At 44.3% G+C, this 121,504-nt stretch overlaps 4 protein-coding genes across 8 annotated transcripts; 1 reads left to right on the forward strand and 3 right to left on the reverse strand.

Annotated features, from left to right (window-relative positions):
* Positions 1 to 4,647: 4,647 nt before the first annotated feature.
* On the reverse strand, positions 4,648 to 8,895 carry prdm14 (PR domain containing 14). Its single transcript, XM_076721576.1, has 8 exons — positions 8,289 to 8,895; positions 8,034 to 8,087; positions 7,783 to 7,943; positions 7,419 to 7,689; positions 7,134 to 7,336; positions 6,505 to 6,606; positions 5,230 to 5,449; positions 4,648 to 4,811 (listed from the first exon to the last, which is right to left on the reverse strand). Exons 1-8 carry the CDS (start codon positions 8,893 to 8,895, stop codon positions 4,648 to 4,650), a joined length of 1,782 nt encoding a protein of 593 aa, XP_076577691.1.
* A 2,192-nt stretch (positions 8,896 to 11,087) lies between these two features.
* ncoa2 (nuclear receptor coactivator 2) lies at positions 11,088 to 64,351 on the reverse strand. 5 transcript variants are annotated; one of them, XM_076761175.1, is made up of 23 exons: positions 64,166 to 64,312; positions 51,096 to 51,181; positions 42,349 to 42,456; positions 41,450 to 41,622; positions 38,170 to 38,273; positions 35,358 to 35,535; positions 33,573 to 33,761; positions 31,020 to 31,121; positions 29,482 to 29,622; positions 29,218 to 29,365; positions 27,327 to 28,686; positions 21,492 to 21,655; positions 21,424 to 21,461; positions 21,078 to 21,284; positions 19,992 to 20,195; positions 18,993 to 19,122; positions 18,671 to 18,845; positions 18,270 to 18,566; positions 17,715 to 17,792; positions 17,047 to 17,515; positions 15,989 to 16,166; positions 15,647 to 15,860; positions 11,088 to 14,468 (listed from the first exon to the last, which is right to left on the reverse strand). In XM_076761175.1, the coding sequence occupies exons 3-23, from the start codon at positions 42,435 to 42,437 to the stop codon at positions 14,457 to 14,459; spliced, it is 4,650 nt and encodes a 1,549-aa protein (XP_076617290.1). In that variant the 5' UTR covers positions 42,438 to 42,456; positions 51,096 to 51,181; positions 64,166 to 64,312; the 3' UTR covers positions 11,088 to 14,456. The 5 variants fall into 5 exon arrangements, with proteins under 5 accessions (XP_076617290.1, XP_076617291.1, XP_076617287.1 ...); XM_076761176.1 differs by having other exon boundaries at positions 17,290 to 17,515; positions 21,424 to 21,655; XM_076761172.1 differs by having other exon boundaries at positions 21,424 to 21,655.
* A 1,676-nt stretch (positions 64,352 to 66,027) lies between these two features.
* tram1 (translocation associated membrane protein 1) lies at positions 66,028 to 72,591 on the reverse strand. Its single transcript, XM_076721455.1, has 11 exons — positions 72,269 to 72,591; positions 70,662 to 70,725; positions 69,515 to 69,633; positions 69,321 to 69,437; positions 69,170 to 69,228; positions 68,932 to 69,016; positions 68,595 to 68,665; positions 68,343 to 68,447; positions 68,103 to 68,246; positions 67,736 to 67,887; positions 66,028 to 67,568 (listed from the first exon to the last, which is right to left on the reverse strand). The coding sequence occupies exons 1-11, from the start codon at positions 72,389 to 72,391 to the stop codon at positions 67,498 to 67,500; spliced, it is 1,110 nt and encodes a 369-aa protein (XP_076577570.1). The 5' UTR covers positions 72,392 to 72,591; the 3' UTR covers positions 66,028 to 67,497.
* Positions 72,592 to 74,904: 2,313 nt separating this feature from the next.
* xkr9 (XK, Kell blood group complex subunit-related family, member 9) lies at positions 74,905 to 77,624 on the forward strand. Its single transcript, XM_076761743.1, has 4 exons — positions 74,905 to 74,961; positions 75,673 to 76,115; positions 76,432 to 76,646; positions 76,723 to 77,624. Exons 2-4 carry the CDS (start codon positions 75,799 to 75,801, stop codon positions 77,349 to 77,351), a joined length of 1,161 nt encoding a protein of 386 aa, XP_076617858.1. The 5' UTR covers positions 74,905 to 74,961; positions 75,673 to 75,798; the 3' UTR covers positions 77,352 to 77,624.
* The last annotated feature ends 43,880 nt before the right edge of the window (positions 77,625 to 121,504 follow it).

The following is a 121,504-nucleotide window of genomic DNA, read 5'->3' on the forward strand; positions in this document are numbered from 1 at the left end:
GTAGCTGTCATGCGGGAATTACATGGTCACAGTCTATCAGAGCACAACATATGCAAAAATTTGCATGTGTTGTTGTTGGAAAGGCAGCGTCGGGCTGCAGTTTCTGGCAATTTATTCTGCTACTTGCACAGATATGAGGACACGTGCACACGCAAGCACTCTGTGGAGGGGTGCAAGAAAAGCTGAGTGATCCAGTGCGAGGGGGAGAGGGAGGGATGGAGGCAGGGAGTACTGTAACAGTAGCTCCTCTCCTCGCCACCAAACCGTGAGCTTCATCACCCATAGGAATAACAGTTGGGCACATACAATAGCCCTGTGCTTAAAGGCCAACAAATAGCACACCGAGAACTATTGTAAAGCGCAATGCATGGGGAGAAGAACCCCATAACACTTTCTAACATCCCGAATAACAATGCCAGATGTCAACCTACAAGCAGATTTACTCCTTTCAGCACTGTTGCATATGAATCGACCTAAAAGAAGAGCCCGTCAGTCCATCAGGGGTTTAATAGTTCAAAGAGGAGCAAGCAAAGAATGTTTTTTTAAGTTTCTCTTACAAACATCGATCGATAGATAGATAGATAGATAGATAGATAGATAGATAGATAGATAGATAGATAGATAGATGGAGTGCTCAGGTATATAGTAGTTTTTATGATAGGTTACTTTGGGGGTTACTTTGGGGTATGGGTTTGTGTGAGTGTGTATGTGTGTGTGTCGGGGGGAGGTAGGCCAAAATATGTTGCCCCGTGGGACCCCAGTGGAACCTCACACCAGCCCCCACAGAGCAGGATAAGGCCATCTGCCCTCCTCATGCATCAATCCCACCTAGAAGACACACGCACACACTGAGTGCTGGGTAGCAATATGGAGAGGCTTTGCAGACAGTGTTTGATCTGCCTTTCATCCAGTCAGCTGCATGCAGGCCGCTGAGCCTCTCAGTGTGTCTCCTGCTGTACTGTCCACTGTCCCAGTGGAAATCACCAGCCGATAACAACAGCTCCAACCTGAGGCATGAATGGCAGGACACAAGCCGATCAGCCTCATCTCCTCACAGAGGGAGCACAGGGAGGGCACAGCTCAGTGGATCCATTCAAACTTAAATGACTCAAGTCAAATGTTTCTTTAGAGGCAGAAGTCACACAGATAACCTGCTGCTGTGACGTGAGAGAGTTAAAAGTAAAATTCAAAGTAAAGACAGGCATTAAAAACGCAGGACAGACAAAAAACAGATGAAAAAACTTAATGGTAACAGAAACAAAACAGCATTTATTCTCTCATGCCAAATGAAATCAATGAAATCAAGGAAAAATTTATTTGTGTAGCACCTTTCAGACAGAGCCTTTAATTAGGGGAAGAAATCTTTAAAAACATGATGAAAAGGGGGAAAAAAATTCAAACAATATAAAATGAGACAAAAAAAAAAGTTGTAAAATAATACACCAGAAATCCAGTTAAACTGCTGTTACAGTGCAGGAATAAGTAGCTCCAAATCCAATAAAGGGAAAATAAGTACAGTTACTGCAAGAGAAACTACAAACAAATGTCCAACTACACCAGCCCACTCTGGTAAAGATGGTATTTTTTTGACATATTTTCTTACAAGAACTTGCTTTTACTGAGGTTTTTCAGTGGAAAGACACAAAAGTAGAGAGAGATAGGATGATGAACTGCAGGTAGAAAGCCTGGGCATGGATCCAACCTCTGAGCATGAACCTGAAAGCCCAAAACAGCATGATAAGAGCATGTTTTTGCAGAGAATAAAGTCTGAAACTGTACAAGTGTCCTTATCTATGCAAAGAGAGGAGGATTCTCCTTCATCTTCATTGTCACTGGGTTTTCAAGTGGTTTGACACAGACATGGGCACAGATGGACAAAGAGCCGGTGTGGTTATAGTTTATGAGTCCACTCAGCTGAGAGTCTGAGGCTTGTCTGGAAAGATGGGCTAGCCTCAACATCAGCCAGACTACACACACACACACACACACACACACACACACACACACACACACACACACAGTACACTGGCAGCTATTAGGCAATCAATAGAAGCTAATACATCAGAGCATTTGACCACTCAGCTCCACCGGCTTAGCAGACAGAGAGGAGGAGAAGAGAAGAGAAGAGGAGAGGAGAGGAGAAGAGAAGAAGAGCTCTATTAATCATGCTGTATGACGAAATGCATTTAACAAAGCATGAAAGCACACAGGTGGCCCCAAATGTAAGATTACTCCTGCGACGGCAATCTCCTCTTTATACCAGCGGACATTACTAATTGATCACGGCATCAATTTCAGTTGTGGCTGCAGTTATGGGATGAGTGTTATAAAACATCTCACATTCTTTTGCAGAGAGTTATGGCCATTTGCTTCAACCTCAGAGGGAATTACCCTGAGCAAACCTACAAGCCATCAAACTCCAATGTTCCTATCATTAATATCACATTAATATAGAGATTAATCTGATGGATAGCCCTCCAGAGGCACTGTTAACTTGCCAGGGGCTTAAGTGTGAAATCAATCCATATAAACGACCTGGATAAAAATTCTTCCATGCTGGAGCGTCGAGTCCTGAACCAGCCAATCAAAGAGGTGCTAGTAAAACCAGTCTTTTAGCACAGCTCGCTAACAATCTCAGTATTTCAGCTCTGGCAGCTCATTCTCCTTTTTTGTCCTTCTGCCTTTCTTTTTGTCTTTGTCTCTTGTTCCATCCCTCTCCTCCACCCCTCTGCTCCTGGAAGGCCACAAAGGGGAGTATGCTCTCTTTTCACAGCAGGCCTCTCGTGTAGGCTCGGGGGTTGTATACATGGGAGGTGCAGGTCCAATGAAGGGTGATCTAGACTTGTTCAAGTAGCCATATTTTGGCTATTTGAAGGGAGAGGGAGGCTGTCAAACATTCAGTGAGGAGGTGACCCCCGACCCTGAAGGCTGCTGTCCATCCGTTGAGGAAAACAAACAGAGAGGCTTGGCTGAGTGACTTCACTGCTCCTCTCTTTGCAGACAGCTTACAAAGATGTGCAAAAAAGAAGAGCTAGAAGGCTAATATTCAGCTCTTTATCACTCTGATCCCATGGCCAAACAGGAGGATTTCAGATCTGCATCATGGAGGCTGAAAAATCTGATTTATCTTTTATGCATTCAAGAAAGACACCAGTCATGTTTTTCAGTTATTGTGTTTACTTCTCTTCTCCGACTGTTTGAATCTGTGTTGCCACACTCACTTAGCGCTGTCGCAGCATTGTGATGTTTGACTGCATGCCCTCAGTGTGAGGTATGGTGACCCAGAGGTTAGAGGTGACATAACAGAGCACTGAGACAAAGGCTGGACACTGTGTCATCTGTCAGACCCCATGCTGCTACCACCACCAGTAACAACTGGGGCTTTCCTCAAATTAACCCCAACACACATACAGACACACTACCTGTTATCTATCTATCTATCTATCTATCTATCTATCTATCTATCTGTCTGTCTGTCTATCTCAGGACAACACATGTGGGACAGTTGGAGACAGCGTGAGGGCAGATGTCAGTCATGGTGAGCTCCTTTGTGCGCAGAGCAATAGACCACCTTACTGCTGCACTCTATTGTCATTCATTGGGTCCAGTGGGGTTTGTTCATTTTTACGGTGAGCGCGCAGTCTCCAATTCATCACTCAGCAACGTATAAACACTCTGTACAGCGGATGCATACAAAGGGACACATGCACTGACTGGACTGACACATAGGTGATAACAGGGCCTGCACACACGGCAGATATGCATGCAGATGTCTGCAAAATGTTAACCAAGACAATACTTTTTACAGCTTTACAGCCTGTATCTTTTTGCATTTAACTTTCTCTCTGTGCCATTTTTGTTTCTATTATTATCTTTCATTCAAAAATCGAATGTTTGTGCTGTATTAATCAACATTTAACCAATTTATTTGTTATAAAATGGCATTTTAATGGAAGACCTGCCCACTTTGGACACAAACCCAAACGTTGTTTTCATGCGCTGATTTTTTTATTTGTTAATCATGAAAAAGCAGACGCTCATAGAGAACAAACGAGGACACTTTCGATTGCTTATGCAGCCTTACATTACAATAAAAAATATTATCATACATTATAAATTAAGAGAGGGTATGACATCGATTTTGTACACAAATAAGCTCAAATCTGCAACAATAAAAATAGCTATGCTTTTCAAGCTTGGTCTATGCAAGAAAACCCAACATGGTAATAATAATAATAATAATAATAATAATAATAATAATAATAATAATAGCAATTGTTATTATTATTATGGAATCGAAATGGTTTCACAAAACCATTGCAGAGTGAAAGCTTTAAGCCACAAAACAACAGACAGCATATTTTAACATATTATAAATAGATTTAAACATTTTTTTTTTTGCCAACAATTTAAATTATGATTAGCCTATTTAATTAGGCCTAGTACAGAACAACATATTTTTTTTCTTAAGCAGCATTTACATAAGAAAAACCACGAGATCCTACCTTACAGGCCATATTTATTTATCTCTTATGGCATAATGCTCCTGTGTGAATTTAGTGTTGTATTTATCGGTTAAAATCCTATAAAATATTACACACATTCAAACGGATCTCAGGATGCAGAAGGATCTCAGGCCATATTTGGTTAGTTCCAGGGTCGATATTCTGGATTTAAAACTGTTAACCCGGTGTAAGGAAAGTTTTGTCCGGTGTTTTTATGTATTTTTGAATTGTCCTTCGCTGCAAACACGGAGTCCTTCAGTGATCCATTCCCCGGAGAGGACGGAAGAACTGTGCTGTCCAAGATCTCTGCAGGGCGAGAAAACAGCTCAATAAATAACCAGTTTTCAAGGCGGGAGCAATGCAACATTTTCCTTCTGCATCTTGCAATATTAATACTTACGAAATTATAATTTAAAAACAAAAATGGGTCTAAAAAGCATTTATTTATACGCGTGCTGTCATTCAGTGACACGATTCCCAAATATATTGCAATGGATTTGCTACGGATTTACCTCATTATGGGATAATAATGAATTATATTTAACGTCTGTTTTACTTAATGTTCGATTGTTGCGTATTTTGACTTCTATCGACAAAATAAAAAGGAAAAAGAGACTCGAGGTCAGTCTGCCTCTTTTGTGCTGAATTCAGTGAGAGCATGCATCACCTGTTATGCCTTTAACTCCATTTTTTTTGTTTAAAAAAAAAAAAAAAAAAATCTTACTTTTGTGACTTTTCATGTGGTAATTAAGCTCCTGTTCGTCTTGAAAAGTGGCCCCGCACAGGTCGCAGGCATGCGGCTTGTCCCTGGCGTGGGTCCGCCGGACGTGGCTGTCGTGAGCGGCGTGCGAGGCGAAGGCCTTCCCGCAGTGCTTGCACTTGAAGGGCCGCTCTCCGGAGTGCTGCCGGATGTGTGTTCGCAGAATACTGGAGGCGGTGAAGGCCTGGAGGAGAAAACACAAGTGATATTAGTTTTAGACAGTTTTGGCAACAGTAATGATGGCATGGTAAACACATTTTAACAAGTGAAGGGTTTTACGCAGTTAATAAAATAGAGAGCGCAGGCCCGGATCTTTTGTATTAGCTAGCTTGTCCTCTTAATTAAGCTAATTTGGCTAAAGCTCAGCCTAAAAGCCACATCTATAGCATTTTACCGTTGAAAGACTTAAACGGGCGATTACTGAGAATTTGTCCAACATTTTAATGGTCGTTTTATTTATTTTTTCGTTGTTTTTTTTTTTTAATGAAAGCAACGCCTCCTAATGTTAGCCCTTTGAAAACGACTGTAAGCCTCTGGTTTCGTGTGGTATTGCTAAAACAGTCCGGATGAAGAGAGCGGGGATTAGGTTAAACAAAACCTTCTCCGGGTGCATAAAAAGGGGAGGACATCGAGGAAAAAAGGGACAAAAACCACTTCTGCTCATTCCAGGGCCGTAAATTAAAAGTATAATCTCGGCAGACAAAAGGGTGGGTGTACATCTGGCGATAATTAGCATGTAAGTGTCTCCGCGGAGCGTGCCCGTCCAGAGGAACAATGACGAGGGGCTCGTGCCAAATGCACCATGAAACGAGGAAGTGGTAAATGAAGCCAAAATGGTGCGAGTTTAAAAGACGTAGAAGAAGAGAAGTGGGGCGGAGGTGGAGTACAACAAGGCCTGCAGGTCCTGTACTGAACCAGAGCGAACTAAAAATCGTTACTATCCAGGAGGATAAAAGCCTTTATGCTTATTCCACAAGGGGATACAACCGGATCCTTTTTTTTTTTTTTTTTTTTCCTTAAATGGTTATATTATAAGTAGTATGATCTTTTTTGTTTTCAGTGTAACCACCACACATTAAAGTTCTTGCTGAATATTTGAAGACATTTACTTTTAAGGTCTGACGATCACTTTTAAATACTATGCATTTGAATTTACGGTGTCTGCACCGAGTCTGCAGAGCTAAAGCCGAATAGAGCGACTCAGCTTTGGAGAAGGAGAGGCAAAGAAAGGCTTCTTACCTTATTGCAGTAGACACACTTGTATGGCCGCTCTCCAGAGTGCACACGCATGTGTTTGTTGAGACTGGACGACTGGGAGAAACTCTTTCCACACACTGAGCACTGCGGATGGGACACATGTAAGACGTCAGTATGAAGATAAAGGCATTTTAATTTGTCACAATTTTGCTGAGGGGTTAAGTTATTCTGAATTTTTGGAAAAGTTTATCAACATGTAAGACTGATTTAGAGCCTCATAATTACAGTAGGATATTAAGTATAATGATTGTGAGTTTCTATTGGGAAAAATAATGAATCCTCGTTTTTCTTTCTCTCTTTCTTTCTTTCTTTCTTTCTTTCTTTTCTTTTCTTTTCTTTTTTTTGCTACAGCATAATTATGTTAACTTGGAATGCTTCAGGCTATATGGCCACCACTAACCAGAGGTCTTACAGTAATTTGCCTTTTTACGAGCCCTAATAAAAACCTGAAGCATCCGTTTCTAAGTGACGCTGCAGGGAGCTGTTCTTTCAGCACCACACTAACTTCAGCGTGCACCTATCAGCTTCAGCGCGTGATGTAATGACGCAAAGACGTAACGGTCCGCAGTGTGGGGGGGTATTAAGCACGTGCACGCGCGCTGTCTCAGTACCTTGTGAGGCCTGTGCTTCTCGTGAACGTGCAAAATGTGGATCCTCAATCTGTCTCTCTTCTCGAAGGATCTGTTGCACAGGTGACACGGGAACTTCCTGTCGCCCTGGTCCACGCAGCGCGTGTACTTCAGATGCTTGTCTCTGTAGTACTTGTACGCAAACACCTTCCCGCATCTGTCACACTTGAAGCCCTCACCAGCATCTGGAGGATGTATAGACAAAGTTAAGTAACGGTGGTAGAACAAAGAAAAAGAGATTGAACGAGCAGAGGGTTGAATTCTGACCTTCAGTCAGAGGAACCATGTTGTTTTCCTCTGCGGGGTCTTTCAGGGTGAGAGGGATGCCGAGGAACTGCATGTAGCAGTCGCCGTACCACACCAGCAGCTCCTGTCCTGGTCGGATCTCTTTGCAGGCCTCGTAGAAGATCTGACCCTGGACCTGCACAGCAATTAGGTTCTGCTCGTCTGGGAAACGGGCACACTTCACTAAAGACATCCAGTTCCCTGAGCCTCCCCTGCCGTCCACGAAGTGACTCAGCCGGCCGTTTTCGAACACCTGAGAGAGGAAAAATGTGTTTTTGCATTAGAGTTAAAACGATCAGATTGATTTCGTGATGTAAGGACTTTGAGATCATCTGCAGCATATTACCTCCCACATCAGGGTGTTGTCGTCGTATGTTTTAATCTCGCTGGTGTTGACCAGTTTTCCCTGGAAGGGTCCGAAGCGCGTCCCTTTAGGGATGCTGCTCTTATCGGTGAACACCCCGCGGTGGGAGACGTTTCCCCAGACGGACTGGAGGACTGTCAAGCCTGCAGCACAGCGTCAAAAACAGCGTCAAATCTCAGTGCAAATGCACAAAACGAAAGCTGATTCATGAGCAGAAAGTTGGCAGATCTTACCCTCTGGAAGATCAAGTGTGTCTCTGTCCATTGGGAGGATGTGAGCGTCAGAAACTGAGAAAGAAAACAAGCACGAATGAGCGAATGGGGACACTGATAAGCAAAGAAATATTATTAATTGCTAAAAGTGATGAGCAATATGACACTATATGCAACTGACAGATGCATTTTCATAGATTTTTGGACATTTCTGCAGAAACCAAGCCCAGCACGGCGTTTTATCTCGTCACATAAAAACTTCAGCAGAAGTCTCACCTGACTTTTCGGGCAGGGCCAGTCCGGATATAGCGTGACCCACGTTTCGCTCCTGGCTGCCGGAGTAGCCGTAAAGCACCATGAACAAGTCATCCTCACTGAAATTATAAGAAGTGCGCGTTGAGTCCGGGGACAGGTCCGCGCTCCGGAGGCGAAATAAGCTCTCCTTAGGCGGCGAGGTGGAAGAAGCGGAGGAGGACGTCTCGCTGGACGGGCTGCTGAAGTCCGAGGACAGCGGACCGGCGGCGTGCTCGGTCACCACAGCGGCCAGCTCCTCCGGTTTGGAGTAGAGCGGCTGTCCGGGCAGCATCTGGTTCAGGTACGGGAGGCCGGAGGCGCTCAACATGTGTTCGTGCAGGACCGAAGCGTGGTGGCCGAGGTACGGAGGGGCTCCGCCGCGCAGGCCGAGCGGCAGCGACGCCTGAGTGTCCGACACAAGACGACCGAGGGACTTGAGCGGGTGGAGCAGGTTGTGAGTCCGCGGGAAGAAGTCCATGTACGGGTGGGGGCCGGGGTAGAAGCCCCGAGCGGGACTGCCCTTCAGCATGCCGACTGGGTAGCTCTTGTCCTTCAGCACTACAGGGATGCTGGACAGGGACACCGACATGACAGCAGGGGGGTGAAGCTGAGGTTCAGATGGAGAGGGTCGTGTATCCTTCAGCGGATGAGAGAGAGAGAAGAGAGAAGAGAGGAGAGGGAGAGGAAGTGGGGGTGAGTTATAAAAGTTTAATGCAAGAAAGCTAAATAAGGAAACATGACATCCTTTGCTTAACAAAATAAAGCTAAAACAAAGTAGTAAACTTGTGTGTACCATGTAGGCTAAATTATAGATCCTGAGAGGAAATGAATGAAGAGAAGGAAATACCACGAACAGACAACGTGCGCGTTATTTCCCCTCAATTTGCATGTTAATGAATCTAAACATTACAAAATATATCAAGAAATTTCCATTTGAAACTGAAAGCCTCACCTACTGAATATATACTGCACATGCAAATATTGAACAAAAAGCTGCTGCATAACAGGAAAAAGCAACCCTCAGTGAAATTGGACAGCCGATTTTGCAATATTTCCAGCTGAGAGGACACACGCCGGACACACATCAAATGTTCATCAGCGGCTTGAAATGAGCGGCTGGAAGACGGTGCGGTCTTTTTAGGAGCCGTTTACCATTCAGCCAGTAAATAGAGAGACAAATCAGGGTCATGACACTAATTAAAGAACAGTCGGCCAGAGCAGAGGTCAACATTAATGAAGCTTTTTATGGACTTTACAATTACCGCACAATTCATGGAAAAGAAGACGTCAGCAGTGTGTTAGAGCAAAGAGGGCAAAAGGAAATTATTGTGGTGAAGACAAATAAAACAGGATTTTGGAATTTAACATGGGAGAGAGTCATGTGCAATTTGATCCTATCCTATTACAGAAAAAGAATATTAAAAGTACACAGATCGGCCGATAATATAGAGACAATGAGTAACTCAGCGAGTGCCACAGACTGATTTCCCAAACATACAGAAATGATTTTTAATTGACTGGAAAAGAAGCTTACCTTGTTAAACGAATTAAAGATGTTTCACAGTCTCTGTCATGTCCACAGGTCTCACTTTTAACAACCTCTCGTGTTTAAAATCAACCGCAAATGTCCAGATTCTGCAGGTGATCTTCAGAGTGCGTGCGCGTGCTGCGGGACCCGCTCTGTCTGTCTTAATGTGGGTCGGTGGTCATCTGAGGGCACCTACACTGCACTCAGTCAGGTCTGCTGAAGATGCTGCCCGGCACCTTGCTCCTATTGGCCAGGACTCAGCTCAGCCTCATGCATCTCAAAGCCCCCCCGGTGGAATACATTTTCTCAGGGACGACCCACCCCTTTAACTTCTCCACACCAGTCCGCTTTCTCTGCCACACAATGAGGCTGATTGAGAGGGGTTCCCGAGCATTTCCATACGAGGACCCCCCGCCCCAACACACACACCTGATAGGATTTTATCTGAGGGACCCATCTGTGGGGTATAAACATGCGTTGTTGTGATTTGGATGTGGTGAATTAGGAAGAGAGAAAAGAATAGGCCGAAATAGGCATTTAATGGGTACGTCTCTCTCTCACTGCGCCAAACTTCATTGAGAAAATCAGCGAATTTGAAACGACTGTCTGGCATTAGTTTGACATAGTTTAGGCCGCGCATTACACAGACCTGGTGATTGTCATAGACTTTTACAGTAGCTTTATTGAATCATTGTTCGCGGTTTGTGCTATTTTGAACTTATTTGTTTGTCTTTTGTGGTGTTTTATAAGTATTTTCTTACCGAGTTTTGTGTGTTATTTGTATTGAGGTTCGGTTTGCATGCTGGGCTATAGGCAAAATCCTGGTATGTCACTGATCTACATGTCCCTATACATCAGATTTATACATTATTACGTTTATACGCTAATTAATGTATTTGTAACACTAAGTTTTAGGCTGTTCGCAGTAAGTTAGTTGAAGCAGCGAGTTCCCCGAACGGAATTTGTAGCGCTTATTTATTACATTTCCTTTCTGTTCTCTTAAAATTCATTACTTTACTGTTAAATTGTATTTACTATAAAATTGACATTATTATCATTATTGTGTTCCTTGCAAAAATTTGGAGTTTTTCCATATCAGAAATGCAGTAAAAACCTTCGTTTTGGTTTAATTATATTTATTTTTCGTTCACTTTTATATTTTGGAGAATAGAATAAAACGCTACATGGAGGCCCGAGCTCACACCTGCTTCTCCTCACTTTAAACCACATGAAATAAGAGCCACTCGATGAAATACTGCAATAACAGAATTCTTTATTTACAAGGCAAATAGCATCAGCGAAGCCATATTAGTTCACAACTTGCATAACTGTGGTTTTTAACTTCTCTTGTATATCTAATTTTGCATAAAACGCTCACACACACTAGGGATACAAAGATGGATGCGGGTATACGGTGTGATTCCTGTGAACAATGCAGAAAAAAAAAAATATCTCGGGAGAACACAACAGTAAGCTTTCTTCAGAAAGTCCATATAGTATATTACATATTGCTTCAATATCCCTATGTATCATCTTTTCCATACAAACAGTGAGAGGAGGGGAAATGAAGTAACAGAGTCTTCAACCCAACACAGAACAGAGAGCAATGATGAGGGGCAGTCCAGCTGGGACTGAGTGTCCAGCCGCTGCAGAGGTGAACCATGATGCACCCATTCAATATTGTACACAAGTCATTATACAAATTTATACAGACAGCGGTGTAATGTACAAGAACGAGAACGGACGAAATCTAAGGCATTATGCTAGGGTTTTTAGCATTTCAAGGTTGCATCTTAGCTCTAAGAAATTGGCAGACAATACAAAAGGGCATTTAAAGTTCTTCAAAACCATAAGTTAAAGAGAGAAAAGGAAAAATATTTTCGTTTAGTGGGTCCAAAGCCTGGATATTTGTAAGGGGCAAAATCACTTATTTGCACCTGTCCTCATTATAAATGCTAAAAAAAAAAAATGCATTGCTACCACATGGCTTTAAATCTTTTTCAAAATGTTGACAATCTTTGGAAATTTGCAAAGGGCTGTGAATCATTCGTTTCAATGGCTCAAAAAGGCTTGTTCTGCACGACTGTATGATACAATCAAAACAGCACTTATTTAAAACAAAGTGTGATCTCCTGGAGGCCTGCAGCCAAACAGCCGCGGGGCATCTGCAACGATGACAACCAAAACATTAACGCAGACTTCCTTTGTCCCTAAGTTGACTTGCTACAGCTTCAAATTTCATGTAGAACTCCATTTAAAAAGAAAAGAAAAAGAAAAAGCAACAATGGGCATCTCCCTACCTCAACGCTGAGAAGAGCACGGTGTGACTGTACAACACCGTGTTGTCAACCTTAGGCCTTCAATGACAATACATTCAGAATGATTCTCTTCCTGTCTTACGCTGCAACATCTACATTATAGACCCTGTTAAGTGACATCATCATAAATTTCTTCTTTTCGGTGGGCCCCAAAGCATGCGAACCAACAGGTCGCCTCTCACTATGGAAATAAAAGCTGGTAGAATTCGGAAATCCAATTGAAAGGTGAGGATTATTTGGCTTGCTCCAAGTCTGTCCTGGGTTAAAACAGCTGATATAAAAAGTTTTTTTTCTTTTTGAGGAAAATGTACTTTTGAGGTTAGAGAGGATGACGTGCTTTAGATCTTGTGAAGGTCAAACCCAAACCCGTACAGGGGCACAAGAACAGCATGTCATTACTGAACACTTTATAGTTGAACGAACTGCCTGAGGTCATAAAATATGGCTAAGTGTCTGTCAGAGCAGGTCTCATGAACCGTGCAGTCTTAACTCTGACCTCTGCTATAGAAGAGTGGCTGGAGGCAGAGAGGGCGTGTGTCAGCAAGGGGACCACGACCGGCCTCCCTCTCCAGGCCTCAGCCAATGCTGCATAATCTAACAGGAACGCTGCGTGTGGATGTAGACTTTCTTGGTACAAACTGCAATAAAAAACTGTGTTTAATACTGCATCCAAACGTGGAGCAAAAATGTGTCCGTTTTATTCAGGAAACTGTACAAAAATTACAAAAACAAAAACACAAAAAAACCCCAAGAGTTTATCAAGTATCGTTATTGCTTGTTTACATCACACCGGAACAGTTTGCACCTAGCAGCTTGTATGAAGCATTTTTCACTCCAGACAACATAGAAAGCACACTTCTGTTATTTTTTGAGTTATTGTATGGCTGTGTTGAAGTTGTTGTGTTCTTTTTTTTTTTTTTTTCCTTTTTTTTTTGTGGTGTTCTATGCTAAAGGCAGAGAAGCAAGCGATAATCTGTACACTGTATACACAGCACACCCCCTTACAACCCTTCCCGACCTCCCACCCCCACCCCCTGTCCGCGTCGTACCAGAGCATCAGAACGTGAAGGCTCCCGATCCACTTCCCAAAAACAAAAAAAAAAAGATAAAAAGAAAAAACAAACAAACAAACAAACAAACCCTGCTCTGCTTCAAGAGGCAGTTCTGACCAGACGGGGAACCAAACCCTAAGGAATAAAATAAATAGGAAAGAAAACGTTTTACTTATTGTTATGTACAATCTCTGTAATTCATTTTTAAACCATATATGATTTTGACATCTTCTGAAACTACTGGACCAAAGCATAATCCATTATTCAGGTTAATAGAAGAATCTTCTCAGAAAGAATACAACCATTACTGTTAAAATTATAAAAAAAAAGTGCCTCTTTCACACTTTTAGAAATATTTTTTCTTGTTGCTACTAGGATAAAGAATCATCTACAATAATTAAAATGAATCTATACAGAAAAATAAAACTTAATTTAATACACTATATAAACCTCTTGACTAAATTAGTCTAATCATACAAATCCATTCCACTCAAACCATTCTTCTGCAGTGTTTTTCAAGATCAGTTTTTTTCAACCATATCTTCATTCTACATCTTAATTCTCACAACAAGAAAAACAATAACAACAACAACAACAAAAAACAAAACAAAAAACAAAACAACTAAAATGAGAATAAAATAAAGAACAGCAAAAAGGCAAAACCGGCTAAGTGTTTGAGCTCCATCCGTAACTTTGAACATAATTTGGAGTCCTTGCTGCCATTTTTGGAACTATGTGGAAATGTCACAAATGTGGGAGAAAGGTAGGACAGAGAAGAGAAATCAGTGTACGTCATGTTTTGAGATGAGATTGTAAATGGCCGCTGTCCACTGAGAGGAATACATTCATCAGAACAAGGGATCCCACCCAATGCTGCCCCCTTAGGTCAGTGTCCCCCACCAGGTGGCCTACAGTAAGTCACACTACGGTGAATGCAGCTGGACAGGCAGACAGACTGGCTCATCACAAGGCTCTCCTCCAGGAGGGTTAGGCATGTTGTACAGAGATCCACAATCCTTCCCCAGCCCTGCTCACGCTCCGGCGTCTGTTCAGGGCCCGGGCTCCTCCGGGGCGGCCGAAGAGGCCCAGCGGGGACAGACCGGCAAACGTGGGCTGGGGAGACGGGGTCAGGGCACGGCCCGGCTGGTCCAAGGGGCAGTCGGTTGGTTACATGTTTGTACAATTTTTAAAGGGCCGACGTGCTCCTTGCACCAGCTGATCACTGAGGTTCAGGTTAAGAACTCCATGAGGGTCAACAGTATTTCTGCAGGGGAAACAACACATGTTGAGTCACCACTTGGAAAGCATTTAATAAATACACAGAGCAACAGCAGAAGGGCTTGGTTAACTTCAACAACTTGAACTTGTCTGGAGTAAATCAGCCACATGGTGCAAAAGACTATAAACAATTAGAAACCATGTTGGAACACACCATCAAGCCCAAAACAAGTCTGTAAATCACAAAAGCACTAATGGCCAAACGGTAAATAATTGAAATTATCTAAGTGCCAATATATTTCTATAATCCTGGAAGGAGGATAAATCAAGTGACAGATATACTGGTATGTTACAACAGTCTGAAGTGCAGACAATCAAACAGCAGCACCTTGATTAAATATTCATGGGCCTTTATTGGGCTTAAAAGCATCGCGAACAACAACAGTGCATTCCACATACCGAGCTAACAATACCAGGGAGACAAAGGAAGAAGGATTAACTCGGTTGACATTAAATAATCACCTGAACTGGAGCGCTGACAAAGTGAAAATATTTGTAAATTTACCAGGTCTACTGTCTACATGCAAGAGAAAGAGTGACTTCTGATGTGGCCAAATCTAATTTATTCTGCTTGCGTTCGTTCGTAGACTTTGACAGATCTCTGCCATAAGGAGTCAAGTTCCCCATGATAAGCGAAGCAGTTGATTAGTCCAAAGTCCAGACAGACTATACAGTCTAAATGGTCTGGCTCTAAAGTGCCCGCTGCTAATTACATCATTGTCCTCTAAGTTCACATGAAGCATCAGAACTCCAGCTGGAGGAGTTACGTAAACTGTGGAGTAAATTATTCACTAGCATGGCTGTTCAATAAGTGTACACAAACACTTAGGGTCTTATGATAAGACAGAGACACACATAAACAGCCTGGAGTGGTGAGGAAGAAAGACAAACCTCTTAGTTTTTCTTGGTCCCTCGCTTATTGTGGAAAACTCTAAGGGGTCCAGTTTGTTAACGCAGGAGGCTTGAACCCTGCAAGTGCCTGACTCATATTCATACAAGTAAAGGGACACTCCAAAACCTCGAATTTGGTCTGCCCGTGTTTCATGACACCCAAAAGTGAAATGCTTGAAAACACCCGAAGTCTTCTGCTCCTACCAGCTCTAAAAGTGTATTTTTTTTAGCCCATTTACAGAACAAATGCGTCAGGATCAGCCTGGTATTTACCTGTTCTTGCCCCATGGAGGGCAAGCCGGGTGAGGGCCCTGAGGCCATGGACGTGACGCTCATCTGTCCGGCCATCTGGCCCATGCTGCTCATGCTGCTGGTTGCCATGTTGGTGGCCATGGAGACATTGTTGAGGTTCATGCCATTGCCGTTGTACATGTTGCTGTTATTCTGCTGGGTGAACTGCGGTGACGCCTGCTGCTGTGAGAACATACTGAAGAGACGGGAGGAAAAGCAAAACACATTTACTGATATCACTGGAAAGCGTAAGCCACACTGAATCTAAGCATCTAAATCAGACACTACAGTGTTTATTCGGGAGTAAGTTTCATCCATGTTTACCTGTTGCCTCCCATGTTGCCCTGCGGCCAGCCGTTCATGTCAGGGGAGCCCTGGAAAGCAGCATTTCCTTGGCCCTGCTGCATCATTGGGGACTGCGTGTGGGCCATGCGGGGTGAGAGCAGCGGGCTCTGTGGTGTGCCGGGACCTCCAAAGCCTCCGTCTGCCTGCTGGCTCATACCTGAGGTGGACGCATCAACACAGGTCAACCAGGCTGGACCTGCAGAGCCTCAGCTACAAACCAATGCACTGAGTGGACTAAATGTTAGCGTTCCACGTAACTCACACATGCCACGTAAAAAACAACATTTTGGCAGAGAATGAGCAACTGAGCAAGCATGATGATAGACTGAAGACTGTCCATTCCAGTCTGCATGCCGGATTATTGACAGGCAGTTACTATTTCCTACATGCACGTAAAGCAGGCAAGGAACTAGGAAGAAAGGGAATAAGGAGATGACTTAGGAGAAAAGGGAAAGAGAGGAGTAATGTCTGGTGGAAGTTACTGCTCTGTACGAACCCACGGGCCAGAATCAGATTAAGGAGTGGAGGATAAATCAAACATGTCATTATACAAATCAGTATTACATGAGATTATCAGATTATGTCCAGATTACACACCACTCTGTTCAGACTGACAGGCACAGCCTTGATTATTGCTCTGCCTGCTCACAATCAACAAAGAGTCAGGTGTCAGTGTGTGAGCTGAGCTTTGATTATTGTGCTCATGGCGCCCTCTGGTGGAGCACGGGTGTATAACCAGGACACCATTTTGGACAGTGCACAGAACGACGAGTGTATACTGTCACACTTCCTGACAACAACTCATGTTATCACCCTGAAGAGTAAAATATGGCTTAGTATGATCTGGATCATTTGGTGGCAGCTGATCAGTGCATAACATTACAAATCCGATGGTTGCCGCTACTAAAAAGCATGTGATGTTGTGCAACTAGAGTCACATCAACACACAGACGCAATGGCACGCACACACGCGCACACACGCACACGCACGGGTTGCAGAGTGAAGTGTGTGGTAGGCTGGGGTGTGGGAGCAGTACCTGAGTTGGGAAACTGAAAGGCACTGTGCTGCATTTGGGGGCTGAGTACGGCCCCGTACTGTCCGCCCATCATGTTTGTGTTTCCCATCATCATCTGTGAGGAGGAGGAGGAGGTGGAGGAAGAGGAGGAGGTGCCATGCAGGTGGAGCTGGGGGTTGGGGGGGAGAGAGGGCAGGCTGGGGGAGAGAGGGGAGGAGAAGGGGCTGGTAGAGGGAGGTGGCGAGGCCAGGCCTGTACTGGTACCGTAGCTGGGCGGGTAGGGGAACTGCTGGGGGTTGGCCTGGGGGATCCGGGGGTTACTCATGCCTCCGGCGGCCATGTTGGGAGGCAGGTTGAGACCTTGGGCCCTCATGGCCATGCTCCGTTGCTGCTGGACCTGCTGGGCCTGCTGCTGCTGCTGCCTCTGTCTCAAGTGGTTACTCAGCAGCTCCCGCTGACGCTGTGCCAACATCTGAGCATTGATGGTCCCCTGGAAGAGGGAGGACAGCGAAGTGTAAGAATAGAGGAACACAGCGGAAAAAGTGTCATAGATTTATATTTAGTAAATCTACAGCAAAATAAACACCGGAATTAAAAGCCTTCAATTTACTGCAAGTCATCAACAAGCTAAACACAGTCATTAGAACATGTCTGTGCAGACAGATTACGTGATGGCAGCAGTGACCTACCTGGTTTGGAGCACTGGCCCGAAGAGGTAGGTTCACATTTGACACACTACTCATCTGAGTCATCATTGGTTGACGGTTCTGGTGGGAAAAGAAACAGAAGAAGTTACACAAACACCATCTTCCCATGAACTGACAGATCTTTAATTCGTAATTCCTGCGAATGTTTGAGACACACAAACAATAAACTACCAATGCAATAAGTATCCTAAATGAGAAATGTGGATTGAAATTATATTAGATTTAATGACAATAATGATTACGTTCATGGATATAATTGACCCTCTCTGTGGAAGAACTACAGTGCACCCTAATGAATATCATTCCAGTAGATATCATGAAAGTCCAGCAGGTGGCAGGTAGATCTAAATGTCCCAACTATTCCTTGTGTGCACAGAAGAGCTGCCAAAATGTCAGCCTCAAGGATAATTACACAACTCCTGTCTGCGAGTCCAGTCACACAGCCACTGATCAAACAGCGTGGTTGCATCAGACAGATTAAAGGATCAATGGACAGTACGCCTGCTACGAATGTCAGGACATCAGCCGCACATGTACCTGCTGCGACTGTAGCCGGTGCTGGAGCTGCAGTCGTAGCGTGTTGGGCTGGTTGGGGACGACCCCGCTGGGCCTGAGTCCGGGCCGGGCCTGCATCCTCATCATGGAGTACCCAGGCCTTGGACCCATCTGTCCAGACATGGGGTGGAAGCCTTGCTCTTGCATGGTGGCACCCGGGTAGCCCCTTTGGGCCAAGTGGGATGGTGGGGGACCAAACTGCTGGGTGTACATGGGGGGCTTTTGGTCTATCATCATGGAGGGGTCCTGGGGGAACTGCTCTGGCTCCAATGACTGGCTCTGAAACAGGCAGGCACAGAACACAGCATTACAAAAAGTCACTAACAAACAATAATACATGTGCATTAATGGAGATAATGTAGATTAGGAAGGGTGGAGCTCACCTGTTCTACCAGAGCAGGGATCCCCAGAGCACGGTCGATCTCCTCCAGGCCATCAAAGTCTTTTAGTGCGGTGTACAACTGGGACATGAGGGCCCCCTCGTCTACCGCACTGCCCTCACCAGAGCTGAGCCCCGTACTACACAGCAAATCATCCTGCTGTGCTGCGTGCACCGGCCTGAGCAGAGAGCAGGCAGAGAAGGAACTTCATATGTTTTCTCAATGAAAAAATGATGTCCAGTGTCAATCTTGATTAAAGAAGCCAGTCAGATTTTTTTTGCATTATTAATAACATGTACTGGTAATTTGCAAGTCAGTAGCTTACCTGGTCTGGTTTACAAAAGCTGTCTGGTCAATGGGCATCATGCTGTCTGGCCAAGGGGCAGTCTGGTTGGGTGGAGCCTGTTGCTGGGAGAAATGGTGTCCGGCCATACCAATATCCATATCAGGTTGGGCTAAACAGGGAGAAAAACAGACTAAGGCAGGGTTGTAGACTTATCCACAGTCAATTCTATAATTTTGGCTTTTATAAGGAGAACAATCTGGTAACCTAGACAAAGGTAAATTTTCTCCTAAAACCAGAACAACCAGCATACAGCTTCACCTTGATATTACTCGTTCTTGCATGCAGTACTACAGTTGGCCACTGGGTGGAACCCTTTAATGCTGAGCAGCAATATAACAACACTGATTAAAATAAAGTTGTACAAAACATGACTAAAATGGAAAGTGGTCATCTTTTTTGGACATATAAAATATATTTAATGTTTGACCTCACCAGCTTCACTGATTTTCATAAATATATGTTTATTCTGAATTTGATGCAGCAACATGTTTCAAACAAGTCGGGACAGGAGCAACAAAAGACTGGGAAACGTGGAATGCTCCAAAAATACCTGTGTGGAACATTCCACAGGTAAACAGGTTGATTGGTAACAGGTGATAGTGTCATGATTGGGTATGAAAGGGGCATCCTGGAAAGGCTCAGGCATCCACAAGCGAGGATGGAGAGAGGTTCACCACTTTGTGAACACATGATTGATTAAAGGATGTTACTACATGGGATTAGGAACACTTCATGAAACTTTTCATTTTACACAGCGTCTCAACTTTACGTATAATGCTTGATCAGTGTCCCTGCACCAAATGTTGTTAAGGACTGTGGGCTGATAATTCAGTAAAGGGGAATCAGTAAAATAAAAACACTTAAATCAGGTTTCTGACTTAAAATGCTTAAGCAGGGGCTTACAGGTCAGTCTGGAATCTGTCATCCTATCATGTAAACTCTATGTAACCTGTGTGTTTAGGTACAGTGAGCTCTCACCATTGGCCATCATTGGGGCCTGGAGCATCTGTCGGGGCCCTGGCTGGCTGTTGGGCCTCATGGGAGCACCGTTCGGCCCCATCCTGGCCTGCATGGCACCTTGCTGCCCAGGGCCCGACGCTCCTAGAGGAGGGGCGGAGGCTGATCCCACCCAGCCCTCCTGCTGCTGCATGCCCGGCCGTGGACCACCTGGTGCCATCAGCCCTACAGGAGCAAGCACACACACACACACACACACACAGGGAGATGAGAAACACTCAGAGACCTTAAGACAGACCTCGGTGGAAGTCCTCCGTCCCCCATGAGTAGTGTGATATGAAGAGAAAAGCCATCTATGTCTAACTGGGGGATGTTTGAGGGCTGCTAATATGCGGGAGTGACAGTGAGAGAAACATTGTGCCAGTGTGGGTGACTAAATACTTCCTGTCACAGGAAGTGAGTCACCGTGCCACGACATGACATGTCACAGGCTCAGAGCGACACAGATTAAGGCAAAAAGGTCTTTCCTCAAAAAGAAGCAACAAGTGTGAACAGAAATCATGCAAGAGGATGTCATTGCGCTTCATCAACTGGTTTTGTCATAGTGAGATAAACCAATGGGTTTAAAGAGATTTCACAAGAGGTTTTCATTTAATAGTCAGCTGGAATTGAAAGAACTGTGAAACAACTGTGATATTAGTCAAAATTAACTCAATCTTAACTGAATATTAGTGTTTTTAGTTTGATGCCTACTCTAAAGTGGAAAATAGCAAAAGAAACAGATTTTTCTACTGAAGTGTGCGATTGCTTCATGGATAACATGCTTTATACCAAGCTTTTCATGTGGTTATTCTATGTCTTCTACCAATGGTGCTTACACAATCCTATGTAGGAAGCGTATTAATCTTGATAATATGATGTCGAGACAGCACCTATAAAGAAGTCCGTGGGCTGGTCGTGGCTTGCATCATTGTTTGAACAGACGCTGGTGCAACGTTTCATTGTTTTCTTTTAATCAGGGCACACTGAGCAATGGCAGTAACGGGGCTCACATACAGGCGGCAACAATATAAACAGTGCGCACAAAAGCGTAGCCATCGCACCCACCTGTGCTGACCATACCGGCCTGGTTAGCTATCATGCCGTGACTTCCCACGATGCCTTGCTGCTGTTGTTGCTGTATGAGAGTGTATGGGCTTGTGGCCCTTATGGGGTACTGTAATGAGGGCTGCTGGGGGGACACATTCATGTCCAGAGACACGCTCCTCACAGGCAGACCCCTGCCTGGCTGGCTTGGTCGGACCCCTCCGAAGTCTGCAGACAGCAATAAATGGGTTTTAGCCAAATGTGCAGCAATGGAAAAGCTTAGGACCTCACGGTGAGAGTATCTTAACGTGGTCTACTTTGAAGCAGAAATCATGTTTTTCCCCCTCTGAGCAAATGTGGCACTCACTCGTTGGGCCCATGCCAGTCCCGATGCCCCGGTGCTGCTGCTGCTGCTGTTGCTGCTGCTGTTGCTGTTGCTGCTGCGCCGCCATGGCAGGATTGGTCTCCGACATCTGCAGGATGTCATTGATGATGTTCTGTTTGTCCATGGGGCTGGGCAACGAGACGGGCCGCGGCTCACAGAAGAGCTGCGGCTGAGCATTCTGCAGGTCGTTCAGGATGTCGTCCAGCTCTGACGACTGGAGAGAGAGCGGAGAGGGGGAAATGTGGGAAAAAAAAGAAACCAATGAACCACTTAGGCCTCCATTTACAAAGCAATTGTTGCTTCACCTGTGGACACTAAAACAAAAATATACATGTGACAGGCGTACACGTTTCACCGGAGCAAACCGCATCTGTAAACACCACAACACTTGGATGAGGAGTCTTTATCCGGGAGATGGGAACAGCAGGTTTGGCCTTGTTTATAATACAGCAGTAACCCCGGGATAAAGTGGACCACTTTCCATCAAATCTAGGCCACACTTCTCCTCGACTTAGCTTATCAGACACGTACTACTCTTCGCTTGCTGGCTGGTGTTTTCAAAACGCACAACTGCGTCGGCTCCCCTTTCCAAAATCCACAATTTCTCACGCACATGATTAAAACATCAATTTGAACATCATTGTCCGTCCTCAGAGTGAAAAACACAGCAAAGGCAGAAAAGATGAGGCTGCTGAATGTGCTTTCTGCTGAGTAACAGGGGAGAGCAGCAGGAGGCGGCAGGAGTTTGGTTGGTGCCAAATTTGGAATTGCTCTGTGCCCCCCTACTGCAAACAGCTGGACTGAGCCTGCCCAAAACAGCCCAAGGCTGCATTCTCATACACAGCTGGGCTTTGGGCTATCTCGACAGTTTTTGTTTAGTTTTTCACACAACTATCTTAAACAAAGACCAGGCCACGCCGGGCTCTGCTTTCACTTGCTGAGAGGAAGAACTGCTCCAACTATGAAAGATGAATTTCTTGGAAGTTTTTTTTTTTTTTTTTTAAGCCATGAGGGGTGGACAAAATAACAGGAACACCTAAATAACGCGGTCCGACACAACACCAGTGAGACACAATATCACAGAAAAGTGGAATGTTAGCAACTTTACAACAACGACAGCTGCAGCATTACTGTACTGGACTTCATTTCACTGTGGGCTACAGTCACAATTGAACAGGAATATCCACATGGGTGACTACAGGGCTTCTTAGAGAGGCCTGAGGGACTTAAGGTAAATAAGATGCACTGGCTGGAACTGGCCACGAGAGTGCAGCACACTTGGAATCACTGACGGCTCCTGATCGTGACATACTGTAGAGCAGGAAAACAGCACACCAGCCACTGTTTCCATGTTGTACTTCACTATTCTACACAATGACATGTGTCTATTAGGCGCGTAAAGGCTACTAAAGACCACAAGACTGTCAAAAACGCCTGATGGAATGCTTCTCTTAAGACTACGACTAAAGCCTGCATGTAAGACTTTTTGGATCCTTGACCTTTAAAGATATGTTTTAAAAACATCAACAGCAGACAGATAGCCACACAACGCTAATCACTGTAAGCAGCCGACAAGCATACAGGATATGTGGGAGAGCCAGAGAGAGTAGCAGAGTGAGGGGTGGGGTGGTGGTGGTGGGAGAGAGAAAAGCCCTAATGAGGTCAGGAATGATGTAATGCTCCTGTACGCTGCTCTCAGTTTGCTCTTTTCCTCCTCCTCCTCTCCAATTCTCTCTCCTCCCACTTTCTATTCTCTCGTCTTCTCCAGTTGCTTTTCCCCTTAATGGGTCCTATTTCTATCAATCCCAGTTACTGTCTTCTTTCAACGCATGTCAGCGCATGTAATGCAATCCGCGTCTGTCTTTTCTGCACCTCAGGCTGCCGTACTGTATTTGGTTCAAACTGCAAAGATTTGTGAGGCCAAAAGGACCATTATCAAATATTTAGTTTCGAGCTACATCCCATTTGCAAGATCATTATTTAAGTTCTTCACGTCAGAGCGGAGCTCGCGCTGGGAGAGCAGCTAAGGACACGCCCTGTGCAACACAAGATGCAGTTTGTTTAAGGATACACGTTCATATTTCAAAATGCTTAACCCTTGTTTTTCTCCTCAGGCCCTCTCTCTTACACCCAATAGACAAATAAGAATCTGAATCCAGCTGAAAAAAAACAAACAAACAATTATCTCCCACACTTTCATTTAATGTGTCGCAGACTTATACAGTTGCATGTTTAGGAACAGCAGAGGCCGACTGTCTCACAGCAGGTCGGCGGCATGGCTCTGCCAAATGCGTATTTTTACAAATTGACTTGAATCCACCCGGGACTCAACTTAAACCAATCAGTCTGTAAATGAGCATGTTTTACTTATTATGGAGTGCACACCCTGAATCTGTTTTCCCATACAGTACGTGCCCTAACGTCAGCGTGGGGTTAAAGGCAGGAGGACCCCTCGTGCCTCTCTGACCTAACCCATGCAATTTCCTTGGAAAGGGAAGTGAGAAACAGGGTGGGTAAAGCAGAACTGCCACTGTCAAGTAAGGCAAAAGGAAAAGTCATTCCACCCCAGAATCACACTGACCTTTTTGTCAGCTAAAAATAAAAAGAATTTAACAAAAACAACTACTCGATTCGCCGCCTAAAAGAGCTGAAATGACGATTTTTAGAGTCGCAAGAATGGCTGCAATAACTGCAATCCTCATGTAATGCAATGACGATTAACTTCAATGTTAGGAGTGTTACTACTGCTGGTGTTTATTAACATTGCATAATTTGAAGTCACTTGCAATAGACTTCTTTTCTCTGTGACATCTCGGGGCTTTGAACGCCACCAAAAAGGGAAGTTAAACACTGCTTTGTAACACACTCAAGGATTATTTTTAAGGCAGGGCTACTTAAGGCAAATTTTAAGAAATTTGATTGTCGAATGTTCACATTCACCAGTGTAATACGCTCTCATTGAGTGTTGCCTCTTCAAGTAATGAATAATATTTCTGGCAGCCACTGAAATACTCCCTCCCTTGTGCTTTAGACGATTACTGGTTCACCACTCTTGACATATACTGCACAAAAGTTCCTGTGTGATGTGTGATGCAGTAGGTATATGTGCCTGTGAATGAGCACCCAAATAACATGTTTTGGCCTGCAGCTTGACATTACACAGAGTTTTCCCTGCTGTTTTAATACTTAGGCACAGCGCCTCAATGTGTTTTCACTGCACCTTAGCTGGATAACAAAAAAGAGACTTCTTTACCACATCCACCTGCTTTGTCCACAGTTGTTGTTTTATACCATCCCTGCACGCTTGTTAAGCTAACTTTCCTGTTGCTGTCGTTAAATTTAAAGTGCACATCAACTCTAATCCTGTTCTGAATTTCTTATGCTGAGGTGAAGGTAAAATCCAAACCATACCCACCTCTACAGCTGACTTTGGGAGGATGAGTAAATTGCAGTTCAAATCATTTCACTGTCAGCCTTTTTTAACCAATGTTAATTTGTGAACCTTATTTTTTACAGTGCATGGGAGGGATTACTTCAGGGCATAGCGTTTACTTCATCAGTGAGCGTATTTGTTTAATTTTTTCCTTGCTAATGTCTGAGTGTAACGTGAAAAGCTGCAACCTGTGTGTCTTTTTTTTTTTAACAAATGCCATAATGACAATTATCTAAAGTCAAGTAAAAATGCATATTTTTTTGGTCAAATCACATCAAATTTTTCTTGGGGGAGTGAAAGCTAAGGAAAACGCTGTTACACCATCTTTTATATAAAGGTCAAGAGAAGAACTCCTGTATTAAGTTAATTCAGTACAGGTTAATTCAGCCTCAGTAGACGGTGTGTTTACGTGACAGTGTTTGCAATAACCACAGGAACACACACATGAAACAGACGACTCGATGACCATAACTATACTTTCTTCAGCCATCAGCCGCTACTACTGAGCTCTGCTCTGATTTCTCATTTAGCTCTGCTCCAGCCATCAATAATTCAACCCTCAAACAACCATGAGGAGGAGTGAGGCAGAGGGAGGGAGGGAGATACAGCAAAGAAAACAGTGGGTGAGGTTAGCAGAGAGAAGGATGAGTGGACGTTTTAACTAGTACAGTCAGCTTTCACACATGGCCAAGCAGCAATTTGCCAGCGAGGAACTGAAACCCACTCGCACACGCATGTAATGGCGCTAATGAAGTCATGGCTTGGTTCATCTGACAAATGCTCTTGTTTGGAGTTGGAAACCATAGTCGGTGAAATATGTTGAGCGGGAACGAGCCGCCGGCATCACTGTGTGAAGCTACGGGTGCTTTAATCTCCATCTAACTGTGAATCTCAGATTTCACCACTTGCATCTGTACAATAAACACAATGGCCAGTTACAGACTACCTTGAGTATGAAGACACACATATTAAACCTCCATTTCTCTCAATTTCTATTCCCCCCTCTATTGTTTCTCGTACGTTGCTTGTTCTATAAACACACCACTCCCTCTCCCCTCTATCTCCATGGTAGCAGAGAGGACATGCAGGAGCATATGGCTCATCATTTTCACTCTGCCTGCCGAGGCTGGGCTCTCCTGGGGGTATCTACACCTCTCTCATCTCTCCTTCTTTGTTCAGTTCAACAGCAGCTCTTATTATCTGTCCAATCACCTTTCCCTCTTTCTTTATATGTACCCAAGTGGCAGCGTGCATACTGTACATACATAGCTAGCGTGCGTAGCTAGCTGACGCGCTGTCTGAGGGGGACTGTCTGCATGGGAAAAACCACACCGTTTCTGCAGAAATGTGCCAGAAAGCAGGCAGGAAGCTATAAGAAAGCAATTCCCCTTTAGGACCGACACGCTGACGCTGGTTAAACCTCTCTCTCCAGACCAGGATCACATGCATCTTGGACACTCCTTTGCTGTTTTATGAAAGAATGAGCACCCATTCTACAAAAAATAAAAAAAAAAAGTGAGTTTTGTTTCATGTTATTAACAGTCAAATGGTGCAAGTGTCACCTACACTAATGACTGGTCTAAGAAGACAGAGGTAATGAGAGAAATGGAGACAGCAAAGTGTGCAGCTGTATTCATATAATTTTGTGTAATTCTATGGTTTAGCAGTGATGTGTGTGTTAGAACTACATCTGCTAGACTCGTGTCTTTACCGCGTGTTCAGGGAAATGCATCGTACAACGGTTTAGTGCGTAACAGGTCTTTCCTGCAGTACAGAATCTGCAAGCTGAGACCTCTGCTACACTGAAAGTTTGAGTTTCACCAGCGAACACTTTCCCCGCTCACGTCCTTTCACTCTTTTCTACTCTTCTCTCTTTCAGCGCCAGGCCTGACCAGAGCTCGGTGCCAAACCTGAGGATCCTGGCCAAGTGCGACCAGGATCAAATGGCTGGAGAACCACAGGGGCTCCTTCCAAATGTCACAGTTGTTTGAAGCTGGCGGACAGCTTCCCTCTGCTTGTGCTGCCAACGCATTGGCAGTGAAAGGACCAGATGTGTTTATATATGTGAAATAAAAAAAAATGCATGATGTCTTAAGTGTATATGACAAAATTGTAAATCTGAATGAGACTATGCCACAAATGCTGTCTGACCTCTACGCTGCCAGACCGTTTGTGAGTTTAGCTGTAGCATCCTGGTGTGGACATGGGACTTGGAGGAGGCAACATCTGCTACCTAACCCAGATTAACACTCAGACTGAGGCAAGTGGAGCAGTACAGGGCAAAAAAGTTTTGGTTTGTGCAATGGGCTACGGAGAAGGAGGTTACAAAATCAGTTTTAGGGCAGCTCTAGTTCTTTCATCACATAAACAAGCTGCTCCTCAGACATAAGGACAAAATGTTTCTTTAATGTGCACTTAAGGAGGAGGAGTACAGCTTTTTGTAAAGACTGACCTGTTCAGCCCGGTCGTATCCTGTGTCTTGTTTCTCCGCCTTGACAAGGGGGTGTTTGCCCCCTTCGACCTTCACCTCCCCTGGCTCCAACTTAGGGACCTTGTCCTTCAGTACAGTATCGTCTTTATCCAGTAGGTAGCGTAGGAGGGCATTGTCTTTCTTCTTGGGGCTCAGGGGCTCCTGCTTGGGAGCAATGTCTGCCCCAGAAGCTGTACTACCAGCACCCTGGCCCTGGTCTTGACCCAGCTCTTTGCCTGTAGCCTCTGCAGTGAGTTTGGCCAGATCTACAGGAGACGTACTGTTCTGAAGCAGCTGGTGGAGGATCTTGTGTTTTTCTTTAAGGGATGTGGCATGAGTGTTCCCTCCAGTGTGGCCACCCCGGACCCCTGCCCCCGCCTGGTCCTTGCCCTCACCTCCTGCACCAGGGGACAAAGGTGTCTCCAGAGGCTCTGGCTTGGTGGTGAGCAGTTGCAGTAGCTTTGTGTGGCCCTTGTTGTCATGAAGACGGTTGTGAGCGTCATGGCCCTCAGAGGGCCCCTCCCTCTCCTCTTTGGGCTCAGCTAGGTTGCTCTCTGTCTGGCCCGGGGGGTGCGTCTGACCCACCTCTGCGTGAGATCCAAATGAGTCTCCTGTGCCACCAGTGGTGCCACTGCCTCCTCCAAGTTTTGACATTAGATGAGTGTTAACTCCTGACCCTTGTGTGACCCCAGCTGGGGAGCCTATTTTCCGCTCAGGAGACCCCAGTGTGTGCGCATGAGGCGGCCCATGGCCATGTCCGACACCGTGGCACTCGCTTAGGGCCTGCAGAGCTGACAGAGAACTGCTAGTGTAGCTGTTAGCATGAGTGCTAGTCGTGCTACTACTACCTGCACCACCAGGCCCCCCACCACACATGCCCACTGGGGAGGGCGAGTGCAGGCCACCTGCTACACGGGGGCTGCCCGCACCCCCAGGACTACCTCGGTGCCTGGGCGACAGCATAGAGTTCTGTTGAGGTGGATGGGGCCCGCCGGCTGGGCTGGGGCTAGCACGAGAAGGGCTGTTCATCCTCCAATTAGAGCCCTGCTGTGGTGGCTGCATGCCCCCAGTGTGGTTGTGTGGTGGGGGACAGCCAAAACGGTAGCCCTGCATATGGCCCCCCATGGCTGCTGGCTCTCTGGGGCCAGCAGGCCCTGGAGGGGAAAAAGGCGTGCTGTTGCTGCTGATGGTAGTGTCTTGGCCCTGAGGCCCTGAACCTGGCAAACTGCCTGGGGTTGGAGGAGTCATGGAGGGAGTGGAGGAGTTCATTGGTTTGGGAGCCATCCCTGTAGCCTGACTGCCAGGACCCATGTCCTGGCCCATTCCACATACTGTCTGCTCCCTGGATGTTAAACACAAACACACAGATATACAATTGATTAGGTCACAGTTTTAATTACCGAGAATTCTCTGTAGAAGTTAGAAAACAGAGAAAATTTACTATTTCATGGTCTTGAGGTTTAACCTGAGTGTGTGTAATTGTATGTGTAAGCACTGTTTTTGGAAAAGGGCTAATTCCGCTGATCTTTCCAAATATTATTTTGCTGTTTTTTTGGCCGCATGGTTGTTTAAAATCTACATTGATTCGGTGGTATTAAATGTAGTGACTAGGCAAATACAGCAAGAACTATCTACCATGAGGGGAAAATATGTTTTACTTGTCATTTCAATTAACTTCATTTTATTTCACCGTGAACCTACCCTGAGACCCAGACCACTGGCAAGCAATACTTTACATATTAAGCTATCTGAACAGAACACATGAAGCCGACAGGCCACGCTGCAGGGCACCAACAAGCTAAGACACGTCATCAAGTTCAAACAGCAGATTTCTCCCCATCTTCCTGACACAGGTGTAGGTAGTGAGACATACCTCTGAAGAATGTGCAGGGACATGTAGAGCTGGGGTTCGTTGGTGGCGGGAGAGCGCACAAGTTTACTTTTAGTGTGGGCTGACACGATGGTTCCATCAGAGAGGGAGAAACGGTAGATGGGGCTGAACGCCTGGCCATGGCGGAGCACTGAACACACATATGAGCTCATATCAGTAGATGCAAACACATTTTTTTTAACTTTGATGTTTAATTTGTATACAAATGATGGATGACTGACTGTGAGAATGTGCGAGTGGTGTTACCTTCCTGCTGATGTCTCTTGGCAAAAGACATCTCTCCGTCATTCTGCAGGTGGAACCTCTGGATGCAGCGCCTGACCAGATCCTCCCAGCCCGGCTTCATGGATGCCCGCAGGAGACTGGTATCAAGGGATGTTATCTTACCTAAACACAGAGGACCGCATTAGGGTGGCCTGAGTCACACATGGAAGTAAAGATTTCTGTACATGTGCGCAAACCAACATCAGGTGAGCTGATCAGGTTTCAACACCTCTCGCGAACATAAATACATAGAGCAGCTTGATGAGCTTTCCTTGGCCACTCTGCTGCACAAGAGCTCTGCGGCTTGATAACAGTTGAAGAAATACTGAAGATTTACTAGAAGTCTCTCCTGTGCTAGTAAGGCACAGAAATCAAGTTTAAATCAAGATTGGAAATGCAAAATAAGTACAAACATGGTCAGGAGAATCTGTAAAATGGCCATTTAGACGCTCGATACAAGAGCAGGATTCATTTCATCACCGGAGTGGCTTAAGCTCAACTATCTTTAGAGCTCAAAAAAACACACCCATGCTGCCTACGTGTGTAAACACACACACACACACACACACACACACACACACACACACACACACAGGCGCACTCTCTCGTAGCAGTGTAACACTTGTCCCTGGCCGGGGTGGAATTTAAATGGAGGCAGTGATGCATTTCAGGGGCTGACAAGCAGACTGCTGCTTGAGTGACAGTCATAGGGAATGACTTAAGACTTGTCACTTGGCTCTAGATATGGCACAACACTATATCCAACAAGTTCTCACTGGTAAAAGACGACTGCAGAGGAAATATCTAATTTTTTTTTTCAAAGAATCGGGAGAAAAAATACTGTCAATCTCGAATAAGAAAGTCATGATACTTTTATCCATAATCATCGTGCAGCCCTGATAAACATGCAAAGAACAGCAGGCATGCATACATGCACACCTACATCTAGGTGGGGAACTACTCTAAATTACTACATGCCAGCGAGAAACTATGAGTATGCCTTTGTGGACTGTGTCTATGTCTACGCTACACACACACACACACACACACACACACACACACACACACACACACACACAGACACACACACACACAAATGGTATAAGTACATCAAATACCAGGTGAAACGCAGACGACTGTCTGCATCGATGTGCCGGCATTCAGACAGATACTTTACCTCCCAGAGTGCAGACAGAGGTGGGCAGCAGGTTCAACTAACGCGTTCAGTCCTGAGGGCCTTTTACCAAGGATATAATAATCTTTAAATACCTAAACTATTGTGTGAGGTGATTTATGGGCTGGCGACATGGGATGAGGTGGTGCTGAGCATGTGCTGGGGTATAGGCACTATATTATTTTTTGCAACGCAGGGAAAAGCTGTATTGGAACAGCTGTATGTGCAGGGAACCTAAAATGGTCATATAATCGGCATGACCTATTAGGATTTATGGACAGTCCTTTCCTGTGGGTTAAGGTGGTTTTGTGTGTTTGCTGTGAATGTGTGTGACTGGTTCGTGTACCTTGCAGGTCCTGGCGCGTGGTGAAACTCTCATGCGTGGGAAGCATAGGTCTTTCCTTCATTGGCACCCTGCGAGCCACACAGATCAGGCATGACTGGAAGTCTAAAAGACAGAGGAGGAGAGAGAGAGAACAGGGAGGACATGTGGAGGGAAGCAAAGATCAGGTGGAGGATGTAACAAAGAGGATAGAGCAGAAAGAGAAGGGATGAAGGGGGATGGGAGAGGAGAGGGGAGAGGGGAGGATGGGGGCGTGAATGATAGAGACAGAGGGAGGGAAAGAAAATGAAATGCATGTTATTCCCAGGCAGCATAATTAATACAGTTATTAATGAGCATGGGGATCAGGGCTCCGCTCCTTTCATGAGGAGGAGCAGCTATCGCTGGCAAGGGAAATGATGAAGTGTGACCTTTGAAGGTGTGTGTGTGCGTGTGCGCTCGAGTGTGTGCCTCTCCGGCTGGTCTCACCTAGAGTGGCATCTCACACAGATGACACCTCCCCTGGCCCAACATTAAAGATTGCCATCGCTCAATCATGGCACTTGCCTCTAACACACACACACATGAAATGACATCGCCAAGTCCAGGACTGGGGTGACCCCAAAAAGTCTGCCGTCTAACTTTCCCGTGTCAGTAATATCCTCAATCCCACACATGTTTCTGGCAAAGAACTGCATGCCAGGGCTGACACACACACATGCACGCACGCACACATTCCTCATTTTGACTTGTAAACAGAGCCTCTTGGGTGGTCTAGCCCTTAGATCTGTGAATCCCTCTAAATTGTCTCTCTCTCTGTGCCTGTCTGTCTCTCTCTCTCTCTCTCTCTGTCTCTCCTTCCTTCCTCTGTCTACGGCTGGACAAATTCCTGCAACTGTAACTACTGATCCTGCTTTGCCACACACACACACACACACACACACACACACACACACACACACACACACACACACACACACACACACACACACACACCTCTGGCCTGAGTCCTAGTCAGTCTATTTGCCAAAGTATGGTTGGCAAGCAGCTGGTGCACAAAGGAAGCCAGAGAGGGGAGAAGACAGGTTGAGACTAGACTTGGAGTGAAACATTTGCATTTCCACGTATTGTTTCAATTAACTACTGAGTTTCAGTTTGGTAGTGGGGAATTATGGCTGCTCATTAAAGCCACAGAGCCACAAATAGGATTGAGCTTGTTAACATGTAGAATATAATTGTTTAGAGAGCGTAACGGATCAATGCTTTACAAAGTGCTTACATTTTTTGGATAAAGGACAGTCAGTTCTTATGATGGAAATTTACTCAAACTACGGGATCTCAAGTTCCTGTCTAAAGCCATGAAAACCACAGGAAAAGCCCAGTGACCTCTCAGTGACTGAACACTGTAAGGAGAGCAGAGGCAACATACAATTTACTAAATCATTTCCCAGGAAGGGCAGATGTTTATACTGGTGACCAGTGCAAACACAGCTTCTCTCTTTCTCTGCTCGCATATGCTTCAAAACACAGCGCTGATATTTCGAGAATGATTTCAAGGTTATCAGAAGGCCGCTGTATTGATGCAACACGTGTGATTAAAAGAGGCACGTCCTTTCCTCTGAGCCATAAGCCCAGGTTTGTGAGGGATGTCCATGAATTATAGATGGGCTTTAATGACAGCTGCCCAGCCTCGCGTCTCCCTCGCGTCACTTAACTTTTCATGGATCTAAGTTGAGTGGCGACCAGCACTGCTCTTCATCAGTGACTTCTCCAGCTTTTCACATACAGTGCTACTTATAAGCCTAAATATGGCTAAACCTCAATGATCAACTCATAATAAATGTAAATGGAAGCAACTTGGGTATCTAAAACTGTTTTCCATTCTGCAGCAGTCGTGCTCGGGTCTTTCTTGGACCTGAGCAAGCCTATCGGCTCTCTTTTGTCCTAATCAAGGCTTCGGAGCTACAACGTGAGCAATCACCTCCGCTGGCAGACACATTCTTTACACTGTTCAAGGATTCTGATTCTGTTAACTTCCATTCATCCATTGAAGACGGCAGCAGTCAGTCTGGGTAGAGACGCTTATGAATTTGTTGTCTGATCTCGGTCTGCCAGACGACCTTGAGCTTTTCCCATTTTCTACATGTCTTTTTGGTGTATACACCAGCATTAAAAGATCATTTTAGAATAATTTTCTCTCTTAAGCAGTCTTTCATTCCTCAGTCATAATAGTTTGCCTTTTGTCTGTCGCGAGCTGGCTTTTGGCTCCCATGACGGCAGAGTGTTTTAGAAACTGTTCCACCAATTCTGAATGATTTCAGCACATATTTGTTTTGCACGCTCTGAGATCCTAATCTCTAAAGTTTGAACATTTAACTGTTCTAGTCTTTTAATTTTAGATTTAGTCAAGAAGATTGAAATCTGAGACGGTCAAAGTCATGACTGGTGCTACACACGTCACACGGCTGGGGGCAATTTCAGCAGATCCCAAAATGTAATCTTGCCCACGGCTGTTTTGTCACTACTTCCGTGTTAAATGATCCTCAGACTCTTTTCCCACACTATCTGCTTGCGTACCGTCTCCTTCCTCCTTGATAGACTTGGGCTCGGAAACAGCGAAACACTGCATGGTCTCGTATTTCTGCTGCTGAGGCTCGTGCTCGTGCGGCTCGTCCTGGTTCTCGCTGTGGGGGTTGACCAGCATCCGGCAGTTGAACGTGTGACTGTTCCTCCTTGGACCCTCGCTGGACCACGGGACGCCGTTCACTACAGGGGAGGCAAGAAGGAGAAGCCAGCGAGAGTTACAAGGTGGCCTCCTGGGGATTTTATTTGATGAATTTTACCGCAGCCAAAAACTGAACAACAAAACTGGGAGATCGGTGAGCTGCGGCGAGCGAGCCAAGAGAGGCTACCACAATGCGAGTGAAAGACATAATGAGAGCAAGACAGAGAGAATGAAGCCGGAAAAAGTGCAAAAAAGGAGAGAGCGGTTGCTGGGTAGAGATCAGTCATAATGAGCAGTTGGAACCCTGAGCCCTGTGCCATCCATCCACAGCCATGCATCACAGCCAGGCCTCCATATGCATGTCCTCTAAAACATCATTGCCAATCTTTCTTCTGCTCTCAAACACTTGCACAGGCGTGAGCAAACACGCATGTACACGCATGTGCAAGCGGACCCGCGCACACGTACACACACATTTAAAAAAAAAAAGAAGAAAAAGAAAAGAAAGAAAAAGGAGACATGTACAGTCACACACACAAACTCATTTAACTCAAACTCCCATCACACTCCATCTGGTTTGTGATCTCATTCAGTGCATTGATAATCTCCCAGTATCTGGGACACAGCCCCACTGATCGTTTCCAGGGTACTCCGCTCTCTGCTGCTCCCCCACCCAGATGGCTGGGCACTCAGACCTCAATCCGGAGCACCAGGAGAGGAGTGGAGAGTAGAGGAAAGGGGAGAAGGGACTTAGAAAGAGCTCCTGATGGGCTGCACTGACATACATTACAATGGCTTCTCGCGCAGAGGAGATGGAGAAGCAGAATGTGGAGAAGGAATGGAGGTAAGGTATGAACGAAGATAGAGGAGACGGGAGGGAAAAGAAGAGGGCAAAACTAGAAGAGAGGAAGAAACAAGCGCATGTCCGTCTTATGGAAATAAATGGCCTGTTTTCATGAGATGGGAGAAAGAAAAAAAATAAGCTTTTCGGGGAGGCTAGGAAATGGGAAAGCGAGAACATGAAAATGGGAACTTGGTGAGGGTGAGAATAACACACAAAGTGAAGAGAAGGGGAAGGAAGGGCATGAGATGAGAATATAGGAAGGGAGTGATGCTGCTGACAGGGGAGAGACGCCGAAAAAGGAAGTTAATTAGCTGAAAAGGGAGGGAGGGAGGAAGAAGAGAGGAGCAAGAGCAAATGTCTGGGCTGAGCATCAGCAAAAGAGAAAATGAAGAGCCTATAGGTTTTACACACTGTGCCAATCCTGTATATGAAGCTTACATAACACCGCATTATCCAGCATTCTCGCATCCTCTCCCGAGAAGGTTAACCATAAACATTTCAGCGTTGTAATTAAACTGACATCACTATCAAACAGCCACCTACAACATACCTGTCTGAGCAGGGAGAGGAAGACCATGAGGGTGTTAAGAGAAACTATGCGAAAAGCAGGATATGAGGCCAGGGTGCAAATGAGAGCCTGCTAAATTCTAAGCAGTAGTGGAGAGTGGTGCAGCATGGAGGACACGCATGTGGAAACGTGGGAGACAAGTGACACAGCGAGACAAAAAAACGACAGGTAGAAAAGCCAGAGAGCGAAGCGAATGCAGGCGGGGAAAATGAGCTCGAGGCTAACCGAGGGATTTGGGCAGCAGGTTCTTGATGAACTCAGCGTGATCCCCGACGTGCAGCACGCTGTAGACACTGGTGTTCATCAGCTCCTCCTGGTTGTAGCGTAGGTACTGGGTCACATTCTCAGACACAAACACAATGTTGCCCTCCATGTTCACCACGAAGAAGAAGCCATCCAGGGCCTGGAGGAGCGGAGGAGAGAAAAAAAAAAGAAGTTTCAGTTTGTTAATTGGATTTTTTTACACCGGTGCAGAACAAATATCTGAGAATGAAAGCGATGCAAAAGTAGGAGAGGAAAAATATGTTTGGCCACCTGGATTTCACACTAACACTGGCTGATATGTAGCTGCTAATAGAAATAACACTGCAGCTGAGTAGTTAATAGTCCTACCATGATGTGCTTCTCGCACACATATACTGTGACAGTTTTACTGTTCTAGTTTGAAACTCTTTGAAACAAGCTAAATTTGGTTCATGAACAGGCTTTCCAGGGCTTTGTACAAAGCCAAATGGCCAGTTATAGATGTAGAGGAGGGTTTTAAGTCTGCATACTGCCACTGTATGTGTATCTTTGGTCACGTGAGGTCAAAAGAAGCACATTTTAAAGATGCAGGAGAACACTGAATTAATTCCTTGATTTCCTCACTGTTAGCATATTATCTTTAGTGCCTGTTTTAGGGTTATTGTGCATCAGCAAACATGCACATACAGTACTGAAATTTTGGCATGAGTCTTATCTAACTGTGTAATATGCAGCAGATCTACACTTGATATAAAAATAGGTAATTAGTACACTGTGTTCTGGGTACTTCCATCACTCCTGCAGACACTCAGCATCAGTGTGTCTGATACAAAGCGGGATAAAAGCATGCGCCTGCAGAGATCGGAGGATGTGAAGGAGGTGGAGCACTTAATTGAAAGAACACAGCCCCAGGTCAGCCATTACACACAAGATGGTGTCAATTAGGCCATCAAATCACCCAGAGCCTTTAAAAAAGGGAATTCTGGTGCTTGTAAAGCTATAAAGTCGAGAGTCAAGATAAAGTCAAGAGACTCTGCCAAGGTGTCTCCTTCTCGGCTCCCTCTCGCTTAAATAAACACAACCTACACGCGTGCATTTACAGCAAATGCCTGCTATCAACCAGCAGGCTAAATTTTGGGGTGCGGCAGCCTCATACATCCCAGGTTACAGATGATCACATCGGGATAAAAGTTGTCCCTTGCCTGCATTAACGCAGCACGAGCTGAAAATAGATTTAAGGAGATCTCATCTATCACTGCATGAAGCGGAGTGCTTCCAAAATGCAACACGGTTGTGTAAGTCCACCCTGTGTGAAGAAAGGCCATGTACTGGACAAGTAGGGCAAACAGAAACAGAGCAAACACTCTTCGCTGCCAACTCTTGCCTTCTTCCAGACACTCTTGCATAATGCCGTTGGCCAATACCTTAATTTACAATGCTCTGATTAAACAGACACTGTCGAGGTAACCAAATCACACACAAATGAATATACTCTCAGTAAATATGCTCTGAGAGAGCGTACTCTCTGTGCTCATGTTCCATTTTGCGCCTATTGTCTTGATATATGACTCTATATTGCTTAACCTCCCACAGAAATGTACAGTAGGTAGTGAATTGTTATAGTGTAGGGAGGCGGGTCACGTTGACTCCCCTCTCCTCTCTTGGTGTTACTGTTATTTACGACAGGATACTCATGCTTTGCAAACGGGGTCTCTCTTCACATAAATTCTTGCTAAGCATGCTGCATGACAAAGCATTACAATCAAACAGGTTTCTCAGAGGGCTCGGTACTGAATCTAAATACTTTCTTAATAGTAATTGGGCCATATTTCTGAAAGTAAGATATCAAAATAAGTATGGCTGTTGTATCCACACTCACATGAAAGATTGCTAACATTCCCTAATCTCTAGTGCTGTCATACTGCACAACATGACCATATGGAGCAGTCTACCAGGAATGCAAAATATATGCCATGATGGTCACGTGACTGAAAAAGACTTGGTCCCAGGAGGTTAAAACAACAGCGCCTTAATGCCTTTTCACGGCCTTGCCTGTCCTGTCCTCATGCACTCGCGTGAGAGTGGATGGCAGAGAGCCTTGGAGGAGGGTCACAGGGCACGTGGGCGCATTTCCTGGCCATTCTTCTCAGAGCATCCCGTAATGAGCCTAGGCTGGCTGGCGGGATCCGTGGCGAGAGCGGAGCGGGTGTGAATGGCCGATTGCTGTGTTTTGGGGGCTGCTGACAGATGGGAAAGCATACAGGCTGCACCGGGGCTATATTTAGCCGCAAGTTAGTATGTCGATTCAGTGACGCTGGACCAGGAGAGCTATAAATATTCCATGACAGGACAGATCTAGAGGCGAACGAAGAGAAGACGGGGAGGGAGAGAGAAAAGAGAACCGAACAAGTAAGCGAGAGAAAGGGAGGGAGGAAGTGAGTGAGAGGATGGGCTCAATGGACTGATTCATTCGCCAGGCTGTTGCTTTCTTTCCCATTATACGTAAGCACTTCAGTGGCCCTCCACAGGACAACGAGGCCATTGCTCTGCTCGGTGATTTACAGCCAATCCAGGGCAGATACAAGATGCTGGCAGCTTTTACACCACACAGCCGCACTCACACACAACCACTACTGGCTCATTTGTGATTGTTCTCTGTGGATAGCACTCTTCATTACGCACTAATCATGATTTCAAGAGAATAGCGCGTCCTATGTGAGGGTACGTGTGAGTGTTCAGTGTGTGGTATTTCACTACAGCACTATGAATAAGTAAGAGAAGGCCCACTACCCACCTCCAGCATCATTGGTCCCAAGGCATCTTTGTCAATCACACTTTGGCCTGTTGATGAGACATCAGCCTTTTGTACCTCCTCCTCATTTGCTGCTGCAGCTTTTTCTGTTTAGAGAAGAATCAGTGACAAAACTTCAGAGGCAGAAGAGAGAGAGAACACACCAAAACATGCATGTCAAAAGAGAAAAAAAAACAAGGGAAAAACTGCTTTGCTTCCCCCTGAAACTAACCCACATATTTTAAAAGAGGTCACTCGCTGACAAGACTTTTAACGAGTATCTTTCCGGCTATAAAGAACACACATTTGTCCCTTTGTCAAAACATGCTGCCATGGCTCAAACCCAGGCACTGAGCAGCGCGCAGAGTGAAAGGTTGTTGTAAAGGACTGTGTCAGTGCATGCAGCTGCCACGCTGGTGGCAGCCACTGGATGGATTGCATTGTCATGAGCAAAAAAAAAAGACTCTTATGGAAACACTGACAGTGTGTAAACAACTCATGCTCCCAATAGAGCAGCAAGTTGTTACTATGTGGTCAAGCAGCGAAGGCAGACCTTTGAAATGTTTACCCAAAAAGCTGGCCAGAGAGCTTTCCCCACGTTTTAATCAGTGTACATTCACTGAGCTTTGAAGACAAAGCTATTTTTAAGTCTGTTATGTATTTATCAGAAAGGACAAACTTCCAGGAGGGATAAATTAAGGTAGAATAGTTGAAACACACAGAGACAATAAATATCTCCGCTAAGCTCGGGTTATATCTTTAAGCTGGTGTGATGTCTTTATTTTAAACTGTTCCTACAGAACCACACTCTTTAGCCAGGAGCAGCCTCCCTTTACATATGGGCAGCCTTTCTCAAATAACTGGAGCTGGCGGCGTCTCCTTGTGAGCTCATACGCCTGTTGGATTTCCAAGTATGGATATATGGTGGAGTGTGGCTGGTTGCACGTGCAGGTACGTATGGTCTGTAACGCTACCACACTGGACAAAACACAATCAGAAAACAACACACAGTGACATAACACTGAATCCACTGCCGGAGTAATTTCTGCCACAAACATTTTAATGTAATGATTATGTGTTTAGTGTGCTGAGGAGTTCAGATCAGAGCATCCTGTAAGCTCCTGTACCTGTGCTATGGTGCTGTGCATTTGTCCATGTGAGTGATTGGGTTAATAACCATGCAGAGAAGCCGTATGTTCAGAGCGTAGGCTGCCCTACTTTTGGAGATGATGATGAGAGGCGGAATATGAGTGGGCTGTTGGGGGGGACACTTTTAACTGTCGCACCATGCCAAGAAGAGGGCTGACCATATGGTGAGAGAATGTTGTGGTGAAAAGCAAACAAAACCATGTCCTTCCTTTTTTTTTTTTTTTTTTTTTTTTTTTTCCTTTTGGGTGTAGACGTGTGAAAGCTGACACAAATGCTCTGTGGGCTCGCACAACGCCGCACAGACCCACATTCATCTCTTTCAGCATTAATGATGTGTGCATCAGCAGGACCTCTCCAGGCCCAGCGGGGCCCAGTATACCAGCACAGCTGCCCTGGGTACAGACCCATCACTCAACGTCAGTGCGGCCCTCACTGGCTCTCTGTCCGTCTGCAGAGCGGTGCCACAGATAGAGGGAGGAGCTGATTATTCATAAGGGCTGTGTCTGGTAATAACTGCGACTTAATCTGTAACTGGTAAGACACTTGCCATATTCACACATGTATAATGAATAAAAATGTACTCAACTATACACTGGCTGCAGCTAAGCAGCTACTGCATATTTCAGCCTCCAGCCAATGCGAGCTGGGCTTTGCTGCGCTGGCAAGAGCGAGCAGTTAAGAGGGTAGCGAAAGCTGTAAAACTCCTGGTTATGCCATTACTTTATAGGCACTATAAAGATATCATTACACAACATATTGTCTATTAAGATGGAACAAGGTGGAAACAGAAAAAAAAGAGCCTAAACTTGTGTTAAGCAAACAACTCCACCCTTACTTTAATTAGCAAAACTCATGCAGAGAGCATGAGAAGAACAAACAGGGATGAATTAAAAGCTTTTGGTAGGAGGCCGTCATCGCTGCACTGCGCTTCTCTGCAGGGCTGTGACACCAATCACAGAGTTATTAAGTCACATTAGGAGAATTTAATACATTCAGCAATGTTACCATAAACTGAGAATATCATACTTTAGTTTTTATACCATAAACTGGGGGAGGGGTCAGTGTACAAGTGTAGCGAGAGAAATGAATGGCTGCTGTAAATTCTGCCCCCCAGAACTGTGCAAGACGAGGTGCTGCAGTTCTCTAGAAAAGGTGGCCGCTGAGGTCTGTAGAACAAAGCGGAGAAGGAAGGACTGCTCAGCCCTTCCCTCAGTGGTTGCTGTACAAACACAATTATGCCTTCAGAGGCAGGCAGGGGATGTCACTCTAGCCTCGTGTTAGGAAGGGAAACAAAAAAACAGAGGAAAGGAAGGGAGGACAGTAGAGAGGGAGGAGGATGGACACACGGTAGCCAGAGCTTGTGAGTGATTTTTGCATCACGCTGCTCACCATTACATAACGCTTAGCTCTGTGAGTCAACTAAAACAAGATGACATCATCAGCCAGCATGATTAACCTATACCTGGAGTGGGCCACTCTTTGACTACCAGTCAGCCGGCTGATTTTCATGAATGCATCATCAACATCATCATCATCATCATCCAAGCTTATTCACTGTTTACTATTTGCCTTTTTATCTACATGAGGCAAGCTACAACTCTTATTTTTTTTAACCTATGTTTGGACCTGCAAGAAGACCTCAACTAACTGCTAAAGACCACTAAAAAGGAGAAGCTGGCAAGTACAAAAGTACAACCGAGCAGGCTGATCCATTCGCCTGATGTTCTGGCTCAGGATGGGAGTGGGAAAGTTCGGCAGCCAACGCAAAAACTGCTCTGGTGCATCCATATGATATGATGAGATGATGGAGGGAACATTAAATCAACTGTGCTGCTCTTTAATAACAACATCAATTATTGCGCGTGGAGCAGATCCCAAACCATAATATTTATGCAATCAAAACGGACGCTTCCGCCAGCAGAGTGCCACCTGTGGCACTTGTGGTTAATATGGGAGCCCGAAAAAACCACAACAACATCCAAAGCATATTCATGATATTGTAGCATCTTATTCACAGAATAAACGGCTCCAAATCAAACCAGTGTTAGATCTATTTGAACATATTCAGTAAGGCTAGGCTTGGTGTCTAAGATGAATAGATAATGTCAATTAAATGCTTCAGTTCAGGTCGTACCTTGCTCCTTTATTTGTCTGATCTGTTTCACAGTTTCCTTCAGGATTGCACATTTGTCAGGCTTGACGTTGAAGTTGTCGATGTCGTTGAAGTTGGCGAAGATCAGCTCGGCGAGCTCTTCAATGTATTTGTTCTCGTGCTCACGGTTGCGCTTCTCGTTGCTCCGCTTTGGACTACAGGGACAAAGAGAACAAAGGGGTGAGAAAACGAAAGCAAACACAACAGTGACAGCGGGAGGGCTAAAAAGCATGGAGGGAAAAGAAGGACGTTCAAGTGTTGGTACATGTATGTATAGCAAAAGCAATTCTACCACAATAACAGAATGAATGGGCAGTAAAGAAAGACCCTGGAGCGGGAAGGAAAAGAGGATCCATCTACAAAACGACACCAGGGATTGGACAACTGAAGACCATTGATATTTTCATAGCGTGCATAAGTGCACAACATCTAGTGAAGACCTTGCCATGACGCAGGATGAAGTGAGGGTCAATTATTCTCCATGTGGCTTGAAACAAATCTACGGCCCTCATCATTGTGCCAACATGGAGGACAGCATCAATAAAGAAAAGCCTCATTCTTGAGTGCTTATCTACAGAGGAATTGTGCAGACTTATTGTTCAGAGTTCAACAGTGCTCCAGGGTTAGCTGCTAGAATGGCACACAACCATTGCTGCAACTACTGCGCTGCTGCTGTACACACAGTACTTCAGCATATAAGCATCTGTCACTGCCTTGCAGTGGGTAATATATGTGACAGGAGGGTTTGCTATGGGTTGCAACCACACACTTTATCATCGCTTTCAAGAGTATCCAGTTAAATCAAGGAGCAACGTCTACAAGTGTGAGGCCTTTTCTGGAGGGAAGAGGATCCGTTTTTTGGCCAGAGGTACAAGTCTTACCTGGGTCCTAGAAGTTCGGCAGAACATTCTTTGCGTTTTCGCGACTCTGCCCTGGCAGGGTCAGATGAGTTTTCCCCGACTCCACTCATCCTCAATGCATATCAGCGTCTAGAAAATGAACAGGCAGAGACAAGATATATAAATGTACGACAACATTTGATGAGCCGACAACGAACTCTGCATGCATGAATTATGTGAAAACCACTTATAACATACAGTAGGTGTGTGAGCATGCCGACATGGGCATCTGCATACAACGCGCACACACACACGCACACACACATGCAAACACATGCAAACACGTGCACGCCCGCACACACACACACACACACACACACACACTCACACACACACACGCGCGCGCGCGCACACACACACACACACACACACACACACACACACACACACACACACACACACAATCCAGCGCTGGAGGCACAGGTTGATCCACTCCAGGAGAAATGAGTGAAAATGGAGCGGAGAAAGAGATTCAATCATTTCTCTCTGATGGTGCAGCTCTCCCCAGAGAGGCTGAAATGAGAACACGGCGCTTTGCCCACAGCACCAGACTGCGCGCTCAACCATGTACCAAGAAAAACCCATTCGTTACACGATACCGAGCAAAGCCAACTCGCAGCGAGAGCCGAGCAGGTTCATAATCACAACATGTGTTTGTGCGTGTTTACCGAGAGCCTCCGAGGATGCTTTTACCTGCAGTGGTTTGTAAGTGTCACTCAAAAATTAAATGCAAGAATAATCTCTTGTCTGCTCTTTTTGAATTCAAGCTCCGGAGCATGAGGTCTCAGTAAGTAAGAATTCATGTTGTGACTGTTTTATGCTATCCAAAGTGACAAGCTGGCTGAGGGCTGTTTCTGTTACCAACACCCCACACACTGCTATCTTGGGTTTTCTCCGCAATGCAAGATGAAATACCATTAGGTTGTGGCACGAGTTTATGTTGCGTTCTTAATCTAAATCTTTCCCAACAACTTGAGAGCCTTCGAAGACTCGGGAAAGTTGTCACTCTGCAGATGTGCAGCATCCATACTGCATGTCTTTTACCCTGCTCCTCCTCTTACTGAACTTCATGCCACTAAATGAAAGACAATCAATTATTGATCAAAGTAATGTCTTATTAATTACCACCATCATCTGCACCAAAATTTGATGGCAGCTAATGGACTTGGATGTCAATATCAGACGATATCTGCTGCATAGGAGATGTGAACACTTGTCGGCTTCCAAAGCAAATGACGTTTAAAAAATGTATGCATGGAAACAATTTCTTCTTGGTGCACGGAAGACGGGTGATCTGCAGCGGTTTGCTTCGAGAGGGTTATGGAGGGGAAGAGAAAGACACATGGACAGAACAAGTGACCTAGAGAGAGAAAAAGAAAGTTTTTCTCCCCCCCAGCACAGTCTACAAGGTTGAGGTGTGCTGTGTTGTGATACACTCTCAGCCACTCTAACCATGGAAACGGCTGTGACACACACCGCTCGCTGCTCAGCCATTACATAAGGCATAACAGAGTACAGCACAGCACAATGTAGAGCAGAGTGGGATAGCATAGCTTAGCAGAAGCAGGCTAAACTAAAAAGGGAGCTGGTGACCATGCAAACTTGAGTCTGGCTCCCTCCTGGCCTGGAGTGACCTACTTTAAGCTAATGGTAGGTTCTGTGCTCAAATGGATGAAGTCAAAGCACTGGTGATTGGCCAGAGCGAGGCAGAGGAGACTCTGAAGGGTAAAACCCATTTCCACCGTTCAGCTGACAAGTGACTTGAGCACTACTGGCCTGTTGGACAGGTAATGAACACAAGCACCGCGGTGCATGTGTCCTTGCATATATGCTCTTTTGAATGCCGTCTTTACGCCATAGCACTGTGCCGTCCGCTGAAATTATAACAGTCTCTATAGCAGAGGTTATGCGCTTTTATTAATGACAACAGAAACAGGCCATTAAACTCTCATAGCTAAGTGGCACTCTCCGTTCCTATTGGCTGTGCCTGGGCTTTCCAAGTTACCATGGGGATTCTAGGCCTGATTGGTTGTGCTCGTCCCGCCGGGCCGGATATGATTGGTTGCCTATGTCTCCTTGACATGGCAGTAATGATGGGTCAGTGTACGTTGAGACAAGAGACACTGGAAGTATCAGGCACGTCTCAATGACACGAACGCAGACAGCCAGACAGCCCGGCCAGCAGGCAGTGTTTTGTTGCTGGGGGGGGGTCCGATATTCACATGCGCAGACAAACGAGGGATTTCTAGTCCTAGAGAATGCCCCGGATGTCTGGGCAGCTATAAACAGCTGGCCACTGGTGTTAGCACTGACTGTGCAGAGCTGTGTCACTGAGCTAATTGTCAGCATGGCCCACAAAGGGAGAGTTCCTCTTTCTTACCAAGGCTGGCAGACCACAGTCAGGATGGAGCTGAGTGAATGGCAGCATGTTGCATCTCAACTCTCATCTCATCCTTTTCCTCTCAAAAACATACCATACTTTGTTGTTCAGATTAAATCTAACAATGTAAAGAATTATGTCCAATAAAACTGCAGATCTGCGCAGCTGCCTGTTACACACTCGACCACACACAGCGCACTGAGTCATCGCAGACGCCGAGGCAGCGATGTTCAAGATGATGATAATAGAGTCGTCGATGATGATACAGACAATCCCGTTTATGGCTGTGAATGCGCATGCAGCTCGTAGCTTAGTCCACGACGACGCCTAACAATCTACCTTCAGTGTGACACCTGCATAAATTATTCACGTGCAACTTCTGTCGCTTCACGATTGAAAAAGACAAGCACTACAACCGATTTTCCTCATTAAACGGAGTAATTTAAAGGAAAGCCGAGGGCAACAAGAAGCCATGTCTGACACGACTAAGAGGCTGTGAAGACGACAGGACAACACAGCTCAATCATGAGCTCCACGCTGCCTGGACAGCAGCTCTTTAACCCTCCCAAAACTGAGTTAAAATAGTCTTTTTAAACAAGTGGGGAGAACCTCAACTGATTTTCATCATTTCAGACTAAACGGTGGTTGACAAACATTTATCATCTGCTGACTCCTATTTACTGGCTACGACACAATAAAACAAAGGAAGGAGTGTTGAGGAGAAAAAAACGAAAAGCATTTAAAAGAGACTAAACGAATATTACGTCCACAAGGTCTTATAAAAAGCTGTGGTAACATAGCCAATAAGGCTGACCATAGATCCATGCATGCATGCATTAGACGGCTCCATCCATCCAGCTGTGCTGTGCGCAGATGTTATTGACTCAGAGCAATGTAGTCTAAATCAGGGTTCTGTAAGAAACCTCATTATGCACTGACTGATTGACATATTCTGGAAGGCATCTATCAAATTTGCAGTTCATCAAGCTGTCAGCTCATTTACTTCATTAGTATTGTAAGTTGAGACATATGGCCCATCAGGCACTGCAAGCTACCTTATGTTAGTCATAGACAGTGTGAAATCAACTGATGGCCGTGTGTCCTCTAGAGCAAGAAAGGGCAAAGAGAAAAAGTGGCACGTACAGTTTCTCAGATCTGCAAACATGAGACAGTTTGGCCATTTCTTAAAGGTGAGTTGCATTTTACACTTGAGGTATGAGGCTCTACAGTTTGTCTGGCCGACTGATTGCTGTTGCTGGCAAAGCGCTGGCAGGCTGACGATCGCTGGGGAAGTACAGCCTGGAGATCTGACTGGAAGCGACGGCGGGGTCACGAGGTTTATTGGAGCAGATAGCCTTCCGTGTAGTTGTTTTGCTGCTTTGAAGTTGCGATGAGCTTAGGTTTCCTCGTACATAGATGTAGTAAACACCTCCCTCCTCTTTCCATCCCTGTCACACAAACACACTCTTATAAGACGGCGACCATAATTGTATATTTGTGTGCTGACAGGTCAGCCCTGCCACTGTGAACTCAACACTTCATTACAGGTTTTCATCTTCTATCTGTGTGGCTGACTCACAGGGCTAAACGAAGGGCTGGGTTATTAAACCCCACAAACAACCACAAACACTGCCTCAGCAACGTAACACTGAGGATTTTCCAATATTTGACCCTGATTTTAATACTTCCATAATATGCAGAGATATATCAAACATATGTACTTTTGGGCGTATATATATATATATATAACAACTGTGCTGAACAAACAGCTCATTTGAGCAAACAAGAAGAATACACACAGACAAAGACACAAGTTCAAGTTCGAAAAATCAATTGACTTTGAAAGCACTAGGTGCACTTGAGGGAGGTGATCATAGGTGTGTGTCATTGCTTATGTCTTAGGTGTCACAAGAGCAGACTTTCCAGGACTGAGCTGGAGCCAACCAGTCTGGCGAGGGGAGGAATGCAGAGACAACAAGGGGCTACTGCTGGAGCTGGAGCTGCTGCTGCTGAGGCCATGTTTCCTCCTGTCAAACTTAGCTTGTACAACCTGGACATGAAATTCTGTGTCAGACTGCAATAAACACCTGAAAAGCACAACAAACTAAACCTTGAAGCGCGCCTGCGAGGCAGTCCTAAAGACAGGATACAAAACATTTTATCTAGAGACACGGAGTGAAAAAAATACTTTCCAACTGTTGAGTTGGGCTAAAAACAGGGCTGCCATGCGATATGGTTAGTTTTTCATGATGTGGTCACATACTTAGAACAACAGCCTGAGTTCCTCGTCCGCAGCAAAAAATGAGCACTTTCAGTAGACGGACGCTGCTCATGGCTGCCTGCTGCAGCGCTCTCCTTTAATACCGGACCAGTTTCGAAGATTAGTGTCCCCGTTAGTCACTTACACACAAACACACGAGAAATAGGGTCCATGAACCCTATTTGACCGAATTTCTCTCATTTGTCCTGGACACTGAAATCTCCCAGGACACGAGGAACAGCACCAACCATAAGTGTTAGAATGTGATTAATGGTGGCTCTTACAATATATGCAGTATTTTTTTCAGACAATGTTTAACCTTATAGAATAGACTGTGCTAAATTCTGACGGTTTTCTGCCTGTTTTTTTTTTTACTTTTAGACTAGTCAAAGCATAAAAATCCATTGAAGCATCAGGTAAACTAGTTGTCAGGAACCTCCCTAACCTCCCAAACCAGTCAGGACGCTGATATTCAGTCCAGTGAGACTCCAGCGTCTGTTCTGGACTGCACATGTGGAGCTGCATCACTGTGATATCATCTCCTGAGTGTCACCTTTGCTGTACATTTCCAAAATTTGATAAATGCAACATGCTGTATTATTCGATATATGATTTTGCATACATTTTTCAGATTGAAATGTACACTCCCTGGCCACTTTATTAGGTACTCCGATAAAATCTAATGCAATCCTTCACTTGCTTTGGTGAAAAATTTCCAAGAGTCGTTCATTTAATTACAACTACAAAACTATGTGTATTACTGAGGTGGTACTTAGTAGTAGTATTACACTGGACTGCATTATACTTCCAATATTCCTCCCTTCTCATGTTTGTAAATGGGCTGGGAAGAACATTAGAAACACTCTCCAGATAATGTAGTCCAGTTCAACATCTCTGAAAGTGTACATCAAAATGAAACAGTATTAGTTTACGAAAAGGTAGAAATAATGGCTAAGTTGTGGCATTGGATTGCATTAGATTTTATAGGTGTACCTAATTAAGTGACAAAAAAATAAAAATCTAATGGCCATAATCACCAAACCCCAGAAAATCAAAACGTTTCTTCCACATTAAATGCATCTGTATGTATGTGTGTATGCTTGCATGTATTTATAAGAGTGTAAGTGATCCTAAAACCAAAACAAAAAAAAAAAAAACACTGAACAGCTGTGAGGCTGCCTTCAGTTACGTCTAATTACTACTACCAAACCATTTTTCCTCAACAAAATTCAGCTGCCATGACCACACAAAGTGGGCCAGGCTGAATGCACATCACCACTGGGGGGGCTTCAAAAACACTGAATCACCAATTCCAGTCATAGTATAATGGGGGGGATAGGGGGTGGGGGGTGGGATCGGTGTCTGATTGCCAAGGGGAGAGGGCATGTGCCAGTGTGCCATTCTTGTAATCATGTGGGTTAGCAGGGCTTTGATTATAAAGACACACCCAGTGCTTCTGGATCTCAGAGAGTGCAGGGCATGACTGTGCATTAAACTGCATGAAAAGCTATTGGGTAAGTGTTTGAAGTCTCCTGCACTATAAAAATGAGGGCCCTTCCAGAAAGTGCAAAACCACTGTGGGGCACCGAACAATGTCTTGCTGGTGTGTAATCTGTCCTCACATGGCTTCTTGGCACAACAGGCCCCCAGAGAGAACTGGAGAACACGAGTGCACCCATGAAGAGTGCTTCTGGAGGTCTGCAGCACGGGCCATTTATTTCCCCCAAACTGAGGAGGAAATCATGACAGGGGAGGGGCCCAGAGGACTCGTGTCTTCTCATTTTACATCTCAATATTTGCAAGGGTGAGAAGAAGTGCTGAGAGAGCCAAAACACACAGAAACATGTTGGAACCATGTCAGATGGTATTAAAGACAAACGCAGTTAAAAACAGTATCAATTTCAACTGAACGCAACTTGGGTGGGGGTCTCCACAGTGAACTCTGGCCTTGCTGACAGCTGCTGTTACCTTGAACCAGATGTTGTGATATTAAGTTTTGGGGGCGAGGGATAGGGAGGAACGAGATGATGGACTGAAAGAGATTAAGAGCAACGTGAATCCGTAACCTTGAATCTTGGGTGAATTTAACGAAACTTGAGCGACGTCGCTCCGAAAACATATAGAGGAATGAGATCGATGACAGAGAGCGAGGCGACGGAGAAAACGAGAAATCAGAGTGTGAAGAGAGCCAGAGGAAGAGGAGGAAACAAAGGGAACAAAAATAGGTCATTGGCCTTTTTCACAGAGAAGGTTCACTGAGTGTATGACGTTGTGTTCAGCAGACCATGGGCTTCTCTGTCAGAGACTCTATTACCATATACATCACTGCTAAAGCACTGAATTACATTATATAAGTGCATATAGTGAACTCTCAGTTCTCAGCTCGCTCTCTATCACTTGCCGTCTTTTGTGCACTTCAAAGTCAGCTTAACGACCCCACTTATCTGGTTACAAAGTACACAAATCTACTTAATTCAAATGACATAATCACACAAAGAGACCACTGTTGACGTAACACACACAGAGATATGCACCTTGCCTGCTGCACAGTCCCGCTCAAGAGCCTGTCCACTCTAGAATCACTGCAAGGTAATGGCTCTAAAGTGCCAGAGTGCAACCAAGAGCCAGGCCCTCTCCCCGCCCCCCCCATTTACTGAAAGCTGATCAGGCTCATGAATCTTTAACGGTGGCAGTCACTTCAGGATGTCGCAGGATAGGAAGGGGAGGGCTCTCCGTACAATAAGCACTGAATGCTCTGGCTGGTGGGGAGAAACGCCGAGGGGAGAGGAGAGCCGGCATCAAGGAGGGGAAGAGAGACAAAGAGTCAGGGGATGGCAAAAATTGATTAACTGGTATAAATAAGCACCTCTCCACAACAATCTAGTCAACAATTCATCTGTGGCTGAGAGCGCTGCCTGAGGGGAGATTCAGATGTCACTGTGGAAATCAGATTATTGTAAAAGGTTAAATATAGGGACATCCTGAGCTGATCTCTATATATGATCCACATCAGGGTCAGTCAAGGTATTTCTTATTAAGAATTATTCATCAATTTTGCCACACATCCATCTGTGATCCTTCGCTTGTTGTAACACGTTGTGCTCTGGGTAATTCTGGCTGTCAAAAACACCTCATTGTGCTCTGTTAAAACACTGGAGTGAGTGAACTGTGGAGCGGCAAAAACCAGGCGGCACTGTCAATGAACGATGCCGGCGCTCTGACAGCGCACAGCTGCTTCAAGAAAATAAAACTTATTCTAAAAATAGCGTTTTTCACTACGCCTCTTAAGTGTCGCTGCTGACATCAGAACACATTTAAATGTTTGTATTTTATTCATGACACTCGGCTCTCCAAAGATATACCAAACTCTGCAGGACGCTATTGGAAACTGAATGAGCTTCACTGTTTTTTTTTTTACTGCAGGTCTTTAAGCTACGTGTGTCAGTTATATTATGTAGGAAAGCATAAATATTGGATTGAAACTCTGAACACACACGCACTACATTAGATGGCTCAAGTAAAACACACATGACTACAAAAGAAGGGGGTGCGCATGTAGTGATAGAGCAGCACAAAAGCTGAGTGCATTAGGAAAAAGAAAGCCCTGCAACCAAAGTCATGTCAGCTAATACAAACTATTAGTTTGAGGATAAATCCACTCACAAAAAAAAATGGTGTTGTAAGAACTGCTGGCAACACAGTAATCTCAAAAGACACGTTCTGGCCAAACACCATCTGAACTGTAACCTGTAAAGTAACAGAACCTCACAGAAGGAACGGTGGTTTTTTCCATTTAAGATGGATGAATACTGCAGACCAACGGGACTATTGGATGCAGCCCTCACTTTTGCATTGATCGAGAAACAAACCAATCAAACTAATGCTGCAGGAGGGGACGCGCAAAGGGCTGGCTAATAAAATAAAACAGAAAAATAAAAGATAATGTTTTTTTTTTTGGTTTTTTTTTTAGTTTCGATGTTTGCATCATCTGCGCAGTTGCTCGTTCTGTGTTCGGACTGAAGTGCCTATTTGCCACATTGCACAGTACAGTTGCGTAAAAGCAGAGTTGGCTGTGGCTTTGCTTCTCACCTTGGTTTCAGTCCAGAGAGTCCCTCAGGCCATTGCTGCAAGACGGTAACACTAGGAAACCTTTACGCATCATCCACTTCTTCCTGCTGAAAGAAATAACAGCAAATTGGGATGTACGGTACACACGGTGAATTAGCACAGCCCTCATGAAGGCAGAACAGGGTAAAGGAAAGGAAGGCTTAAAGACTGTGGCAGCAATGTACTGTGCCATTTTTAGGCTACAATTGTTACATGATGACAAGTGATGATGTAATAATATTTAAGGTTTTTAGGGCTGAAACTATTTTTCATTATCAATTAATCTACTGACTACTGTCTTGATGAATTATTTGGTGTATAAAATGTCCAAAAAATTAAAAATTAGAGGAAATTTCTTATCATAATATTGTCTTCTAAGCCAGTTTGCTATCACACGAGTATAAGAAAAACAGAAAATCAAGCAGAATGTTTGCCAATATTGCATTACTTTTAGGATAAACAGATTATCAAAACACTTGATTAGCTGATTAATTAGTCGGTCACCTAATTGATTAATTGCTTAAACTGTATTTTAAAGACACTTTGGATCCTTTTCCTTGCATTGCTTTAATGCACTGTAACAGCATAACGATGCGTCAAAAGGCCACAGTGATCCTCTCTCTCTCTCTCTCTCTCTCTCTCTCTCTCTCTCACACACACATTCACTCACACACACACACACACACCCTTGACTGAGGACATGGACAGCTGAGCTCCCATGGAAATCTGAGGTTTCCTGAGGAAACGCTGTCCATTTTTTATCATTACACAAAAAGCTAAATTACTGTAAGCTCCTGCCGTGAAAACTGCACAAGATGTACACAGAAAAATGAGGAAAAACAAAGTAATGCCATACAGCAGCGTGCGCATTACAAATCATACTGCGAGTTCTCACAGCCAAGCCCCACTGAGTAAACCCATGACTCATGAGTTTCAATACACAGTTGAAAACTGCTACTTAGAAAGAAAACAGGTCCTTCAACACAAAATGCTGTACTTTTGCATTGTAGGTGTATTATAGGTGTGATAGTAATCAGTCCACAGAACACAAACCTTAAGTACGGTCAAGCCCTTTTTCAACTCGCTAACTTAAATGGTTTAAAAAGTCACACCTAGTCGGTTAACTGCTAACGTGCTTTTCACTCACAACAAGTCGTCTTATCTAGTGCTAACTGTTTGCATCAAGTTAACATGGAGCTGCAAGTTCAGTGCCCACAGGGTCTTTTCATCTCCTCGGGGACCTCAAAGCCTATTACATCGTGGAACAGTGTGCCTTTTTAATCACGGCACACAATTAATTAGAAAGGAGAAAAGTTTCAATTTTAAATCATATTCCCATTTGGATAATTAGAAAATGCAACTGGTAACTGAAAAAAACGGAGCGTGCTAGGCTATTTGGCAATGCTGAAAAAAAGCTCCCAGTGAAGGGTTTCTGTGGAAGAGCTGGTCTTGCACTGCATGGAGCCTGACGAAGGCAGAGCCAGCCAGCCTCCTCCAGGGCCTGGGTGATTTCTCCCAAATACCTGCCAAGTGAGCCAGCTGAGGAATGCACTCACGTGATGTCATGTGCTGACATAACTGGAGAGTAAACCGATTCCCCTTCTGAACCCTTCACAAGCCCAAAGCAAGAAGCCACGGGGAAAGGTGATATTCAGAGCTCTGAAACTGAAACCCCCAAACAGCCGAAATCTGTGATGAGCGAAGGACGGTGATCAAATGTACAGCTTAAACATGAAATCCTGACAAAAACTCCTCTTTCGCATCTGCACAGGACCAAACATCAAGTATAGTGAAAGTATAAATAGCTGATGTGTCTTGAAAGTTACAGTCCATCTCCTCTTTTGAATGAAATCGCCATATTTCTCAACCTTTCTCTTTTCCTTTTCCCTTTCCTGCACGGCTCTTAGTTCTCATCCTCTGGAGGAATTTCCTCTGAGCTTTAATGCTGTCACATGCTCAGTCTCAGTCCGGCCCTTGATCACTGGACTGAGTGACAGAATAAGGCAGAGTGTGAAAACACTCTACTGAACTAGTTTTCATTTTGAAGATGGCCAAACTGGACCAGAGAACTTCTAAGTGAGGAATTTTCACAATGAAATTAGGCTTTTCTTTGTTTAGAAATGCAAGTCAATTGCTTAGAAGATGCACTTACTGACGGTGATTTGCTCTCAGAAAATCAATCAGCAGTACAACAGGAACAAATGAATCACGGCCAGTTGTTGTCCTGCAGCACAGACATATGTTGTTTTACAAGAAATACTGAAGCATCTGTATATCCAGCGGCATCCATCACTTTAACAGACTGCTGTCATCCAGGACCCTGGTGTGGTAGTCTGCGCCATCAATTCAGACACTTTGATTTGTGAGTGTAATGCCCCATGCGAGTCAGTACAGGCAATATTCACTGTGTAAGACCAAACCAACCCACCCCTCTCGCATATTAGACCAACAGAGCCATGGCAGTGCTTCCTGTGATATTAGGGGTGGTGGGACCCACTGGTGTGATCCAAGACCAGTGGCAAGTCACACCAGAAGTATGCACACATGCAAGTATGCAAATGATCTAGGCACACTGGAGCAGAGACCTCCTCAGGAAAAGAGGCTGTGCTCCTTCAGAGTGGAGGAGCTTTCGATCCTTGAAGCGCTATTCTACTTGGCACAGGAGTGTTGAATGACACATGGTGTGACCTAAACAAAAACACACAACCCTGCCAAGAGTGCCACTGAGCCTTAGCAGCAACATTAATTGAGTTTCATGTTACCCTGAATACTGGCACGACACAATCAATAAAGCTACTTGTAAGTTAATGATGGAGCCTGTTTGAAAAAATAAAAAGGCTCGATACAAATATGAAAAGTGACAAAGACAGATGAAGCCAGAGACATATACACGCACTACAGACGTACACCAACACAGTAAAGGTCACACCTTCTCTAAAACCTGAGTATCTCATTTGCCCGATACGCTCCCAGTCCAACCATCTGTTGGTATTTAAGGGGAGGTCAGAGATCATCAGGTTAAAAGTTCAAGCTCCCCTTAAACAGACTACAGCCAATTAAACCATAACTGGTAATGGGCAGTTTCAGTGCACAGCACATATCCTGATATTATTTCTGATGTTTGCGCCAAACCAAAGTGATCCCAGGCTACTAAAAGTGAAATGAAACCAGTTATGTTTTGAAAGTGCACAGAAAAAAACTTAAGCAACTGAATGACTACTACAGGTTTCACCTTCAAGTTCACCCAGCCATGACAGTGGTATTCTCTCGTCAAGGCAACTGGCACGTCTTTTGACAGGACAAGACCGATCATGGGAGGTGAGCAGAAATGTTGCCTAAAGCCAAGGCTCGGGAGTAATCTGTAACCCTTCGTTCTCTCAGAGCTGGCAAAGGGCTGCTTGTGAGTGAAAAGCTTTGTCACCCAGGCTGGGCTAACAATGCTAATGAGGCGGCTAATCAGGTTCAGATAGGACAAAGGGTAGATAGTTCATGTGCTAGAAACTGACCATAATGGCCAGGTCACAGAAAGGCTAAACACCAATGGAGCCCCTACTGGGTGCCTTCTGAATGGCCCACTAATGGCTTTCAATTCAATAAGAATCGAGGCTGATGCCAACATTAATGAAAACACCTGGCCTTTTAGCTCTACTCAATGCCAAAATTTGGCCAAAATTGTCTTGGTGCTAACCAATAATCAATTGATTTTGGTCCACCTTGGTGGGGCTGCAGAGGAGGAACTGAGGTAAACCACACAATGAGATTATTCAGCCAAACAAAGATTTTGTTATATGTATAAGGCGGGGGGTGACAAAAGTGTGTATGTTTCGCCACAAATGGGGCTTGTGAAAGCTTAAAGGTTAAGAAGTATTGTTTCATAAGCTCACAGCGGCAGGTTTAAACCCGTGGGTTAGCTGTGGGACTTAGGAAAAACTACAACTTCACCGCCTCTGCCGTGTGTTGGGATGCCCCAGAACAAGGCACTTGATACCCTTTTGCGTCAGTGGAGACACTTTCCAGCAAACATTGCAGGAATGTGGTTGTACTGGGTTTCTCCAGGGAGATGTTTTAACTGTAGAGCGGACCCTATAAAGTGAACGCATCATCGTTAAGTGTACAAGACTTTTTACCAAGGCAACAAGCAAAGGTATCCATCTACATAAACAATATCACATTCATTGTTCAAGAAGGACATACTCAGGAAGACGAACTCGAACAACACGTTTATATTATTCATAGTTTAACAGTATATTAAAATGGTGGTGCCTGTACTCGGCATGATGATTTCCATCAGCAAACACTGTTTGCACAAAAAGCACACAACTGGTCTTTCAGCTTTTGAATGTATCTTTTTAACTTATTTCAACAAAACACAAATACATTAACCTCAAGTCCTCAAGACAACTCACAAAACCACAATAACAAAGTGAGAGTTTAACACTGAGCAAGGAAAAAGCCAACTGTAGTAACCAGTTTTCAACCCAAACACAATCACCACTCACAAAACATGAAAATAATTCTCAATTTGAATGTCTTTTTTCGCTATTAAAGAAAAGATGGGGGCTGCTAAAGCTACAAACCGTAGCTTTGACTGAAAATCCTGTAGTCTTTGAGATCCTCAAATAAAATTCTTATTTAATACACCGTGGCACCATGCCAGCAGACTTCAATGTGCAGATGCAACCCTGTGCCAGGTGCCCTTACATCTGTTGCTCAAACAGCAACAGCCAGCTCCTTCAACTGTGACCTCGGGGACAATAAACCCAAACGTGTTAGCACCATAATGAGACTGATAAGAAGAGATGTAAAAGGTGAGTCAGAATGACAAGGGAAAGCAAATGTGCGTGTAGCTTAAACAGCCATGGAAATGCAGAGTTGGGGGTGCGCAAAAGAGGGTGTGGGCAGAAAGAACAATTTGTATGAAGAGCTGATTGTATCATGCTTTTGAGATGATTTGGAGCTCATCTTGTGACTGCTCTGCCTGTCAACTGCATACAGTGTCTATTGTGCCCGTATATGTTGGTCCACCATCTTTTACTGCTTGTCACAGTTTGTAGAGAATTAGTTCCCGCGGAGGCCTGAGGCTGTACACTGGAAGCACACTCAGGATAAGGAGGTGCCTTGTTAGCACGGAGGGCAGGGGAAGAGGAGATCAGCTGACACAACTATGTCACTTTATCAGCCAAAGACTTGAGACAATGTGACAGGCCAACGTTCAGACTCATGGCAAATGCACATAGAGCGTCTGACGAAGCTGCAAAACACAACTTAGCAAAAGCAGCCCCGATGTGGATTTGAATTAGGTGGGGAGCCGACGGGACAGAGGACGAGGTTCAGAGTCTGCTCTGGTGAACCAGCGTGTGAGCAGGGTAATAATCTGTGGAGCGCGTTTAGGGGGATGCCTTTAAACCTCAGCATTACCTGATTAAGAGTGCTGCTGCTCTGACAGTGGAACATGTAATTGGACCAGACAGAGCAAAGAGCAAAGTGAAGCAGCCTTCTCTCCGCCCCCCTCCTCTCTCGCCCTCTCTCTCTCTCTCTCTCGGTCATTCTCTCCATTTACAGTCCCCTGCTGCAACACTCGGTGACAGCCAGGTCAGGTAGACCCTACAACTATGTCTATTTAACCTTTAGTTAGCTATTTAGCAAAGCAGGTCGCTGGCAGAGTCGCTAAAAGGAGCGAAAATTATGTTTTTTTGTTCATGTTGGGTTTGCTATCAAGTAACTGATTATAGCAATGCAAGTTAATCTGTTGAAATGTCTAAAATTTAGAAAAAATAGAGCTAGTGTTTGTCACCGCCTACCCTTGGTAATAACAGCTACACTGAGAATCACCAGCGAGGTATTATAGAAATGATGAATTTCCATCTAAAGTAGCCGCTGATCACAGCTGAAGCCCTCGGGTCCTCATTTCAGACACAGTGGTGGTGCATCTATTACATGCTGGTACAGCCACCAGCACACACAGTACATGGAAAGATAGTAATCACAAAAGTTCACAGCTGTGTTTATGTGACTGAAAGTGTCCTGATTAGTGTTGGGCAACTTGGCGAACGCCGGTGATAATTCCTTCATCGCCAGTTGTCATTTCTATCAAAAGGTCAAGGACCTCCACTCGTGCACTGAGCTGCTTTTAAATGAAGATATCGTCTGTCAGCTTCTGTAGCGGGAGCATCAGTGTAACATCATGGCTCTGCCTCTCTTGTGTAATCTCCTCTCCAATGAGCGCCTTTGTTATGCACTCCACTGCCAGATGAGATGGAAGGCAGTTTTGTTTTGACGGCTCACATCTTCAGGTGCCAAAACCACAAACCTCTGGAGTAAAAGGTATGAATGGTAGCACTTTAACATGCAAACAAACAGGTGCACACACTTATTCCATGTGGGACAAATAGGGGTGATTTGGATGCTCTGCTGAGAGGGGGATGTAATTAAATTATGTAGAATTTAAGCACTTGCGTGTATGGATTATTGTTTTCGCGTAATTAGGAAAAAATGCTTCAAAGAAAAGACAAAATCTTTCTAAAAACTCAGGAACTTAAGCGGCAGGAAGTGTAGGAATACTGCATGTCCGTTACCAACTGCACAGCGGGACTGTGGGAAACGCTGTCTTTCTCCTCCTGCCTTATTTTATGTACTTACTATCAACTTACTCGCAAAACAGTGTAAACGCAGAACCTTCATGCTTGCATGGTATAAGCATCTTAAATCTGAAAAAAAACAAACAACAACTGGGTTCTGTACAAATGAATCTTGAGTCCTGACTGTCTAATTTTATGTGACGTGTGAAGGAAAACACTTGATGGCTGCATTTTACAATGCTGACGTTTTTTACTGTCACTCAAATTCTCTCTGGTTTCGTGTCTACTAGGGCTGCGGCGGTATGATGTTTCCACAATACAAGATACACCCCAGAAAAAGAAAATCACGATTTCACAGAATTACACAATTACAATCATATTATTATTATTACTTATAATGACCCTTAAAGGCACGAAGACACAACTTTTTTTGGCCAAACAAATGTTTTGTTTTGTTTTTTTTATAATTTCATGAACCATTATGTCCAATGTATTTTTAATAATGCTTATACAGTACAATTATATACCATAGATAAAATGTACATGGTTTGATACCAGTCAATTTTCCTACCACGGCATCCCGGTGCAAACTTTGCGTCACCCTGAAATCAACACATCTCTCAGTTTCAGAAAACCTTTCAATCTTCAATTTAAAGTGAGCATAGATGCTAACACGCAGCGATTTATCATATAAAGACTGATAACCTTCACATTGCATCTTCTGAAACGAGGGGAAATAGATGGTACACTCTGTTCTATGCCACCGTATAATACCTAATGAAGAGCTGATTCACATGCACACCATGTTCACCTACTCATATTGGTCATTTCACTCACCATTTATGGTTCAATGTGGGAGTTAACGGGGCGTGATACGAGGCTCATGAACCTGTGCAACATTTTATGTTCCCAGCGATTAATAAAAGGAAAACAAGTACTTCGGCTGATGGCTTTGTGCTTAATTTAGCTGTTATTACCTACAGCATACCTGGACTGTACAGCATGGATGGAAAACACAGGTCAGCTAAGGAGATTCCCTACCCTGCTGAAAACAGTAAAGATAAAGCAAGCAAAACCATATTATAGGACACTAAAGGAACACTGCTGAGTCAGCAGAGAGCGAGAGACAGAGAGAGAGAGAATGAGAGAGGGAAAGAGAAATCATGCCGGTCACAGTTTGACCCTCACAATGTGTACAGAAATGAAAAGCCTGAAACTGAATCCCCACATTCCTCTGGCTTTATGACAAGCGAGTGAGAAATGCTGCTGCTCTGCACATGTCGTTCCGTGCTACCTTACCCCGGACTGGTGGTGGTGAACGAGCGCCGTTTACCTCCATTGCAGACTAAAACCGTATACTAGATTTTCTCAGGGCTGATTCACGCTGCATATTTTTGGACCACCCACCCAACTCCAGCAGGCAGCTTGCTCAATCCAAGTTTTCTCTCCCTCCCTCGGTGCCAAGGATTCCACCCTGGGCAGTGGGACAGGTGCCAACCACATGCTAGCACCCAGTGCCACAAGCACACTGCGGCGGAGGGAAATGCAATTCACTCACACAAATTGAGACTTCAAAGCACACTCCCTAACCTTTATCAGCTCCATCCTGTCATGCATCGATTCAGAAAATACCATTATGCTCTACCTTTGTCACTGTTTTCATACCTTTATATTTTTAAACAGCATATTTTATCGCCATTATCAGATCAGTGATGACTGTGGAAAGAGCATCAGAAGCCTCTAAAATGAAAATGACGTGTTTGCAGTACATATTCAAAACAGCATCGGATATTAGAGCTACTATATTGTACAGCTAAGCAATACCAGCCTCACAACACAAGGGAAAACAGCTGCAGAAGCATTGTCACACAGTCAGGTGACCTCTGTTGCCTCCTCTGTACAACCCTAACTGGCTGAGGGCACCTTCTCAGCAATGAGCAGTAGACACCACAATATCATTTAGCTTGGGAGATCAATATGCACTTTGCAGCAGCTGACCTACATAAGTGGAGGAGCGTGGACTGTCGAAACCATCGGATTGTCTGTGAGCCTCAAGATCCTCGGAGCTCCTGGTGGAGTCTCCATGGGAGTAGAGCGCGAGGCGGCCCGCGGTGTGATGTTACAAATCGCAGTTTTAAAAACATTACAGATTTAAATAAGTAGCCGCGTCACTGCAGCACTAACACCGAGCCGAGAAAACACTGTCGTTTAGCTTTACCTTGACTGAATCTGGATAACAAAGAATCAGTTATACCAAAAGAAAGAAAAAAAAAGATCCTGTCCAGGCTGTTGTTAACAAGACAGGACCTACTCTCAGCACAGATAGATGGGTTGGCTGATTTGAGGTCAGCTAAACAACACAAGAACAACATGCCTCGAAGCAGAGAGGGGAGTAAATACACCCGCTCCTCCTCTTCCATGTCAAAGCCCTCTCCGCTTTCCATCAACCATCTCTGCCTCACTTTAGATGCCTCTCCTCTGCCGCCGCCCCCCACCCCCACCCCACCCCCCCGCTGTAAAAACCTGGCCATTTCCCCACAGCTCATCCCTCACGCCCACCCAGGACCTGTCACACTGCTGTTTCCATGACAACACAAACGCAGAGACAGCAGGGTGAGATGCCCAGCGAGACAAGGCAAACAGATACCAGGGGGAGCGGTGCATCATGTCAAGAATACACTGTGGACCTTATGCAGCATGTGATGGACAGATAACACAATGTAGTCTGATCTGTTACATCGAAACTTGACTGGAAGCCACATGGATTCTCGTGTGTTCATTGGACTTGTCTTATCGCGCAGCCAAAGTCTATCTATCCCAGTTTCATCTAAATCATTTTGGGTTATTTTTTTTACATTTAAAAATATATATGAAGAAGAGAATATGCTCATAATTGCAGTGCTGTTTAACTGCTCTGTCCAGAGCAGTCCATGTAGTTTCTCCTGACAACGAGACTTGGATGAAATATGAAGATTTGAGAAGGAGCAGTGATACTTTGCAACATCCTCATGAACGCCCAGACTCCTGCCAGCCTCTCTCAGTGCTGGACGTTGTCATTTGACGGCGCTTTTCAACAGGAGCCCCGGAGTACGCATTAAAGAGCCTGTGTGAGACAGAAGGGTATGGTGCTGTTCAGAAGCTGGGCGCACTAAGCGGCAGAGACAGGGATGTCATTTTCCAGCACGGGTCAAATGAGTCAACTTAATGTCGTTAGCAAAGAGAAGTGTGTGGAAATGAGGAACGATGCAGTGGACTAGTAAAATGCGACATGTTCAAAAAGGGACTAATGTCAATTTAAACAGTGGTCCCTGGATTGCTTAGGTGTCATACATTTATCATCTTTAACACAATTTAGCCAAATTTCTCCAACATGGCACTTCTTACATTGAGATTTGAAATGTAAATTTGTATTTCATTAAGAATATTTAAATAAAAGAGACTCACTAATGACTTCAAGGGTGCAACTAATGATTACTTTAATTAAAAATAAATCTGTTGGCATATTCAAAGTTGATCAACCAACAGCCAAAATGACAGTCATTTAATTTCAATATTTTACTATCACAGAAAACAAAAAAATATTAAAAATTGGTTTGTCATTATTGTTCTTTTGTTATACTAGTTGATTAACTGACTAATCGTTCCAGCTCTAAATGAGTTTAAAAGCCTAGAGGTGAGCTGTGAAGGTGTTCCAAATTCTTCTAAAACTCAATCCCACTCCCACTAATTCCCACTACTACTATATTATACACCGCAGGAAGGCCCCAGTATAGGGTTCAAGGCAATTACATAATTCCATAGTGTTGTTCTTTTCAATTGTTATATTATTATTTGTCAGGATTGTCTCACAACACATAAAAGTCTGCATAAATCACAAAGCATACATCTGGCATCAATACAAAAATGTCATTAAATGTTAAATTATAGCGGGGCTGCAGTACAAAAAACTCATTCCCGACCTATCACTTCAGGCCAACAGTGAGAGACAACAACCCAAGAACTGGCAGCGTATACTGCAGAGCAAGGGTCAAATGATTACTGTATCACTCAGGTGACGCAACAAAGTGACCTATCACAGGGCAAAAGTTGGTGATTACAAGATGAGAGCTTTGTCTTCAAGTGCACTGGAAAATACTGCTCTGTTTCCTGGAATTATGAACACGCACCAAAAACACGGGATAGGCAAGCAACAACAGCCAAACAGCAATACAAAAAGATGGGTTTGTGTGAAGGAAATTACAGGGTCGAGTGCAGCCCAGACCGAGAGAAGACAAGTGGGAGAGGGGTGGACGTAGAGATCGTTTTCGAGTCACGTGACAAGCCGGGCATCACTGTCGCACACCTGTTGCTATAGCTGTAGTTTTCAATGTGTTCAGGCAGAGAACGAGTTCGAGGTAACACCCATTACGCAAACTCTGCCAAGGCAGTGTGAGAAAACCTCCAGTCAGTTATCCTTGTGTAAACATCCACATAGTTGCATACACGCTCGCATGGATTCCTGGACTGTCATCATCCCAACACACTCATTCTTCTGCACAGTTACGTCTAAATTACTAATGTTTCAGTGTACCAGCCAAAGGCAAAAGCCCTGTTTTGTGAGTGCTCATACAGACTGGTATAACATAAAACAAACAACAGAAGCAATACTGCTTATGGCAGGAATGCATCTGTGCAGGACTGCATTCTTTAGGAAGGAGGAGAGGGTTGTCACAGACCTTACTCGCATGTGTCATATCGTTAACGCACATGCTCTCAAAATCAGAATCTGATCAGTTTAGGAGGATATTTTACTTCTTGGCTTGTCATGTCTTTCAAGGACAAACGCTTGTCCACAAAAATAAATACTTCTGGGAAGTTTTGTTTCCCTGTAAAATGAAAAAGTCAATAACTTCAGGCACTGTGCCTTGGAGCTGTAATGCTGCTCAGGCTGGCAGGAGTAGTATTTTTTTTAAGTGGTTAACACACAACACACGCACACAGGTCTTCAAACTCATTAATTTATATGCTCCGGCCTTGTTCCAATGTGCTGCTGTTAAAAGTAAATATGAAACACATGCAAACATTTATTCTCAGCTTCTCCAGAGCTTACTTTGCATATGACTACCGGTCCTTCCTCTGACTGAAACCCATCACATCACATCTGCACAGGAGCCCTGAAGTCGCAGCCAAACCGCAGCTGGACAACATGCCATGTTAAATCTCCTATCGGTGACGTGACCCGAGCACTGTGCACCACCAGGTGGGCCGAGTGATGCAACAGAAACTGCTCAACTGGTTCCACAGGATGCGTTCCTCCTGCATTAGTGAGAGGAGCGTTGACAATCATCGAAATGGCACAAGCTGTCTGCCTGTATAGTCCTGAATCAGTCAAGCAGGAGAGCCCTTAAAAGGAGTGCAGTGTACTCTCAACACAGGCACAACAGCAACACACAAGCTCCATACTGCATGGCCGCCTCATACTTTCAGAGTGCATCTATTCAGTGTAGTCCTGCCTCTGTTTACAAACGAAGCCTGCGTGAATCGCTAAAAATCATGTTTCCACGTTAATGTTTTCGGTGCGGTTTTAAGTTATTAGGAAAGCAATGCCACAGCAAACTGCAACCCCCCCTGTGCAGACTTTTCCTCTTCCGATCTCGAGTGAAGAGCCTCAGTCAGGGTTTCTGGTGTGAAGCTAAGTCCACGGACAACTTCCTGAATGCATTTTTAAGCGTTTGAAGCTGCTGGTTTAAGTTCCCAAAGTGCTCACATCATAGCTTGGCTGCTAACTAGCATTTAAGTAGAGCACATCGACAATGCACAGCAACGCCACAGAGAGGAGAAACATTAGTTCAGCAAAAAATGAGAGCGGTCCCTGCACCCCGAACAATCGAAGAAATTTCGTCAACTTACCTAAAGCAGCAAGTCGTAAGCAGGCATGGTTAACACCACAACAAACATGGTTAACAACCCGCTCAAACACATGCTGGAGAGAACTGTCCTGACTCTCCCGTATTCTGACAACGACGTTCAACCAAGCTAGCCTGCAGCTAAACAGTTAGCATGCTAACTACGTTCCTGCTGTACTGGCGAACTTAGTCCGGTGTTGTATGCACGGTCACCCGCTCACTCAGCACAAAAAGAAAAAATAAACAAACAATGACATATGAAAGTATCGTGCACACTATGCTCTACTTTACATCAAACGTATGTGTCACCACACTACTATCAGATAACAACGGCTGACAAACATTGCAATAACTCGCTTGCAAGCTCGCTCCGAGCCGTCTAATTGAGTTTGCTGCAGAAAACGCTATTGACACGGGCAGCGGGCTTAGCCAAGAAGCTAACGCTTGCTAACAAGCTAACGCCGAAGCGAAAGCCTGTGCCAGACAGACATACAACCGAGATTGAAGACCTCGCATTGGACCGTGGATTTCACACGGAAAACACCACGTCCCGTCTCGTCAAGGAGCACCAACACATGTGGCTACTTACAATTTAATACTTTCGGCTGTGTCCCCGCTGTTAAATTCCGTTTACGAGGCGCAGCTCTGACCTTCGCGGTAGTGAAACAACATTTCTGCTGGCTAACTGTGCCGCCATGTTACTCCTGCTGTGCAAACCAATGCTGAGTGTTTATCTGGCTGGTAGCTGCTATCCTCCCCCACACCAAACCACATCACGGGGCTCCAGCAGTATCCGCTCAGTTATCACCGTGGTTCGTGAGCAACACGATTTACCTGTAAAGATGACATGGGATTTGCTATATGATTGAATAGCATACATTTGTCTACATTTAAGCGGAGAGTCACTGACCGTCACTTGAAAGCACCACCGTGTCACGAATGTCATTAGCTAATATTTAAATGTATGTTATGAACGTGGTTCAAGAGGTGGGCAAACTATAGTAAGACCCCCATCTCAACTCAGGTTTCTCACTATAGAAAAGAAGTGTTTTACACGTTACACCTGTACACTTACACCCGCGGGACTACTGCTTATTAAGATCATTAAAGACCATAAAAAATAATACCAGCCAATAAAATGATGCGTGTATGTGCCGTAACTGTGCCGCAAATAAAAAAGGCTGGTAAAAGGAATATTGTTTGTGTTTCCCTTAATCACAGATCTAAAACTTCTATTGCGGTCTAGCCTAGTTAATTTTACAATACTACACTTGCTGTAACTCTTATCACTGGCAGTAAGTAGACAGCGATGGGGAAAATGTGCAAGATTTTTCAGCAAACACCATGCTGTGTATTAGAAATGGCTGAAATGTATTAAAAGACAAAATAGCACGACAAGCTTTAGATACATCATCAATGAGTGTGTCCTACTTATGTAGCCACCTTGATTTATTGTGGTCAACTATCCATAGATCACGCAAGCGACCGTTCTTCCAATGAAAACTTGTGCTACACCGCCACCAAGCGGCGGACGGGCCGAACAGCAGCGGCAGGGTGCTTTCACATGCTGTCGTGAGCGCGAGTGAAGAACAGAAACTCCATGTGGACACGTTGAACCACACAATCCGCCATTTGTTTCGCGTTTTTTTTTTCTTTTTTTCTCGCACTTGCTTCCGTTGGATGGGGACTTTTTTGTATTGTGTTTACCTGAGGCCAGCTTTTGTTCGGGACGGTGCTTTACACAGTATAGAGAAAATATTTCCTCTCAAAAACATATTTTTTTGAGCAATCTGGAGACACACAGTTTCTTTATTCTCACTCAGTATGTTTAGATGTTATTATGAGACCAGCAAAGAGTAAATAACTAAAGGCTTCGGCTCTTAATTTAATCCATGGCACTGTGGAGAAGGCCACCATTTACCCCTCAATGTTAGGATATAAAATGTACATAGTAGGCCTAATTGAAAAGTTACCTCAATAAATTTGACAAACCAAGTAATTATCAGATTTTAGAGACCTTCTTTTTGGATATTTCTTTTCTGAGAGTGGTGAGGAGTGGGTTTGGGGGACTTGTGACTTCAGTACTTCTAAAATCGTGGCTACTGCTTTGCTTCAAGGGCATTAATTTATGTTTTGCATGGAGTTCCTACCAATATCTGTGACCCAGTTTGGGAGCCACTCCACTGAAATGCCCTCCTTCTGTTGCTGCTTCAACACACAGTTTACATGTTATTTTATGTTTTAATTCATTATTTCTTCAGTCAAATGTTAAAATGAGAACAGGAAACAGAGGAGGGATCCCACCATGGTTGCTTTTTTTTTTTTTTTTCCTAATCAGAACCAAAGGATGGAGGACGTCATACGCTGTACAGATGGTAAAGCCCTTCGAGGCAAATTGTGATATTGGGCTATAAATTAAAATAGAGTATTATTATCACCACAAAACAACAATTCTGAAAGCACATTTTATTCTTTTGTAGGATAAAGCCTCAGGACAATTTGAGAAAACCATGAACACTGCTGATATGCTGCCAGAGGACAACCATGACTCACTACTGTGTTCCTAAAATTAGTTAATGGGTTTATTGTTCAGTTTAAGCCGGTGCAAGGTGGTTGATTCTTACAATAGATCTGACTGCACTCCATAGCTTTGCAGATTCATTTTAAGACATGTATCAGCCATCAGTCAGGCTCATTTGGCACAGTTAATAGAGGGTAGGGGGGGGAAACAACCAAACAAAATATTTCTCATTTCCAGTCTGTGCTTTTACAACAAGTCTTACAGACACTTTTAATGTAAGCAATAATATGCAAGGCCAAACAAATACAGAAAACCCATTCTGCTTAAACATCAAATGAAGTGGGACCATACAAGACACAGATTCAATCAAGCTCACTAAAGGGATGTTTCGCCTGATTTTGTCCTTTTCCGAAAATTCTCTCATATCACTCAAAACTACAAGATGAGGTGTGTTCATTTATCAACAGTGTTTTAGACACAGCTAGAATAGATCAGCTTCATGGCAAGGAATGTGTTCTGCTGTGACTGCAAAGCTGCTCTGAACTTCCATAATTAAATGCTACATCAGATCACAGGGCAGTTTTGCACAATACTATGAATCCACTTACATTATTGCAGTATTGGATGTCTCCTGTTGTCCTTGCTTTCAGTCACACTTCCCTTTTCAGTCCATTAGTGGATATCGAAAACACTCATATTCTATTTTGCTTCCCATCTTTTGGTCATCGACATGGTGGAAATACTCTAATGATGTCTTGCTGTGTAGGTTTGAACAGTCTGGGGTTTGAACCTAGTCATGTCCTAACGATGGAGCTCATAACAAGACTTCACTCATGGAAAATTAGAAGATATTATAAGAAAATTCAAAAAACTCCATACAATGTTTACAAAAACCCTCAAAAGAGAGGCAGGAGTCACTGAAAGAGGAGCGGGAGTAGCAGTTACAGGAAAAAAAAAGGGGAATAAAACAAGCTGGAATACACAGTATTTAGGAAAAAAAGCATGAAATGAGCTGACTCTGGAGGAACATTAAACACTGAAATCATCATTCCTGAAATTTTAAAATTACACACCCTGTACAAAACAATCCGTATCAATAGGCACTTCTTAAATAAGGTCTTTTTTTTTGTAGTTTATTTCTGAATTTGAATCTTTTTCACTCAAAATGGCGCAGCAGGGCAACGATTCTTAAATCAAGGCGCGCTGGACGACTGGCGACAGGTAAAGCTGAATGATGCATTCTGGTCCTGGGGGCGTCCAGCTGGGAGGTCAGTCCTGTGTGGGAGCTGGAAACGCATATCGTGGTGGAGGAGCTGGAGGAGGTGTTGGTTGGACGCAGCCACACAGGGGAAGATGGTTCTTTGAGAAGGGGGTGATAGAAGGGGCTGAGCGGAAGGTGTTTATGAGGACTTCTCTTTCCGTGGTCTGGGTGAATCAGCTCCGTGGGAGTTCACTCCATTTACTCCATTGGCTAAAAACAAAGGACACATCCAAATGATTTACGTTTCACTCATTAATGGTAGCGCATGGGGATTTAATAAAGCATTTCAGGAAGAGAAATGCAACATGAAGGTGTTGTGACATGTATTTCATGGCTTGGGGAAATGTTCAGCGCAGAACTTTGTGCTCGTCGCTCACCTTTGTCTTTCTTTGATTTGCTCTTGGAGGGAACTTGTTTCTTTTTCAAGGTCTGAGCCTGGGCATGCTCTCTCCACCGGCGCAGCTGGAAGTTGATAAATTTCCACATCATGAAGGCCTGAGTGAGGCAGATGGCGGCCAGGACAGTTATCCTATTGGAGAGGAGAGAAACAGTCGGTCATTAAAGTAAATAAAAGTGTATAAAGCTGGTGCTGGTGAACATCTCTCGTTCTCTTCTACAATGGAGCCCTTCCTGTTTGATTGTTGAAACTTGGTGCTACATGGTGAGTCTACAAACAAACTCCTGCTCTTTACCTGATGGATGATTTTAATAATGACTTAAAATGCTCATTTAAACTCCACTTACCGAACAAAAAGAACATTAAAGTTTCCTGCAGCCAAATCAAAGCCTTGGTTCTCAGCTGTGGCGAGGCCAAAGCCCACGGTGAGGACAGACAGGGACAGGGTGAGCAGCCGTCCAAGGACAAACAAGACGGCCCATATGGTGAAACTGGAAGACGGGAGGATGACCGTGATTGGAGTTGAGTCATTCCTAACACAGGCCGTTAAAAATCTGAAATCATCAGCGCTGCACGTGAGAACTCACCCCGTTTGTCTGTTCTCGTTACTGAAGTAGACCAGGCGGGAAACGTGGAACAGGAACTCGACAAAGTAGTGCAACACAAGCAGGACCAGGCCTAGACGGTTCAGACTGGAAGACAAGGAGACATGATTCCCCTTTATTACAACTGACGGGAACAACACAAGGGGGGGGTGTGTTTGTACACTAGCGGTGCTAGTGTACAAACACACAATCACACACACATAATTTCAGGCTTTCTTAAGTGGCAGTTCTTACTTGAGAACGTAGGCGCCTGCAATGTGGACCAGGTACAGGAAGATGTACACAAGCTGGCGTGGAATATCCTCCTAAACAGTAAACACAAAGGATGGGAGGCCAAAAACGGTCAAAATATTTACAGCAGCGTGGCTCAGCACGTAGAATTAAGAGAGTATGATTCTTTGAAACAATGCAACACGGCCAAGGAAGTCAAACAGGATATAGCCTCAGGGCCCAAACACAAGCTACTGTACGTCATGCTATTCCAAAACGATGGGCCCACCACACACACACACACACCACACACGCGCACACACACACACACACACACACACACACACACACACACACTTACCTTCTTTGTCTTCTGGAAATACAGTTCTGGGAGAGCGTGTAACCAGTAGCCCAGCTGACAAATGAAGTAGAATTTCATCTGGAATCTGGAGGAAATCAGGAATTATAAATAAAAAGTTTTCATAATTCAGAACCACGCTTGAAGTTTATAAAATAACCAATAAAGTAGTGTGTATGTGGCATAATTCAACCACAAAGGACAGCATCACATGACCTTCACACGCAACAGGACAACTTACGGCATCAGTGTATGGGGATAACCCTCCCACAGGGTGACCGGATTGGACAGGAAGTTTTCCTAAGAACAAAAGAAGCATGCAAATTACACTCATGGGCAGTTTATGGGCTTAACACGTATGTCAAGAAGAACAGCTCGGCTACTGAACTCACAGAGAGCAGGATGCTCGCGCCCCAGCTGAAGGAGAATAGGTAGAATGCGCTGAGCTGGCCCGACTCATTGAATTTGCTGTGCTTAGTTTTGGAGAAGTGCTTCTTCCTGTTGATTTTCTGCAAAGACCAACAACAATAAACAGTGCAGAACTGTGCGAGATGGAAGCCTGCGCGCTCAAGTGTGTCTGACTTACATCCAGCACGTACTCCTGGATGATGGCATGCATGATGATGGCCACCAGCATGTAGAAGAAGACAGTGGCCAGGTCCTTGATGCCATGGTGGAAGTGGTTCACAGCCGTCTCATCGGGGCCTTTGTAGCATGCATCGAGGTCAGACAGAGTCATCACAAAGAGCGTGATTAAATAATATATGTACTTTTATCTGGCAATCGTTCACATCTAAAACACTGGCTGTGCCCACTTAATGCAGGTTTTGATGCATGAGCTGCCAAATGCAATTCAGACATGTGATTCATCTGCTTAATAACCTTAATTCCTGCGGTGAGGTGTTTGGATTACAGAGTCTTGACTGTGCAGTATTACTCCACTTTGAAAAAAATAGTCACTGGCTGTCTCAGCACAAAGCCTCCTCTGTCTTTCTAAAGTTTCATAGCATCTATACAGCTTCCAGCTTGGCATCTGTGAATTGTGAAACACTGTGAACACTGAGATGAGTTGCAGCAGAGATGCAACATGAACACAGTTCGCAGCAAACAGCTCGGGAAGGCCTGAGCGGTACCACATAAGGAAATCAATCTAATCACCTGTAAAAGGCAGCACAGACAAAGATAAAATACAATGGTCTTATTGAATTTGCTCCACGACAGAGTGATTTAGGCGCTGCCTGCTATTTGCCTAATTTATACAAACGCTGTAAATAAGTTACAGCGCTCAGTGAGTGGCAAGGTCCCTCAGATAAGAAGTGAATCAACAGCTGGCAGCTTCCAGCCAGAGTACAAAAAGCTCTGAGGTCGAACATTCCTTCAACAGTATCTGAAGTTGGCAAAGAAACCGTTAACCTTGGAATGAGCAGAACTTGAATTGAGAGGCCTATATTACACCTTAGCCCAAATTCACCCGGCACAACCTTGCCACAAGAGAACTTTATAAATCAGGCAGACTAAATTTAGCTGCAAAGGGAAAAAAAAGGGCTCTCAAATGGGTTTGTGTAAGGCCACGCAAGTACCGCTCTAGAATCCAAATGAGAGGCTTCCAGCCAGACAACTCTACAGAAACACTGCAGTGTATGTTAAAGCCTAAATTTGCTGTATTCATCGTGAACTCGTCATCATCTGTTCTCATTATAGGTCTTAAGATGACAATTTCATGCTTAACTTACCGTTTGTTGATATGGTGACATTGTACTGGACAGTTATGAATAACACTGCAAACTTTGAGGTGACCTGTGGATGTAAAAAGGGGATTAGTAATGACAGCCTGCGCACATGCACATTTAGACAAGGTTCACACCGCATGCATTTTTACTTTTTAATCAAACAGGTTTCAAGAGCTCCTCCACTTTATGCACACTGAAACTTGGTGTGCTGCATTTTTAAAACAAAGACTCCCTGCAAGACTGAAAATGCAGTGACTGTAGCTGTGATTTTTATATGAATACTGATTATTTTACAGCAATTTTAGGCTGATGGTACACAAAGATAAGACAAAAGTATCAGACCAGATGGGGATTATGCACTATTGTTTGTTGTGAGTGAAAGGTGTGATAAAGCACGGCCAACTCCTTCTTTTGGGGTTCTTACGAATAGAATAAATACAATAATTGAATGAATACATGACTTGCACAGGAAATAACCTTTTAAGATTAAAATTAATCATTATTATTATTACTGTTACTGTATAGGGGTAAAATGACTGATGTGTGACGGGCAATCCAATGTGATCCAGCCATGTAAACGTACTGCAGCGACTAGATCAAGTTAGCCGAATTGGAAGGTTAAAATGGGAAGTTGCCTACTGCTCCTTCAGAACAAAAGGCCTGCATGGACAACAAATTGAAATCAAATACACAGAAGATATTCACAGCTTAGCTAAATTGCCATAAATACCTATCATTTGAGCCTGTTTATGCTACCATTATGATACAACACACACACATCGCAAAAGCTGTTATTAAGGCATTTTATTTTGTAAAACAAAAACCGGAAGTGGTCGAAACTATGGCCCCGATGGCGCTAATGGCGCTGCTTTTTACTGAGGATGAAACATGTTTGAAATGGAGCATAAATATGTGTGAAAGTAGAACAGCGCGGAGCACAGAGACGGACTTTATGAACGGAGTCCGGCTTGTGGGCCCGCGGCGTCGAGTTACATTTAAAACGCCGCTGAGCTCCAAGGACAACTTCCAGTTTTTGGTGCAAGCGGGTTTCTGTGATGACAGCCCTCTCAGTCGTTGTATGATTGCCACGTAACACATCTACGCATAAACTAACCCAAGTCCAGAAGGTTGCACAATACTGTAAACAGCGAGACTCACACAAAACTGCAAATATGCAACATGATGAGACGTTTCTGTTTATTCTGTTGCACATGAAAACTTTAGTTTTTAGGATGAAACCGCGGGCCTGTGGACGAGTGATTTGAAATAGCGTTTTCAGCATGGGAAGCAGCCAGATGGAAAGTAGACGCTGGTTCCCACCTCGCTTTCATCCACACAAAACTGGGATGTGCGCGAACGTAGTGCCAGACTACCTGGATGAGTTGGTGATCTCGCAACCTGAGAGCAAAAGCGAGGCCATCGCGCACATAAAACTTTCGATCACAGGAGGAAGTAGAGTGAAGAATAGATCAGACAGCCATGTCAGTTTCCAGGGGGAACAGATGGGGAGTATTCGGCATCTTGTCTACCAGCAGCCGGTCCGCTGCACCGGACGAGCATCCCCGCACGACCCGCGATTAAAACCCATTCAACATGTGGACCGGACTCACCTCAAACATCAGCCCGAGGAGGAACACCATAGCAACACAGGAAACAATGTCTGCATGGTTCTGGATGACAAACTCATGGCTCAGCACCGGCGGGTTCTTGTTGGTCTTTTTTCGGATCCCCATGTCGACACGACTCGGCCCAACTTTTGCTCGGCGCAGCGCAGATGTAATCGGTTTCTGTCAGAAATTATTGTTATCTTTCTGTGCGAGGACGCTCAAAGCTCCCTCCTGCTTCCTACAAGCAAAGGGCCAGGCAGCAGTTGAATCTGGCGTGTCACTCTTCTGCTGGTGGGAGGGTCCACGGAGAGAGAGCCGCTGCGCCTGACCAACGAGACCCTTTACGCACAGGAGGAAAAGCGCTCGGGCTCTCTATCGCCCCCCAGAGGCGTGGAGTATGACAGCTTTTAAACCTGTAGAACGACTACAGGCCATTTGCCTGTAGATGCTTTACTTTCTCTCACTTGCTGTATGTCTTAAAGAGATTTCTTTTTTGGAGTTACTGGTCAAAGTTGTATGTATTCCGTCTCCAGGCTTTCCCACCTTTGACACTCAGTATAGTGATAATATGTGTGTGTGTGTGTGTGTGTGTGTGTGTGTGTGTGTATATATATATATATATATATGCAAGTGCTATATATGCTAGTGCAAGAATGACACCTAAAAAAAAAAGGGGGAAATGAGTTAACACATTTTCACTTCTTGTTCCCTTGTCTCAACGTCAGCAGTGGGTTTTTGCATAGGTTTTTGGTTAGATGCCGGTGATAAGATCTGTGGTTAACACAAGTTTAAGAGATCAGTAGGGTAGGGGACAATGTGAATTATTAATATTAGAATGTGATGATCTTGTACATTGAGGGAAATGGTTATTCATTTTGTTAAGGATGACTGGACTTGAGAGGCTTTACGGGGAAACTACTGGGACTCCCCTTAAAATGGAAAATGTGGGAGAGTAAAACCTGAAAATGGCGGTAATGTAACATCATGCATGAAAACTGCTGTAAAACCTCAAAGAGGAAGAAGCTTAAGAGATGTTCACGTTTTGTTCTACAACATAAAATATGTTGAGCTTCATGAATTTTGAAGCTTTCACATGACACTCATCTACTCTCTATCAGTCTGCTTCAAAAACCTTGTTTTTCATGCTCTTGAAAACTATTCTAACTCAAACTTTCCAACTTGTAGACTCACCAATTTATAGTGTGTATATGTGTCATGTGATAGGAAGTTTGGTGGCGGTGACATTGAAAATAAAAAAATACATCATCCTCGCAGCACTTTATATGAAGCTACGGTTATCTTAGCATAGCATAAAGCCTGGAAACGGGAAAACATATAGCCTGGCAAAATCTACATACCAGCACTTGTTATACCTCTTTTGTTTAATCCATACAAAAGCGAAAGTGTAAAAATGACACACTGTGTTTTACAGGGGGTTATTCACCGGAGGATTTCTTGGCTGCTGGTTGCCTGTCAAACTCAAAGTTATGACAAGACTCCGGGAAGTTACTGCACCATTCCAAGAAATAGGCCGGCACAAAATTCCCCTGTTTTATATGCATAATATTTTCCTTACAGATTTGAGAGTGGTATCTATTTTCTCATCTAACCATGTGCAAGAAAGCATATTTCCTATAATCTTGACCTACTCCTTTAGTCACAGCTCTGCAAACTAACTGCAGACATCAAAAGCCAGAGGCAGTATGTGTTTCAGCTTTGCACACACCATGCTCATACAGAGGGAGGAACAAGGGTTCAGTGGATTGCCACAGATCAGTTTTACCCCAGGGCCTCCGCAGGTTAATCCAGCAAACTATACACAAATTATAAACAAATTAACAAATCTTTAAAACCTGAATCTTTGATCCAGTTCATACTGAAACTTCATGATCTCAATTCAGCTGCATTTGAACTTGCATTAAGGGATGCTTTCATTTATTTGAATGCATAAAAAAGAGTCAGTATACTGACTCACTAATGTCAGTTACACAGCAACAATAGCTAAAGTTCAGGAATATTAGCTACTCATGAGCTACTGGTCATACCAGACCAAATAGAGCTGGAGCAGCAAAGCCTGCTGAATTGAGCAAGGGTGAAAATGTGTTATGTATTCTTTCAAAAGTCATATAAATGAACATTTATATTTCGTTGCCTTGGTCAAAATATAGCTACAATAATTCATTTATTAGTGTATGTCAAGTTTACATCATCACGTTATTGAAAATATGAAGTGCACTGCAGGGTTTCTGGTCTCAGACAAAGATATTCCCGCACTTACTGTAAGTACTTGAATTACAGGAAAACTGCTGTGTGAGGTGTGGCGTCACTCTCTCTGTTCACACTAATCAGACGGTGACACCTGTTCCCATGCTGACGCTTCTGCTTGTAAAATGAAACAACATATCTGGGAGACATTTCATCACTGGCTGGCTGATGTGGAAGCCACACACACACGAAAAAAGCAAGGAATTTGTATCACACACACACACACACACACACATGCACACACACACACACACACAGGCACAAGATCTATTACGCAATCACATTTTTCCGGTTTGACTGTGCGAGTGCAGATTGGTGTCGCTGAGGTGGAGCTTGTCATGAGTTTCAAGGGAAGAGAAAGAGAACTCCCTCGTACAGAAGTGCTCTGCTTCTGACTGAACAACGCTGTCTGCCATGGACATGATATACTGGTGAGTTCACTTACTGTTTTTTGTCTGTGTGTGTTTGTGTGCACCTGTGATCTTTGTAGGATGACAATCACTAATAACTGTATGTAATATAAAGCAGGATGTGGTCAAATTGGGATTTATATGTGAGCTCAGAATGAAGAAACTTTATGAAATGTTATAAATGAACACAAGTGTGGCTTTATTTTTTTGAAGGGAGGAGAATATGAATGCCGTTTTGATCGTGTGCTGGCTTGAATTTGTTTGCCCTTAGATTCGCCCTTTGTCTTATTACCAATGGCATCTCATTAAACAGTTTAACATTATAGTGAAGCTAGAAGATGTAAAGCACATTCACATTAAAGAGATTTTAAAATGCTTTTCTGTGTAAGGTGTAAGAGAAGCACAGTGTGTGTTATGCAAGAGTTCTGAATGAGCCAGGTAGGCTTTATTATCCTGCTGATAATGCTGTTGATTATTTTTCTATCACATTTGTAAGCGTACCATTCAGTAGGACATCATAAAGTGCTTATGATAGAGGTCAAAGTGCAGCAGGCTGTGACACAACAGCTGACTGCAGTCATGTTGCATTTCAGGACTTCAACAGTCTAAAGCAATCATATGTTTGCATTGTGATAAATCTGCACATGACTGTGACGACAGTTCTATGTGTGTTAAGAGCTCTGTCTGTTTCATCATTCTCATGGTTTTTATCACACTTTAATGCTTTCACAGACTGACCAAAATGGCACCTGAACTGCTGGAGTGCTGCATGAAACTGTCCACATCAGCTTTTCTTCAGAACCTTGGAAAAAATACATTTCTACCCTCATCGCCGAGTGAAACCTTTGGTTGAACAAAATGCTTCAGTCAGACATTCAATACACTAAAGTGCGATGGTTGTTAACTATTGCTGGACTGTTTCTGTACGTGGTGGACATTTGGACAGACATTGGACTGGCCCTGAAATACTTTCAAGAGAAACACTTCGTGTGGACTGGACTGACTCTGGTGTTTGTTCTGGCCGGGCTGCTGGTGACGCAGATCTTCAGCTATGCCTGGTACAAGGATGACATGAATGATGTTTGGATAAATCCTGAGGGAAGACCAACCATATCAGGCATGTCCAAAGGTGGACTCGCTGTCCTGCACCTATTTGGTTTCGGCATCTTCACAAGGTATTGGATGATGACGAATGGTGTTGACTGCTATAAAAGCGCTCCAGCTCAAGAAGGCACTAATTAAGTCTGGAAAATAACAGGGACTGCTCATGTACCCTGCACGCTGTGGCTCAGAATGTGCAGTATGTTAACAGCAGTGCTGTGGTATGATGGAATGTGCAAAGTGGAATAACCACATTTAAACTGCAGGAAAAAAAAAAACGTGCAAATGCCTCATCGTCTGTGCAGCATCAAAAGATGAATGAGTAACAAATGTAATGCATGGCGGCAACAACCTGTCTGACTTTGTTATGCGTTTGACCTGTTGCTGTAGGTATTATCACCTGCTGAAACGAGGCTCCAAAGTGATTTGGACGACAACAGATTCCTACACGGTGGAAGAGAGGAGAGAAGCGCACCACAACCTGTTTTGCCTGGCGACTGATCTGAGCATGCTCAAACTGTTTGAGTCTTTCCTGGAGAGTGTTCCCCAACTGCTTCTACAGCTGTACATAGTGCTGGGCCATGAAGAGTGCTCAGTGATGCAGTGTAAGTAGAGGCAGAAAGTCACATTTTCTGCTTATTAACAGTGTTGTTATCTATACTGCCTGTCTGTTTCTTTCAGATTTATCTATGGCGTTCTCCTTCTTTAACATTGCCTGGGCTCTGGTGGACTATCGCCGCTGCCTGCGCAGATCTCTCCCCCAGACCAGGGAGATGCCCTCTGGCCTCCCCACAGCAATCTACCTCCTTTATAAACTGTGTACCATCACCAGCCAGATCCTCAGCTACACCCTCCTCCTCATACTGAGCACCTACACCACAGTAGCCCTCACCATCCTGTGGCTAATGGCAACAACCTGGACACACTTGCTTCAGACCAACTTCTGCTCATCCCTAGGCCTCGAGTTTCTGTACCGAGCGGTCATCGGAGTCATCCTCACGTTCACCTTTTTCAATGTCAAAGGACAGGACACCAGAGTAGCCATGATCATCTACTACTCCTTCTATTCTTTAATAAACGTCACGGCTCCTTTGCTGCTGGCTTTCTTGAAGCCGGAGTTGCAGATAACCACGTTTTTGCTGACAGTCAGCGGTTTAATCTTTGGATTTTCCGTGCTGGGGCTGGTGTGTCTCCTGCTCTACTACCTCCTCCTGCATCCCAGGGGGATGTGGCGAGAGGCAGATGAAGTGGACGGCCTGAGAAAAGAAACAGAGACCACAAAGAGAATAAGGAACTTTTTACAGCCTTAATAAGGTTTTTATTTTTAATCTGTTATCAAGGCTGGTAATGGCAGAGGAAGGGAAACGCAGCATGTGCAGAGACGTCATCTTGATATTGTTTGCAATGAAGTGCAATATAGGTTACATTTTATTTATTCTGGTTTTCATAAACTCGTCGACGTATGTTGTATTTATTCTTATTTTATCTATCTCTTTAGATTGCTTGAAGATATTATATATCACTGCGACTGAGGCAATCCACTAAAAATGCATTGTAGCCAAATGAAAAATTCTATTATGCTCAAATCATTTGGTTTCTCTAATTTTGACACTCAGTAATAAGCATAATTGTTATATCGTATACTTCTAAGCTATTTTCTTGACTTGTCAGCCTGTAGCACATGTGCCGGCCACTAGGTGGTGTTATTGTCTAGGTTGACTTTTAAAGGTGAGGTCGTTTGCTGCTGGATTCACATTGACAAACTTATACAGAAATATTTTTAGTCAGAAAACATGCAGCAATATTTCAGGCCCAACAAACCTTTTCTAATTACATTAATGCCTTCTTTAATATTTTCAGTAACATATAGCCTAAAAATAAAAGTGCTTGTTAATCTTTAAATTCTAAACTGTTACTGTGTGATTTATGAGATTCCTTAATTAAATTATTCAGTCCTTTGTTTGAACTATGCTGAATGTTGCTTATGCAAGCACATTAAATTCTTGTTCTTTTTCTACCTCTTTTCACCCATTAATTACCCCCACAGAACGTCTCTTTACCTTAAAGATGGTGAAAAATGATGACAAAATGCTTAATTGATGCCCACAGTTCAGTTCAATAAGACCTGGAAAGCATTCAAACCCTTTCTCAGCGACATCCTGCTGACCGTGTATTAAACTATAAATGTCAGCTGCGACGCTGATCTTTCTCATCCCGATCATCTAGAAACTCAAAGGTGGCAGCTAACCTTTTCCTCTCAGAAATGATGAACACAGGGGTCACAGATGAGCTAACTAGAAACAACAAACCTGTGCTAATTTTGTTTTGACTACCAGCAAAATATTGTGTGAGTCAAGCTGCAGAGCTGAGGACGTTGTTTCTTCCCGGCCAGGGCAGGAGGGAGGTGGGGGTGCTCGACTGGCCCAGTGTGAGCTCACCTGGGAGGAACGCTGACAAACCGCCGAGTCCAGAGTGCACAACGCTTGTTGGCGCTCAAATACACTCAGCAACCCCCCCTCCTTACTTTAATTCAGCCAAACTCTGAGACTTTTTGACTTGTTTACTCCAAGGGGCCACTTTAACTTTCATCTGTCAGTTGTGCTCTGTCAGAGGCACTCCATAAAATGACAAATTTAAGTGAGGAACTTGTGTTGGGGAGGAAATGAATCAGTGCCAGGTAGTTACCACACAGAATTCAGTTTTACGGTGGAGCTGCAGCGGACAGACTCTAACTCTTTGACTCCTCTTTCTATGCATTTAGACTGAGCAAAGGCATTTGTTCTACATAAATAGCTATAGAGTATATATATATATCTCCAGGAGTATTAGATATACAGTGTTAATATACAGTAATCAGATGGACAGAATCCCAAAATGATGCTGATAGCTTACCTTTGCAACCAAAAGGAGGATACTGCACCTGTAGGCATCATTAGGGAGATAATAAAATGACTTCATCCTTTGCATTTCAGATGATGGATGCTCCCCTCGCTCTCCCTTCCACTGAATATATCCTTGGGTTCAGTGGACTAATGCGATGTAAACCTGCCAAAGGGACTTTTATTGGGAGAAGATGCATGTGTCCCGGGCTGAAGTCCTACGCGGTCTCTCCCTCTCTGTCTTCCTTTGCTTTTGTTGAGCTACACACATGCTTTTGGCTGTGACTCACCACTGATAGCACTGCCAGGGAGCAGTCACAAGCCATTGGGAAGAAACGTGTTGAGTAAAGCATTACCTCTCTCCCTAAGAGAAAACAAGCAGAGAGAACCCTGGCGTTGACAACCTCTCTGTAATTTCCACTTCTGGCACCGAGAGCTTAATACCCAGTAATCTCTCGCTCTGATCTCACTGTAATGCACCTCCAGAAGGGCTGGAGAGCATGGTGAGAATCTGAGAAACTAATAGCAAATCATAGATGATGATACATGACAGTACAAGATGAATCTCCGATGCACCATAGGCCTTCATTCCGCTCAGCCAAGGACACAAAATCTTGTGCAGAACACTGACCACTGAAGAGGGGAAAATGTGCAAACACAGAGACTTGTAAACTCACACTGCCCTCACTGTCAGCAGCTCCGTTTTGTCTGATTGAATGGCGCTCAGCGTCAACATAAACAACCTTGACCACTGACCTCTCTATAACCATCACTAGCTTTTCACCAAATCTTATCTTTTTGTTTTCCATCACCACATCCTGTAACAGCCGGTCAGGAGGGGGGCATTCCTGGCGTACGCCATCCCCACAATTTGTACAGACACAATAAACCCAGAGAGGCAGGCTGTTTTTCATTAGGGCTTCAAAGTCCATATAAACTATGATTAATGAAGTCCTGAGATGTTGTATGTCTTTAATTATTATGACTTGACTGCTGCACCAGTGCCGCGGATGCATTAGCAGTGTTGGCGATCTGTACACATCTGCCTGGCTCGTTCTGACATGGCAGCTTCGCCTCATTCTTGGAGAATTTCCCGAATGTGGAGGAGGGCGGGAGGCGAGTGATAGAAGCCCCCCCCTCTTTTTTTTTTTTGCAATGGCACAGAAGTTTCTTTAATCACTGCACATGCACACTTACAAATGAGTTTGGGCAGTGACAGATTGGAGAGCAGGCTGAGGATAATTACATGCAGTGGGCTGGTGTGTGATCAGAGCATGGCATTGCATTACCCAGAGGGTTCTGTAAATAAAGTCCTCATGCAATGAATGAGGATATTGTAAAGTGCATTATGCTGGGTACAATAGCCCCACCATTGTTACAATTTCGATTCCTGCTTCAGAGTAGCTGTTGGTGTAGTATGACAAGAACTGCAACAAGGGTTAGGGTTAGTCAAGTCAGCCTAGGCTTAAGCAGACAATGCTGTGGATGAGGGCAGTTTTTACCATAAATCTGACATAAGGCACCAATTACCTACAGTAACTACACATATATAGAGAATTATCTTTAGGCAATAAAGATCTTTTTTCTCTGGGGCTTTAAAAGAACACTATCATTGAAATGATTTTTTCTTTACAAAGAAATGTGTCATGTCATAGATGAATACTAAGTACAGCTGAGGCTGATGGGGATGTAATTAGTTTTGCAAGTATGTTTAAATAAAAAGAAGCACATCATCCTTCGGGAACAACAAACGTATGCTCAAAAAACTGCATGACATTCCATCCAGGCATTTCAGTCTTGACCAAAGTGGTGGACTGACCAACAGACTGAGTCAGCCAACAAATGTCCGTGAAAGAGCTGCAGCACTAGCACGACTAAAAGGTGAGACATGCATACTGGAACTACTCCATGTGCGTTAAAAGCATGAAACAGGTAACTGGACTAGCCAGTATCTGCACAGGCTTTGTGATGAAAAAAAGCCTCTACTATTTTTATTACCCTCACATGTCAATGGAGAACACTCACACCTGGGAGCTGTCTGAAACAGCCGCAGCCTCAGTCTCGTACTGTTGTCCTCAGAGCAGCTCCGTTGGGACAGTTGGTGTTTAGTGCTGTTTGGGAATGTAACAATAGTTGCTGTGGAAGGAAAGTACGTAGTTAATCACCTCCTGCTTCCAGATTTTCCCAGCCAGTCCATGGATTCAGCTTGGGACTTACCGGTCTATTGAAATACACTGACTGTTTGACTGTAAAGGACCAAATGAATTCCTAAACAGTTCTTTTTGATGAAACCAATGTAAAATAAATGCTAGCCAAAAATATTTCCAACATGCTATCTTCACAAGTCGGATGAGAGCCGTCTTAAAAGGGCTTCAAAGAATTGTTGCAGTGATTAAACTACGTGTACTCTCTACTCTGCGTCATGTCCAGACAGCGGGGTAGAGAAACAAAGAGCAAAGAGGAAGCTCATTTGTATAATCCTCATTTAGTGCAGCCGGTTTATGTTTCACAGTCATGGATTGAGCGCTAACATAATAGTGCTACCCATCCTAGCCCTCACACGCAGTCTTTCACACAGACGTACACACAGATAGAAAACAGAAGCCATGTTTGTGTTGGGCACGCTCCCACAGCATGCAGGATGATGGATTATAGAGTGTTCCTGTTTATTTATGCTGTGCTGGGTAGAGGAATATGGGCAAAGACCTCATGCATACAGCCTATGTATGGCAAACACAATCAGCCGTAAAATACGATTGCATATTATGAATGAGAAATGGGTTCACACATACATGAGCATGAAAAGCACCGGGCTCCAATCAAACACACATACATACACTCGTCTTTTTGCAGGGGAAGCTTGTCTTGATTAACCTGGCCGGGGGAACCCGACATGTTTTTCCTTTTACGTCATGGCCTGTTCCCTGACTGGCTCAGTGGAAGCCATCAATTCTAGTTTGTCTGCAGTTTGTCTGTTTGAATTTTTTGCTAATCTGTATTATTCACTGATGGCCTGTTGGCCTTGTGCAGGAAGTGCTGAGTGAAGACTGTCGTGGTATTTATTTCACTCAGACATCATACATCATGCTTTCTTTTTCTTTTGCAAAAAAAAAAAAAAAAAAAATTGCATCCCTCAGTTGGACCGCCCTCGTCTGCCCTTTGCCTTTAAGAATGAAAGTTTCTGCGTTTTGAAGTCTTACATGAAAAATGCTTTAGAGTTGCAGAAGGAGAGGCTTATCAGCATGATCCATGAAAACAGAGGAGCTGCTCCAAGCATCTGTGACTGTGCGACTACGAGGGACAAATGTTTTTCTCACATACAGCTACTCTCTGAGCTGCGTACAATACAGCTTATCACCCCCTTGACAATTTTCTGTTTTCTCCCAGTATCAGAAGGCTCACAGACCTTGAGTGGAGGAAAAGATGCTATGCCTGATTATAGCAAGAGGTCAGGCCTTTGATGCTCCTACGGTGAAATTTGTTATATGTTAAGCCAGTGCTAATGTGATTATGGACATTGATCCATTAAATCTACTGTAAAAATGCAGGCTGCACTAGTTTTGAAGTCGATACTGAGGAGAAATGTGAGAGGTACTGTGAAACATTAAAGACGCTTTGATGTAATATTTAACCCATCTGCAGCAAACGGGGTGAAATGTCCATAAAACGCATTTTGGGCCAGAGTGAGAGGGACAGGCCGGTGTGAGAAATGAGATGTGTGATTTTTCTCTCCGGTCTCTTGCAGTGCCGTTGCAGTGTGGGCATGAAAAGGGGCAACTGCCTGTCACGATTACCCTGGAGGACGTTTTATCAGGGCAATAAAATCAGGCTCTGTGTGGCTGGAGTACAGTGTGGAACTCCCCTGCCTCCCAGGATCAGCCTGAGTCTCAGACAGTCACCTCACTCCTCTTTCACCATGGGAAATAAGGGTCAAGTTGAGCCCAAGTTTGCCCTTAAAGCAGTGAAACTGAGGAGAAAGTGTTTAAAGTTTTTAGGCTGATTAACAAACTGCTCAACATTCATTTTATGCCTTTTTGGGCTGATTATTTTAACTCCAAAAATCCCATAGAACCTACAAAATAACTAAAAATACAACCAACTACCAACAAAATGTAGACTATTATTTGTACATTTTTATTAATTTGTCAAAGAAAAATATTTTAATTATTTAAAGCTCATATAGAAGTGAAATGTATCTCCGATTTGAAGGTGTCTGTGTTATTTTTATTGAAAATCAATAAACTACATAGATTAATGGACAGTTTGACACATTTAAATATACGTTGAAGTTTACTTAAATAAATTCGACTAGTATCAAGCAGGCATCGTTACTGAGATTTGTTGGCCCACGGCTAGCTAGCTAGCTAGCTTTAGCCGTTCCTCTACTTGACATGATTTAGTCTCAACCTCATTTTACTATGTCCAGTGTCTAATTGAATATCAAGACATTGATTCATCTAAATTGATATTTTTCCTTTACAGATAACAACTAACATCAAGGAAAAATCAATATGTAAATGTAGTTTTGGCTCTAGCTAAGTCATGGCTATTTCAAAAACTATCTTAAAGGGTGTAATATGGCATTATATAGAACAACAAATGTAAGAAATTCAGATTCTGCTCTTAATCTTAATATATTGTAGCCTAGACATGATAGCACAATGATTGTGCGCTAACGTCATCACTTCGTACCTCTAAAAGGAGGATGAGGGTTGAGGATGCAGAGTGTAACTGAGGACTTTAACCATCTCTTTACCAGACCATGAGGAAATGACTTAATTTAATTGTGGGTTCACAATAATTTCCGAGAAGGTATCCCAAAGTGTGTCTTTCTCATTTGGTAATTGTAATTTGTTCAGTGCATTGGATCGGGTAACATATACTGTATGAGACCACCAGCAATGTACTGTATGAGTCTTTATCTGATTTCATGAGCCTGCCATGAACAGTTAATGCTGTATAATGTTGCACTAACGATGCCATATTGTGCATGATCAAACATTTGCTGATTGATTGAGAATCACGCAGATGATTAACTAAGTCTTGACATATGCAAGTATTTGCCATCAAGGAAAGTCTTGCCTATGTAGGAAAAACGTTGTTTTTTTTATGTATGAAAGGTGATCATAATTAATAATCTTCCTTCATCCGAGAAGAAAGAGACACAGATAGGGCTTGTAGGAGTGCTGGTGTCTGTCCACGTTCATTTGGGTGTCAAAAAGCTGTCAGTCTAGCGTCTCTTTGGGATGTCCACAGTGCACGGCCTTTCACTTTGGCCCATAATGCAACAAAGGTGTTGTGACTGACTAATCTCCTTAAACAGGCTCCCTGGCAAAGCCATGGGTTCACTCCTGGGCCCCACAGTCTCTGCCAGAGGAAACTTGCAACCCCCCCCTTCAGATCCCAACTCAGATAAAGCACACTGATGACATCACCATCTCCTCCATTTTTTTTTTTTCTTTTAAAAACCATCCCAGTGGCCTTCCCTTATTAGCATGTGCAGTGTAGCGGGCAGTGGGAATAATAATGTGTTCTCCCTCTCGCACCGACTGAACTATTGGAGTTGAAACCACAAAGCCCCAGGCAGCAGCCAAGCTAAATAACAGTCAGGGGGAAGATGGTCAAAGCATCACAATTAGAGGCAGTTTACTTTGTATTCTGCCCATGCCAGAGGAATCACAGACTATAATTTGCGCCAAAGATGTTTAAGAGTTTATGTTGTTGGAGAAATCTGCGGAAAGTTTATGAAGGTCTGCGATAGAGGAGGGCGGTCAGAGGTGATGCTGGGTGAAAGCTGACCAGTAAAGTGGTAATGATGCAAGTGCCGTTTTACACTGAACATCCACTGGAGCTGGAAGGAATTCAAGGGAGTTTGCGAGTTCAAGGAACATACGAAAGAGCAAAGAGGCGGAGAAGGAGTGCATGCCCTTTTCTTAAAAGGCCAGTGGGGAACTCACACAAACACTCCCCTGTGTCCCAATATTAACAAATTATTCTGTGATAGGAGCTCTAACTTTGACTTATGATTATTATTGATCATTTTATGAACCGTGTGAAGCAAAAGTATACTTTATGCCACCCAAGGGTCCTGTCCAGGCCGGGCTCAGCCATATATACCCAGAGAGGACTCTGAGTTCAGGCAAGCACATGTGGGATTTCCACCCCCCCACAAACACACACCAGCACACACAGAGTTTCAGCATTATTATGAAGCCTTGTTCAGGATTTTTGGCAGTCGCTCATAAGGCCCTTTGCTGCTTTTGTGACCCACAGGGTGAATTAGAAGAAGAGGTTTAGTTTTTGAGAATATGCCCCAGCAGGCAGCTCTGAATGGACCCTTCAGGTGAGATCTGCACCTGCATTGTTTTTTTAATCTTTCATGTTGGTTCAAAAACAGAAAGCAAATTTCTGATTAATCTGAACAATGCTTGAAGACTAATAAGGACTGCTATGATATATTTATTCCCTTCATAAATAGAATTAGGCAACAGGCCAATATCTCAATGGTACTTGAGAAAAACATATCTGAACAATTTTACTCTTCAAAATTCAAACTTGCTCTGATGGGCCACGAAACTAGACTTTTATACATGTAAGTTAGACAAAATAATGAGAATACCTTAAAGCAGAATGCAGTCCAAAAGGGAGACATCTGTCACAAATAGAGATCAAGTTTGACCATTTTTACTTTATCAGATTCTGTAAAATCACAGTGTGCACCTCCACGTCCATCCCTCGCTGTCGATAAAGTAAGAAAACCCCATTTAAAACTCCACCTATTAGTTTAAAAGAGGAGAGGCTTTGGGAGTTAGAGTTATGTTTACTTTGATTGCCACAAAAACTTTTGGTTTATTGCTTAAAATTCAGTTGTGTTATTTGTAATCAGTGTCCTCCACATGTATACAGACTATTCTGAACATGTTCCGATGTGATGCATGTGTCATTTTATACAGTTAGAGACTGTTAACTGCGTGTCAGTGGCTGATCCGTGGCCAGTAGATGGCGGTATATGTACATGGAAGTGCCGTCCACCTATGAGCTTTGAGGCCCAGGCCTTCCACTGCTCCCAGTCACTGGCTGCCGCAGTGCGAGCAGAGGCCAGCGGCCACAGAGACACCTGATCCGGCCTCATGACCTCCATCACCACTCGGCACTAATTAGCCCTGCGGCCAACTCCTCACTTGGACTCAAGCAAACTGTCCTTTGCCTAATTAACTTTTTAATGAATACATTTTAGCTTGAGCGAATAACCCTCTGACTCAAGTTACTTCGATGTGCAAATAGTTTGTTTCAGCATTTCGTTTTTCTTTTGCAAATAACCAGAATTGGAAATGCATCGTTTAGATGTCACACTACAAAACGGACAACAAAATTAAATGTAACGTTTAACTTAAAAATATAGAGATGATTAAAGAGGAAAATGTGAAGTTAACATTTTGCTGGCAGTAATATTACAATGCCGATTGCTTTTCTTTCTGCTTTTCTTTTTTAATAAATGAATACATAGAATAAATTGGTATCAGCATGTTATTTCTTGTAATTAATACAGAATAGCTATTGATTATGACGCTATAATATATGGTAAAATATCAGAAAATGTCTAATTCTTGTTGTTGAAATTTGCATTGTATAATGTAAAAAGTTCCACCTTAAATCTGAAAGCGTTTAAACTGCTCAATCTGCTATTTTATATTTAAATAATTTCTAAATGATTGATTTTTATTCCGACTCGCCCCTATTAGAGCAATTAAAGTAATTATCGCATTATTATAATTCAAGGCCGCATCTAGTGAAGCAATTTAACATGCAACAGCACGATGCTGTAGTTTATTTTTTTTTAGAAAATTATTGCTATTATTGTCATTATTATTATTTAAACATGACACTGTCGACATGCCGAAGCGGCTGAATAATTTACCACAATATTATCTATCGATCGGCTGCAGAGAGGAGGTGATCCGTGCGCAGCTCTCCGGTGTGCAGCACTATGAGCTACAGTAAACGTCTCACTCACTGCAGCGAGGGATCAATAATCCCGGCGTATCGGGACAGTGGGGGCAAGTCACATGACGGCAGATTCCAGCAGGACAGGGCCAACCTTGACACTAAAAGGACTATTGAGTTTCAAGACAGCGAGAAGTTCAGGTTTCATACTTACAACGAAGTGGCCACAATTAATGAAACCGGAAAATCACAGTTGGTTGTTGGTTGACTACAAATCAGCTACACAGGAATTTGTTGAAGCAAGACATGCAAATTTAAAAGTCTGAACAGGCACATTTTAATTTTTTTTTTTCAATTATTTTTAAAATAGCCACTGTGTGATCGTATTAAAATTTCAAATGCTCACGAATGTGCAGAAATTAAAAGCCCCAAACAGCTTTCACCTGAAAATCAAAAGTAAAAACGACTTTCCACTTTTGATTCAGGTCTGACACCACCGCTGTCTGGCCTTCACTAATGTTCCCACCTGTCCTGGAAATTGATAAAGCTCTTCATCTCACTTGCATGCTGTGCCAGGAAGTGACGGCCTAGTGCTCCTACTTAATGATTTCCACAGGATAGGCTGCGCATGACAGACGCCAGAGAATCAGCCCTCATCACAACACACGCACACACCAATACTGTCTATCAGAGGGATACTGCACTTGGTCCAGCGCGTCTCAGTCTTGCCTGTGTTTGTATAAGCTTGATTTTCACAACTGGAAAGTAATAGCCATCTGCCCAAGCAGGCTGGAGGGGTATCATATGTGAGCAGGTAACCGACGGCTATTAGGATCACACACACTTGGTCCTGAACTCGTCTCTTCCTCTCCCTCTCTCTCTCTCTCTCTCTCTCTCTCTCTCTCACACACACACACACACACACACACACACACACCTTGCAAGTTGCTGCAAGAGACACAGAGGAAGAAAGACAGAGCTGAAATATAGTGCAGGCACTGGTGAGACAGACAGATGCTCATATAGGAGGACAGAGCCGGTCAGACTGGCCAACATAAATCCAGGACGCGCTCACGGCCAGACTGACAGGTGAGTGGAGTCGGTCGGGTCCAGGTTAGCTGCATTCCCAGGCCTCGTCTCTCCAGGTAGTGTGGGAAGGCGACCTACCCCCCCACGGCTGCCACCCCACACCCTCCCTCCGGCCCTTGCTCAAAGGGCGTGTGCGACCCCGTGATGACATATGACCTCTTCAATGGCCCTCCCGAGCCGCATCTGTCATTCCCCACAATCCCGCTCCCATTTTCATCTCAGGGTAAGCTCGAAATTACAGGAAAGAACAGTGGAAGCTTCCTCTTGTCCAGCCAGATTCAACGCAGTGGATTTGCGATAGGAACAGACTGTAAATATGCACTGTGTTTACTTTTACGGCACATTAAGTTGAGAAGAATGTTCATTTGTGTTGAATTTTTCCAGGTTTTTACGTATTTTTACTTTTGATTCTTGCCAAGAAACACACGTTCTGAGTTTGCGTCTTTACTCAGCATGTTAAGTTGTGTATTTGTGCAAAATTCTACTATTTTTGACAAGAAAAGAGAACCTTCCCAAGTGCATCACTAATTGAAAAAAAAGGAGCTGCACATTTTAACATCTCATTTATTCAGAGGATACAGGGAGCGCTCATTTATTCCCCCGGCTATCTGTAATGGTCTAATTACCCTCTAAAAGCCTCTCCATTGGCGTCTATGTAATGAGGCCCCTGTAGACTACAGGTTGACATAAGACTGCCTTCAGCTCACTCCCGCTGCACCTTAACCCCCCCCCCGTGCTCTCGCCCCATCCAGCCTCAAGGGCCCACGGCGGAGCGACCAGCAGCGGTCCATCTGCACAGGACAGCACAGACGGAAGCCATTGAGGTGGAACATACAGGAGAGGTTCTGACAAGATAAAGATATCAGGAGCAGACAAGGGCAAAGGAACATATTGATGGAGAGGGCCTCTCTCAGGGCACGCTGACACCAGATACCTGCTATTTAAAACAGTGGTTTCGCTTGCTCATGGATTTGTCCATGCTGCAGTGCCATAACCTAACTGGGAGGGCCATGAACTCTCTCTTTCTCTATCTCCCGTCTCCTCCGCCCCCTCCTCCGTCTTCATCCTCTGCGCCTTAACCCTCTTTTACACAGTGTCAAGCAGACAAACACAGTCACCCCTTTAACTGCTAATGCCGCCGACATAAGGCTCCATCTTTGGCCCCTAATGAAATCGGAATATGTGTTATGGAGTTCCAAACTGGATCGTATTAAAGCGACCCTCCCCTGTCTGCCCCAGACTCTTCCTCGCGGCTAGATTCAGACTTAACCATTAGTGTTGCTCTAGTCTTTCAGTGCGGCAGGGGCCCCAGCTCAGCCTTGTCTGGCTGAGGGCCAATGCCCCTCTGAGGACGGATGCTGGGATCCAGTCTACCCATTGGCCATGCATTGTGTGGAGCCAAGTGACAGTGAGTCTTGGGCAACAGCTGAAAGACGCTGGCAGTCTAGATGGGGGGAGGGTTCAATCTGGCTTTGAGCTCTGCCTAAATCTCACATAAGTGGAAACACAAAAAATGTAGCTGCTGGCTGGAGCAGAAGTTGAGTTTTTAGTACCAATAGTTTTGTTCCACTTTGGATCTTCCAGGTTTGTAAAGTACCTGGATTCACTAAGCTTTCTTCTCTCAGTGTACACATTACTGTTAAAAAGTTTGGTATCACCCAAATATGCAATATTTTGGATAAAAATGTAGACTTTTTTTTTACACCAAGGTGGCATTAAATTGATTTCAATAGAGCCATTATTAATGTTGCAGCAGGAAATTATCTATAATTCATCATTCTCATGAAACTGCAAAGCCCCATTTTTAGCAGCCATTACTTGAATGTCCTGATGATAAACTCTTTTAGCTCATTTTTCATTAATCATGCATAAAAATGGCACCTCTGGTCAGTTTATATGCATCTGTGAATAGAGGCATCAGGTTCCGTGAACATTTCTGGGTGATTCCAGTTGTTTTTGGTTTGAGCCTCTTACATATTCAACTTTTCTGACCTGTTTCATTGTTTCATTCAGCAGGCAGACATCCCTCCCAGCCCATTAACCCACCCCATCCTTCTACAGTACACTGCCCTTTCCTTAACTTGCCCCCCACCAATGATTAGCCCCTCCCATGTCCCAAAGCCCATTATAGCAACTCAGTCTGTTTCCCCCGTCACCAACTCTCCCAACTCCTGCCTCCCCCCTCCCCGCCTCCTGTCACATACCCCTGCCCCTGCCTTGTCACACCCCTCTACTGATGGATGGTTGGGGTCAGTGGTTCAGCTGTGGAGTTCAAGCCTGCGGGCTCCATGGGTTCCCCCTCAACCCACCCCATCCCTCTGCCTCCCCCCGCCACCTTTTACTACTCCGACTCTCTCCTCCCTCTCGGATGAAAACAATGTCAGAAACCCAAAGCTGGGCGCTCAGCTGAGAAAACTCATAACTCTCCCCTCAGCGCCCACCTTCCCCAACACTCACTCTTAACACTTTCATTCCTCGCTGGGCCCTCAAATAGACCCGGCTTACTGGGGCCACATAAATCACCGGAAGGGTCAGGCTGGGCCTAGAGTCAGGCCTCACCTTGTACTGAATGGGAGGAGGCAGGTCACTCACTGTCATTGCACTGTGAATTATCTCTTTATAATGACGCCTCTTGGCTGTCTGTGAATGTGTGTAAGCCCGCGTGTTGGAAAAAGTGATTTTTTTTTTATAAGAACTCGTCAGCTTTAAGTTTGGCCACTGAGTCAAATTAGAAGAATTGTTTTTGCTAGTTTTGGCTGAGAGTTGCATTATCTCACTGATCTCTTTGTGGTGCTGTTTACTGTCTGATTGCTTGGACTCACATCAGTGGAGCCCCAGCCGTGTAGCTCCTGATCACCCCTGTCCTAACGACTCCACAGCGGGAGTATCTGGAGAGTCTCAGATCCTAGACCTGAATCCAGACTGACACACACTCTGCTCTTATGCTAATCACAATGTTTAGGAACATTGAACCGACAAGGGGGGTCGGGACAGGGCTGGACAGGGTTTGGGTGGGAGGCCTGACAAATTCCAGTAGTTTTGAAACATGGCAATTATCAGCATTAGCCTGCACCCCCCGACCCAAACCGCCAAAGTGAGCGGAAATGGCAGCAATCAGGCCCGATTTCCCTCAGAGATGCTGGATGGGCTGGACACACACATCCCAGAGACACGGGCCCTCAGTCAGGGAGGGAGAGCAGCACCAGAGCCCGGCAAGCTCCTGACAGATGGGAGCTGAACGGGGCAAGTCCTGGGGCTGACAGCAATGTTGCCAAAATTGCTCTTGGATTGGCTAACAATTAAGATATCAAAAGAGATCACGGCAGCTCACTGACAGCTGCTTCAATTGTTTGCACCTGCTCCTCTGGTGTTCTGCACATGTCTGGCATGGATTAGGCCGACTCGTGCTGGCCACATTTCACCTTTCCACAAATGATTTACTCCAGAATCATCCTCCTGCCTCACTGGCTTGTTGAACACACCCTGTAGCTACTCTCCCGTTTGGAAGAGCGGTTGGGGGGTGGAGCAGCATAATGGCATCATTATCATTGTCGTTAGCAGCATTGTTATGTATCCCCATCTCTTCTTATACTTCTGTTTAACTGCTCCTGTGCGGTAGATGCCTCGATGAATGTTCCAACCTGAACATGATACAAACAAGAACTGAACACTTTCCTGTCTGTTGTGTACACACACAGTCTGCCTCATGTGTAACATATGTGTGGGGTTGATTTGTGAAATCTCAGGGGCATCAGTGGCTTTTCAGCACACTTGCAGAAGACTTTGATAAGCCTGTGAAAACTGAACTCTGGGTTTGAAGCCCTGTCGTGATAAAGGAAGCCTTTGTGTGGTGCGCTGCTGCTTGCTGGTGCCCTATCCCACTAGGCAAGGGATGGATGGACGGACGGATGGCCAGACTGATGGCTACATGGATAAAACAATGTTGAACCGGTCCAGCTCACCATACCTGTTCTGTCGTCCCTCGCAAGAGAGGGGAGTTTGCGCACACACATCAGGGTGGAGTCTGCTCAGGTGCTGTTATGATTGGTCAAGAGATATAATGTTTTACTGGATCTTTCCTTGGTGAGCGTCTTTTGTCCTCAGACATCTGTTTGTGTGGAGAAGCAGCTGAAGGGTGAAGAGTGAGCAGCACCTGGGAGGAAGAACCCCGCTCACTCACACACATGGATGCATGAGCACACAGTCATGCATTTGTGTGTGTGTGTGTGCATGTCTGATTATAATGCATGCAGCTCAAACAGGGCAACTCTCTCCCATTATCTTTCCATCAGCTTTAGGCTCCATTAAAACTGCCCTCCCCTCAGCGCACAATAACACCAGTATTCTCTGTGTGCTGGCATTGTCCAGGTCCACAGTTGCCCTCCTCTTTTCTTTTTTTACCTAACCGAAAGCTTCCTCTTTGTGTGTGCATGCGTGCGCGCCGGTGTGTACCAACAGTACTGCTTATGGACCCGTAGACAAGCCAATTACCAAAGTATGTCCCCAAAAAACAGGAACAGGAAGGAAGGATGTGGAGGTGGCAGCTGGTACCACCTTACACAAGCACACACACACAAGCACAAACACACACACACCACTCCTCCCCTTGTCAGGGCAAGACGGGGCCAGCTGTACCCAGTGCCAACCCCTCTGGAGCCGGGCCAGTCCCGCTGGACCCTCAGGATCGTATTCTGGTGTGGGCCGTTGTGGCTGGTTGGTCCCACTGTGTAACTCTAGCTCTGTCTCTGACACAGTACAGGTATGTCCCCTGTGGCCCAGATTACCAGGGGACTGTGTAAACAGCCCTGCTAATCTGAGGAAGTATCCTGTTGGCATATTTGTGAAGCCTGCCTCAGCGACAGGTTTGGTATTTCATTTAGAAAGCCGTTGTGGGCATCATAAGACTGACAGTTCAAGAGGGAAATTCAGCTCATGCAATTTTTCTGTTTTTGTTTTTCCAAAAACAAACAAACAAAAAAACAAATCATCACGAGAACCAAAAAAATACTAAAAACTTGTTTTGAATGCAGTTTTTTCACACATCATTCTTTTGCTCGTGGATCCATTTGAACAAGTGAAATATGGACATTATAGCTGAAAATGACAATAAATTCGTGATATATTTGTGTTAGTGATTCGAGACAACTCTAACACGTGAAGAAAGGCAGAGAAAACCCTTCAAACGACCTTGCCAAAATCTTTGTATCACCTGCCTTACCTTTTGTCATGGAGAATTCGGGTCCCTGCATCTTTAAGTCACTTTAATCTGCTAACAGCTCGGGCCGGGGCCACTCGGTCATTTCTTTGGCCCTCTTTCCATTGTCCTATATGTCATCTCCAGGCAGACACTGTTTAGATATTAATGCTGCGTGATGAGATGGCCTCCTTACAAGGCTGCCCTTACTGGATAATTGATCATGTAGTGAATGACAGGATGTGGTTCAGGTTTAGGTCTTGCTGCTCCACCACAGTGACATGATCAGCTTTTTTCTTTAGGGCAAACCTTCATAGACAAATTAATGTGGACATTGGTTGACAATTTGCTAAACATTAAGGCGGGAATATCATTCATTTCCTGTGCAACAATCAAGGCATAAATGGAGAAAAAAAAAACAGAAGTTAATGTAAAATCCTGAGGGACATAAATCACACATTAAATAATAACTCTTACTGTGGAATACAAACAAGTTTAAAAATCTCCGAGTGGTTTCTCTGATGACTTTTCTGCTGCAGTAACTTATCCTGGAGCCAAATGAGAGAAATAATGAGCATTCTTTTCTGACATGAGTGTGTTTATAGGAGCACAACTCTAGCATGTAAAGAGAGACGTATGGAAGCACTTGTCCTCCTCGGAATAAAGTAATTAAGGATCTCTCGCCACATTTTTTTCTCCCGCTCTCAGCCAAAGAACGTAGCTTTCTGTATGTCAGTCCATCATCGCTGCAACTTGACATCCTGACCCGGACATTTAATTTATTGATCTTCATTTTATTCGGATGTAAGGGCCCTTTGCTCTTTTAAATTAATCCAGGTTAATTTGGCTGGGTCCTCTATCCCACCCAGCATGAATGGGCCCTCTGTTGGGCAGAGCTGGCCCTGGCCACCCAGTTATATGGGAATCTGCAGTGAATTAGAAAATCTGTCAATGCGAGAGGAGCTACGCTGCGCGGATATGCCGTGTCACTCCACCTGTAAAAGAACTGCTCTTTGTCCATTATCTCCCAGGCTTACCTGAGGAGAGTTAACCTCGAGGTCAATAACATCTCCGTGGTGTCTCATGACTGGCTGGGCCTGGGCTGGGGGTCTGAGGAGAGCCATTGTTAACACGGGGGCTGCAGACCCACACTTCCTCCCTCTTTGGCTCTCCCCATCAAATACCTCTGGGAAACAGATCTGTAAAGAGCAGTGACGGGAGCCATAAAGATGTGATCACTTTCACAGGAAAGAGCAGCCACTGTACTAGTTTGTCTTCACTGTGGTTAATAGAAACGGTTCATTTCTTTAAATGAAGTTGCAGCATCGGGGTATATTCCCTCAGGATGTAATTTCTTGGCATCCTGCAGAACTTTTACCTTGAAACCCTTTAAAGTTAGCCTCATAATTACACATAAGATATAACTCCACACTAATACTCCACCCATGGACCGCTCTGTACCCCTGAAAGCAGGGATGTGGAACTTTTGGCTGCATGCTCCCTTCCTCTTATTTCCCCCTCTTATGTGATTCATGCTGTTCTCGAGCAAGGTCTTTGTAGTTAAGCATGCTGGTATTCAAATCTTAAGCGTCCCAGATTGGACTATAATTTGCCTGCGCATATCTATTGCTCTCCCCATAATCATCCACATGGTAGAAATAATTGTAAGATTGTAGGAAAGTTTTAGGTATAATGCCAGGCGAATAACAACTATTTTGTCACAGCAGGGCAGCATTATTTCTCTCAATCCCACCCCTGCTGTGAGTAACAGGAAAGATATTTATGTTTGCAGTTGCCAGAAATAGATTTAAGATGACCAAAAGGAATAAACTGACCTGCAGACTAATTAAAGAAATGTACTTAAGGCTCTATTATGACCGTATAAACAATTAGAGACGAGTCTGCAGCATTAATTTGATTATTTCCAATTTTGCGGAGACCTTATACAAATTGACGCATAATCACAAGTCAGTTGAGGTAGTCTGTTTTGAAATGCTCCTCTGTTTAGATGGAGCCATTTGAATAGGATTTGACCTGCATGTAAATGGTGGGTTAGGAGAAGTTTACTCTGAGAGCAGGCAGGCAGGTGCAGAGGACAGGAGAGTCCAGGTGTGCTGCCGCTGACAATGACACAGATCCACTGTGCGTGTTGCTGTTTGTCTTCCAGCTACAAACCAGAGGAATATGTCATTTAGCCTTCTAGAAAACAACTTGGTTAAATTAAGTATCACTTACTCTGCTCATTGCAGTGATACTTTCAGCTTTATAGCCTGTGCAACTCTCTGTCAGAGCACACGATGAACAAAGGATTTGCCTAATTTGGGTGGATATTTTCAAGTCAGTCAAGCGTTTGTCAACAAAGGCCAACAAAGCGAGACAGACAGCTCTGCGCTACGCGAGCTGACAGCAAATTAAACAGTGCTGGACTGATTGCCGCTTGCTGTCCAACATGGATTTGTTTTACCAAACAAAAGCAGAGACAAATGTCTTTTATTGAGGTGCTCTTGGGAAACATGCCTTCTTTCCCATGTCAAACACAAGCATGCGTGCCACGGCGCTGCAGCACTTCAGCTACGCTAATCAGGTATCGATCTGTGTCGTAGGACAGAGGGCCCTCTTTGCCGCCGCTCCTTTTCTTGGAAAACTATGTTGTCATTGCATTCACTAACAGCCCCGAGGGGGTGGTGTGGAGGCAAGGGGAACATGTCGGGCCAAGCACATCACCTGTTCCTCAAACCAAAATAGGACACAACTTGAGATTCAATTTTAGCAGCCAGTGGGGCTAACGACTGGTGATGAGTGATGATCACAGGCCTTCACTCACAACCAGCAGCCTCTGGTGGCCTCATTTCACTATACCTGCCACTTACTGTGGCCCGACACTATTAATAACCCTGGATATTTGGATTTGGTTGTCTATTCAGGCCTTATTTGAAATCATCCACACAGCAGAGGGGATTATCCTGTTATTTGTTGTGGAGAGGTAGTTTCTGTTTTATATCCTTTGAGGCTCAGAGGTTCTCAAGAAGTTTGCGCCATCTGTGCCTTCATATCTGAGATCATCTCACCAGTAACAATGGAAATTAGAGCATAGCTGAGAGGACAGGACAAGCTAAATCAAGCAAAGCCTTTGAGAAAGTGAAAAAAAAAGCTCGTATTTCCTTTGAAATCTGCATCTGAGTAACATAATCAGAAAGATTAAAACTCAAATAATCAAACTGGGCAGTAATCAAAATCACAAATCTTCCTTGGAGGAAGAGACAGATCCTTCTCCTTGATTTCAGCAGCTGCATCTTCTGCATTCAATTTGTGTCTCGTCTCGCTGCCATATTAAAACACAATAGACCACAAAACAAATATTTGTTTTTGTTTTCTCCCTGGAAGTAGCGGGCTTTGAAATCCAAACCAGCCGCCTCGTAGCTCAAACCGGTGCTGTGAAATCTAAAGTGACAAAGCATTTTTCTCTCTCTCTCTCTCCGAGACATTTTTTTTTTAACCTGCTAAGAGCAGCAGATGTTTCACTTTTTCATCATTTGGAAAACGTATACCTGCCTTTTTTCTGCTATTGTATATTTAAATCCTTTGTGAAGGCTTGTGGTTATTCGCGGTTGTAATTAGGCTGTTTCCATTAAGGAATATCACTGCTAAATAGATCCATTACTCTAGACCCTACTTCGTCATAGGAAAATGCCCGACCACCAGAGTGACTGGACGGAGGCCCAGCCTGGATCTCAGAACAGAAAAGACTCACACCTGAGAGAGACAGAAGCAGAACTGCAGCTCCACATTCAGGTTTCTGCTGCTTTTATGGGTCCGGGCAAGGTAGCTGCAGGCTAAGTAAGGTAACTGTGATGTCCTTCTTCGTAGCTATGTCCTCCAACACTTCCTGAGACGTAACTGGACCAACTGAGATATGCAAACCCTACAGGGGGTTTTGCAGTGGGGTCTTCTCCAAGTTGGACGACACGCCTGCATGGAGGCATCCTAATCAGACGCTTGAACAACTGCAAATGTGCTTATTTCCACACCAAAGGAGCAGTGGTGTAGTGCTGGTGGAGAGTGATGTAGCTCTGCTCGCTTGATCTCACCTCTGTTGTTTTGTAGCAGTGTGACGCAGTATAAATGACTACAACTGATAAAAATGTTGTTTGTGTGTATTATCAGAAGCCACATGACTCTGACATTTCGGAGATGGACAACAATAATTCTCTTCCCATCCATAAATGCTTTTAACGGACAATCAGCCGGGATAAAGACACCCATCATTAAGTAAATGAGGGCTACATTCAAGGTACAGTAAGTGGAGCCTTATCTAAGACACACATTGTCTTCTTAAGGACTGTGCTGAAAACTCTGACTCCTCTCCTCCCTGTCTGGATCACCGCAGCATTGACGGAGCTTACAGCCTGCAGCGTTTTTGTCACTGATACGGCTGCACTGTCCCCTAAATGGGTGACACTGACACTGAGATGTCACCTGGACTTTGTTTCTTAGCATGCCTCCACCTCCCCACCCTCACCCTTAGGGGTGATTCCCAGCCTCAGCTCCTCTCACTCCTCCCTTTTGTATTGAGAGACCAAACAATGCATCCAAAAGCCTGGAGGCTATTTTTACACCTCTGAGCTTTGTTGTCCTCCCTCCTCCCTGTTTTTGTGAAATTCACAAAATGACAGGGCCGATCAATTGCGAAAAAATATTTTGGGAACTTTGGAATAAGTGCATGTGGCCCACAGGGCTGTTCCACAAAAGACTGAAGGCCTTATTGTTGTTGTGTGCCATTATGGTGGCAGCCCATTGCGTGACAGCACTGTGACAACAGCTCCTTTCAGATTTAATGCAGAGTGACGCATTGTTGATAATCACGACCAGATTGAGATCCTCCATGCTGCTTGTATTAGAGAGCACTGCAGTTGGCATACGTTATATGGAAAAAAACACTCTTATTATGACTATCGTTTCTACAGTGTTTGAATTAGTTGATGGGAAGCACCCTCCTCAAAAATGAAGTATTACTGTCCATTTTAACCAGAATGAGCTTGTTTTATAATTATGGTGGGAGCGGTTTTGGAAGGTCTTTTACAGTGTGTTGATTTCAAGTCAGTTTCCTAAAAAAACATACAACTGTGTCACAGTAAACCAAGAACGCTCGGGCTGATGGACTTTGTTTAACTACGAACCTCAAGTCATCAGAAAATAATGTACCTCCTTAAATTCTCCAATGAATATAATAAATGCTACAGAAAAACGTGCCAGTCCACAGTTTACTGGTTATGTGTGAGTATATGAATTTGGCGCTCCTTCTTTCTAGCATTCTGCCCCGCCAGTGAAGCGTGCCTGTGGATTTTTCTCCTCATTGTTATTAAGTGCCTTGTATCCTTTCCCTGGTCTTAACCGTGATGACAGTGCTTTCCAAATCCCAATCATTTAGAATCCTGTAAACAGACCACCGCTTTCATGTGAGCACAAACTACACAGTGAATACCCTCTAATAGCGCATATCAATTGCTATTAGGACCAGGGGAAAAAGAAGAGAAAAAAACAAAAAAAAAAACAGGGAGGTCCGATTATCCCTGAGTCTCTAACAGGCCAAATAAATAGTACCATGTGAGTGATTTGGCCCAGATGGACACCCGAGTCCAGTGGAGTTAGAGTTGTCCAAAAACCATCAGAGTTTAGGAGGGAAGTCAGGGTACCTGCCTTACCTCAGCATCCCCTCATCATTAAGGGCTTAGTGTCCCAAATGGATTTTACAGTCGCTGCTCTGGGACACATGGAGGCTAGGAGCTGCTCGAGGCGCACAGCCCAATCAAAACAACTTGTGGAGTCAGAGGTGGACTCTTTATTGAAGGGCAATGGTATTACATCATTATGATTCGAAAAAGGTGGCAGCGCAAATCATAAGAGTCATCCAAATTACAAATTTTATCCTAGCTGGTATCGAGGTGCATAGAGCGCAAAGGTTTTGTGTAGCGAGATTTTGAGATTTCTACCACTAAACACAGTGGAGAGGAATGGAGTTTTGTTTGTGATGCTCACAGCATTGTACCAAATGTCAAGGCTTAACATTCAAAAGAAATATGACGTTCCAAAAACAATGTTTGAAAAAAGAGTCTTAACTCTGTTGACAGGGAGGTCTGTGGATCATCCAGAATAACAGGGACGCTGTCTCTCAAAATAGCTTTTCGCTGTCTGTCTGAACTGTTTCTGGAAAAGGAGAAGTTTTCAAATGTCATTTCTCAGCACTGCGAGCGCCACAAGCCAAATTCCATTCACCTCTGCTGGACTGGGTCTGAGGCAGAAATGGTAAGGGCACATGATCTAAGAAAAAGAGAAAACAAAACTCCTTGCATGGAGAAAGTGTTTTTGTAATCAGGTGAATCAACTCTTCAAATGTGTAACGTCCTATCACTTCTTTCTACAGGTATTGAGTGAAGATAAAAACAAATAAAACCCTGACTGTCTGCTCTTTAGATACCACCAGAGGTGAGTGAGAAGACATTTCAGAACAGACAGGGCATCCAAAAGAATGACTGTACTCTCAAATGCAGGTCCTGGCAATCTTCCCATCAGGGCAACGTTTGCCTTTACCATCAGCTTCATTTGTGTGTGTGTAAATAAGCCTGAGCCACGGCCACACTGGGCTCCGGCTCGGGCATCAGCAATGGAAATGAGCCACAGTGTGTCAACAGACTCAAAGCAGTTTGGATCACCTTGCTCATCCTACTTCATTTGGGATTTGCTGCCACAATGTTGACTTGACCACTAGCATAGCACAGCTTAAAACATCTCATGGGGAGACAGTAGAGATGAAACAGCCAACATCTGTTTACCTGTCAGCCGCAGTGACCTGCCGACATCAGTTTTTGTAACTTAATATCGCGCAATAACCGTGGTGACCTTATGCAGCAACCACCTTCTGTCACAGTGTCGCAGCGAGTGTAGAGAAGCCAAGTGAGTCCAGAGAAATGGTGTCCTGCTTCCTAGTCATGGGCCCGTATGTCTAAATGCAGCAGCACGTGGAAGTGGCTGCAGTGGAGCTGGCCGAGAGCTGCCCAGTCAGCCCTGTTTGTGAGAGATGGAGCCTGTCTTTTATCAGTCCCCATTAGAGGGGACAGGGGTCCAGTGTGAGTGTGTGCCTGCGTTTGTGTCTCTGCGTGCATGTGTGTGCGTCTTGCTCGAGCAGCCACATTAATCTCCATGAGTGAGCGCTAGCAGGTGTTAACCCATGTCAACCCCAATCGCCACGGCAACAGAGTCGTGGCACCTGGAGGTGTCTGTGAGGCTGTGTCATGTTTTGATCGTCACCCTCGCTCCCAATACACACACACACACACACACACACACACACACACACACAGAAACAGTTGTGTTTCCATCACTCTTGGGGACATTACCTTGACTTACATTCATCTCCTGGAGACTCATGCTAACATGAGTCTTAAACCAACCTTAAACCAACTCACCCTAAAACTCAATGATATGCATTATGGGGACCTGTGTTTTGTCCCCATATGGAAGACGAGTCCCCACAGCATGACTCAAATATATGTCCTCACAATGTGACTAATACATGTTCACACACATTAAAGTGCAACATCAAGATACAATTTGACTGACATTAAAGGAATAATACATCCTGCTCGTCACACACAGTTGTGCTCTTGTGTCTGTTTTTCAAAACGAGGCTGAGGCTAGCAACAGTTAGCTTAGCATTGAGACTGGGTGCAGGGGAAAACAGCTAGCCTGGCTCAACACAGAGGTATCACAATGAGCCTACCAGCACGATTAAGACTTTATATTTTTACTATTGTTTAAAGTGTACAAAAACCAGTGTGTAAAAATGTCAAGTTGTGATTTTATAGGCAGTTATTACTATTTCTTGGCTGGTAGCAATGACTTCCTTCTGGTTTTAGGTGCTGGCACATTGTATTAAGCTTTGGAGAGAGCCAGGCTTGCTGCTTGCTTTTGTTTTTTATGCTAAGCTAAGCTAACCCCCTAGCTCTAGCTTCATATTGCACAGACAAATATACTAGTGTCGATCCTCAAAGCTCTCTCTCTCCCCTAAGGAAGTTATAAAGAGAATTTCACAAAACCTTGAACTATTTCTCCAATGGTCATCTGTTCATTATTCTGTGTTATTCATTAAGGAAGTAAAATAAAAAAAAAAAAGAAGTAAAACCTTTTCTTAATGATTCAGTAATTTCCTGAAATAATAAGCAACAAAACGCAAGAACAGCACGATTTGCTCCAATGGCAGCATCGATTCATCCGCTCTAGGCCCTTAAGCACAAGATGAGACTATCTTTTGGGATCAACCTCAAAATATCTTCCTTACAGTGTAATCATTTCAGCTGAGGTCAAGTACTGATGGTTTTCGGGAGAGCTCTCTTAATGCACCCTTAAGTCCTCTGGCTCTTTGGCTACGTTCGTCTGGCAGACAGACGTAGGCGATGGCTTGTGGAGGAAATGCTTGTGGAGGACTTCAGGCTGGAATGTGGCGCGGTGTGCTCCCAGAGGGCCGTGCTGCAGAGGCCCCAGTGTGGCTGCCACACGCCGTGATTGCCAGGGGTCACCACTCGAGCCCGGACCCTTCGGCCCCGCGCTCACTACGCATGATTTGGGGTTCACGTGTCAGAATTTTTCTCCGTTCGCTGGCCAGCCCCCACGTTGTTCCTCCAGCCATCATCCTCAGGGAAGTCGGGGAGGAGAGTGTCAGATAAGCACATTCAGATCAGAGATAGAAAAAGAAAAATTAAGAACGAGATAGAGAGTGACATAGAGAGCAGTGATCTCGCTGAGCGCCGCGTTGCAGCGGCGTTGTTTACCTTCTGAAGGAGGTGATGGTGAAGCCAAGCGCAGCGAGCTAATGCTGGGTGGCAGCTCTCTGAGGCCGGGCCCCCTGGGCTTTCTGCTGGCCAGCCCAGCTGTCATCTTTCTAATGATTTCTTTATTTTGCAGGAAGAGCTTGTCGCCAGGGGAAACGCGCCACTTCCGGCATGGGGAAACCCGACGCTGGGCCAGGCTGACGCTGGGACCCACTACGTCTGCAGCCACATCACAAGGGACCAACACACCCTTTCATCCTGCCTGTGTTTCTTTGCTTTCTTTCTCCCTCTATCCACACAGTCATCAGTATCACCCTTTCTTTGAGAGCTCCCATTTGTCCTTGGGGGGTTTAACTTTACTTCTCAGTAGTAATAGTTTTCTTTTGACTCCTAAATGATTATTTAGCATTCCATTTTGTAACACACAACAGTGGTGCTGCTACTCTGATAAGATCTCATTGCTATTTAACTATTTTCCAAAGCGTATGATGCCAGTCATCTTCCTAAATAGCTTAAATTTTATTCATGAAACACTTTAAGACTGATCATAAATCTTTTTTTTTTTGTAAAGGTAAAAGTTGAAAAGGAATATCTGCAGACAAACCATCACTAAGCATGACTGAATTTATTCGGCCCCTTTTGAAATTGTTGTTGTAACTTCATGGCGGATAAACATCCCAATTTCGATCATAATCGGCCGCATTAAAGTGTTTCTGACCACATTTGAACCTTGCGATTGATTCTGTAACGTATCTGAAATCCATTAGTGAGTTTGGCCCCGGCCAGTTGGATCGGGGTGAGCGGGGTTACGGGGCCCGCAATGACTGATCTCACCCTGGTGAAGCTTCTCTCTAAGGCCGAACTCACACACATCCCCAGAGCCCTCGCTTTCTTCCAGCCCTCTGTCAGAAACCTTCAGAGGGCCTTGAAGGAAAGAAAGCGAGCCCCCCCCCCCCCCCCCCCCCCTCCCCATCCGCCCTCCTCTCTGCCGAGTTGAGCATAATCAGGCCCAGCCTCCCAATCATGAAACCCAAGTTGAGTGCGACTTACAGCAGTTCCCCGTGCTTCTCTCCAGGCCCCTGCTGCTGATTGTTCCAGAAACAACAGATGGAAATTGTGAGCGTAAACATGTAAATATTGCAGGAGTCATGGCTGAGAGCAGCGTGGAGCAGAGGTCCTCTCCGCCATCACAGGGAAGCTATTACAACATGAAACGGAGCAAAGCCTTCAGAAAACAACCACTTTGTGTCAGAAGTGATAGCTGTCAGGATCCAACACACAGAAGCATAAACACGCACACACACACATAAACACATGCAGTCCAACCAAGCCGACATAAAAGAAAGACTGAAATCAAGTGTATGTGATTGGTTAGGGCTGAGTCACTTTTTGGTCCTCTAATCTGATGAAAACGCTGCAAAGAGTGACGGGAACAATGACACAATTTTGAAAAGTGAAATTATCAAATGAAAAACAAATAAAAAACTTCTAAGAATAAAAACATGTTTGTTGTGCATCTCACTAAAAGTATTCCATGTTGCTGAAAAAACTGGCTTAGCTAACAAAAATGGAATACTGTACGTGTGTGTGTGTGTGTGTGTGTGTGTGCGTGTGTGTGTGTCCTGTTTGTAAAATTGCTCTCATTTTGATAGATCTTAATTGTGGTCGAGCAATCTATATAGGGGCACCTGAGAGTCAAAACATGCGGCGCAGCCCAAATGTAAACATTTTTCGGAGGCTGATTGGTATCCAAACCACAGGACCGTTACCTGTCAAGTCCGAGCAGCGCTCGCGAACTTGATGAGATGTGCGTGTGTGTGTGTGTTTGTGTGTAAATATGCGTGTACCTACATGATTATGTATGATTGAAACCCAGGCCTGGTCGAGACACTGAAAAAGCTCTGGTTAAAATCAGAGGGTCTGCTCCGCTGCAGACTGACAGTGCCATCAGATCATCTACATTCTCACTGAGTTGGTTTCTGACAAAACGAGGGGGAAAAAAGGTGCACTGGCAGAGAGAGCCGACCTCAACGAAGCAGACGAACGCTTATCTGAGATTACATGATGGCCAAAAGCTGGCAGCTAACATTTGAAACTGGAACTGGAAATATATTTTCAGACTCAGATGAACAATATGAAAACTTCTGGTACTTAAATGTCCATGTGCATGTTGGTAAATCTCTTTAAACAGATATCTGCATGTGTATTTTGTTAAGTTTGAACTTCACAAACCACTAAAACTACAGAGAATGAATCAGTGACATTTAGGGTATTTAAGTAATCGATAACAATTATTTTTTGGTTTTGTGTGGCTTTGACTTGATTATTCTTCCCCATTGTTTTTTAATATAACACACATTTTGTAAAACTGTTCCTTATTTTCTCTTCTTTTTTTCATTGAAGATGTAACTTTGGATGCTTAAGACCTTAGTCTGTTTTTTTTTTAACATTTTCTAAACAACAAATTGAAATGAATGAAAATTATAGATTCATCTTTTTTTTTTTCTTTTGTGACAAAGATAAAAAAATTTTGACACAGAAGGCTGTCTGTTATAATATTGACATTAAACTGTGTTCTGACACTGGAAATTAATACAGTTTTTTTTATCTCAGCTCCACAGATCTGAAATCTTGAAATCTCACTCAGATTGCCAAAATATTTCATGCGAGAGGTTACAGCCTTCAGCTGTGGCTTTATGGTGCTCACTGCATAGCATTGCCATTGTGTTGTCTGGGAGCTGTGAACTCCACCATTAAAGGCCGGTGATTGACAGCTGTGCCCGGCCTGGAAACTCTGTTGGGGGCTCAACACTATGGGGAGGCTGCCATTGATATCCGTTGTGTAATTTTCTATTGGCAGGTGGGTGATGGCTGTGATTAAATCTGGGCTTTAGCCCCTGCCATCAGCATTATTGTGTCGGGATTCCCCGAGTCCCTGCACTGCGGATCCTCTGTCACATTCTGTCATGCCAGCTTTGGGCCCTGCCAGCTGGCCCCGTGGCACGGCATAACACAGACTATGTTAGCCCCACAAGGGCCCCCGCCTATGCTGTCTTTCACACTCACATACACACTCTCTCAATCATGCCTTCTCAAAACGTTTCCTCCCTTCCCCCTTTCCCACCCTCCATCACCCACCATTTAAAGCCCCACACTGTCATCCAGCAGCACTGTTTTATTTATTTTAGTCTTCCGCCATTCCCTGAAGCAGTGCATCTGTCCATCACGCTTTGCCGATCAGCTGAGTCCAGCCACCGACGGCGGGAGGAGGGTCACACCAGGTTTACGATGTAATTCGCGTGGGCGAGCGACGTGGGTGTTAATGATTACTGCTAAATGTCTGGGACGTGCAGGTCTGTTCTTGGTGGGCACAGCCTGGGACAGCGGCTAAAGGTCAGGCGTGCTAAAACAGAGACGCTTCCTATTGATGTCTGACTGGTGTGTTTGTTTAAGAGCAAGGAGGCGAGGAGAGCCACAGCCGCTCTCATTGGCTTTGGCTGAGGCCACTTTACCTCACACACATAATTGGGGAGGCTTCAGCATGAGTTTGAATCATCTCTAGGCCGTCAACATCATAATTACCCCATTTGCCCTCCAAACGCTGACAAATTATTCTGAGGTAATCTGACCTTCTCTGAAAGGGCAAATACAGTTGATTCAGTGAATTTGAAAACTTACAGGGAGAGAAAATAATAATTGCAAAATAGCAAAGAAAATGAGCTTGAATCCTTTAAATAGTTAAGAACAATCACATGCTAACAGTCTCTCTAAATGACTCTTCACATGATTTTATTTTCCGCTGATAAAAAAAAAAAAAAATCAACGTAACTTTGATGATATTTACTTTCTTACAGTCAGCTTCTTTGGATGAGACCATGAGTGTAACGGCTGGATTGCACATGCACAGAAACATCACTGTGGGCTGAGAGAAATAATGATTAAATTCGGTTTAAAAACATGTGGTTTGGATAAAAAAATCTGTCAGCTAAAAATAAATGTGGGCCCGCCAAATATGACTTTTTATGCTGCTTTTTTCCAAACATTTTTAAGGAAACTCTCACTTATCTGACCAGACTGTATTAAAGCACACTCATGCAAATAAACACATGCACCCAGGCAAGTATTTTGTACACATGCAGGCCTATGTGTTTAACTCATGCTTTAAAAGCTTTATAAAACTATATATACAGTGTATAACACACACCAGGGTGCATGCACATACTGTATGTGTGCATGTGTGTCATCTCTTACAGTTACATTAGAATATTATATTTCCACGCGGCTCGGCTGTCTCTCATTTGGTCCTCTGGTCGAGGTAGTTTACCGATTCAAAATTAGCCTGTGACACGTCAGGTGCGTACAGTATATCATCAGCGCAGTGACCTCCTGAATAGCGCACCTCATGCTGTGAATGTGTCAATATTATGAAGTGCTGTCATCTGATCTAATGGGGTCCATGTCAGTGGACAAGCTGTGACCCATGCCTGCACACACATGCACACACACACACACACACACACACACACACACACACACACACACACACACACACACACACACACACACACACACACACACAGGGACAGAGCCTGTGTCACCCTGCCTATTCCTGGCTATTGTTTTAACAAAATGGTTTACCCATGTGCAATTTGTTCAATGCTGTATTTGTGACTGGAGATGTATCTGATTACATTCTTCCTTGCCATAAGACTGCGGCAGACTTGGGCGCTCTAGCTCTGTTGACAGGAGCGTTTTCCTTCATATTTGCAGATTCAGTGACAGCGTGCTTATTCTGTCAGCTCAAAGTCGAGGCCAGAAAGAGAAATGTACTGCGGCCTCGTCAGTCTGTCCTCCGCCTGTCTTTAGAGCAACTTGTAAAGCAATGATCTGTCTTGGAACGCTGGAGTAAAATTAAATTCTGCGTGTGTGTGTGTGTGTGCGTCCACGCCCTGTATGGCTGCGTGCATTTTCATTTATGAGTGCACATGTGCGGACACCGCTGCGATGCCTGTACTGTAAAACGCCAACAAATGCCAAAACACACAAGAGACATTAGATGTGTGCTCAAAGAGGGCCTGTCTGCCTAATTTCAACACCGCCGACGTGGAAAAATAGATGTTAAAAATCATCATTATTACCGCTTGTTTTTATTTCATCCTGCTGCAGCACAGTATCTGCCATTGATGTTGCCTCCATCTGACTTTCTTTATTGTTTACCTTTAGTATCTATATCTGTTTACCTTGGGTGTGGGTGATTCCTTCGGGTGCTTGAAATGATTTAGCCGATGACCTCATCCAGTATACACACTTGTCAGCTGAAGTAAGCGTGGAATTAGTTCATACAGAACATATTGGTGGAGGTTTCTTTTTTCTGAAAGTGGATGTAAATGATATATTTTCTCACATAGTTGAATAGTCTGGGAGTCGGGAGGGTTGTCACAGAGGTAGCCAGCTCAGCTCAGCTGGCCGTGCTGGGAGACATGCACGCTGGCAGCTTGCTCATCACAGAAGGTAAGACTGTCAAGTGGAAGGGTGTCTGTGTGCCACATGAGCATACCAAAGCCGTGATGTACATTTCACCCGTGATCTTCTCTACAAATGACATTCAGTGAGATCCATGATTCATTTAACGCGTGAAATAATTCCGTATGATTCCAGTCCACGTGTGATCGGCGCACAAACACACACAGACTCGCACACGGGCCGTGCCTGAATCCCAACGGTAAAAGCCACATTAAAGGTGAGCGTTGTTATTCTGCCTTCAGTCCTGCTAGACTCATCAGTTATCCTCTATGGCCTCCAGGATGTCTGCCATCCCCTCCCTCCCTCCTGTTTGTTTTAAGAAAAATCCCACTCTTAAAGTGGGAGTACGGAGTGGGCGCGACGGACAAAAAAGTAAAAACACATCTTTCATGTCTAAATAAATCTGACAAAGAAATGCTTTATGAACTGCCACCTGAAGGCAGGCCTAAAAGCCACGGTGAGCAAAGTGGCCATAACGTTTAATCCAATTGGCTTCCTAGCTCCGAAACCGTCTTAGCAGATGGTAGGCTGTAATATGAAAGTTATTCACCCACTCACTACGGCAGTGCGTCTGTTATATCACCATGTCCTGTTATTCTTTATGGCTTCCATAGGCACTAAAGAGGAGAGAAGTTATTTTCTTTTCATTACTTCTCTCTCTTGGGGGACTGGGAGACTTGGTCCAGCTCTTCCCCTTCAGTCCAGAAATTCTTTTCAATTAAAGGCCTATCCTACCAGATGGTAGAGACATTAGGCCAGCGCTCTGTTGATGTGCCGCCCCTGCAGCCGATGGACAGCCATTTCATTTACCAGGCAGTAAATCTTAAGGCACCTAATGCCCCGCAGCACAGGCCGCCAGCGGACGACAACACACACCATCCCGGCCAAAGCGTTACGCGGCGTTCTGAACTTTTACCATGCAATCCTCCGCTCTCTCAATCACACATGTATTGTCTTTGCCACGGATCAATTAAAAGGATGAGGTCTAAAAAAAGGGGCCATTTGTAGAATGGACGTCCTCTAAGAAGCGAAACAGCAGCAGAGAGCATTGGAAGCGTGAATAATTTATCCCGAAACCCTATCACAGTGTTTGTATCAGTTTCCATCATAAAGCTTGGCGAGGGAGAGGGGGTGGAGGGGAATACATCAGCCTGTGTGACAGGCTCTGCAGGGAGGGTACAGTAGAGGGTCTTCTGGGCAACCACATACACATAAATCCACTGGCTGTCACCGGAGTAAGAGGATGAGAGGAAATGGCACAGTGAGAGCGTGGCACGGGGACAAACCTCGTGCATTCAAAAGAAAAAACAGCCTTTTTAACAATGACAGTCGAAGATTTCTGAAGCTATAAAGGCCTCTGCTGATAGTTTCATGTACTGTGGGGCCATAAACCTCCCGAATGTATGAAAGAACACCATGAACAAAAGCATGAAAATCATCAAATTTTACACCCAGTTTTTTTTTTTTTTTTTTTTTTTTACATGACAGCCACAATTTACAGCACAGTCTGCGCGCTTTTATTGCAGCACATGAAAGCACAAGAATCACCAGGTGATATTCAACTTCTTTTTAAAGGGAAAAAAAAGGGTAATATCTACTGCAGCTTCTGCAAAAATATACAAGGAGAAATGAGAAGCTTCTGGAATCACAATTAATTTCTTCCCGTCTTGATCTAGACTTTGTTTAGCAATGAGTGGTATGTATCTGTCAAAACATACTTTTCTCAGTTTGGGGAACTGGGATGAACTTCGCTGTGTTGTGAGATATTTGCGCCGTAAGGGAGAGGTCTCTCTTTGTTTTCCTTTGTGTTTTCACTGACATGATGAAAAGATCATTTTGCATTTGAGAGCGAATCTGCGCTGAAGCAAAGTCGGATTCCGTAATACATATACCAGACAGTGATTGCTTATCAGAGGAAATTGCCCGGCATGGTAAATGCTGCATATGTTTTTCTCTATATTGCTTTAGCCTGCTTGAAATAGAAGCATATGGGAAATACATTTGTCTTCTGAAAAGACACAAACATAAAACACCTTTTCTTCCCTCACCTGCAGACAAATAGACAAATAGACAAAGAAAGAGTTGCGTCTCTACGGAAAGGGGAACGATGCATGCTGTTTCCTGTAGCCTGTACAGCTGATTTTATGGTAATGTGCATGAAGGCCAGCTATTGTGTAAATACTGTCTCTACTGTTTCTTGAACATAAATGCACATTTGATATTTGATACCTGACAAATATAGACAGATTTACGTCTCTATCAAATGTTGGCTCTATTATAGCCTGGAATAAAAGAATAATTGTATAATATATTTACGCCGGGAAAACAGCATTCAAATGTAGTGTGTTTTGATGAAGGACATCATAGCTCATTTGCTACCCATTTCCTGTCACGTTTGGAGACTTGTAAAAACAGAGCTCCCGGTGAGTGAGTGAAAAGCAGCCAGTCTGAGCTCACCTCGGCTCTGTCCGGGCCAGTAATCACAGCCCGTAACTCCCACCGTTCCCAGCTGCCTAGGCGGGGAAGAGGAGCTGGGGACTGACTGGCTGCTACTGCCAGCAAGCTCACCGCTCACCGCGTCTGAAGCCTGGGCCAAACCTCCCCTGTCCCAGCGGAAAGTGCCATTTTCTGCAAGAGTGAGTGAAAGTCTGGTTTCAGACAGAGGAGGCAGCTTGTTAAGGCAGCTCTGCCTTTACCCGCTCCTCGTTCAACGGGAGCGCTGGGATGTTGGAGGAAATCCCACAGAGTTGAAAAGAGACTCAGTCAAAACAAAGGCTCCTGTCAGGGCCTGAGACCACAACCATTTTCACACATTGTTCTACCTGGTAAAGGTGGTTGCAGTCACTTTACTTATTACATGGATGGCTGGAGAGGGGGTAAAGTTAGTTTGATGTGTTTTACATCCAAGGAAAATTCCAGTTTATTGCAGTTTGGGTCCAAATGACAAAATTCTCATGTTTGCATGTTAAGAATGAGACTAAAGACAGGAGATGGTTATCTTAGCTTAGCATAAAAACTGGAAGCAGAAGGAAATAGCTCACATAGCTCTGTCCAAAGTTTGAAAAAATCCACCCACCAGCATCCCTGAAGCTCACACATTGTATCTTGTTTGTTTAATCTGTACCAAACAGACATGTAATGAAGGTAAGGGTTTCTTTACCTGCACATGCTGGGACCATTTCTTGGTTGTGTGCAAGGACTTCCTGGAATAATATCATCACCCTGAGGACAAGGCAAAGAGAAGTCACTGGGCCTGGCTATCAGTCAATCAAGCTATTCCTTTAAATGTCTGTTTTACTGAGCATCCAAACCTATTGGTTAGACAGATTAATTAGAGTCCGTGCTAGCATACAGAGATTTATCTAAACTCAACCTGAGTCAGTAGAAAATCTGAAATCCGAATCAGAAAAGTAGGAGCAGCATCATGTTGTTACATCAGACATGACTTCGGTATGTCTGACTCCTGCTTGTCCATCTTTTGTCCTAATCTGTCCTGCATGTAACATATGAGACAGGTCTCTGTCTTTTCTTCCTTTCAGACAGAGGGGTTTGAGGGTGAAGTGTCATTTTACTCAGCATCCATAAATAGAATGTGCGGAGCATATCCCCCATGGAGGTGAATGCATATCATGTTAGCGGGCCTGAGTAGGTGCTAACCTGCTGCTGGCAACCTCCACACTAAACAATACTTGTTACAGAGAAACACAGAAATTGGATCACTGTTGTGTGAAAAGTGAACTAATGTTATGTGGAGTAAAACACAAGAAAGTGTAACGCAATCTAAGGTTTATTGTTGTCAAGTGCTGGTTCCCCTGACAGAATTACGTTACAAGTCATTGAATAACAACAAGGAAGTCCTTGGATTGTATCGTGCGATGTGTCTGATTAAAATTCACCTAAAATTCTCAATCTGAATAATGTTCAACACAAAATTGAAATATGTAGAATAAAATATTATTAGTAAAAAAAAAAAAAAAAACACTATTCAAATTAGGCACAATTTGGGATGCTATCTTGCAGCTGTGCAACAAAAATGTTGTTATTGGGTGGTGGTAGTTCACCTTAAAGTGGGAGCAGACTTTGCTTAATGCTATATTGTTTTGCTAAGTGCTGCTTAAGGATTTAGTGTTACATCGAAAAAACAAGAAAGTGAACCCAGTGATGCAGACTTAAACAAAAGGCATGGCGAAAGCCATTCAAAAATTATTTATTTAACAAAAACCAGCTGATTTAAAAAAAAAAAAAACTCACAGGAATCATAGGGAACCGGAAAGCCGCACATAAGGGATGACGCGACAAAGACAAAGGGAAGCACACTCACTTAGATAGACAGGGGAGGAGAGCTAATTACGCACAGGTGGACACAATCAGACAATCACAAGGCCGGGAAAACACAGGAAGTAAAGGAAACTTTGACACACGAGGGATGGCTACAAAATAAAACAGGAAGTAAAACTAAACAGTCCAGGTGCTAACATTTAGCTATAGTGGCTTATGGTGGCCGAAGCGAAGCTGCTATGGCTAAATGTTCAGAGTAGCTAAAAGTAGCATTGAATGGAGCAAGAGTGTGTTTTATTACTCAGAAATCAACTTTTTAATTCTCAGAGGAAGACTGTGTTATTTGCTCAGCCACAAGTTACATAGTCTCGCTATAAAGATTAGAATTTGTCCGGAGGTTTGTTAAAAGAAACTACGTTGTAAATGTCTCTCTGATCTTATCTTACAGTTTCACTAAAGTGTTGCCAAGCTTAAATCTGTAACAAATTATCTGATCCCGTCTTTCCTTTACAGGCCTAATCATCTCAGACCCTTAAATACAGACTGGGCCTTGTGGTTAGGTGAGTAACAATGTGTAAAAATTACATGCATTAAGACAGTGTCAATTACAGAAACCTCAACATTGCTATTAACATAGAACAGACACGCCACCATTTTGAGCTCTGACACCGTACACGCCCTGATATTTATCTGAGGTGGTGTTGGAAAGTCAGTCACCAACCAAAAAATATCCCGGGGCATCGAACAAGCTGCCTGAGAAACCACTAACAAGTCTGCTTCCTTCCGAAAAACACCCTCCTCCCCCCCCAGTAAAAGTCTGCGAGCCATGCCAGCGAACATAAAGACATAAAGACGTGATAACTAATATAGCCTTGGCTACCTCGGCGTGCCCTGTAGTCACAAGCCTATTGTTGTCGTGCTCTTTTGAAGCCTGGGAAAAATATCAAAGTGTCGGAGGCTGACAGAGCTTTGAACAATTAGATTTTGGCTCGGTGACAGGAAAACCTTAGACAACAGGGGAGAGAGATGGAGTGAGAAAGAAAGAAAGTGACAGATAGAGAGAGCGAGACCGGAGAGTGTGCGCTGTGATTTTGGCTTTCCCAGTTTCTGACTGATGGGGCGAGGAGCAGAGAGGGGGGACCCTCGGATATTACTGTCCTGAAGGATGACAGCTTGACAAGGCAGCCTCCATTTGAAGCGTTGCAGGAAGGAGCAAGGCACTCACAAGCCTTGGCACATGAGTGAACTGCTTCAGATACACATGCAAACATGCAATATAGACACACACACGCCACCACCACACACATATAGACACGCTCAGGAATGTGTGTCTGAAAAACACTGGGAGAAGGTGGACTCAGCGCATCGAAAAGCGGAGCAGACAGGCCAGGGTGGATGCCAAAGACCTCCAATCATCCCATTTCCAATAGGAACCTGTCAAATTGGTATCCCCCATCTGACGGACGGAGCGAGAGAGGAAGAGAACGAATGGGAGAGGAAGAGAGCGAGAAAGGGAGAACGTCTGGTCTAGCTACAGCCTGTGCAGCTCCCCTGTTCCCAGCCAATGCAGGAAATGAAGAAATAGGATCACATCAAAATATGCAAGCCCTATCATCCCGAGCACACCTTTCCAAAGGCCACAGACAAGCCAGCGTAGGATTTAGGAGATTAACCTTTTGCCAGATGAAACAATTCTATGGAGTTTATTAAGAAATGTGTTTTAACGATGAGCAAAAAAAAAAAAACGCTCTGATGACGCCGGTAAAATAAACCAAACGTTTAGAGACTGGCCAAGCAATACAACACTTCCCCAAAAAGAGATTAAGAAGCGATAATTAAACAAACCGAAGAAGAACAAACACTAATCACTGTTTTTGGTGGTTTTAGCGATGTGCGGCGCTGGCGTACGGCTAAGCTTAAAGTCTACAGGTGAAAACACGAAATTATATCACTACCACACAGGGTGACATATTCCTTCATTACAGTAATGGTGTATTAAATCCTCATTGGTGCATCAAAGATGTATTAATGCACGGTGGAAAGTAGTCCCCAGCAAATACACATTATCTCCTATCTGCTAAGGCCGACAGTGCCCTGCTGTTTTAGGATATTACTTTGCCTTTGTAAAAAATGAAACTACTGATTTGTGACCTGTTTTTAAAGATTTACACCTTCAGTTGGAACAAATGTGCCATCAGGGTAGAGATTTCAGAAACTGCTGGGAGGAAGAGTGTAAGAGACGGTGGGTGGGGAGCGGTGGGATGGTGGCATAAATACATAACATGAGCAAAAACTGTGAGAAGAGGAAGCTTGCATGCGATGCTTTTGGAGCAGGTGGGGCTGTTTCCCACCTAGTGGGCAGTGATTACTGTTGGCTGAGGTCCACCCAGCCTGCAGCTAGCAAAACATTATCTATGGCTCCGTAAATTCCCTTTTATTTGATTTCATTGTTTTTTTTTCCAGGTTGAGAGTTTCTGCGGCTCCGTGACAGAATCCCATAACGCATGCACACTTCGAAGCCTAAAAAACTAGCTCCATAAATCACACTAGGTTTGGGAGTTTGTATGTATTGTGCGATGTTGTCGGGGGGAATGTACATTTATGAAGTGTAAACATATGTGTGACGCTGTAGATCATCCGTGCTGTAATCAGGGGAGCAAGACCCAGGCCCCTGATTAATTTACTGCTTGTTAACAAACACACACTGCTCACTGGCTGCACATTGTAAGTCAGTCTGTCTCACACACATGCACACACACACACACACACACACACACACACACACACACTCACAGCATTTATCCTGATTCATAAATGTTTTTTTCTCACTGTAACATAAATATTTAAGCACCAATGTCCTAAATCTCTTTGAACAGCATTTGGAAAAAAGACGAGTATTAACTCTTTTTATTATGAGTCTTAAGAAACTGTGGATGTTTATGGGATACACTCTTAAAGAGTAAAAAGGAAAAGACACACACAGAGACACACACACACACACACACGGGTATCAGCTGGGTTTCATTCCTCTTTTTTCTCCTTTCCGCTTCTCTCTTCATTGAGACGTGGGGAGCTCATAAAGAGGCTGAGAGAGAGAGAGAGAGGATCCGGGTGATGTAATTTGCTCTTAGCGTCAGTGAGGAGCAGTCCGGTGATTTAGCAGGAGTGTGCTGAAGACATGACAGAGACTAATTGCTTTCATTAATCACGTTTTGCTGGGCCCATTCCGAGGTAAACTAATTGAAATCCTCTTACCTGTCAGGGCGCCAACCATTGTGCGCCCGGCAGGAGTCGTGCGGGGGGGAGGGGCGGTGATGGGAGCGGGGCTGGGGGGGGTTAAGGTGCAGGGAGAGAGTGCAGGAGAAGGAACGGGCAGGAAATGAAGCTTTAACTACAAATAAACCATGTCTTTGTCTAGACAAATCTCTTTTCAAGCCGTAATGCTCTCTGAAATGTGTTAATGTCATGTAAAGTCTTTCAGGGGGCTGCAGAGCCGAGGAGAAGCCAAGCGCAAATGTGGCTTGGGAAGAAAGGCTCTTTTCCAGCATAAAATACCAAATCAAATTATTCCCCTGGCCCAGCTGCCAGTGGCGTCAGAGAGAGAGAGGCTTTAGGCCTTAATACCTTTGTGTGTGACAGGGGCCATTACTGAGGCCCCTTTATGGTGGAACAAAACAGAGACATCAGAACAGCTCGGCCTGCGCAGACAGATGGAGGGAAAGACAGACAGACAGCGCAGAGACGGAGGAGAGAGGCGTCTCTGGACAGCATGTAAAACACAATGTAAGAATCAATTACACTATAGTCAAAGCTGGAGCGTTGACATGGAAGCAACACACTTTCAATCAGGCCAGTGGATGAACTGCATGTACTCAGATCCAAACATGAAGACAAACAAAAGCCTTTTAAATAGCCAGCCGCGTGAGGACTGAAGTGCATGAGCAAGATTTATTTGCTGCTATAAAAACACATTACATTGTATTCATCAAAGGATGCCAACCAATCATGTGATCTAACAGGTGTCTAATGCACACATACCTGTCCCATTCACATATATTGCACCTCACTGCTCCTCATCAGGGGGTTTGGATTTAAAGAAGCAAATCACACCTGCATATACAGACACTCTCTCCCTCTCACACACGCACACACACACACACACACACCTCTTTTTGGCAGTGGTATTCAGGAGTTGCACAGAGGACAAATCCAAAAGTGATTGCCGTGTGAAAGGCCCTCCTCCTGCCTTGAGAGTGCGTCTCCAGTTACGAGGTCACAGACAATTAGAGAGAGAGAGGATCAGACCACGCTGTTGTCATGGTGCTGCAGAGCGACTCTCTCTCTCTCTACACACACACACACACATACACACACATGCACAAATAAGTTCACAACACAGTGCATGAAACACACACGTTTGAATCTCTTTAGTTATATACAAAACGCCATCACAGATGCTTGCATACACATGCATGAAGACACCTGGGACCGCCGTCAGCTAACACCTCGCACTTCCTCCTTCCCCCTCCCTGCCTGTCAGACAGACACCACCTCAGGCTTGAAGAGCAGACATTTTTTTGGGAGGTGAAAATGTAATTTAAGGTTCAGGAATGAATTTATTTGCCAAAAAACTATTATCTGTTGATCTGCGGGGTGTTCGCTGCTTCCTGAACACCCCTTGTCACCGCGCTGCCTTCCCTTGTGGTGCAGCGAGCAGGAGAAGGGCCTGCAGGGACACGGGCCGACTCAAGATCTTATCACCGCTACCATCCCGTATTAGGTTACATCCATTTTTTAATTTAGCATACTGGGAGACAAGTCAGCATTCACAATGAAGCCTTTATGATCTGTGTCAACTCAGTGCCAGGGATGAGTATTTCTCCTCATCACTCTGCGTATTAACGAACAGACAGCAGGCCGACTCCTTCGGCTTTCACTAATCTGTTTTATTATTGTAATTATATTTTTTAAGCTAGTAATGCTATTATGGGAATGTGTGAGCGGGATGTTGATTTCACTTGTAAGTTGCAAGGCTGTGATTTGTGATTGTGCACATTATACTCTATACAGATTTATTCAACACATTTAGATTTCTTGATATTTCAGGGCATTTTTAATGGTAACTTTACTACTCAGAATACATAGTAATGCTTGAAACAATGGGTACAATGGGCGCTTGATTTAATATAAAAACAAAAGCAGGATTCTGAAGTGAAAACTAGTATTATACAGTGTTGTGTAAAAAATGTAATTCAAATGTTGGATGCTGACAGGAAACAGGAAAGTGACACAGGGTAGCTGCTATGCTATAATGCCATGCGGGGTAAAAACCCCACGTGTTAGCTTTACTGCTATAGTTAGCTAGTCTACGTCACCTCAGAACAGACAGACACAGTTTAATCCATTCCATCGGCATTTGTTCTTATGTTTTGGGTTTTTGCAAAGGCAAAGAAACCCAACTTTCTTTCACTCTCCCATGCTAACCTTTATGATGTAAGACTAATAGGCCTAGCAGCTTTTTGTCAGGAATAATATCCCTCTGGTAGGCTAAGCGCTGATGTGAACTGGCGTAGGCTGAGTGGCTGAACAGTCCATGAACAGCTCATGAACTAACAGAAACAATTAACATAGTGAACTCTGTCAGTTCTCTGATTCTCTTGGCTGGTGGTTCAGAGGAAGAGTCATGAATTATGGATTAAGTTTTACCCCCCAACCCTATTTTAATCGACCCACAGGATGCAGGAATATAGATTAAGCAAGGCAATCTTTGTACATTCATACCGGAGTTGAGCGACAGCTGTGGGCTGAGGCATACCTCAAGGCCTTCCCTTGGACATATTCAGCCATCTTTTGATACAGGGAGCAGTGGGACAAGCCAGTGTCCCCTTTTCAACTTTACCTGCCAGTGTGAGTGAGTGTGTACAACACGCCTATTCAAGCCAGAGGTATGAGCGATCAGGGGGCAGAGAGTAAGCAGGGGTGGCGTGGAAGAGAGGGCATAGCAGGGGGTGAATGTACGGTGTGTGTGTTGGTGGGCAACTGGGTGCACAGGGGAAGGGGAATGGGTGAGGTGTGGGGAAGAAGGGAAGGGGGGTGGGGGCCTTGGTTTCCTGTTCCCCAAATTCCCAGCTCCTGTCTGCAGAGCAGGTACACAAAGCCTCCCTTGAAGAGTTTGGAGAGGGGCGGCAGGATGAAACGTAGCCACTGATGGTTAACAGATCTGTCCCCCTGGACACCCCCCCCACCCTTCCCTCCTTTCCCCTCCTGCACTGTTAGCCAGTGCCCCGTTTGTTTACACTCTCCCAAGCCTTTTTAGCATTTTCTGGCCAGGCCGGGAGACTTGGCGAGGCTCCACGCTGCTGATTGCCATATTCCCAGACCAGAAATGTCACTTACCACTTTGCTCTACTTCATCCGCCAGTTAAACCCTTTGTAATCCCCCAGAAGAGCAGAGTCACCCAGGATATAGAATATTTTCTCCTGTCCCAGTGGCTCCTTCCACCAGTGCTGCCCCCTCCATCCCGTGTGTGCCCCCTGCCCAGACAGAGGCAGAGCAAAGAACCCATTTCAGCCAACTGGAACAAGACATTAACATTCCTACTGGGGCAGAGTGGGCTCAGGAGAAAGAGACAGACTGAAGAGAAGACGCCAAGAGAGAGAAAAGTGGCACAAAACACAAATTTTTCTAACTGACCCTCATCTATCTATATGCAAATAGCTTTGGTTGTATTTTCTGTCTCCACAATACAAAAGAAGTAAATTAAATTTCATTTGTGCAGTTTACAGATTTTAAAGCACATTTTGCAATTTCAACAACCACATGTAGGGGTTACTCTGGATAATTTTTGGGAAGAGATGTTGTTGACTTTTTACTTGAAAGTTACTTGAAAAACGTACTTAATTACTTGAGACTGCTCACTGAGTAAGTAATGGCATTACCTTACTAAATAGTCACCAGCAAAAGTATTAAGTTACTTGTACTTTACTGTCAGTACTCAGCCCCCAGCTCCAACGAAACAACTCCAAAACCTTTATGGTCTTTAATACGTGTAGAAACAGAAAACAGACATTATGGTTTAGCAAGCAGCCAGCTTAGGGTTTGCAGGGATTTACTGACCATCAACAGCTAGCTTAGCATTAGCTTCAGTGGCTGTGCACATCATTCCAGAAGTCCAGTCCTCATCAGCTTCATCGGGAATTGGCAGAAAGCACCTTCCTCCTCTTTTTGATGAAGCTCACTGCCAACACCTTCAGATCTAATACATCTTACACAATATTAAAATCTCTCTTTCCTCTCGTTGTACTCTGCTCCCTCAGCCAGGTTATAGATTTATAACATTCAAATACTCCAATACTGTATGTGGTGGTAGCATTCAGCAGTTGTAGTGTTCAGTCATGATTACCATCTCTTCTTTCAAGTATAAAATAATCAAATGAATTATGTCCGCTCTAGTATTTCAGGACATAAAGCAGCAGAGTTTCAGCACTAGGAGGGGAAAAAAATCAAATGGGCAAGAACACACAGGCTACCTACCAAACACAGCTCACCTTTCCCTCATTTCTACTTATAGAAAAAAAAACATCACCCGTGACTTATCGAGCAAAAACAAGCCAAGGTGGGACGCAAGGCTGTTTTATTAACCGGATGACATCGAGTTTATTAAACTGGCTGAGAGGCTCCTTCTGCTGCCAGACGAAAGGGAGCTTGGCCCGGCTCCGAGACCCAACTTGGGAGAGCCGGCCCAATTAACACCAGAGAGGGAGGTCCTTGCAAACACACACACATACACTTTCTGAGCACGCGTGTAAATGTAAACATGCTGCGCATGCTATCACGCAGAGCACACAGGGAGGTCTGAAGGGGCAGCAGCAGGCAAATATACCCTTAGGGACCTGGGATCATAGCTAAGAAGCCATGCACATGCACACACGCAGTTGTAGGGTGGCCTTAGCTTGCCATATAAATCTGTGCCACTTGCCTTCAAATGGAGTGTTGCGGTGAGCCCAGTAAATATGAAGTAGTGTGTGTGTGTGTGTGTGTGTGTGTGTGTGTGTGTGTGTGTGTGTGTGTGTTTGACCTCAGAGGCAGGTGGAGCTGTGGTGTGGCTGGGCACACAGTGAGCATCGTTCCAGGTCCAGCCCTGGCAACGCCACTCAAACACAACAACCTCATGGTGGTTATGAGCCGCGAGAGGTTATGTGAAAGTGTGCCTTTGTTGCTGAATTTGCTCAGCAAATGAGCCTCAGTACCTGCTGAGCTGCAGCAGTTGTTGTGCGGGTAATTCTCTTTGGCAGGAGCAGGGAGTCACTGCTTCAACTTCCAAAGAAAATTAAGAAAAAACTGCATCAGAAGACAAAAAGACTAATACAGTATATTGATAACTGGCAGACATGAGGCTTCAGTTTCAACATGTTTCTGCTGCTATGATATTTAATCATGAATGAGTTGCCGCAGCTACTGCTGAGCTGGTGTAGGAGAGACGCATGATGAGAGACTCCAATGGCTACCACTGTACCTCCATACTTTATTGAAACAGCATGGGCTTTGTCAAAACAACTACTTCTGGTAAAATAACATAATTTGCAATGCTGGATTCCTGAAAACCCTAATACTAAATATTGCAAATACAATCAACCCTTTCCTCATCTTGTGGGTGCCAGAACGTGTGCATAGATGTGTGTATGTGGCTAACCCTTGCTAACCAGTCACAACCAACTCTGCAAATCCATTAAGATGCATGACCAAATCTTTTTCAGACTCCAACTCTCCACCAGCTCATGCGTATTTTGTCACAGTCTCCGCTCACTTGGGAATTCCATGTCTGTGTGGGACAGGCATAGTTGTGGACGCCTGGCCCCGTCGGAGTTGACACTCCTGGCTGGGATCCCTGGCATCCCCAGCTTCCTGATTACCAGCTGTCCCTGCCCCACTCTTGCCTGTCAAATCCCAGTAACTGAGAAATAAACAAACAGTAAACAAAGGGCCTAGTTTAGCACCAGCATGACAACAGGTTTGTCACTCTAGCTGCCTGCCAAGGCTAACTGAGCCTTGCACTCTGGAGAGAAGCCTCTCTTCATCTTCAAACCACCGGAGGAGGAGCTGCAATCAGTGACAGCATGTTTGTCTATCCTGCCTCAAGACAAACAGCATCAGCCAAACCAAGAATAAAGAATCGCAGACCGAAAGCAACCTAATAGTGTGTCTTTTTGATTCTCAGATTGAGCAGAAACTCCTTGCAGCTCTGCTAAGGATGGAGGCTTTGTGTCTGATTGTCCCCCTCCTTTCTCTCTCTCTCTTATTGTCTCAATCTGTGGACATCTGCTCGCTACAGAGACAAATTCCCCTAGCTTGAGACACACTAGCCACCAAGAGGAGAACACAGGCCTATTAATAGGCTTCCTGCTCATAAAAGAGATGTGGCAGATCAGGTTTTTTGGGGGGAGTTTGATATGCATGTAATACAATATTAGTTCAATTGTGATGCACCGTCAGAGGCCCCCTCTATGGAAATCTGCATGAAATCACTGTCTGGGCAAGGTCGTAAATCACCTACGGCGTTGTTTATTATTGCAGTACAGTTTTATGGAGGGCGGCCGCTTTGCTGGGACGTCCTGGAGAGGAATGCCCAACAGAGGACCTGCTATGTAATGGCCCCTTTATTTCCACAAGGGGGTTGATGGGAGTTCAGTGAAGATCGGGCCTCTGGAGAATTACATGGTTACTGTAAAGC

This window comes from Chaetodon auriga, chromosome 21, assembly GCF_051107435.1.
Source record: "Chaetodon auriga isolate fChaAug3 chromosome 21, fChaAug3.hap1, whole genome shotgun sequence".
NCBI classification, from domain to species: Eukaryota; Metazoa; Chordata; class Actinopteri; order Chaetodontiformes; family Chaetodontidae; genus Chaetodon; species Chaetodon auriga.

Bases quoted from the DNA above. Each gene is read 5' to 3' on its own strand.
- prdm14 (XM_076721576.1), bottom strand. From the start codon at position 8,895: ATGTCGGTGTCCCTGTCCAGCATCCCTGTAGTGCTGAAGGACAAGAGC. The intron at 7,337-7,418 runs GTCAGAATTCAA...TACATCCTCCAG, and splicing joins CATGGTTCCTCTGACTGAAG to ATGCTGGTGAGGGCTTCAAG. The intron at 5,450-6,504 runs GTAAGAAGCCTT...TTTCTCCTCCAG, and splicing joins AGTGTGTCTACTGCAATAAG to GCCTTCACCGCCTCCAGTAT.
- ncoa2 (XM_076761174.1), bottom strand. From the start codon at position 42,437: ATGAGTGGAGTCGGGGAAAACTCATCTGACCCTGCCAGGGCAGAGTCG. The intron at 29,623-31,019 runs GTACACGAACCA...CTCTGTGTTTAG, and splicing joins CACGCGCCAGGACCTGCAAG to GTAAGATAACATCCCTTGAT. The intron at 19,123-19,991 runs GTGAGAGCTCAC...CTCCCTGTTTAG, and splicing joins GGCCCCAATGATGGCCAATG to CCCAACCTGATATGGATATT.
- tram1 (XM_076721455.1), bottom strand. From the start codon at position 72,391: ATGGGGATCCGAAAAAAGACCAACAAGAACCCGCCGGTGCTGAGCCAT. The intron at 70,726-72,268 runs GTGAGTCCGGTC...TTACATCCACAG, and splicing joins TCCTCGGGCTGATGTTTGAG to GTCACCTCAAAGTTTGCAGT. The intron at 67,569-67,735 runs GTGAGCGACGAG...CTTTGTTTTTAG, and splicing joins CAAATCAAAGAAAGACAAAG to CCAATGGAGTAAATGGAGTG.
- xkr9 (XM_076761743.1), top strand. From the start codon at position 75,799: ATGCTTCAGTCAGACATTCAATACACTAAAGTGCGATGGTTGTTAACT. The intron at 76,116-76,431 runs GTATTGGATGAT...CTGTTGCTGTAG, and splicing joins GGTTTCGGCATCTTCACAAG to GTATTATCACCTGCTGAAAC. The intron at 76,647-76,722 runs GTAAGTAGAGGC...TGTTTCTTTCAG, and splicing joins AGAGTGCTCAGTGATGCAGT to ATTTATCTATGGCGTTCTCC.